Below are 144179 nucleotides of genomic sequence, written 5' to 3'. Positions count from 1 at the left end.
TTGAGAAAGAGGAGGACGCGGGAGGTCTTCCACAGGTCAGGGTAGAAGCCAGTAGAGAGGATGACATTATAGAGATTGGCGAGGACAGTTAGGAAGGAATAGGGGCTTTCGCGAAGGTGACGGTAGGTGACACAGTCGTGACCAGGGGCCGTGTCGCGTTTGGACTGGAGGAGAAGTTTAATGTCTTGTGCTGTGATGGGAGTGTTGATGTCGGAGGGGGGCAACTGCCCCAAGTACTGGAGACTAGGAGCAAGTGGAGCGACGGAGGTATCAGCACGTTCCATGACGGTGGGGAAAAGAGAATAATCAAAGTGGGGATCATCGGGGATGGAGAAGACCTCGGAAAGGTGGGAAGCGAAGTGGTTGGCCTTACTGAAGTTGTCTGGAAGGGGGCGATCGTTATGGAGAAGGGGGTAGTGGGGAGCGGAAAGGGAACCAGTAAGACGATGGAAGGCAGACCAGTACTTGGAGGAGTTGATAGGGAGGGTGGCATTGAGTCGTGTGCAGGTCTGGCGCCAGTCCCGGCGTTTCGTTGCTGTAATAAGGTTCCGTACGTGTCGCTGTATTTGCCGGTGGCGTTGGAGTGTATCCCTGTCACGAGTGCGGAGGAAGGAGCGATAGAGGCGGCGGGATTCACGGAGGAGGAGGACAGCCCGCGGAGGGAGAGTGGGACGGTGTGGGTGGATGGTTTTAGTAGGAACATGGGCCTCCACGGCGTCAGTAATTACCGTCTGAAGGAAGGACGAGGCGCGGATGATGTCGTCAGGATGGCGATAGGTAAGAGGGTGGCTTTCGACCTGGGTGGAGATGGAGTCCCGGTAGGCATCCCAGTTGGCACGGCGATAGTCATGGACGACCTTGGGAGGGGGTGCAGGTTGCGGAGCTGGAGGGGGGCGGTTTGCAGACGTTATGGTGAGAAGGACAGGGAGGTGATCGCTACCTGTGGGGTCAAGGACGGCGACAGTGATACGCCCAAGGAGGTTGGCGGAGGCAATGACAACATCGGGGGTGGTGTTACTTTCGGGTCGGGTGTGCTGGGGAATGGGAACAAGGTCACCCTGGATTGTGGAGAGGAACTGATGCCACCGCCGAAGGGCAGCAGGAGTGCGGCTATGGACGTTGAGGTCGGCGGCAATCACATAGGTGGAGAAGGTGTGGTCAATGTGTGAGATGAAGTCATAAGGAAGAGGAGCAGTGGAGCGGACATAGATGGTGGCACAGGTAACGGTGAGGGAGGGGAAGAAGACGCTAAGGATAAGGTGTTCAGTGGGGTCATTGAGGAGAGGTTGTGGCCGGACGGGGATATGCTTAAGGTGGCCAATCGCGACTCCACCCTGCGCACGAGGACCAGGAGCATCAGTGCGGTGGAGGATATAGGGGGAGGAGCGGATAGAATGGTGGGGCTGGAGAAAGGTTTCGTTCAAGAGGAAGGTGTCGACCTGGTGGTGGGAGAGGGTGTGCATGAGGAGGTATTTGTTGGAGCGGAAGGAGCGAATGTTCTGGAAGAGGATGCGAGACTCGTGCCGCGCCATGACGGGAAGGAGGGGGGGAAGAGAGGGAAGGGAAGAGACTTAAACTAGGGTGTCGAGGCGGGTGAAGGTGAAGTGGGCTTGGTTGTGGGAGTAAGTGGCGAAGGTGTTCAGGTGGAAAACAGAGCGAGCAGCAAGGGATATTTGTTGGAAGGTGTGTGGGCGCTGAAAAGGGTGAATGTTTTGGAGTACAACGGTAATGAACCGGATGATGTCCTCGGCCGTGGGGGGTGGACGGAGGGAATTGTTAGGATGGACAGGAGGATCGACGGGACGAACTGGGACTGTAAGTTCAGGGGTGGCTGGAGGGGGTTTAGCTTTACACTTGTGGGAGTATGTGGGATGGGGGCCATTGCAAGTATTACAGGAAGGAGGAGCAGCGAGGTTGGGGCAGTTCTTGAGAAAGTGGGAGGCCTTGCAATGGGGACAGGTGGGGGGGTTTTTGCAGTTGGGAGTCAGGTGGTCATTGTACATCAGGCACCGTTGGCAACGGTAGGATTGGGGAGGGGATTTGGAGGATTCAACAGGGTGGCGACGGTGGTATATCAGGGCACCCTGGGTGAGGAGATGGTCTATGGACGGGGCGGACTCTGAGAATACCCGCATGAGGTAGGTGGGACCAGAGGCATTGTGGATACGGCGAGCAGAGCGGATTTCCAAGTCCGGGTGGGAGTTCAGTTCTACCAACACTTCATCCTCTGTGATCACCGGGCTGAGCTTGGTGATCACAGCGGTGTAGGTGGGGGGCCGACGGGGAGGCTGGGGCTGACGAGGAGTGGAAGCGGAAAGGAAGGGGGTCAGAGAGGCGTGGGGGCCAAACATAACTCGTGGGAGTTTTCGCAGGAGGTCTGTGTGAAATGATGGGGACGGGGACTTGATAAGGACTGAGTCCCTGCGGGGAATGAGTTGGGAGATGGGAGCACCAGGTAAGTACTTTCGTATTTCCTTGGTGAGGGTACGAGCGTCGAGGAACTTAGGATCGGGAGTGGACAGGACAAAGGTGTGGAGGGTGGGGGCCAAGGTAGGGGTGGCAGGAGGAGGGGTGGTGTCCATGGTGATGGCAGGGGGAGGGGGAGGTGGCGTTGATTTTTTGTGGGAAGTGGCGGGAGCAGAGTCGGTAAGGACGCGCTTTTGGGGTTTTTTGGAGACTGGAGGCTGGGAGGAGGGGAGAGGGACGGGGAGGAGAGGGAGGTGGCGGGTGGCAGATCCCTGTGGCGTAGTGGAGGCACCGGGAGAAGCAGCTGGTTCAGTGGTGGCGATGGTGGCTCGGCGCAACGTGATGCGTGCGGGAGATGCAGAAGACGAAGCGACGGGGTCGGTGAGAGAGGGGAAGCCAACCACCTGAGGGGCGGCAGCAGAGGCGGCAACAGAGGCGTACGTGAGGGCGGGTGTAGTAGTGGGAGCTGTTGAGGGTGTGGAGGCTGGAGGAAGGGTGTAGAGGTGTGGGTATACAGCAGGGGAGGAGATAGGGGGGTGGGTAAGTGGAGGAAGGGAAGGGGAGGTGGAAGGAGGGAGGCCAGAGGCGGCACTCCAGGAAGTGACTGTGGGAGAGGGGGAGGGGGAGGTGTAGATGACGGTGGAGGTGGGAGTACTCATTGCAGACGAACGGCGACGGACAGACGGACGTGCAGCAGGCGGCGTCGGCGTCGGCGTCGGCGATGGGCAGCGGCGAACAGCAGGCGGCGTCGGCGTCAGCAGCGGCGGCACCGGTTGCGACGACGGCGATGGACAGCCAGCAGGCGGACGGACGGACGGACGGACGGACGGACGAACGAACGAACAGCGACAGCAGCGGGCAGACAGACAGACAGACAGACAGACACACACACACAATCTTCGAAGACGGAGATTCCACCCTGAGAGTAGCCCAGGCTTTGCAATCTGACGCTTTCGACGGAGGGGATCCAACCCTCTAGATGAGGGCAAAGGTTTTTTTTTTTTTTTTTTTTTTCTTTCTTTATTGTATTTCAATTCCCCTATCGGGGCGGGCTGGCAGCAGCATATGCGCTGCTCTTCAGCCGAAAGACATAGAACAAAACAATAGAAGACATTTAAAAACAGCAAAGGAGAGAAGAAGGCGAACATAGATATAAAAAGGGAGAACATCATGGAAGGCAATATACAAAAAACGGGGTGACTGTAAAATGGAGATAAAAAACTGTTTAAAAGTAGCACACACAAAAAGCCACACACTGCGACGATTAAAAGAAACACAAGGCACAGTATGACTGGAGCATAAAGGTGTTGACGGCTGGCATAGCACACAGCGTAGCACTGACGGCGAACCTCAAGGCAGCACACAATTAAAATCACACCTCTTGACGCACACGAGAAAAGCACGAAACACAACACTGACGTGGCACACTGATGTTGATCAATACAGAGGATCTGCCAGGTTCAAGGAGATGAGGGAGACCTGAAGAAGGGAGGGAGGGGAAGAGATGGGGGAGGGGAAAAGGGGGGCGCTCGGAAGAGGGCCAGGTAGGGAGGGATGTGGGAAGGAGAGAGGCAAGTATGGGGTGCAGGGTCTCAGGGGAGGGGGGGATGGAGGAAAATCCGCTCTGGGAGAAGGAGGAAAGAGGAGAAGGGGGCCCTGGGGAGGGGGGGGGGGGGGAACAAGGCCGGGTTATAGTTGGAAGGAAGGGTATATGTCACGGCGAAGTTCGTCATCCGGGAGGGGGAGGCGTTGGAAATTGCCCTGATGAAGGAGATGGAGGGTGTGGAGGTGGAGAGAGGGAGGGATACAGCGATAGAGGCGCGGCAACGGGCGGGGGGTGGAGAGGAAGGAGGAAACCAGAGGGTGGGGGGGATCAACCCTGCGAACAATGTAAAGGATGCGGAGATGTTGGAGGAACAAGAGGAGGTGGGGGAAGGGGATCACTTCATACAGGAGCCGTGTGGGGGAAGGAAGGCGGATACGGAAGGCAAGGCGGAGCGCATGGCGTTCAAGGATTTGGAGAGCCTTGTAAAAGCGGGTGGGGGCGGAGATCCAGGCGACGCTGGCATAACAGAGGATAGGACGGATGAGGGATTTGTAGGTGTGGAGGATGGTAGAAGGATGCAATCCCCATGTCCGGCCGGACAGGAGTTTCAGCAGGCGGAGGCGGGAATGGGCTTTCTGCTGGATGGTCAGGAGATGAGGGGTCCAGGTGAGGTGTCGGTCAAGGGTGAGGCCAAGGTATTTCAGGGTGGGGGTGAGTTGGATAGGACGACCATAAAGGGTGAGGTAGAAATCTTGGAGGCGAAAGGAGCGAGTGGTACGGCCTATGATGATTGCCTGGGTTTTGGAGGGGTTGAGACGGAGGAGCCACTGGTTACACCAAGTTGTGAACTGGTTAAGGTGGGTTTGGAGGGTACGTTGAGACCTTTGAAGGGTAGGATAGAGAGCCAGGAAGGCGGTGTCATCAGCATATTGGAGAAGGTGAACTGGTGGGGGTGGCTTGGGCATATCAGCTGTATACAAGAGATAAAGGAGAGGGGAGAGGACAGAACCCTGGGGGACGCCAGCCGTGGGATAAAAGATACGGGAGTTGGTGTTGTGGAGGGCGACATAGGAAGGACGGTACGAGAGGAAGGAAGCAACCAGACGGACAAAATTGATAGGCAGGGCGTAGGTTTGGAGTTTAAAGAGGAGACCGGGATGCCATACACGGTCATAGGCATTTTGGAGGTCAAGGGAAACAAAAATGGCGGAGCGACGGGAGTTGAGCTGGAGGGACAGAAGGTGAACAAGGTTGAGGAGTTGGTCATCAGCAGAGAAGGAGGGTCGGAAGCCACACTGGGTAAGGGGGAGGAGGTGGTGTTGAGCAAGGTGCCGATGGATACGGTGGGAGAGGATGGATTCAAGGACCTTACTGAAGACGGAGGTGAGGCAGATGGGACGATAGGAAGAGGCGGCAGAAGGGGGTTTGTTGGGTTTGAGGAAGAGGAGGACGCGGGAGGTCTTCCACAGGTCAGGGTAGAAGCCAGTAGAGAGGATGACATTATAGAGATGGGCGAGGACAGTTAGGAAGGAATAGGGGCTTTCTCGAAGGTGACGGTAGGTGACACAGTCGTGACCAGGGGCCGTGTTGCGTTTGGACTGGAGGAGAAGTTTAATGTCTTGTGCTGTGATGGGAGTGTTGACGTCCGAGGGGGGCAACTGCCCCAAGTACTGGAGACTAGGAGCAAGTGGAGCGACTGAGGTATCAGCACGTTCCATGACGGTGGGGAAAAGAGAATAATCAAAGTGGGGATCATCGGGGATGGAGAAGACCTCGGAAAGGTGGGAAGCGAAGTGGTTGGCCTTACTGAGGTTGTCTGGAAGGGGGCGATCGTTATGGAGAAGGGGGTAGTGGGGAGCGGAAAGGCAACCAGTAAGACGATGGAAGGCAGACCAGTACTTGGAGGAGTTGATAGGGAGGGTGGCATTGAGTCGTGTGCAGGTCTGGCGCCAGTCCCGGCGTTTCGTTGCTGTAATAAGGTTCCGTACGTGTCGCTGTATTTGCCGGTGGCGTTGGAGTGTATCCCTGTCACGAGTGCGGAGGAAGGAGCGATAGAGGCGGCGGGATTCACGGAGGAGGAGGACAGCCCGCGGAGGGAGAGTGGGACGGTGTGGGTGGATGGTTTTAGTAGGAACATGGGCCTCCACGGCGTCAGTAATTACCGTCTGAAGGAAGGACGAGGCGCGGATGATGTCATCAGGATGGCGATAGGTAAGAGGGTGGCTTTCGACCTGGGTGGAGATGGAGTCCCGGTAGGCAGCCCAGTTGGCACGGCGATAGTCATGGACGACCTTGGGAGGGGGTGCAGGTTGCGGAGCTGGAGGGGGGCGGTTTGCAGACGTTATGGTGAGAAGGACAGGGAGGTGATCGCTACCTGTGGGGTCAAGGACGGCGACAGTGATACGCCCAAGGAGGTTGGCGGAGGCAATGACAACATCGGGGGTGGTGTTACTTTCGGGTCGGGTGTGCTGGGGAATGGGAACAAGGTCACCCTGGATTGTGGAGAGGAACTGATGCCACCGCCGAAGGGCAGCAGGAGTGCGGCTATGGACGTTGAGGTCGGCGGCAATCACATAGGTGGAGAAGGTGTGATCAATGTGTGAGATGAAGTCATAAGGAAGAGGAGCAGTGGAGCGGACATAGATGGTGGCACAGGTAATGGTGAGGGAGGGGAAGAAGACGCTAAGGATAAGGTGTTCAGTGGGGTCATTGAGGAGAGGTTGTGGCCGGACGGGGATATGCTTAAGGTGGCCAATCGCGACTCCACCCTGCGCACGAGGACCAGGAGCATCAGTGCGGTGGAGGATATAGGGGGAGGAGCGGACAGAATGGTGGGGCTGGAGAAAGGTTTCATTCAGGAGGAAGGCGTCGACCTGGTGGTGGGAGAGGGTGTGCATGAGGAGGTATTTGTTGGAGCGGAAGGAGCGAATGTTCTGGAAGAGGATGCGAGACTCGTGCCGCGCCATGACGGGAAGGAGGGGGGGAAGAGAGGGAAGGGAAGAGACTTAAACTAGGGTGTCGAGGCGGGTGAAGGTGAAGTGGGCTTGGTTGTGGGAGTAAGTGGCGAAGGTGTTCAGGTGGAACACAGAGCGAGCAGCAAGGGATATTTGTTGGAAGGTGTGCGGGCGCTGAAAAGGGTGAATGTTTTGGAGTACAACGGTAATGAACCGGATGATGTCCTCGGCCGTGGGGGGTGGACGGAGGGAATTGTTAGGATGGACAGGAGGATCGACGGGACGAACTGGGACTGTAAGTTCAGGGGTGGCTGGAGGGGGTTTAGCTTTACACTTGTAGGAGTATGTGGGATGGGGGCCATTGCAGGTATTACAGGAAGGAGGAGCAGCGAGGTTGGGGCAGTTCTTGAGAAAGTGGGAGGCCTTGCAATGGGGACAGGTGGGGGGGTTTTTGCAGTTGGGAGTCAGGTGGTCATTGTACATCAGGCACCGTTGGCAACGGTAGGATTGGGGAGGGGATTTGGAGGATTCAACAGGGTGGCGACGGTGGTATATCAGGGCACCCTGGGTGAGGAGATGGTCTATGGACGGGGCGGACTCTGAGAATACCCGCATGAGGTAGGTGGGACCAGAGGCATTGTGGATACGGCGAGCAGAGCGGATGTCCAAGTCCGGGTGGGAGTTCAATTCTACCAACACTTCATCCTCTGTGATCACCGGGCTGAGCTTGGTGATCACAGCGGTGTAGGTGGGGGGGCGACGGGGAGGCTGGGGCTGACGAGGAGTGGAAGCGGAAAGGAAGGGTGTCAGAGAGGCGTGGGGGCCAAACATAACTCGTGGGAGTTTTCGCAGGAGGTCTGTGTGAAATGATGGGGATGGGGACTTGATAAGGACTGAGTCCCTGCGGGGAATGAGTTGGGAGATGGGAGCACCAGGTAAGTACTTTCGTATTTCCTTGGTGAGGGTACGAGCGTCGAGGAACTTAGGATCGGGAGTGGACAGGACAAAGGTGTGGAGGGTGGGGGCCAAGGTAGGGGTGGCAGGAGGAGGGGTGGTGTCCATGGTGACGGCAGGGGGAGGGGGAGGGGGAGGTGGCGTTGATTTTTTGTGGGAAGTGGCGGGAGCAGAGTCGGTAAGGACGCGCTTTTGGGGTTTTTTGGAGACTGGAGGCTGGGAGGAGGGGAGAGGGACGGGGAGGAGAGGGAGGTGGCGGGTGGCAGATCCCTGTGGCGTAGTGGAGGCACCGGGAGAAGCAGCTGGTTCAGTGGTGGCGATGGTGGCTCGGCGCAACGTGATGCGTGCGGGAGATGCAGAAGACGAAGCGACGGGGTCGGTGAGAGAGGGGAAGCCAACCACCTGAGGGGCGGCAGCAGAGGCGGCAACAGAGGCGTACGTGAGGGCGGGTGTAGTAGTGGGAGCTGTTGAGGGTGTGGAGGCTGGAGGAAGGGTGTAGAGGTGTGGGTATACAGCAGGGGAGGAGATAGGGGGGTGGGTAAGTGGAGGAGGAAGGGAAGGGGAGGTGGAAGGAGGGAGGCCAGAGGCGGCACTCCAGGAAGTGACTGTGGGAGAGGGGGAGGGGGAGGTGTAGATGACGGTGGAGGTGGGAGTACTCATTGCAGACGAACGGCGACGGACAGACGGACGTGCAGCAGGCGGCGTCGGCGATGGGCAGCGGCGAACAGCAGGCGGCGTCGGCGTCGGCGGCGAACAGGCGGACGAACAGCAGGCGGCGGCGGCGGCGGCGGCGGCGGCAGCGGCAGCGGTTACGACGACGGCGATGGACAGCCAGCAGGCGGACGGACGGACGAACGAACGAACGAACGAACAGCGACAGCAGCGGGCAGACAGACAGACACACACAATCTTCGAAGACGGAGATTCCACCCTGAGAGTAGCCCAGGCTTTGCAATCTGACGCTTTCGAAGGAGGGGATCCAACCCTCTAGATCCAGGCAAAGGTTTTTTTTTTTTTTTTTTTTTTACTTTATTGTTATTTTAAAACCTGTACAATTCAGGTAGGCTGGCAGCGGCACACTACGCCGCTCTTCAGCCATAGCGTTTTACAAGAGTATAAAACATGGTGAATAACAATGAACAAAGTGACGGGCAAAATGGAGAGGTCACAGAAACATAAAAAAAACACGGAGTCGTTCACATGTGACGATAACAACACGGAAAACACGTCGGCACGGCGCACAAAACACTGGTGAGTCCGACGGCACAAGTGAACGTAGGAGTGGGATGGCGGACACCAAAAACACTATATGACGTCACACACACGAAGCACAAAAGGCGACGATCTCCGGCGCGCGAATGTTCACTATACGTGTGCGAGTCCGGGGACCTGCCATGAGAGGAGGAGGAGGAAGGGGAGTGGGAGAGCGAGAGGGGAGAGCAGAGATGCCACGGGCAGGGGAGATAGGGGGGAGGGAGGAAGGGGGAGAGGAAGCCCGGGGGAAGAGGGGGAAGGGAGGGGACAGGGAGATGGAAAAAGAAGGGAAGAGAAGAGAAGGGAGGGAGGGTGCCGAAAGGAAAGGACACGGGAAGTGGGGGGTGGGGCAGGGTCAAAGTTGATAGGAGGGGTAGATGGAGGGGACGAGGACATCATCAGGGAGAGGGAGCTGGCGGAAGCCACCTTGGGAGAGGGTATGGAGGGTGGAGAGATGGAGACCGGGTGGGACGTGCGAATACAGGCGCGGCAGCGGGCGGGGGTGGGAGAGGAGCGAGGAAACGAGCGGGTGAGGAGGATCAAGTTTACGTGAGGTGTACAGGATACGTATCCTTTCAAGGAAAAGGAGGAGGTGGGGGAAGGGGATGAGATCATACAGGATCCGTGTGGGGGAGGGGAGACGGATGCGATAGGCAAGGCGGAGAGCATGGCGTTCAAGGAGTTGGAGGGATTTATAGAAGGTAGGGGGGGCGGAGATCCAGGCTGGATGGGCGTAACAAAGGATAGGGCGGATGATGGATTTATAGGTGTGGAGGATTGTGGAGGGGTCCAGACCCCACGTGCGGCCGGAAAGGAGCTTGAGGAGACGGAGTCGGGAACGTGCCTTGGCTTGGATTGTCTGGAGATGGGGAGTCCAGGAGAGGCGACGGTCGAGGGTGACGCCAAGGTACTTAAGGGTGGGAGTGAGGGCGATAGGACGGCCATAGACGGTGAGATAGAAATCAAGGAGGCGGAAGGAAGGGGTGGTTTTGCCTACAATGATCGCCTGGGTTTTGGAGGGATTGACCTTGAGCAACCACTGGTTGCACCAAGCGGTGAACCGGTCAAGATGGGATTGGAGAAGGCGTTGGGAGCGTTGCAGGGTGGGGGCAAGGGCGAGGAAGGCGGTGTCATCGGCAAACTGGAGAAGGTGGACGGGGGGCGACGGCGGCGGCATGTCCGCCGTGTACAAAAGGTACAGAAGGGGGGAGAGGACGGAGCCTTGGGGCACACCGGCGGAGGGGAAAAAGGTGTAGGAATCAGTGTTATGGATGGTGACATAGGAAGGACGGCGGGAGAGAAAGGAACCGATCAGACGGACGTAGTTAATGGGAAGGGCAAAGGTTTGGAGCTTGAAGAGGAGACCGGAATGCCAGACGCGGTCATAAGCGCGTTCGAGGTCAAGTGAGAGGAAGATGGCGGAGCGACGGGAATTAAGCTGTTCGGAAAGGAGATGAGTGAGGTGAAGGAGAAGATCGTCGGAAGAGAAGGATGGCCGAAAGCCACACTGGGTGACGGGAAGGAGGCGGTGCTGGCGGAGATGCTGGTGGATGCGGCGGGTGAGGATAGATTCTAGGACCTTGCTGAAGACCGAGGTAAGGCTGATGGGACGGTAGGAGGAGACGGCGGACGGCGGTTTGCCAGGTTTAAGGAACATGAGGATACGGGAGGTTTTCCACAGGTCGGGGTAGTAACCGGTGGACAGGACTACATTGTAGAGCCTGGCCAGGGTGGAGAGGAAAGAGACAGGAGCTTCACGAAGGTGACGGTAGGTGGCACGATCGTGACCAGGAGCGGTGTTGCGTTTTGTGCGGAGTGTAGCAATGAGATCCTGTGTAGTGATAGGGGCATTGAGTTCCGTGTGTGTAATGTTGTCCAAGTACTGGAAGCCAGGAGCGAGGGGAGGGGAAGAGGTGTCAGTTCGATCGCGGATATCTGGGAAGAGGGAGTAATCGAACTGGGGATCATCAGGGACAGAAAATACATCGGAGAGGTAGGAGGCAAAGTGATTGGCCTTACTAAGGGAGTCAGGGAAAGGGTGATCATCATGGAGAAGAGGATAATAGGGGGAGGGTTTAGTTCCGGTAAGGCGACGGAAGGCCGACCAGAACTTGGACGAGTTGATTGGTAGGGTTGCATTTAAACGGGTGCATGTCTGTCGCCAGTCCCGGCGTTTCTTAGCCGCGAGCAAATTACGAACGTGTCGCTGGAGTTGCCGGTGGCGTCGTAGTGTGTCCGGGTCACGCGTGCGGAGGAAGGCACGGTAGAGACGACGGGATTCACGGAGGAGGAGAACGGCCTGTGGGGGTAAGGTAGGACGGTGGGGGTGGATGGCGACAGTAGGAACGTGGGCCTCCACGGCCTCAGACAAGGTCCGCTGGAGAAAGGAGGCGGCATGGGTGACATCGTCAGGGTGGTGGTAGGTGAGAGGGTGGCTATCGACCTGGGTGGAAAGGGTATCCCGGTAGGCATTCCAGTCGGCTCGGGAATAGTCGTGGACATACTTAGGGGGAGGGTCAGTACGAGGGTCGGGGCGAGGGCGACGACCGTCTGAAACGGTGAGGAGGACAGGGAGATGGTCGCTACCAATAGGCTCCAGGACATCCACCGTGATGCGGCCAAGGAGGTTGGGGGAGGAGAGGATAACATCAGGAGTGGAGTTGGATTCAGGACGGGTATGCCGGGGGATGGGGACGAGGTCACCTTGAAGGGTGGAGAGGAACCGATGCCATCGCCGTAACTGGGCAGCGGAACGACTATGGATGTGGAGGTCGGCGGCGATCACGTAGGAGGAAAAGGTACGATCGACGTGGGAGAGGAAGTCGAAGGGAATAGGAGCGTTGGGGCGGACATAGATGGTGGCGCAGGTAACGGTAAGGCCGGGGAAGAAGAGACTAAGGATCAGGTGTTCGGTGGGGTCGGGAAGGAGAGGTTGGAGCCGAACGGGGATCTGGCGGTGGTGACCAATGGCAACTCCGCCACGCGCAATCGGGAGGGGATTATCGGAGCGGTGGAGGAGGTAGGGCGAAGTGTGGACTGTGTGGTGGGGTTGCAGGAAGGTTTCATTGAGGAGGAAGGCATCCACGCGGTGGGTGGCAAGGGTGTGCAGGAACAGGTTTTTGTTGGCGGGAAGGGAGCGTATGTTGTTGAAAAGGATACGTTGCTGTCGCGCCATGACTGGGATTTAAACGAGGGTGTCAAGACGGGAGAAGGTGAAATGGGCCTGGTTGTTGGAGTAGGTGGCGTACATCTTGAGTTGGAAGATGGAACGGGCAGCAAGGGAGATCTGCTGGAGGGTGTGAGGGCGCTGAAAGGGATGAACATTCTGGAGGACGATGGTGAGGAACCTGATGATGTCCTCAGCGGTGGGTGGGGGACGAAGGGAATTGCCAGGAGGGGTGGGGGCGTCCAGAGGACGGACAGGTACGGTGAGTTCAGGAGTGGTTGGAGGGGGTCGGGCTTTACACTTTTGGGAGTAGGTGGGATGAGGGAGATTGCAGGTATTACAGGAGGGAGGGGATTGGAGGTTAGGGCACTGCCGGAGGAAGTGCGCCTGCCGACAATGCGGGCAGGTGGGGGCCTCGCGGCACTCAGCTGTGGGGTGCGCATTATAGCGCAGACACCTCTGGCAGCGCAGGGATTGAGGAGGGGAACGGGAAGGGTCGACCTTGTACCGCTGGTGGAAGAGGAGGGCACCCTCCTTCAGGAGACGGTCAATGGAGGGGGCGTCCTCAGAGAAAACCCGCATAAGGCGGGTGGGGCCGGCCGAGTTGAAAATGCGGCGGACCGCCCGCACCTCCAGTGTGGGATGGGCCTGGAGCTCCGCCAACACCTCCTCCTCCGTGATCGACGGACTGAGCCGCGTGATCACGGCGGTGAGGGTCGGCGGGCGACGCGGGGGTTGGGGTTGGCGGGTAGGAGATGGAGAAGGAGCAGGGGTAAGGGAGGCATTGGGACCAAAACGGGTGATGGGGAGACGGGAGAGGATGTCAGTATGGAGGGTTGGGCTGGGGGAGGAGATGAGAACAGAATCTCGGCGAGGAGTGAGGAGGGAGATGGGGGCACCAGGACAATGCTGGCGAAGGAAGAGGGTGAGGTTCCGGGCTTCAAGGAGAGAGGGATCAGGACGGGAGAGGAGGTAGCGGTAGGAGGAAGGGAGAGAGGAGGAGGATGAGGGGGCAGGGACAGGCGGGGAGACTTCCATGGCATCAAGGGTGGGGGAAGGAGGACGAGGTGCAGCCTTTTTGGAAGCAGAGGAAGCAGGGGTGCCACCGGGGCGCTTGACGGCGGTGGAGGAGGTGTGGGGGATGGGAACAACGGGAATGTGGCGGGGAGGGGCAGGTCCCGGGGCCGGAGTCGGCGCCGGAGATGGTGACGGTGACGGTGAAGGCGACGATGACGATGACGGCGGCAGAGGCGGCGGTGATGGCGAAGGTGACGGGGAGAGCTGGGCGTGGGCAGTGGCCCGACGGGCCACCACCCGAGCTGGAGCTGCAGTGACAGGCTGGGGGAGTGGGGGGAAGGGATCAGAACGAGAGGAGCGGGAGGAAGAAGCGGGAGAGGGGGCGACAAAGATAGAGGGTGAAGGGACAGTGAGGAGAGGTGGAATGGAAGGAGGGAGGTGGGACTGGGCACACCAAGTTATAGTGGTGGAGGCGGCGGAAGGGGAGGTATAGACAATGGCGGTGGTGGTAGTAGTGACAGTGGTGGTGGGGGCGGACATGACGGGAGAGAGAAACAAGAACGAACAGAACGAAGAGGAGAGGACAGAAACCGGGGACAGACAAAGACGAAGACGGATGAAGACGAAGACGGCCGTAGACCAGGGTCAGGACGGCGGCGATGGTGGCGACCAGGAGGCACCGGATGGCGGCGGGCACCGGCGGCGGCGGCGGCGGCGGCGGCGGCGGCGAGCACCGGCGGCGGCGGCGGCGGCGGCGGCGGCGAGCACCGGCAGGCGGGGCGAGCCCCGGCAGGCGGCGACCAGGCGGGGGCGACGGGCGACGAGCCCCGGCAGGCGGCGGCAAGAACCGGCAGGCGGCGGCGGCGGCGGCGGCGGCGGCGGCGGCGGCAAGGACCGGAAGGCGGCGACCAAGCGGCGGCGGTGGCAAACAGACGACACGGCAAGGATCTTCCACGTCGAAGGCGCACCCTGAGAGTAGCCCAGGCAGTGAAACTCTTCGATGAAGAAGAGAGGGAATCCAACCCTCGAATGCCAGGCAAAGGTTTGGAGGTTTATAATCTAAATAAAACCTTGCCAGAAAAGCTTACGGGTACGACTTCAATTCTTCACAGATAATCAAAAGAGATGGGTACATATTGCTATTTTATTAGCATACTAGAAATAAATTATTGATGTAGCTGCGGAGATGTTTGTTACATGCAATATTATGGTGCTAAAATTGCCAATGCGAACTGAAATTTAAAAAAACATTGGAGTATTGCGGTGTTCCTCGGTGTTGCCAACAGATGGCAGCTCGAGACGCTGCCTCAGAACGTATGGCGATCATTTAATCCCCGTCACTTATCGCCGTCCTCAGTTCGTGATTGGCCGAAAACGAGTCGTTTTGGCGGTTGTTTGTATTTCGTCATTATTGGAAGTGGCAAGTCCTAATTATTTGAGTCGCACTATTAACCTTTTTGTCTATGACGCGAAAAAGTGTTCTGCTAGCAATACATTGTAGATTCGTTCGCTGCGGAACTATTGTGTGTTTACGACAGTGTAAATGCCCTAAGTGTAAGAGAATGATGTTCGATCATCTCCGGCGGTACACCGAAAGGTTACCGCCCTTCGATAGTGCCGTTTTCGCGCTAATCGAAGTGCTAGGGTTTACAGGTGCCAGCCAGCCAGCCAGCCAGCCAGCCTGCCAGCAGCAGTTCCCGGTCCCGGCCTGCAGCGGTGGTCCCGCAGCCAGCCAGCCAGCCAGCCAGCAAGCCAGCCAGCCCTCCGGTGCCAGCAGCAGTCCAGCCAGCAGCAGTCCAGCCAGCAGCAGTCCAGCCAGCAGCAGTCCTGCCAGCAGCAGCAGCAGCAGCAGCAGCAGCAGCCGCCGCCGCCGCCGCCCCGGCCCAGTCCGCGGCAGCAGCGTCCCTGCCTCTCGCCGTCGCCGTCGCCGTCGCCGTCGCCGTCGCCGTCGCCGTCGCCGTCGCCGTCGCCGTCCGTCGTCTCCCTGTGTGTGTCCTGTCCCTTTAGTGCTGTGTTTTTCTTTCTTCTTCTTGTCGTCATGTCCGCCCCCACCACCACCGTCACTACTACCACCACCGCCATCGTGTATACGTCCCCTTCCGCCGCCACCACCACTATCACTTGGTGTGCCCAGTCCCACCCCCCTCCTTCCATCCCTCCCCTCCTCTCTATCCCTTCGCCCTCGCTCTTTGTCGCCCCCTCTCCCGCCTCTTCCTCTCGTTCTGATCCTTTCCCCCCACTCCCCCAGCCTGTCACTGCAGCTCCGGCTAGGGTGGTGGCCCGTCGGGCCACTGCCCACGCCCAGCTCTCCCCGTCGCCGTCGCCATCGCCATCACCGCCACCACCGTCATCGTCACCATCACCATCACTGCCACATTCGCCTGCACCGTCACAGTCACTCTCTCCGGCGCCGACTGCTGCGTCCGTGCCGGGACCTGTCCCTTCCCGCCACCTCCCCATCGTTCCCGTCCCTCATGTCACCACCCGCCCATCTGCCGCTGTCAAACGCCCTAGTGGCGCCTCCACTTCCTCTGCTCCTAAAAAGGCTCCACCCCGCCCCCCATCCCCACCCCAAAATGCCATGGACGTCTCCCCACCAGGCCCCGCTCCCTCCTCCTCCTCCTCCCCACCCGGTCTCTACAAATATCTCCTGTCCCATCCCGATCCTTCCTTCCTCGAGGCCCGGAATCTCTCCCTCCTCCTCCGCCAACATTTCCCTGGCGCCCCCATATCTCTCCTTACTCCCAGACGGGATTCTGTTCTTATCTCCTCCCCCAGCCCCACCCTCCATACTGACATCCTCTCCCGCCTCCCCATCACCCGTTTTGGTCCTCACGCCACCCTCACCCCTGCTCCCTCCCCATCTCCTACCCGCCAACCCCAACCCCCGCGTCGCCCGCCGACCCTCACCGCCGTGATCACTCGGCTTAGCCCGTCGATCACGGAGGAGGAGGTGCTGGCGGAGCTGAAGGCCCATCCCACCCTGGAGGTGCGGGCAGTCCGCCGCATTTTCAACGCGACCGGCCCCACCCGCCTTATGCGGGTTTTCTCTGAGGACGCCCCCTCCATTGACCGTCTCCTGAAGGAGGGTGCCCTCCTCTTCAATCAGCGGTTCAAAGTCGACCCCTCCCGCTCCCCCCCTCAATCCCTGCGCTGCCAGAGATGTCTGCGCTACAATGCACATCCAACAGCCGAGTGCCGCGAGGCCCCCACCTGCCCGCATTGTCGGCAAGCGCACTTCCTCCGGCAGTGCCCCAACCTCCAATCCCCTCCCTCCTGTAATACCTGCAGCCTCCCCCACCCCACCTACTCCCAAAAATGTAAAGCCCGACCTCCTCCTACCACTCCTGAACTCACCGTCCCTGTCCGTCCCCTGGACGCCCCCACCCCTCCTGGCAATTCCCTTCGTCCCCCCCCCACTGCTGAGGACATCATCAGGTTCCTCACCATTGTCCTCCAAAACGTCCATCCCTTTCAGCGCCCCCACACCTTACAACAGATCTCCCTCGCCGCCCGTTCCATATTCCACCTTAAAATGTACGCCACCTTTTCCAATAACCAGGCCCATTTCACCTTCTCCCGCCTTGACACCCTCGTCTAAGTCCTTCCAATGGCGCGACAGCATCGTATCCTTTTCAACAATATCCGCTCCCTTCCCGCCAACAAGAACCTCTTCCTGCACACCCTTGCTACCCACCGTGTGGATGCCTTCCTCCTTAATGAAACCTTCCTCCAACCCCACCACTCCATCCACACCTCCCCCTATCTCCTCCACCGCTCCGATAATCCCCTCCCAGTTGCGCGTGGCGGAGTTGCCATTGGCCACCACCGCCAGATCCCCGTTCGGCTCCAGCCTCTCCTTCCCGACCCCACCGAACACCTGATCCTTAGTCTCTTCTTCCCCGGCCTTACCATTACCTGTGCCACCATCTATGTCCGCCCCAACGCCCCTCTTCCTTTCGACTTCCTCTCCCACATCGACCGTACCTTCTCCTCCTATGTGATCGCCGCCGACCTCAACATCCATAGTCGCTCCGCTGCCCAGTTACGGCGGTGGCATCGGTTCCTCTCCTCCCTTCAAGGCGACCTCATCCCCATCCCCCAGCACACCCGTCCCGACTCCAACTCCACTCCCGATGTTATCCTCTCCTCCCCCAACCTCCTTGGTCGCATTACGGTGGATGTCCTGGAGCCTATTGGTAGCGACCATCTCCCTGTCCTCCTCACCGTGTCAGACGGCCGTCGCCCCCGCCCCGACCCTCGTCATGACCCTCCCCCTAAGTACATCCATGACTATTCCCGTGCCAACTGGAATGCCTACCGGGATACCCTCTCCACTCAGGTCGATAGCCACCCTCTCGCCTACCGCCGTCCCGATGATGTCACCCATGCCGCCTCCTTTCTCCAGCAGACCTTGTCTGAGGCCGTGGAGGCCCACGTCCCTACTGTTGCCGTCCACCCCCACCGTCCTACCTTACCACCACAGGCCGTCCTCCTCCTCCGTGAATCCCGTCGTCTCTACCGTGCCTTCCTCCGCACGCGTGACCCGGACACCCTACGACGCCACCGGCAACTACAGCGACACATTCGAAATTTGCTCGCGGCCAAGAAACGCCGGGACTGGCGACAGACATGCACCCGTTTAAATGCTACCCTCCCTATAAACTCGTCCAAGTTCTGGACCGCCTTCCGTCGCCTTACCGGAACTAAACCCTCCCCCTACTATCCTCTTCTCCACGATGATCACCCCTTCCCTGACGCCCTTAGTAAGGCCAATCACTTTGCCTCCTACCTGTCCGATGTGTTTTCCATCCCTGATGATCCCCAGTTCGATTACTCCCTCTTCCCAGATATCCGCGATCGAACTGACACCTCTGTCCCTCCCCTCGCTCCTGGTTTCCAGTACTTGGACAACATTCCACACACGGACCTTAATGCCCCCATCACCACACAGGATCTCATCGATACACTCCGCACCAAACGCAACACCGCTCCTGGTCACGATCGTGTTACCTACCGTCACCTTCGTGAAGCTCCTGTCTCTTTTCTCTCCACCCTGGCCAGGCTCTACAATGTAGTCCTGTCCACCGGTTACTACCCCGACCTGTGGAAAACCTCCCGTATCCTCATGTTCCTCAAACCTGGCAAACCGCCGTCCGCCGTCTCCTCCTACCGTCCCATCAGCCTTACCTCGGTCTTCAGCAAGGTCCTGGAATCTATCCTCACCCGCCGCATCCACCAGCATCTCCGCCAGCACCGTCTCCTCCCCGTTACCCAGTGTGGCTTTCGGCCGTCCTTCTCTTCCGACGATCTTCTCCTTCACCTCACTCATCTCCTTTCCGAACAGCTCAATTCCCGTCGCTCCGCAATCTTCCTCTCTCTTGACCTCGAACGCGCCTATGACCGCGTATGGCATTCCGGTCTCCTCTTCAAGCTCCAAACCTTCGCCCTTCCCATTAACTACGTTCGTCTGATCGGTTCCTTTCTCTCCCGCCGTCCTTCCTATGTCACCATCCATAACACCGATTCCTACACCTTTTTCCCCTCCGCCGGTGTGCCCCAAGGCTCCGTCCTCTCCCCCCTTCTGTACTTGTTGTACACGGCGGACATGCCGCCGCCGTCACCCCCCGTCCACCTTCTCCAGTTTGCCGATGACACCGCCTTCCTTGCCCTTGCCCCCACCCTGCGACGCTCCCAACACCTTCTCCAATCCCATCTTGACCGGTTCACCGCTTGGTGCAACCAGTGGTTGCTCAAGGTCAATCCTTCCAAAACCCAGGCGATCATTGTAGGCAAAACCACTCCCTCCTTCCGCCTCCTTGATTTCTATCTCACCGTTTATGGCCGTCCCATCGCTCTCACCCCCACCCTTAAGTACCTTGGCGTCACCCTCGACCGTCGCCTCTCCTGGACTCCCCATCTCCAGACAATCCAAGCCAAGGCACGTTCCCGCCTCCGTCTCCTCAAGCTCCTTTCCGGCCGAACGTGGGGTCTGGACCCCTCCACCATCCTCCACACCTATAAGTCCCTCATCCGCCCTATCCTCTGTTACGCCCATCCCGCCTGGATCTCCGCCCCCCCTTCCTTTTATAAATCCCTCCAAATCCTTGAACGCCATGCTCTCCGCCTTGCCTATCGCATCCGTCTCCCTTCCCCCACGCGGATCCTGTATGACCTTATCCCCTTCCCCCACCTCCTCCTCTTCCTCGAAAGGCTACGCATCCTATACGCCTCCCGTAAACTCGATCCTCCTCACCCGCTCGTCTCCCCGATCCTCTCCCACCCCCGCCCGCTGCCGCGCCTGTACTCCCATGTCCCACCCGGTCTCCATCTCTCCACCCTCCTTACCCTCTCCCAAGGTGGTTTCCGCCAGCTCCCTCTCCCTGATGATGTCCTCGTCCCCTCCATCTACCCCTCCTATCAACTTTGACCCTGCCCCCCGTCCCTCCTGGTGTCCTTTCCCTGCGGCACCCTCCCTCCTTTCTCTTCCCTTCCCTTCTCTCTCCTTTTCCCCCATCCCCTCCCTCCACCCCTCTTCTTCCGGGCTTCCCCTCCCCCTTCCTCCCTCCCCCCTCTTTCCCCTGCCCGTGGCGTCCCTGCTCACCCCTCTCGCTTTCCCTCTCCCCCTCCTCCTCCTCCTCCTCCTCCTCCTCCTCCTCCTCTCTTGGCAGGTCCCCGGACTCGCACACGCATCGTGAACTTTCGCGCGCCGGAGATCATCGCCCTCGGATTAGTGTCTGTGCCGTCGTGTCTGTGCCTCAGTGTTTTTCGCCGTCCACGCTCCTTCGTTCACGTGTGTCATCTACCTCGTCAGTGCTTGTGCCCAGTGCCGACGGTTTTTCTTGTTTGTTTCGTCAAGTGTGAACGGCTTCATGTTTTTTAACTATTGTATCTCCTGTTTTTTAACCGCCATTCTGTTACTTGTCTGTCTCCCTTTCTTTTTTCTTGTACTGCCTATGGCTGAAGAGCGGAGTACACTGTTCCGCTGCCAGCCCACCTTGTATGGGGTGTCCAAATTACAATAAAGAAAAAAAAAAAAAAAGAGAATGATGTTAGCTGTAATGCGTTTGCATTAAGGCATTTCTTTCATATGTAATATGTAATGGACCCCCTTGCGTTTTACGTAGTTAGTGCAATTTACGTACATTATATGGGTAGAAATAGTCGTTGAGGTCACGTCCTGTATTTAATGTCAGTTTTCCGATTTTACCACATATGTTTTCTGATAAAAATGTTTTAAATATGGTGCGAAGCACAACATTAGGCTACAGCTCAGAATAGTCTACTACTACTATTGTATATATTTCGTTTTGGTGAGAGGGGCGGGAGTAACATCACTGTAGCTCACATGCTGAAAGTGCTGCCTCGTTACTTGCAGACTGTATTGGAGCCCACTAGTGATACGGTATATCATGCACACTATTTGCAGCTATGGTTCTGTATTCTTTTGTAATTCAGAAGTAATTTAACGAATCATCCGTGTGTGCTAATGTAGCTATCGAAAGGGGTTGTGTTTCACTATCGCTTATAGTGAGATCTTTGTTGAAATTTGTGGTTATTCAGGTAGTACAAAAAATGGTAAATTTTGTGCAGGTAGGCTATAGTCTACAAAGATCCTTTTCCATGTCGTATAATCTCACCCCCCCCGAAATTAATGAGAGGTGTGAGAACTAGTGTTACTGCTATGGATACAAAATATACAAGGTGACATTAGAAATCCCAATGTGAGTACTCGAAGATCCGTAGGGATAAAAATACGCCAAGAATTCAGGGAGTTAATGAAAAATATATTCCGTAATACAGCCTATACGCCTATATTTATTTGACGGAAATTCGGCTCGGAACAAGAGTAATAAAGTTCTAACATTTTTTTGTCATTGTTTGCTATGTATGCGTAGACTGCCATTGTCCGGATACTAAGCAGAGTTGTTAATTTCCCATTGTAGACCCCGGCATTATGATGTTGGTAGAAATACTGATTGAAAGTGGTTGTTAAATGGCTCGTGTGAGGTTGAGGCGTCAATAGTTTGCACGTGAAACCTTTACTGAAACTGCCACCACTATGTTGCTGGTATAAGGGGCTGTTAAATGCTAGTTTGCTGTTATCTTGTGTGTGTGTGTGGGGGGGGGGGGGGGTGGGGTGTAGTATGCAGTATAAGGTATTGCATTTGTCGTCAACTGTTATCTCTGTTTGTTAGTTAATTAAAGTATTCAATGGTTGTAGTACATTGTTCTGATAGAGATGGCAGGGAGAGGGGGGGGGGGGGGGGGTTGGATTTATGGTGGTTGTACGTAAATGTCCCAAAAATGTTGCCGGGTTATTGATTCAGGAATATTGATCAAATAGATAATGCGTGTCACTTCAGCAAGTATTGTCGCCATAGCTGTGGCATGCACTGACCGTGTGAATTGTGCTGCATTAGTGCTAGAGCAAGAAGTCTGTGTTATGATCTGAAGGCTGGTTGCATACAGCTCTCCATGCTAATCTCTTTATTCATCGTATATAACTATTAAGAGAGAGAGAGAGAGAGAGAGAGTGTGTGTTTTACATCTTTAAATGTTTCCACCCCATCATTTAGAATCTAAATAACTAGACCTACTTGTAGTATCATGTGATTCATTTTCTCTTGGTGTGTTTGTTGATTGAATAGCCCCCCATGTATACTGCTGGTTCACAATGACTTTAGTGCTTCTGGGACAGTCAGTAACCTATAGACTGTTCAGTCATACTTGTAGTTTCAGTATTTCCAATATTATGTAAAAAAAGTCCTTGGGGTTTGGTATATTAATAATTTACGCTTAGTGTTTTTCACTACTATTTCAGTAAATATTTTTGCTGTATAACAGTACCAACATGAAGTTAAATGAATAATGATATAACTAAATATTGAAGGTACTTGTCTTTTAGGCTCCTTATGTTTCATAATAGTTTTACTGTCTCTAGGGGCACATCAGTGGTCCCGTTTTTAAAAACCAAGTGACACTACCTCTTCACACAGTCACTGCACAAGGTATATTACACATGTAAAAAAACCGTCTTCGTTCCAGGAGAATGTGGAAGCTTCTCAAGCACTTTCTGCTTTTAAGGATACAAATTGAATGCCATAGGATGGATTCTTTTTTTCTCCTGAGTTCAATTCAGTGCCTCATTACCTATTCTTCTACTTGTCTAAACTTCAGCATACTTCAATAACACCACAAATTCAAAATCTTCTAGTGTTTCTTGTCTGAACTAATAATTGTCTTCGCCTTACATCTGTGAAAGGCTATGCTACTGTCAAAAAATCTCCAGAAAGCATTTGTTAACCCATACATTTTTATTTTTTCTGCCTGAACTTCTGAATTGTTGCCCCCCTGTTTATGTCCTTTGATTCTTACATGTGCAATCTGGGTTCAGTACCTTTAGCTCCCTGTATTTTAGCAATTTTTAGAACATTTATTTTGGAGAACAACAGTTTTTCGTTACTTTAAAGTGAACAGTAACTCCAGACTGCAACAAACCTTTATTTTTGTTTTGAGGTTACCGGTTTTGGTCTGTTGGATCATCTTCAGACCTCATATTGAATTATGAAAACAGAATTATAGGGATATACTAATATATAAAATATATTACAATTAATATACAAATTATACCTATGATGATGGTAGGTGGTAGCAGTGGACAGACCAGGCGTTAAGACTCTATGAACGTTAACTGCTAAGGAGAGGAATGCAGGTGTTGCTTAAATACCCAATGCATTGCCCACTGCATTTTGATTTACATCAGTGATAGCAAACGTCAAACATTTGTTACAGTAGTGTGTACAGAATGGTTACACAAAAGCTAATAACAAATGAAGAAATTAGTTCTTGTATAATATAAAGAAACTGCTATACACACTATTTTGTCAATCTGAGATAAAAATCTATACAAAAGAGATAATCAGTCATTGGTTGTGAGAATACTGATAGCCCTATGTGGAGATTTATTGCAAACTAGTTGATTGTAGGGCAGCAGAGATGGTGGGTAAATGACAGTAATGGTTCCCATGGAGATGGCATGGTCATATCAATATGTTTCACACAGTAGTAGTGAATGTCAGGGCTGCTGTTTGCTTCAGTTCGTATGTATTCCTCTGTTATTTCTCCAAATGATGATTGTAACTTTGTGCTTATTATTGTTTGATGGGCATTTTGTGACTAATCTAGAATCACAGTACCTCTTAACTTGGCTGCTTATGCATTTGTTTTATGTTTGTCACTACTGAAATTATATATATATTATAACAGTACAATATACTATATATTTAACACTATCATATATTATATTGTAGCGTTGTAACCGATATTTTTGTACACCTGACATTTTGTATGCTTGTTTTGTGGAATGACGGTAATCAACTAAGTTCATTTTTTTACACTTCAGTTTTCTTATGCTTGTTTTATGTATTTGACTGCCTCGATGGCTCACTGAGAGTTTGATGAAACTTCATTTAATGTCTCTTTCATGATTTAGATATTTTTACCCTGCATCAGTGTGACTGTTAGTTACGCAGTTAGTTAGTTAGTTGCGTGTTCCATTGATCAATTGCATGGTACATTAGCCGTTACGATGTGAATATTTTACCCCTTTCTGTGCCAAAGATAGGTTGAGCAAAGAATAGTGTAGGTCTTTCTTTTTTCTGGTATTATAATCATGAATGTCACTGTTGTTTTTAAACTGGTTCATGTTGTTGAGAACAAATTTCATTAGTGAGTAGATGTATTTTGAGGCTGTTGTGAGAATTCCCAATCTTTTAAAAAGATGCCTACAAGATGTGAGACTATCAACCCCACACATTATCCTTACCACTTTCTTTTGAGCAGTGAATACTTTTTGTCTAAATGTTGAGTTACCCCAAAATATTATTCTGTAAGACAATAGAGTGAAAGTATGCAAAGTATGTTAGCTTACTAATGCCTATATCCTCACAATTGGCAATTATTCTGATCGCAAAAGTTGCTGAACCTGGTCGCTTTAGGAGATCTAAAATATGAATTTTCCAATTAAGATTCTCATCCATATGTACACCCAAACCCTGTCTATTGTCTACTTTCTTCTGTTGATGTGTTATATTTATTGAAGGAACTGTACTTTTTGCAGTAGAAAATGGGATGTACTGTGTTTTTTCAAAGTTTAGAGCAAGTCCATTTGCCAAAAACGAATTAATGACTTTTCCAAAGGTCTTATTTGTATCATTTTCAATTGAAGTTTCTTTTACTGGATTAATAATTATGCTTGTATCATCAGTAAACAGTGTCAGTTCAGCTGCCTGTTTCAGATAGGGAGGGAGGTCGTTCACATATATGAACAACAGAAGGCGACCCATGACCGAACCCTGTGGAGCACCTAATGTAATTTCACCTCAGTCAGATGAAGTGGCAAACTTATTTAAATCACTTGACCCATATAAGGAAACTTTTTGCTTTCTGTTCTGTGGGTAGACTTAAACCACTCATACGCTATCCCATTTATACCATAGAATTGTTATTTCTGTAACATAATGTCTTGGTTCACACAATCAAATGCTTTGGACAAGTCACAGAAAATTCCTATTGGTGACATTTTAGTATTTAAAGACTCTGTTATGTGGACAGTGAAATTGTATATTGCTGTCTCATTGGAACAGCATTTTTGAAATCCGAACTGTGATTTACTAAGTATCCCATTACTGTTGAGATGGCTAACCACTCTTGAGTACATTACTTTCTCGAAGATTTTTGAGAATGCTGTAAGCAAGGATGCTGGGCGATAATTATTGACATCTGTGGAGTCCCGCTTCCTGTAGAGAGGCCTGACAATGGCATATTTTAACCTGTCTGGGAAAATACCCTGAGTCAGTGATGCATTACATATGTGACTCAAAACATCAGCTGTAATTGCTCCACATTGTTTTAATATCTTATTACAGATGTCATCTACTCCAACAGAGCATTTATTTTTCAGAGATTTAATCATCTTAATTATTTCACAAGATGTTGTTAGGTGAATCTTCTTCTTCTTCTTCAGTAGCTCTACAGCCCTTGGTGAGCCTTGGCTTCTTCAACAATCTTCCTCCACACTTCTCGGTTATTTGCTGCTCTTTTCCACCCCCGGACTCCCATACTGGTGTTATCCATTATTACCTCATCGATCCATCTTCTTCTAGGTCTCCATTTTCGCCTGACTGAATGGATCATACCTTTCATCATTTTCTTTGGAATTCTATCCTCTGCCATTCTCTCAAAGTGTTCTAGCCATCGTATTCACTGTGATTTCGCAAATTTTACTATGTCCCTGCCCTGTATTAACTCTTGTAATTCGGCATTGTAGCGTATTCTCCAGCCTTCTTCCTCCTTTATTGGCCCATAGATTTTGCATAGTATTTCCCGCTCAATGCTTCTTAGAGCATTTTTATCGTGTTCTGTCAATGTCCATACCTCTGAGCCGTATGTGATAACTGGGCAGACTAGAGAATTATATATTAGCAGTTTAGTTTTTCTTGTAACAAAGCTATTTTTGAAAAGCTGCATATTTGCAAAGTAAGCTCTGTTTCCTGCTTGTATTCTTTCCCTTATAGCCTTTCCAATACTGTTATCATTTTTTATTAGGGCTCCCAAGTAGTTAAAAGAAGACACTCCATTGAAGCATTTCCCATTGATGTTTAGGTTTTTAGGGGTTCTTCTGGCCTCAGATTGTGACATTACCACATATTTTGTTTTGTTTTCGTTTACTATGAGCCCAATTTTTAAGGCTTCTGTTTCCATTGCCTGGTATGTTTCTAGGAGTGTATTGGTATTTCTTCCTACTATAGCAATGTCATCAGCGTATGCACATATCTGGCTAGTTTTCATGAATATGGTGCCCCTTTTGTTGATTTTATTTACTGCACTATGCAGGGCTATGTTGAATAGGACAGTGGAGAGACTATCCCTTTGCTTCACACCTTTATTAAAGTCAAAGCTTTCACTTGTTCTGCTAAGGACCTTTACTTTTGCTCTTGTCTCTGTCATTGTCATTCTGATTAGTCTTATTAATTTAGCACATATACCAACTTCTTTCAGTACTCTGTATAGTTCTTGCCGATTTATGCTGTCAAAGGCTTGTTTGAAATCGATGAATAAAAAATGCAGATCTATATCATATTCATAGAACTTTTCCATCATTTGCCTTATCACAAATATTTCATCAGTTGTTCCTCTGTCTGGTCGAAAGCCACACCGATATTCCCCTAGTATGCCTTCTGCACACTTCCGTATCTTTTCGTTTAATATACTTGTGAAGATCTAATAAGCTGTACTTAGGAGTGTTATACCTCTATAGTTTTCACACTCTGTTCTGTCCCCTTTCTTACAAATGGGGACTATTATTCCAATTTTCCAATTATCTGGTATAGTTTCTGTTTCCCATATATCTGATATTAATGTGTGCAGTTCCTTTATTACAGCCTCACCACCAGTTTTTATTAATTCAGCAATTATGCTGTCTTCCCCAGGGGCTCGATTGTTTTTTGACTTGGGCACAGCCTGGGAAACCTCTTGTAGTGTTGGCTTTCTTGCCTCATTGGTTTCATTGTCTACTTCCAGATCCACTCTTCCCTCCTGTGCAGCTGTCTCTTCATCTTCTAGGCTGGTGCTTAGTGTATCTTTGAAATACTCTGCCCATCTTCTCACTATCTGTTCTTCCTCCCTTATCATTTTCCCATCTTTACTGGAACAGGCCGTTGTTTTTGGTTGGAATCTATTCTTCATTTTGCCTATGGCATGATAGAACTTTCTTATTTCACTCTGTTCCTTTAGTTCTTCTAGTTCTTGAAATTTCTTCTTATTCCACTCTCTTTTCTTTCTCTTGCACAGTCTGTTAGCTCTTCTCCTTAATTCTCTATATTGTTCCACATTATTTCTGGTTTCTCTCTGTAGCACTTTTGTTCTTGCCCTGTTCTTTTCCTCTATTGCTGACCTGCAATCTTCATCAAACCACTCCTGGGTTCTTCTGTTCCTTCTTATGAATATTATTTCCTCTGCAGCATCCTTAGTGGCTTTTTCAAACCTGTTCCACCTTTCATCTACTCCTACTGTGGTCTCTTCATTGCTCAGCTTTCTGCTTAGTGTTACTTGGTATTTTTTTTACTTCATCAGTGATGTTCAGTTTGTCTGTATTCAATTTCGTCATCTTTCCCATTCTGTTGCCATTTGTTAGTGACAGTTTCTCTCTCAAGACTGATTTTATCAAAAAGTGGTCTGAATCGCAGTTTGGTCCTCTGCAGCTCCGCACATCCGTAACTGACGTGGAGTGGCATGCAATCACTAAAATATGGTCAATCTGATTGACTACTCCATTGGCTGCAGACTTCCAAGTACCCAGATGGATCCTTTTATGTGGAAAGCAGGTACTTTTAATAATCATATTATTCCTTGCTGCGAATTGGCATAGTAAGTCTCCATTCTCATTGTTTTCTTCATGTAGTGAATATTTTCCAGAAGCTCCATACGGATGTTCATTCCTCCCTATTTTTGCATTAAAATCTCCTATTACTAGCATCAGGTCATATTTAAGTACTGCACAGTATACTTTTTCCAAGTCAGTTGATCAACTGACATGCCTGCACTGCACAGCCTTTTACATCGGCATGACAACAACTAAACTGGCTGAGCGCATGAACGGACGCAGACGAACTGTCCACCTAGGAGATGCCCAATACCCAGTAGCGGAGCATGCCCTCCAGCATAATTCTAGGGACCTAGGAACCTGCTACACCATATGTGCCATTTGGCTTCTCCCACTCAACACCAGTCTCTCTGAACTGCGGAGATGGGAACTTGCACTCCAACACATCCTTTCGTCCCGCCATCCCCCTGGACTGAACCTACATTAAACAACCTCACTCCCATTCACTCTTCAGTCTTCTCAGCCATTCATGCATCTTTTCATCCTACATAGTTGTGTTTATCTTTATACTATATACCTCTTTACTTCTGTATGCGTCCTCTTTGGTTTGAAGCTGGCAGAGTACTTACAGTAGAATATCTTTGGCTTCCCTCTGACAACCATGCCTCCATCCTTGCAACCCTCCCTATTTTCCTTTCCCTGTTGCTTCATAACCTGGGTTGTGAGTAACTGAATCTCCTTTCCCTTCTTCCCTTTATTTCCCCTCTCTCCTCCCCGATGAAGGAACATTTGTTCCGAAAGCTAGGAACGTAAATTTTCAGTTCTGTTTTATGTGTATCTATCGGCTGTACTGAGCTGAGGTAAGTACTGGCCAGCCCCTCTATCTCTTTGTTAGTATTTGTTTCACATCTTTATATGAGATTTTCCATTAATCTTTTAATTGTATGTTAAAGTCATCACATAGCAAAATATTAGTGTACTTTGAGCTGTACCCCTTCAGTGTTATGATTAGCCATCCTGTGTCCCTTTTTGTTAGTTCTGCAAATATAATTAAGAGTGGCAGTCTGAAACAGAAAAGCAGGCAACTTCATCTGTGAACCAGTGTTTTGCTACGCAAGCAACATCTACAGGTTCTCAATAGTTTTCTGTGAATATTTAAAGGTCTGAACTTTTTTGGCTTTTGGAAGAAAGCACAAAATTGAATTTTTGTGTGTGTTTATGGAAGAGGGATTGTTTTGTGCCCTAATGCTAAATTTGGATTTTTTGGTTTTCACTGCTGATCCAGTAGAAAGCAGCCCATTTAAACAGTTTCTGTGTGACATAGTACCCAGCACTACTACAGGCTTGAGTCTGCAGAGTATTTGTGCTTTACAGTAGCTTGCAATGAGTTTGTTCTGTAAAACACACATAGACCAGAAAAGATAATATAAGTAATTTTCGACCTTAATTTCCAGAGGTATTAACATCTAGAGACCTCAGTTGTAGAAAAATATGAAACAGTATTTCATTCAGCAGTCCCAAAGTAAGAACATAGAGAGATTCTTCAGTCCCCTCCATATCCCTGCAATGGGGACAGTGAGGAAAATAACTGCGGCACACAGTCATGTAAACAGCCAGTCTTCCCTCATTCCATTTGTGGAGGGACCAGGAAGATTGTAGCATCAGTTTAGGTTAAAACATCAAAATGTTATGTCTCGTAATACAGAAGAGTAGCAGTGACTGTTGTGCATCTCGTAGTGAAGAAATATCTAAGAAACAGGTGTCGCGCAGTACACCAGAACTACATATATGTTACAGTTCTTTCACTGCCCAATTCCACTGCCATGTGTGCTTGTGCATTTTTCTGGCATATCTAAAGTATGCCAATTTGAAGATGCATTGTTGACATTCCGATTTTTTCACTGATGTCCAGTTATCAGTTCAGGTGCATTTGTATGTGTTTAAATTGAGCTTCATATCAGGAAAATAATGAGAACATGGGGAAAAAATCTTGTTGCTTTATTACAGTGTGAGCCTTCAGTGTGTGTTGAATCAGGATAGCACTATGCAACAATGTTTAAGGGTTGCATGCTCCATTTTAGTACAGATAGTTGTATCTTCAATTTATTCTAGAGACTAGTAAAGTTACAGGGTGCTACTATTTGTACATGTAGTTCTAATTCTGATGGACTGTAATTTGGCTTTTATCAGTTTAGTGCTATAACAGAATCATGTGGCATTGCTGGAAGAAATAAATAAATGGCTTTGAAGATGCAAATTCATATTATTAGGGAATAGTCAGTAATCAAACATTCAAAATGAAGAAATATCACAGCAGGTAAAGATTAACATGAAATAGGCACATCATGTGTGATGGAAGTAGATCTAACTTTGATGGTCTAACATTTAAGCAAAATTCTTCAGTTATCACTGTCTTGCTTCACATTCTTGTGGTGTTTGTAACTCTTTGAACATAAACCAGCACAATACTGCTTAAGTGGCTAATTAGGCAAACACTGCTTTAAATTTAAGAAATTGAGCATTAGTGCCTCCAAAATAAATCCATACAGTGCTACATGTGAATTTCCTGGAAGGGCATTGTTTAACACTCTCTAGTACTTTATTCAAAGAACTGCTCCCTTATTTTGTATTCCTCATCTGGATAGAATTTGATAAAACAATTGCCTCAAGCTCATTAACTCCATATGTCCCCTCTGAACAACGTGATGCAGTGCTGCACATGGTCACATTAGGCTCCAGGCCACAGGAAATCCCCAGCAGGATTGAGACAAGAAGTGTTTGAGCAGAGCCAACATACAAGCATGAGCTGCGTATGTCATTGCATTTGTGCGAGCGTTGTAACGCCCATTTTCTGGAGTTTGAAAGTAACACTCTGGCAGCTGCTCATCCGAACCTGTAGTCACTGTCACCCACTCAATAGCATGTCAGTCTGTTGTCACGAAGCTGAAATCTTACTAAGTATTTGATGGAATGTACAAGAAAAGTGTACACATCATCACAGCTGTAGTCAAGTTAGTATTACTTTGGCTGTTTCAGTTGAAAATGTTTTTCAGACTTATCTTGCATAATGTTTTCTCGAAATAATTATATATATGAAAATTTATGCAGCTAATAGTTAATAACAAACATCGCATTCTTTGACAATCTGAAAATTAGAAATTTTCAGTCTTTGTAAAATATTGACTTTATTCTCAAAAATAAAATTAGAACAATTGTAAACAAAAACAGAATTTTTGTATATGTGAAAACCTGAAGCATAATAAATTTATATAAATTGTTGATGGTGTACAGCAACCTGCCACAAACTGGGTTAGGGTTACTTTATTCAAAACATACCAATACCCATTTCAAATTTTGAACAGTTCATCATGAGCTAGTTATTCATGCTTTCATCAATACAGATGCAGAATGGAAGCTTGAAGGAAAAAAAAAAAGGGGGGGGGGGTCTGGTGAACTAAAAAATTCTAGACTGATCACAGTACTTCTTGAATAAAGTGACCTGATACCAATTTGTGGCAGGTTGTTGTACATCGTCAACAATCTATTTTATATAATAACCGAGATCTCCATTTACGCCTATATATAACAAAATTGCAATAATAATATCTTCACTGTAAAGTGGTTTTTGATTCATTTAAGTTTACATTTGTGGTCACTAATTTTCGTGGTTCAGGGTAGATGTTGTGAAAAGGATCGATACGAAAAATAAAAATATATTATCAGCAAAATGTTTTGGCTATCAGATATGTGCAAAAATATGTTCACCTGTGGAATTACTTATGTATGAAAATTAATTAAAGTCGGGCCGTAATTTACATGGGATCGATGATTTCAATTGACATGCGAAAAATCAAAGAAAACAAGATTTATTACACAGTCGAAACAAAAAAGGAAAGTTAATTGAAACATGTTATGCACGTCCTTGAGAATGTATTATCTAATATTACAAGTGCCACATTGAATATTAGTGTCAGTTGTGGAAATATCTTAATGCTCAATCAATTAATGAAGTGTCATCTAATGCACAAAATTCAGGTCTAAAGAAGTATAATGACAAAGGTTAGAATTTAAGACCAGAGGAAATATCTGCAAGAGAACATGGAGCTATTTCTGAGATTGAATATTATCATGTAAATTAATGAGTCTAACAGAATTTGGAAAATGTTATTTAGAAGTTGAACTGTTAGTCTTTATAGCTAATATTCTCTCCCCAGAAATGCATATTGGTTTGATTCCTTATTATGTCATGCACTAGATTTTCATCAAGGTTAACTTTTAAGTAACTGATGTCTTAACGAAATTGACACCAGAATTAGAATAAGCACATAAAAAATATTATCTTGAACAGTGAATCTAAGTGGGAAAATGGTTTCAAATTTCAGAGTATTTGGACGCGTTCTTCTTGTACATTATTTAAAAAAAATACACAAACTTTCAGAAATAAACAAAGGAAGAAAGAAAATGTAGACATTGTCGGGAGCTAAAGTCCTGAAAGATGGAAGAGCCTCAGCTTGATTTCTCACATTGCTTTTCCCTAAGCTGCCAATAATTCTGAGGGAATGTCATCTACTCCAGGGGACTAGATTCAACTGAGGTCTTTCAATGCTCTGTGATGTTCTTGCAGTATCATGTTTCCTACTTCATGTTAACCTGTGGCGTCGATGTGGTCGACACCAGCATCGATATACATTTGTCTCTAGACTCCGAGCATTGTCCTTGGATGCTAAGCTAAGATTATGTGTGCTCTCTTCCGCCATGGCCAATTCTTTATAAGCCTTGCTTGTGTAAAGAGGTGAATAAATGAACTGCTGTTAAAAAGGTGTTGTTTGGTGTAACTGACCCAAACATCCACCTCACTGGTGACCCCGAGTTGTAACATCTTCAGTTTTCACCATTTTACTGTGTCCGCGGCCTCCGCTACCAGTTATTTTTGCTTGTATTACGTCGACACAGCATTCGAACAATGACTTCGGCTCCACGCCTAACACCCGATTTTGTGACAAATGTGCACCGTGTTGCTGGCGATGTACACCCGCCAGGATTGCAACACGGTGTTTCTCCTTCGACAACTCCCCTGGTGTCGCTCGATATTTTCGAGCCTGCAACAACAAGTGAGGTTAGGAACACGCACGACTCTGGTTACCGAACGCCTACGTTCCTGCCACCTCATTTGCCTACCTCCACCAACCGTGCCACCACGACTTACGGCTCTCGATGCAGTGCGGTACCAACGTCGAACTCCATTAATGTTTCATTAGACAACTTTCCACTGCCGGAGCAACGATTCTCGATGCCCTTCTCCATACAACCCCACGTTAGCTACAGCCACATGGTCGGCTCTGCCAGGCTCACGGGCCTTTCACCTCAGCTTCCAACCATGCTTGCTGCTACTTCTGTCCCACATCAATGTGTGTCTTACGACTTCGGCACATCAGCCTGCAACATGAACAACAAGTGGTCTAGTGCACCTAATGACAACCTACGTTCTACTACTACGCCCCAATGCCCTGTGCCACGGCACTCACCTTATCCGAATGTGATTTTGAGTGGAGTGACTACGAACCACTCACTCCATGTTCGGCATCACTATACACACGGTGCTTCGGTTCAGCCCAGACCTCCTCCGCCTCCCTGCCACACAGGTGATTACGGCTCAGCTCTCTTGTCGAGCTATCAGTGTGTTAACATGCGCCAACAGTTCATGAATTATTTCTCACCTGTTGCATCCGCGCCGGCTCCAGTCGAGCTTCCACAACCGTTTCCAGCACAGCTGGGTGCCTCTCCTGCGCAGCCATCCGCGACGTGACACATCGTCCTCCACCGCAATGTGCCACCTTCACTCTGCCGCAGGGCCAGTTTGCAGCTCCATCAAGCTCCATGGCCGCGCCGCGAAGGCTCGAGAATGCTACTGCCGCCCACACTTTGGACTTCACATCTGCTTCCACACTTCACCCCCAGGCGGCTTCCAGGGTGCCACCACTCACAAAACTACCGAAACCGCCTGCATTCCCCATCGAGAACCCCGAATTCTTGTTCGCCTTAGTCGAGCAGATCTTTCAATATTATTCGCTTGATGGCCACTCACGGTATATTTGTCTCGTGAACAGTCTCCACGACCGTGCTGACTTGATTCATGATTTAGTTACCACACCACCTCAGGTAGACGTATACACTTCTGTCAGGAGGGCGATACTGGAACGTGTTCACGGACGTCGACTGAGAAGGTCCAGCAGCTCATCTACGAGGAACAACTCGGCGACTCGACTCCATCACAGCTGTGGCGCCGTCTATGACTCCTTGTTAACAATCAGGCCATGCCCGATAACACGCTCTTGCCAATCTGGATCAAGTAACTTCCTCTTTCTGTCCAAACTGCCATCTCTTGCCTTGAATATCAAGCAACTGACGTACTTATCCGCACCACTGGCCAGGCTCATTCTGCACTACAATGGAAGCTTCACACCCGGCAAATTGAACCCGCCTCTCGCCAATAGCTTCGACCTCCCCCTGCACGCCACGGATGCCGCATTAATTTGGACACCGGTAACCACTCGCCAGCACTGCCGATGGCCTCGCCACCTCCTGTAGTCAACTCCTCGGCAGGCACGGACCCTCGTCCTTCCCCCTCGGCTACGGGCTCTCTGCAGGATGCACATCCACATTACCCCTATTGCTACTTTCTCACACATTTTGGTGATGCAGCAAGGAACTGCAGACCGCCTTGCTGTTTCCCAAACACTGGTCGCGGGTAGGTTCGGGTGCCGCCTCCTGCACACAAGACAGGCACCTCCCAGTGCTTCACTCAGTTCGTGAACGACCTAACATTTGTGGACGCTTATATGTCAGAGACATGTCTTCGGTACAACTGTTCCTCGTTGACACAGGTGCTGATGTGTCCTTACTGCCCACGTCTCTAGCATCCGAGAACATTCGTTCCTACCACACGTCACTACAAGCCGTCAACTCCACTAAACTGCAGTGCGTTAGTTCGGCATCCCACCCTGTTATGCGCTCTCCCAACTGCGAGCTCCAGTGGACTTTCCTGGTCTGTGATATTGATGAACCTATCGGTAGGCATTGATTTATTGCGCCACCACAAACTTTCCCCAGACATAGTACGCAACACCGTGTTTCATCACCCAACAAACACTCTTTCGCTATGCTCCGTTGAGCCCTCGCTCCCTGGATGCATCTGTTCGTGCTCAACTAGTACCCACATGCTTGTCTCTTTAGATTGCGCTGCAAGAAATTACACACAAGTGCTTGTTCGAGCAAGAAAACGTCGCTCGCCTATGCAAGGAAAACTTCGAGCTCTCCCTCTGGCTCCATGAAAATCAGCTCCAGCTCTCCAACGCAGCAAAAGAATTACGGACACTGCAGCAAGGTCAGTAAGTGCGCCGAATCTGCTTGTAGTCCCAGCAATCGAGCCTCCGTGTGCTTACCTCCAGCTACCCCTCGCAACTCTGCTATCAAGACTGCCAAAACGTGTACTGACAGTTCCGCAGGACCACACCCTCCTAACACGGCAGCGTTTGCCACTCGGCGCACGCGTATGCACAAGCGCAACGAGCATCACGTGTTCCCGAACTGACAGCTATCACCCCTCGCGGACAGCACCTCAAACTATGCAACTTCGTCTCCTGAGCACCATCGTGTGACCACCACTGACAACACGAACAGTTCACTCGCGCCAAGCGTTTCGCCCACGACCATGCTGCCACAGGCTGCGCCCTCAGACAATGGACTCACTAATGGCTCATGAGCTCTACCGAGCTCACCTGACCTTGGTGCCACTGCTTCGGGTCGGCGGCCATCTTGTCGTGTTGACTCCTGGGCCACGACCACACCTCGCCTGCCACACATTGTAAACAAACCACCCCCTGCGCCGCCGGCAACATTTCCGTCATCACTAACAGCACAGTTCACAAACTTCGCCTCACGCCAGGTCCCCTGAGTACTGGAGAGTAAACCACGTCGACTTTGTCTCGAGCGCCTCTCCAAGCTTAAAAAGCAGATTTCTGAACTTCTAAGCTCCGGCGTCATTGAAGCCTCTGCCAGTAGCTGGTCTACGCCCATTCATATGACACCCAAGAAAGAACGGTTCCTGGCGCATGTGCAGAGACTACCATCGACTAAATGCACAAACAATTATGGACACCTACCCCATACCAAACATTGTCGACTTTACCACTTCCCTCGCAGGTGCGACCACGTTCTGTCATTGATTGCAAACAGACCTACCACCAGATCCCCATGTTACCTGAAGACATCGAGAAGACAGCAATCACCACCTCAATCGTGTTATTTCAGTTTCGATTCATGCCCTTTGGTCTGAAAAACGCAACCCAGACCTGACAACGCTTCATCAACAAAGTGCTATTCGACCTAAAATTCTGCTTTGCATATCTTGATGACATTCTTGTGTTCAGCTCCTCTGTTGAGGACAACATTCAACATGTGCAAAATGTATGAACACTCTCATGGCAGCAGGCATTGAGATCAAACAGGACAAATTGCAGCTACATCAACCCGCTGTCACTTTCCTTGGTTTTCGGGTTTCTGCCGACGGCATTTCACCGCCCCCTGAGAAGGTACAAACAATACTAAACCTACCCAGATCTGCATCATTCAAAGAGCACCGGCACTCTCTGGGGACGGTTAATTATCATCACCGACATCTACTTCAGGCTGCGGAGATTCAGGCTCCACTGACGGACGCCTTGGCAGGCACCCACACTTCTCAATCTCGGCCCGTTCCATGGACCCCTGCTATGACTGACTCTTTCACCAACCTCACTCGCAGTTATTTAGAAGTTGATCTGTTAGTCTTTATAGCTAATGTTCTCTCCCCAGAAATACATATTGGTTTGATTCCTTATTATGTCATGTACTAGATTTTCATCTAGGTTTAACTTTTAAGTAACTGATGTCTTAGTGAAATTGACACCAGAATTAGAATAAGCACATCAAAAATATTATCTTGAACAATAAATCTAAGTGGGAAAACGGTTTCAAATTTCAGAGTATTTGGACGCATTCTTCTTGTACATTATTTAGAAAATACACAAACTTTCAGAAATAAACCAAGGAAGAAAGAAAATGGAGGATGTCTATCCTCAGGAGCTAAAGTCCTGAAAGATGGAATAAGCTCAGCTTGATGTCTCACATTGCTTTTCTCTAAGCTGCCAATAATTCTGAGGGAATGTCATCTACTCCACGGGACTTGGTTCGACTGAGGTCTTTCAATGCTCTGTGATGTTCCTACTTCATGTTAACCTATTTCCACTTCTTGTTTAACAGTATTGTCCTGAAGTTTGTCCCCCTACATAATCTCTGTACACATGCCTTCCACCATCCAGCCTCTCCCCTGTTTGATTAGTACTGGTTTTCCATCTGGGCTCTGAATATTTATGCAGATGGTTCTTTTTTCTCCATTTTGGGCACTTCAGTATTTCTGTGGGTGTCATCCATCTTTTCTTAAGTTGATCATGTTCCTACACTCTTGCAACTGTCCTCAAGCCATTCCTTCTTAGCCATTTTGCATTTTGTTCTATCCGGATGCATCAGTCATGTGCATTCTACTCTTATACAGCCACATGTTCTGTATGTGGTTTAAAGCACTGTCTACTTGCGATCGTTAACAGTAAACCTGTTGGTCATCAGAGGACTTCCATCTCGTGTGTGATAAAACTTGACACATTCCTCTAAACGAGCTTTGATTTATGAAATCCCTCCTGTCATATCTTGGGTGTAAAATCGAGACTTCAGTATCATAACTAAGTTAGGGATGTGAGGTGCTGCAATCCCTGTGTACACATTTGCCCAACAGATGTGCTGTTTACAGAGTTAGTGATGGAATGACTCGTAATTTTCACAAGCCGGAGGCTGCTGCTATGCGTTTATCTGTTTCCTTGTAGGAGGTATCCCCTGCTACTAACGATAATTTTATATAGGTCTGATGCAGGCATCGTATAATTTCTGAGTCGTGATCGGATGTGAACATTGGACACCATACGTCTCCAGAAAGCTATATTGTGCTCATATCACCTAAAACTGCTGCTGCTGTGTCTTATGGTGGATACTATAACACATAGGTTGATTTTAAATAAAAGACACTTACAACATATGGAAACCGGAAGAGTTAGCTCGCTTTGTGCACAGTCCCCAAACTACAGTCCAAAGGTTATTCACGAGCTATACATTTATTACTCATCTCTCACATTAACGAAATAGCTGATAATTCTACGTTCCATTTCGACTGATTCCTTATATTGCAGTCATGTACGTGAGCACTGTTTCACTGCTACCAGTCCCCGGAAGTTGTCACCCATCCACAAAACTCATTCCCCAATTCAGACAAGTGCTGTCGATCAATCATTATGCAGTAATCAACACTGCGCCAATGTGCAGATGGGATGGAAAAGACATCACCAATGTACTGTAATAATAAGCATAATAGTTGATAGTGCGAACAATTTTACAGTAACTTCAACACCAGCCAATGGTGTAACAGCATGTCCCCCCAATTTCAGTATCATAGCTAAACCAAACCTTCTCCACTCTGCGAGTATCACTGCGAACGTGGATAGATGACTGTGCAGTGCGCCCATTCAGTCTTAATTCTCGAACACATAAATCATCAAAGTATACCAGACATGGCTCCACATATTTCTAACAATTCGAGCATAGTGATTAATTTACCATCTATCTCTATGCGTATGAGAGCCACACAGCATTCTTGCTGTCTTAGGGTAAAATTAGAGTGAAAGACCCTCCTCACACTGTCATTGACAAACCAGCCATGCACCATCGTTACCAAATTAATCTGCAACCATCCAGGAGAATACTGCTATGTTCCACATCTCTTGAATGAACTGAGATTTACGAGTACTCACCAATCCAAGTGCACGAGATTTCTCAAGATGCGCCCATATCGAGGAGCTTAGCATTCCTTATCGAAGAATAGTAACAGATTTCAAAGTGTTGTGATGTAATAGCAGATGGTTAAGAACAACAATAAAGGACTGATTTTTATGTGTGATGGAGATTGAGACAGCTGAAGTTCGAAACATTTTTACGTAAATCAACCAAGCTATCAACTCGAAAGTATTGTTCTATAGTGTAAGATCAGTACCTCGAAGGGATCGGTAAGAGAGAACATAAACACACGCACTCCCAAGGCTACAGCTTTCTGCACTTAAAAAGTGCTATAATGTTAGATCACCCGCGTCTCCATCCTATCAGTCATATGGACTGTAGCGCTGTTAATATTCCAGTGTAAGAAATAAATTTCAAGCACGTGACATACATCCTTTTTCCTGGTTTCTCTATGAAAAACTATGTTATCAAACCATAAAATAAAAAAAACTACTCCCATAAAACGTTTGCTCTGCGTGATATGAGCACAATATAGCTTTCTGGAGACGTATGGTGTCCAATGTTCACATCCGCCCATGGCTCAGAAATTATATGATGCCTGCATCAGACCTATATAAAATGGTCGTCAGTAGTGGGGAATACCTCCTACAAGGAAACAGATCAACACACAGCATTTGAAGTGAGCTGTGCACGAAACAATAACCACAACAACAAAATAGTGGAAAGTAAAAAGCTGGTCATTTGGAGGATACCCTTATTACGATCCAGGTAACTATGGGCACAAGGTCAAACAGTCATTACAAAACTATTCCCCGTAAGAGACAAGAAGAATACCCTCCAGCTTCAAGGAGAATGTAGTAATTCCTATTCGAAAGGAGGCAGGTCACAAGTGTGAATACTACCAAACCATCTGCTACTTAAGTGATGGCTGCAAAATAATGACAAACTACTTTGAGAAGAATGAAAAATCTGGATGACACCAACTTCAAGGGAAATGAATTTGGGTTTTGTAGCGATGCAGTTGAGGAAAGGCAAACTACTCTTTGTACAACTTTTAGATTCAGAGAAAGCTTTTCTTTCAGAATGTTTGAAACATTGAACGTGGTTGGGATAAAATGTAGGGTCTGAGTGGGAACAGACTTGACCACAAGATTTTTTTTTGGAGGTTACCTGTTTTGGTATGTTTTATGTCATCTTCAAACCTCATATTAAAATATGAACATATAATAGCATTAGAGGGATGCAGTAATATATAAAACACATCTTTCATAACAAATAATAGAAGCAGAACTTCTACGCATGACGGTATGCAGTGCCGGTGAACGGAGCCAGCGTTACGACTCCAACGCTAACTGCTAATGACAGCAAGGCACAGCTGTTACTCAGATATGCAATGCTCTTCCCACTGCACCCTGAATTACATCAGCGATTGCACATCAGGCATACAGGACCTAAAGCAATAGTTGCTGTACAATACGTACAGAATGGTTACGCGAAAGTTAATAAATGAGAAAATAGATGCCTTGTTGTTGTTGTTGTCTTCAGTCCTGAGACTGGTTTGATGCAGCTCTCCATGCTACTCTATCCTGTGCAAGCTTCTTCATCTCCCAGTACCTACTGCAACCTACATCCTTCTGAATCTGTTTAGTGTATTCATCTCTTGGTCTCCCTCTATGATTTTTACCCTCCAAGCAGAACTCCAGTACTAAACTGGTGATCCCTTGATGCCTCAGAACATGTCCTACCAAACGATCCCTTCTTCTAGTCAAGTTGTGCCACAAACTTCCCTTCTCCCCAATCCTATTCAATACCTCCTCATTAGTTATATGATCTACCCATCTAATCTTCAGCATTCTTCTGTAGCACCACATTTCGAAAGCTTCTATTCTCTTCTTGTCCAAACCAGTTATCGTCCATGTTTCACTTCCGTACATGGCTACGCTCCATACCAATACTTTCAGAAACGACTTCCTGACACTTAAATCTATATTTCATGTTAACAAATTTCTCTTCTTCAGAAACGCTTTCCTTGCCATTGCCAGTCTACATTTTATATCCCCTCTACTTCGACCATCGTCAGTTATTTTGCTCCCCAAATAGCAAAACTCCTCTCATTTCCTAATCCAATTCCCTCAGTATCACCCGACTTAATTAGACTACATTCCATTATTCTCGTTTTGCTTGTGCTGATATTCATCTTATACCCTCCTTTCAAGACACTGTCCATTCCGTTCAACTGCTCTTCCAAGTCCTTTGCTGTCTCTGACAGAATTACAATGACATTGGCGAACCTCAAAGTTTTTATTTCTTCTCCATGGATTTTAATACCTAATCTGAATTTTTCTTTTGTTTCCTTTACTGCTTGCTCAATATACAGATTGAATAACATCGGGGATCGGCTACAACCCTGTCTCACTTCCTTCCCAACAACTGCTTCCCTTTCATGTCCCTCGATTCTTATAACTGCCATCTGGTTTCTGTACAAATTGTAAATAGCCTTTCGCTCCCTGTATTTTACCCCTGCCACCTTCAGACTTTGAAAGAGAGTATTCCAGTCAACATTGTCAAAAGCTTTCTCTAAGTCTACAAATGCTAGAAACGTAGGTTTGTCTTTCCTTAATCTAGCTTCTAAGATAAGTCGTAGTGTCAGTATTGCCTCACGTGTTCCAACATTTCTACGGAATCCAAACTGATCTTCCCCGAGGTCGGCTTCTACCAGTTTTTCCATTCATCCGTAAAGAACTCGTGTTAGTAGTGTATGATTCTAATACAGCACCTATATTGAATGATTTAATTTCCAAGTATGCATAGCTTCTATAAGCCATGCTTAGTCTAATATGGTTTTTTCAGCCTTCTGACTGGTTTTATCCAACCCATCATGATTTCTACTTCTGTAACAGTCCTTCCTTTCAGGCTGGTACTTGCATGTGGTGTATTCCAGTCTCAGTCTGTCTCTAGAGTTTTTACCCTCTACAGCTTTCTCCAGTACCATGGAAGTTGTCCCCAGATATCTCAACACACACCCTATCATCCTGCCCCTTTGTATTTTTTCAATGTTTTCCACATTTTCAGCCATTTACACCATCGTTCGTTAACACCAGATGTGAAACACACTAATTATCTCAACTTTTGATTTTCCCACATTATGTGATGCAATTCCAAACAATAATGTGTTCCAAACCTAATTCTCAGAAATTACTTCCTCAAATTAAAGATAACATTTGATACTAGTATGCTTCTTTTTTTGCCAGCAATGCCACAGTTGGTTGTGCTAGTCTGTTTCTTGCTTCATCTGTTCCAAGCTAGCAGAACTTCTGCAGTTCACGTGCTTCATGTTCCCCAAACTTGATGCTATGTTTATTGCTGATCTCATTTCTGCTACTCCACTTTACTTCCACCTTTCTTTAGTTTCCTCTGATTCCATGAAGTGTGCTCATTAGACTGTTCATTCCATTCAAGAGGTGCTGTAATTCTTCCTCACTCCCACATTGAGGATATCAATGTAATGAGTGAATCTTATCATTAATATCCTTTCAACTTGAGTTTTAATTCCATGCATGAAGCTTTCTTTTATTTCTCTCATTGCTTATTCAAAGCATAAATTGAACAGCAGGGGCAAAAGACCACAGCATTTTTTATCTGAATGCTTCATTCTTGGTCTTCCACTCTTATTGTTCTCTCTTGTTTCTTGTATATACTCTATATTACCCATCTTTCCATAGAGTTTAGCACTATTTTTCTCAGAATTTTGAACATCTTGCACCATTTTATATTACCAAACACATTTTCCATGTCGACAAATTGTATGACTGTGTCTTCATTTTTCTTAAGTCCTGCTTATCAAGTGCTAGTCAGAACCTCCTCTCTGCTGCCTTCACCTGTCCGAAAGCCAACCTGATCGTCATCAAACAGATCCTCAGTTTCTTTGACATTCTTCTGTTTATTATTCTTGTTAGCAGCTTGGTTGCTTGAGCTGTTAAGCTGATTCTTCAATAGTTCTCATATTTACCCACTCTTGCTATCTTCGGCATGCTGTATATGATACTTGTCTGCATGTCTAATGGTATGTCTTCAGACATATGATTTCTAGACACCACTTTGAATTAGTAATTTGATTGCAATGTCCCCCCAGTGATATTAGAAATTTTGAAGATGATGTAACTTACCAAACGAAAGCGTTGGTATGTTGATAGAGACACAAACAAACAAACACACACACACACACACACACACACACACACACACACACACACACACACACACACACACACACACACACACAAAATACACACAAAATTCAAGCTTTTGCAACCCATGGATGCTTCATCAGGAAAGAGGGAAGGAGAGGGAAAGACGAAAGGATGTAGGTTTTAAGGGAGAGGGTAAGGAGTCATTCCAATCCCGGAAGCGGAAAGACTTACCTTATGGGGAAAAAAGGACAGGTATACACTCGCGCACACACACATATCCATCCGCACATACACAGACACAAGCAGACATATGTCCCTTTATGTGTATGTGCGGATGGATATGTGTGTGTGCACGAGTGTATACCTGTCGTTTTTTCTCCCTAAGGTAAGTCTTTCTGCTTCCGGGATTGGAATGACTCCTTACCCTCTCCCTTAAAACCCACATCCTTTCGTCTTTCCCTCTCCTTCCCTCTTTCCTGATGAAGCAACCATGGGTTGCGAAAGCTTGAATTTTGTGTGTTTGTTTGTGTCTCTAGCAACATACCAATGCTTTCGTTTGGTAAGTTACATCATCTTTGTTTTTAGATATATTTTTCCCATGTGGAATGTTTCCCTCTATTATACTCATATATATACCACCATATTTCACTGCAAGTCTTCCAAATCTCTGTTAAATTCTAACTCCTCTGTTTCATCTCTGTGCTTTCAATACTAACTCATATTTCTTCTTCTATCATGTCACCAGAAAGTCCCTCTGCCTTACTGTACTCTTTCCGTCTTCCACTCCCTTCTTTCCTAAGACACTGGCTTCTTAATTGTGTGTTACGTTCTGATTCACTTAGTATCCTCCAGAGCGTCTGTGTACTATACACATACCACGCCTTAGTACAATGAATCCAAGAACGCCTCTACTCGCTCTCTGATGATGGAGCCGATGTGATGTTCATGAGTCCTTGGTCATGTCAGAATGTCATGGAATAAAGCTGCTGATGAGGCTGCAGTCCAACTACCCAGGCCTTTTTAGCTGTTCTGTCCCTTCAGATGATCTGTGTGTTGCGACACACAGGAAATTTGTGCCGTCTGGCAAGAACACTGGTCTTCTCCATAAGGGAACAAACTCCAGAAAATTAAACACCTTGCAATGGCTCGTATGACTTCCTGTTGCCCCTCTCATTAGGAGGAGATACCTTTAGCTCACTTGCATATTGGGCACTGACACTTCAGTCACCATCATTTGTTAAGTGGGGACCCCACACCACTCTGTGCTTACTACAACTGACCATTAACAGTGCACCATTTTCTGACATGATGCTGATTTTATAACTGTTTATGTTTTAATGTAAGTTTGCCATCTGAATTATCAGATATTTTAGCAGACATAGCATGAGCTGTAGATCGCATTTTACATTTTATTTTTCACAGTAATACGGTGAAGGAAATTTAATGTTTAACTGTTTGAGCATCCTCCTCAAAGGGTAGGCCTTTTTAGCTATCCCTCTACTCCAGTCGATCACGCTGCGAGTATTATCAGTTTCAAATTCATTTGGTAATTGACCTTTTTAAGGTATGACATGGGTGCTTATGAGTTCAGCTATTTTGGGCCCTAAAGCCACAACAAAGAAACTTTCTCCTCTCCTTCTAACAGTGGAATTTCTTTCTTACTCTTAATAACTGACACCTTTGCTTTTTGTTTATCGACTTTTCTATTAGCTGAACCAGTCCTTCTGAAAATATTTTTCTTTCCTATTATGTAGCATATTTCCTGTAGCCATTTCACCATATGTTCATTTCTCTTTGCATTCACTTATTTCTTTTGTGTTGAGCAGGCAGCCGAGTATAATGTGGTGCGTCTCAAGGAAGCATACTAGGGCCTTTTCTGTTCCTTGTATATGTAAATAACTTATTTGAACCCCAAAATTGCATGGTTGTAAGCTATGCCGATGACATATCCTTCATCAGCTGTGGCAGTGATATGCAGTCTGCAGCTAACAGTACCGAGATCAGTTTCAATACTCTGTCCGCATACCTTACAGCAAACAAGCTTCTTGTAAATAAAGACAAAACGGTAATTATGAAGTTCATCCACAGTTATAATGCTGCCATAACTGATACTGTATTTACATCCCTATTGGGTCTTGCACATGCAAATTCACATAAATTTTTGGGCATCATTGTTGTTGAACACTTATCATGGAAAGAACATGTAGATAATACTTGCAAGAAAATCAGTAGAAATGTGTATCTACTGAAACAGGTCTCAGCCTTCTTGGACCACGATACTTTAAGGCAAATATATTTTGGGTTAATTCATCTGCACCTTCAGTATGGTATCGAGATATGGGGTGGGGCATCAGCAGTTCATATAGATAGACTTTTTAGATTACAAAAAACGGCAATAAGAATGGTAGCCAAGGTAAAGAAGAGAGAGCCTTGTAGAGGCATCTTTAGAAAATATAAAATTCTTACGGTGTACTCCATGTATATACTGCAGACAGCGATGTTCATGAAACAAAATCCTGAATTTCATATCAGAAACAGTAATGTACACAACTATGATACATGGGGAAAGGAAAATTTTCACAGAATTGTGACCAATAAAAAGGCAACGGACCACAGCCCACACAGAATGGGAGCCATTTTCTACAATGCACTACCCTGTGAACTCAAGAAAGTAAATCAAATATGCTAAAGAGTAGACTGAAGCAATTATTGATAGAGAAGTGTTGTTACTCTATAGAGGACTTTAAGTTGTAGTGCCATCTTGGAAAACAGTGTATATAGACAATGTCTCCGATCTATCAGTGGTATGAAAGAATGTAATTATACTCTGTATTATGTGTACTGTACTATTATAAATATAAGCTAAATATTGTTACACTATAGAGGAATCTACTTGTAGCGCCCTTTTGAAAAATAATGTGTACAGACATGTGTCTGATCCATATGTTGTTATGAAAGAATGTAAATATTTTACTGTAAATGTTTAATGTAATCTAAATTTTCCTGACAATGTCTGAAAACTTTTTGTTATATTGACAGAAAATAAATAAATAAATAAAAAATAAATAAATGATGGGATTCTTGTGATACTTGATTTTTTGAAAAGTGACCTACAAGATGCATTATGTTTGAAAACACCTGATTTACAGCTGAGTGACTTTCTATGCCATATCAGAACCCGTTTGGGACTAGAGGAGCTGCCCCAAAGCAGTATGCAGTATGCAGCATATAATGTGCCAGTAAAAGCACTCGTAATAGGACTGAAGCAGCATGTTTTCACTCACACATACTTTCAAGTTTGTGTAAAAAATGTATAAATCTTTAAACATTGTAAAATTCAGAATAGAATTATGGCAATATTATGAAAAGGATAGATTGATACTCACCATAAAGTAGAGGTGTTGAGTCGCAGACAAGCACAACGGAAAACAGACTTTTTGTTGTTCCTATCTGCACCTCAGCATTGCTGCAATACAGTGAGTAGCAATCTATCTTTTTCATAGTACTTAAGTCTTTCTAATTTAATACATTTAAAGTATCTGTGGTGGTTCTGTGTCAGTTTGAAATCTGAGTGCACATCCAGCAGTGTAACGGACATATAATCAGTGTTAGAATAACATTAAGTAAAGATTACATTTTCAGTTTTATTCTGATTTACAGCTAATTATGTAATTATTTTTAGACCAGATAGTGGAAATTCTGAAACTGGCTGTTTTGTTGCTGTAGGTTTGCGCTGCCATTTCCAGTTGCAATGAGTAAAGGTATTAACTGAAACCTTCAATACTGTTTTGTCAACTCACGACTAAATTGTCACCTTTCACTCTAACTTAAGCGTCAGTCTGTGGTACAGATCAAAATGCCACCACTACCTACATTCCAAAAAATAACATGTAGTTGCAGCCTTCAGTCCGAAGATTGGTTTGTTGCAGCTCTCCATGCTACTCTATCCTGAGTAAGCATCTTCATCTCCCAGTACCTACTGCAACCTACATCCTTCTGAATCTGCTTACTGTATTCGTCTCTTGGTATCACTCTATAGCTTTTATCCCCCCATGTCCCTCCAGTACTAAAGGGGTGATCCCTTGATGTCACAGAATGTGTCCTGTCATCCAATCTCTTCATTTAGTCGATTTGTGTCACAAATATCTTGTCTTCCCCAGTTCTGTTCAGTACCTCCTCATTAGTTACATGATCTACCCACCTAATCTTCAGCATTATTCTGTAGTGCCACATTTCAGAAGCTTCTATTCTCTTCTTGTCTAAACTTTTTTCATTAATGTTTCACTTTCATACATGGCTACACTTCATACAAATACTTTCAGGAAAGACTGCCTAACACTAAAATCTACATTCGATATTAGTAAATTTCTCTTCTTCAAAAATGCTTTTTTTGCTGTAGCCAGTCCGTTTTATATCCCTTTTCCTTCAGCCGTTATCTAATATATTGCTACCCAAATAGCAAAACTCATCTATTGTTTTTAGTGCCTTGTTTTCTAATCTAATTCTCTCAGCATCACCTGATTTAATTTAACTACATTTCATTACGCTTGTTTCACTTTTGTTAATATTCACCTTATTTTCTCTTTTCAAGAGACTGTCCATTCCTTTCAATTGCTCTTCTGAGTCCTTTACTGTTACTGAAAGAATTTCAATGTCATCAGCAAATCTCAAAGTTTTTTATTTCTTCTCTCTGAACTTTAATTCCTTCTCAAAATTTTTCATTGGTTTCCTTTGCTACTTGCTCAATGTACTGATTGAATAACATTAAGGATAGGCTACAACCCTTTGTCACTCCTTTCTCAACCAGTGCCTCCCTTCCATGCCCCTCTATTCTTATAAGTGCTGTCTGGTTTCTGTAAAGGTTGTAAATAACCTTTTACTCCCTGTATTTTACCCCTGACACCTTCAAAATTTCAAAGAGTGTATTCCAGTTGACAATGAAAACGCTTTCTGCAAATCTACAGAAGTTATAAATGTAGGTTTGCCATTCATTAGCATGTCATCTAAGATAAGTCACAGAGTCAGCACTGCCCCATGTGCTCCTATATTTCTCCAATCCAAACTGATGTTTCCTATTGTTAGCATCTATGAGTTTTTTCCCTTCAATTCTTATGCAAATAATTTATGACTATTCTGCAACTATGGCTTATTAAATTGATATTTTGCTAATATTCACTCCTGTCAGTTCCTGGTTTACTTGGAATTGGAATTACTACATTCTTTTTGAAGTCTGAGAGTACTTCAGCTGTCTCGTATATCTTGCACACCAGGTGGAATAATTTTGCTATGGCTGGCTCTCACGAGGATATCAGTAGTTCTGAAGGAATGTTGTCTGCTTCTTGCGTCTTGTTTCGACTTAAGTCTTTCAGTGATCCCTCAAAATCTTCTCACAATATCATATCTCCTATCTCATCTTCATCTGTGTCCTCTTTTCTTTCTATAATATTGCTTTCTAGTTCATTTCCATTCTAACTATCAACTTTCCCTTCTCTACTTAGTGTTGGTTTTCCACATGAGCTCTTGATATTCATACAGCTGCTTTTCTGTTCGCAAAATATCTCTTTAATTTTCCTGTAGGCTGTATCAATCTTTCACCTTGTTACATACGCTTCTGTACCCTTTCATTTGTTCTCTAGTGATTTTGCATTTTCTGTCGCTCAATTTTTAGACACTTCTATTCCCTTTTGCCTGTTTTATTTGCTACGTTTTTATACTTTTCGCTTTCAGCAATTAAATTCAGTATTCCCTGTGTTATCCAATAATTTCTACTATGTCATGTCTTTTTACCTATTTGATCCTCTGCTGCCTTCACTATTTCATCCCTCAAAGCTACCCATTCATCTTCTGTATTCCTTTCCCCTGTTTTAGTTAACCATTGCCTAATCCTTCTTCTGAAACTCTCAAAAACCTCTGGTTCTTTCAACTTAACTGGGTTTCATGCCTTCAAGCCCCTACATTTTGGCAACTTCATCAGTTTTAATCTACAGCTCATAACCAAAGTGGTTAGAGTCCACATCATACCTGGCAATGTCTTACAATTCCATGTCTGAAATCTGTCTCTTACCATTATATAAACATCCTGAAAGCTTCTGATGTCTCAAGGTGACTTTCACATATACATCCTTATTTCATGATTCTTAAACCAAGTGTTAGCTTTGATTAAATTATGCTCTGTGGAAAATTCTACCGCTTTGATCCCTTTCCCCCAGCACACACTCACTTACTACTTTTCTTTTCTTCCTCTTCCTGCTACTGAATTCCAGTCCCCCTCACAATTAAATTTTCCTCTCCACCCTAACTTTCTGAATAATTTCTTTTATCTGATCATAAAGTTCCTAAATCTCTTTATCTGCAGCACTAGTTGCAAAAAATCACATATCATAATATCATTATGTCTCAGGAAGAGTATGCTATCTGGTATCGGTAGGTTCAGTTGATCGAAATATGGTATCATGAGTACAAAGAACAGATTTGCACAGTATGATACTAGACAGGCCATTCACATAAACTACAAATTTTAAATATTTAGTAAACCAGAGCTCTTAACAGTCAAGTCCACCTTCTATAGCATGATGTAATTACAGGGTGATTTTTTCCACCATGTAAAAACTCTACGGATTGATCCATGAGAGGATATGGGACAAAAAAGTTCAAATGAACTTATGTCCAGAAATGCATGGTTTCCATGCTAGAAACCATTTATTCATACTTTGTTACAGAGACTGTGGGCTAAAACACAATGTATCATGCAGCCACAGTTACAGTATGCATCGTTTCCTACTGGAGGGTGGTACTGTTCCTCATACATCATGTCCTAGCGACCTCTCCTGCCTTGGTAATTGGTAATGTTGTGTCCGATTCACTTCTCTTGCGGAATCACATTATAGTCGACATGATACAGCATTGTACAGAATGGTTTCATCATTTTCAAATCGAGAACTTGCTCACCTCAGGGACAGTATGCAGAACCCCCAGCAAATCATCAACTTTGGTTCAGCCAGAATGTGTGGGCCGGGATAATTTATGACTGTATTTGGGGACCAGTCTTCCTTCCATGATGCCTAACAGACCGGAACTATCGGCATTTCTTGTGGTTGACTTTGCCTCCTCTGCTGGAATGAGTGCCAGTGATAGTTCAAAGGATTATGTGGGTGCTGCGTGATGGTGGTCCAGCCTGCTTTACCGTTAATCTCTGAACATATCTCAATCACGTCTTCGCTGGTCGATGGATCAGCCGAGGAGTCCAGTTGCATGGCCTGCTCGTTCACCGTCACGTGGAAATCATTTTCAACACATACGGTAACTGTTGCTGCATGGTACAGCACACATTAGACTGCAGTCTCTGTAACAATGTATGAGTGAATAAATGGTTAATTTTTAACATTTTTTTATGCAGCGACAGCAACTGACATTGTTTATATAAGAATATACAGCCTACAGATGCAGGTTAACTTTATCGTTTACCTAGGTTTCAACGTTAGTAATAACGTCTTCTTCAGATCCTGCAAAAAGTTAATATTATAATGTGCTAGTAAATTATATTAGATATGGTCATCCTACAGGATGCAATGTGTAGTAATTACATAAAATATTATTTAAATGTTTGCCTAAAACAAGCCATGTCCTAAGTCAACTTTATAAAACTTGATGCGTAACCATAAGGTTTTGTCACTTCTATTAAACAAGCTGTAGCAAATTCACTTTGGGCCTCGTCGTGTGACTAGAGACTGCGAACCGCGAGGGCTTCGCGGTCTGCCTCACAGAGGGTGGCGCGCATGCGCGAGACGTATAGAATCAAACTCTTATTACGCATGCGTCAGATAACATTTTTGCTATGGATTAATTTTATACTTTACTATCGTAAGTTAAATACAGTATCCAGCATGACTATGTTTTACATTCCACTACAGAGTCTTATAAACTGACCAACAAACCTCGTATGAACATCTGTAGGAGAGGTTCTATTATTACAGAGACTGTAATGGTCACATGCATTATGAATTATTGTAAACCTAATATAGGCTGGAAGCCTTCGGAGTATGCCCTATTTTATAGATACAGTTGATCGTTCAGTAAATTGCCTCTATCTGTAATTAGTTGTGCATAAATTTGTAGTTCCTCAGGCGTGTCGAGTCTACATCCCTTAACTTCATGATGTAGTAGCTCTGTGTCATGTAAAGGTTTAGGTGTATGAGCCATTTGCACAAGATGTTCTGCAATAGTAAAGTATAAAATTAAGTATTAGTAAAGTATAAAATTAATTCATAGCAAAAATGCACGCGCGCCGCCCTCTGTGAGGCAGACCACAAAGCCCTCGCGGTCCACAGTCTCTAGTCACACAACGAGGACCATACAATGGGCTTAAAGTGAATTTGCTACAGCTTGTTTAATAGAAGTGACAAAACCTTATGGTTACGCATCAAGTTTTATAAAGTTGACTTAGGACATGGCTTGTTTTAGGCAAACATTTAAATAATATTTTATGTAAGTACTACACGTTGCATCCTGTAGGATGACCACATCTAATATAATTTACTAGCACATTATAATATTAACTTTTTGCAGGTTCTGAAAAAGACGTTATTAGTAACGTTGAAACCTAGGTAAACGATAAAGTTAACCTGCAACTGTAGGCTGTATATTCTTATATGAATAAATGGTCTCTAGCTTGGAAACCATGGATTACCAGACATAAGTTCATTACAACTTTTTTGTTCCGTGTCCTCTCATCGATTGATCCCTAGAGTTTTTACATGATGGAAAAAATCAGCCTGTATAAATATGATCCTGGATAATTCTGATATAATGTAAATACGCCCTGAGTAGTAGGGTTGTTGACCCATTGAAAAGCACACAAACTAGATTCAGATCTTTGATAGCTTTTGGGCGAGTCCTTTTTCAAGCTTTATAGCTTGCTCAGTGAACAGAATGAATAATGTGGTAGACAGATTACAGCCACATTTCACTCCCTCCTCAAGTATTTTTTCCCTTTCATGCCTTCAGCTCTCGTAATCACACTGCTTTTCATACGAGTTGCAAATTAGCTTTCTCTCCCTGTATCTTACCCATGCTACCTTCAGAATTTCAAACAGTGTATTCCAGTCAACATTATCGAAAGCTTCCTCAGAATCAGAAGTTACTGTATGTATTGCTTTTCCTTACTTTAACCTATCTTCTAAGGTAAGTCTTTTGATCAGTAATACCTCATGTGTTCCTACATTCTTCTGGAATCCAAATATATGTTTACCGAGGCTGGCCTTTTCCAGTTTTTCCATTCTTCTGTAAATCGTCTGTGTCTGAATTCTGCAGCAAAGGCCTACTACATTCCTAGTTCGGTAATATTAACACCTGTCAGCACCTGTCTTCTTTGGAATTGGAATGATTACATTCTTTCATGGTGAATATATGTTTGCATGTATCAAAAATTACTGCTTTTTGTGATTTTTTTTCCCAGACAAAATAAAAAAATATGGTAAATTTGAAGATAGTATTATTTCGTACACTTTTGTTTTTAAAAAAATCAATTTTGCAGCCACATCAGATGCTCCTGTAACCACTGCACCTGGTAGATGGACCGATTGCAGCTGGAACATTGATCACGAGTGGGAAGTTGCGAAGCCCTTAACAAAATAATTTTAAGTCATTTTCAGTTTATTTTTTGAGAATACATAGAACACTTGAAAAATATGAAGTTCTAAGTAAATGCTGACATGTTAAAACAAATGTCACGTTCTTCACACACGAAATCAATCGAAAAGCAAGCACTGTAAATAGACTTTTGAAAATATCATGAAACGATTACATACACTGATATAGAGAATTTAATTTAGGATGCTGGCATCAAAGTACAATCAAAATCATACGTACAGTTCTCAAGTTATGATTCCTAACAATCTGAAAAATACAGGTTTCAGAGAAATGTGTTATTGTTTAGGGTTGCATTTGTTTGTAGTTCAGTTAAACGTATGTGTAGTCAGTGATCCCTGGGCCATAGAGCATTCCTTCCAAATCCAAAAGGAGGTCCTCGTCTATCTTCTTCATGGCCTGTGGGCCTCTTCAACAGCTTCCGTCATTCGCTGCTCTGCTTGCTCGATACGGTTTCCGTCTGCTTTTGTGCCAGCATTGTAACAGGCTGGCCCAATCTCAAGTTAAGGCATGTTCATAATTTCCAAATACAGTTGTTGTACCTAAAACCAGTGCTGGTATTTACAATTATACATGGTAGTAATTGCTGCACACTTTATAACTGAACATAGTTTAACAGCACAAAACATCATTGTTTAAGATGCCTAAGTTCTACATCTACATTTACATTCACATGACTACTCTGCAAATCACATTTAAGGGCCTGGCAGAGTGTTCAACGAACCATGTTCACAACAATTCTCTGTTATTCCACTCTTGAACAAGACACGGAAATAAACGAACACTTGAACCTTTCCGTGGGAGCTCTGATTTCCTTTGTTTTATTATGATGATTATTTCTCCCTACGAAGGTCAGCATCAACAAAATAATTTCGCATTTCGAGGAGGAAGTAGGTGATTGAAATTTTGTGAGAAGATCCCACCACAACGAGGAACACCTTTGCTTTAATTACCAATTACCAGATTACCCAATTCTGTATCATGTCCATGACACTCTCTCCCTTATATATTGATAATACAAAACATGCTGTATTTTCTTTGAGCTTTCTCGATGGCTATCACACTACGCAGCAGTACTCCAAAAGAGAATCACCAAGCATAGTGTAGGCAGTCTCTTTACTAGAAATGTTGTATGTTCAAAGTATCCTGTCAATAAAATGCAGTCATTGGTTCACCTTCTCTACAAAATTTTCTATCAGCAGTTTACGCTGGGAAAACTTACAGCCACATAAACATTTTCTATGTTTTCTTTTCAATTTAAGCTGTTTGTAATTGTAATTCCTAGGTATTTCATTGAATTTATGGGGTGTAGATTTGACTGAGTTATTGTGTAACTGAAGTTTAATGGATTCCTTTTAGCACTTGTGTGGATGACCTCACAGTTTCCATTTTTTGGGTCAGTTGCCAATTTTTGCACCATACAGATAGCTTGTCTAAATTGTTTTCCAGTTGGTTGCTTTTATTAAGTGATTTAAGTTGCTTTACTACTCCGAGGATGTCTACTTCTAAGTTACTCGTGTTATCAGCTCTTCTTGATTCAAATTCTGGAATGTTTACTTCGTCTTCTTTGGTGAAGGAATTTCAGAAGGCTGTGTTTAGTAAGACTGCTTTAGCAGCACTGTCATTGATAGTATTGCCATTGCTCTCGCACAGAGAAGGCATAGATTGTGTCTCGCCACTAGCATACTTTACATATGAACAGAATCTGTTTGGATTTTCTGCCATGTTTCAAGACAAAGTTTTGTTGTGGAAATTATTATAAACATCTTGCGTTGAATACCATGCTATATTTCAAGCTTCTGTAGAACATCACCAGTCTTGGGGGTTTTGTTTCGATTAAAATTTGGCATGCTATTTTTTTTTTTTCCTGCATAGTATTCTAACCTGTTTTGTTAATAATTTTTTTTAGCCATGTAACATACTAAGCACAGTTGAATCAGTTGGAATAGACAAGAGGGGTGCTGTACTGATCGTATTGGCAGTGGTATGTCAGAAGTCTTTCTGCTTTCAAATTCACATTCACATGACTACTCTGCAAATCACATTTAAGGGCCTGGCAGAGTGTTCAACGAACCATGTTCACAACAATTCTCTGTTATTCCACTCTTGAACAAGACACGGAAATAAACGAACACTTGAACCTTTCCATGGGAGCTCTGATTTCCTTTGTTTTATTATGATGATTATTTCTCCCTACGAAGGTCAGCATCAACAAAATAATTTCGCATTTCGAGGAGGAAGTAGGTGATTGAATTCTCTCACAAGTTTCACATAAAAACACATTAAAATTTATACACTTTGATGTTAAAACTAATAAACTTTCCGCTACATCATGCAGTAATATGAGAGAGACATTACATTTGTCTCCATGTGGCGGCGCGATTCCTTCCATCCCTTTACTACGAACCTGCACCTACCTGTGAACATTGTCTCAGCAGATCATCAGTAGGGAAGCTGTGCAAAACCTACTGTACTTTGACGTGAACCAGGCTGCAATTAAAGTCACTAATCTACGTTTCTGGAGAAAGTTTTCACACGAAATGAAAGGTTGGAAACTTTGTCCTTAATTAATATATTCTGAAACAAGCCCGTGCTAGTCTTAACACAGTCAGTCACAATCCTTTTCACTCATGTTAGCAAGTTTATAGTGTTGCATTTCCCGAAAACGTAATAGCTACAAAAATACGTATTGCTTTTGATTGAGACTGCTCGCCAAATATTAAGTCTGTCGGTACCTAATGCAGTCACAGTTTTAGCCACTGACCTGCTCAATACACCACGCGGAATTTGTGTGTTTCCTCATCACAAAATTCACTTACAAATTCCGAAATTTCTACACACCCATCGGAATAATTATGTCGTCACTTTACCACACTTTTGATGTATGAAACACTGCTAGATCCAGCAACTTATCATTTTCATCGTAACTACTACTACTACTACTACAACACACGTCCCAACTGTTTCGTGGCTAGGCTCCGACTCCTCTCTAGAATACTCCAAGTCCTCTCTACCTGCAGAGAAAGGCGCATGAAGAATAATGCTTTACCATTGGTCAGTTTGCTCAACAGCCAAAGCAAAACAACATTCCCCCATGTCAGTCTGCTCTTTTCATCAATAACCAACCGCAAAATAGTAAACCTAATGACTGCACTTGTTACTGACGTAATTACATGTACATCTACATACATACTCCGCAATCCACCAGTGCGTAGCGGAGGGTACCTCGTACCACAACTAGCATCTTCTCTCCCTGTTCCACTCCCAAACATAACGAGGGAAAAATGACTGCCTATATGCCTCTGTACGAGCCCTAATCTCTTTTATCTTATCTTTGTGGTCTTTCCGCGAAATGTAAGTTGGCGGCAGTAAAATTGTACTGCAGTCAGCCTCAAATGCTGGTTCTCTAAATTTCCTGAGTAGCGATTCACGAAAAGAACGCCTCCTTTCCTCCAGAGACTCCCACCCAAGTTCCTGAAGCATTTCCGTAACACTCGCATGATGATCAAACCTACCAGTAACAAATCTAGCAGCCCGCCTCTGAATTGCTTCTATGTCCTCCCTCAATCTGGCCTGATAGGTATCCCAAACGCTTGAGCAGTACTCAAGAATAGGTCGTATTAGTGTTATATAAATGGTCTCCTTTACAAATGAGCTACATCTTCCCAAAATTTTACCAATGAACCAAAGAAGATTATCCACCTTCCCCACAACTGCCATTACATGCTTGTCCCACTTCATATCGCTCTGCAATGTTATGCCCAAATATTTAATCGACGTGACTGTGTCAACCGCTACACTACTAATGGAGTATTCAATTATCTAATATGCTGAAGTTTTGTTTATGCATAAAGTTATTTACTATTGTTATTTATACCTGAATTAACTTTCCCTTTACCATAAACTTACTTTACAAATCTATTATACAAAAATCCCCTTTGTCCACATGAACTTCTTCGAAATGTTCCCACACTAAATCCCACTACATAACTCGTTAAACAATTATCTTCATATTAACCTTAAACCACACTCACGCATCATTCATACTGCTAAAACATATTGATGACCTACACAGAATCACATAACAACACTTTATGAAAATACTAGAACAGTTTATGAAAAACATTCTATTACTTTAGTGCACTCTAGTGGGCACAGTCAAAACTAAATCAGTCCCCTATCCAATATTGTCCTCTATCGGCTGATACATAAACTATGTGCGCATCCAGTCTTGCATCACCATCTGTCACTATCCAGCTCTGAGACACATCTCCCACTTAACCTCCTCCAAGGCAGGATAGGTATACAGCGCTACGCTGCATCCAGTACCTTTGTACTCTTATGCAATCTAGAAGGAGTGCTATCATAGCTAGATGATTATTATGTAATTAAATCCACCAAGTCAACTTAATGATTGGCATTCAGGGCATCATTTCTCAAATTTTTATTCAAATAAAGTGGCGTTCCATGTGAATTATTTATAAATTTCTTTGTAGTCAACAGGCATGATTCAATACAAAACGCCTTAAAGCATAACTTCAACACACAACATGATCAAACACACACGGGTACCATCTGTCTGTCATCTGCTAGACTGTGGACGAGATTCCCACCTAACCCGGGGAGTAATGCAAAGTGAATCATGGATTCCATTCTGAACAAATTATGCATGCACAAATACGCAGGCATGCACAAAGTTGAACAGACAAAAAGCATTGTGTGGATGTACCTTTACATCTTGCGTACTGTTCACTATACAACAGTGTGGAGTTGCACCAAATTGCTTCTGGTAGTTGAGGAATGTTGTACCAATCCAGCTGCTTCTGTGCACTGATTTCTGGTTGTCAGGGATGAGCAACAAGAACTGAAATTGACACAGTACTTGCTTTGAGAACCTCTGTCTATTTTGGAGGGATTTTTTTCCCGTCAGGAAGGTAATCCCATGTGAATGAAATGTGTTATGTAATTTGGCAACCGGTGGACAATGGCAGTGTAAGACCATAGTTATATGTGCAACTGAAACAACCACTCTTTCAAAATGTTAGTCACTTGCACTTATTTGAGACTGCTTGGATTGCTTTATTCTACATCTACATCGATACTCCACAAGCCACTATACGACGCATTGCAGAGGGTACCCTGTACCACTGCTAGTCCTTTCCTTTCCTGTTCCTCTCGCAAATGGAACTCGGGAAAGACAACTTTGTATATACCTCTGTATGACCCCTGATGTCTCGTATCTTATTTTCATGTTCGTTACGCAAAATGTGCGTTAGCAGCAATAGAATCGTTCTGCAGTCAGCTTCAAATGCTGTTTCTCAGTAGTGTTCCTCAAAAAGATCTTCACCTTCCCACCAGGGATTCCTGTTTGAGTTCTTGAAGCATCTCCGTAACACCTGCATATTGTTCGAACCTACTGGTAACAAATTTAGCAGCCTGCCTGTGAATTGCTTCAATGTCTTTCTTTAATCTGACCTGGTGCAGATCTCAAGCACTTGAGCAGTACTCAAGAACAGAACATACCAGTGTCCTAGATGCAGTCTCCTTTACAGGTGAACCACTTTTTCTTAAAATTCTTACAGTAAACAGAAGTCGACAATTCGCCTTCCCTACCACAATTCTCACATGCTCGTTCTGTCTCATATTGCTTTGCAACGTTACACCCAGATATTTAAACAACTTGACTGTGTCAAATAGAATACTACAAATACTGTATTCAAACGTTACAGGTTTGATCTTCCTACTCACCCACATTAACTTACAATTTTTCCATTTAGGGCTAGCTGCCATTCATCAGAGCAACTGGAAATTTTGTCTAAGTCATCTTGTATCCTAGTCAGTCAACACCTTCATCTACACCAAGGCATAATCAGCAAACAACCACAGATTGCTGCCCATGCTGTCCACCAAATTGTTAATGCATACAGAGAAAAACAGCGGTCCTATCACACTTCCCTGGGGCACTCCTGACGATACCGTTGTCTCTGATGGGCACTCGCCATTGAGGACAACGTACTGGGCTCAAGAAATCTTTGAGCCACTCACATATTTGTTGAATCTGTTTCACATATTCATATCTTATTTAACAGCATGCAATGGAGTACTGTCTCAAATGCTTTCCAGAAATCTGCAAATGTGGATTCTGCCTGTTGCCCTTCATCCATAATTCTTAGTGTACCATGAGAGAAAAGAGCAAGTTGAGTTTCACATGGGCGATGCTGTCTGAAACCTTGTTGATTCATGGATTATATTCAAACTGAGAATATGTTCAAGGATTCTGTAGAGCAAACAGATGTTAGGGATATTAGTCTGTAATTTTTTGGGTCCTTTCTTTTGCCCTTCTTATATACATATGTCACCTGCACTTTCTGCAGTTGCTTGGAACTTTGCACAGGGAGAGAGATTTGTGATAAATGCTAGCTAGGTAAGTAGCCAATGCCACAAAGTACTCTTCATAAAACTGAATTGCATCTGGACCGGGTGACTTATTTGTTTTCAACTATTTCAGTTGTTTCTCTATACCAGGGGTGCTTATTATTATGTCATCAATATAGGAGTGTGTTTGGTCAAATGATAGTATGTTTGCATGATTCTCCTGCATGAACAGTTTCTTAAACATGAAATTTAAAACTTCGACTTTCGTTTTGCTATCTTCAAGAGCTGTACCAGGCTGGTCAATAAGTGAGTGGATGGAAGACAAAGACCTGCTTAGCTGTTTTACATAAGGCCAGAATTTTTTTGGGTTCTTTGCCAGATCTTTTTCTCAGGTACGATGATAGTAGTTGTTGCATGCTTTGCACTTAAATCTTTTCACACATACACAAATCTGTCCACCTTTTGCCTGTCGTCATTAGTGTGTTCTCTTTTATACTGAGAGTGCAACAACCTCTGCTCCCTCATAATGTTCCGAATTTTGTTGTTAAACCATGGCCTTTTATGTCCTTAATCCACTTACTAGCCACATAGTTGTCCAGACCATGATTTACAGTCTGCTTAAACTTTACCCATAATTCCTATTCATCTCTCTTAGTGGAACTATGTAATGTCAGTTCACTGTCTAAGTGGGATGTTAACAACTGCTTATCTGCTCTTTCTAGCAGAAACATTCTCGTAGCCATAACCATAGTTGCTATAGTGGCACCATGTTCGCTACTCCCCGTTTCTATACCGACATTCTCAATAAGATCTGGCCTATTTGTAGCTATGAGGTCTAAGATATTTCCATGGCCTGGGGGCTGCCAAATTAGATGCTCAAGAAAACATGTTCAAAAGTACTTCATACAACTTTGGTCTGTACCCCTGCAATGAATCCATTGTCGTCCCACTCTGTACTTGGTAGTTTATAATTTCCTCCAACTAGCATTGCATGATCTGTGTATTTACACACTACTGGCCATAGACCTTCTTTGAATAACTCTGGGACTGTCACAGCAGAATCAGGTGGCTGTTAAAAAATCCAGTAATTTGGTTTCACCTGGACCTGTTATACACAAGCAGGTAACTTCAGTCACACTCAACTACGATCTCAATAGAGACAATAGTTTTGTCAATTGCAATGAACAGTCCCCTCCAGCCAACTGTGATAAGCTGCTGGTAGCAGAGTGACGTATTCCTTGGTCTAACCTATGTTGAACTGAGCTGGTTTGCCATCAGATCAAATGGTATTTACTCTACTGTTTGAAATGATTTTCAGTGAAGTGATTCTTTGTCCCCATAGCTGTCATTCCAGACCTGTGTGACAATCGATGAGGAAATCTAGTGGCTATTTTTTTTTTCAGTGGGATAATTCCATGTGTCAGAATTCATTGTGTTGTCTGACCTACTCTTTATCACCTCCTGCCTCAGTCTCGGTGTTTGGCTGCGTGGGTTTGACACATGAATTGACTTTGTTTCTGACCAAAAACTTTTTTTTTGCCAGTTTGTTATAGAAAATGGTGATTTTCAATTCCTTGAAAAACTGTGCAAGGAAAACTTCAAAGCTTGTCAGTTTCATAGGTTTCTGCCATGACATTAAAAAACAAAAAACACTTTGCTGTAAGCTTTGTATATTTGGGATATATGTGGCTTTGTAAATTAATATCAATTGGAGCAAACAAATGCAAATATCATCACTGGGAAGCTGCAGATGGTAGTATTTCACATGACGTGGAACAGGAAATGGTAATTGGGTGCAGTTTGTGTTTGATATTTTGTATTTGATTCAGAGGGACCACAAAATGAGATTCATGCAAGAATATGGTATTGGCTGAACTCAAACTGACAGTTTTGTACAGGTATTTTATTTGAAGGAGCTCCTGGCATGAGAAAATTAAGTAAGTTTGCTATTAGTCAAGGTGAATAACATATACTTTACATAATTTTCAGAGCATAACTAAAAGAAATGAGTAAGAGAAACAGTGGCTGCAAACATATTTTATTTTATTTTATTTTTACACAGAAATGTTAAAAAAACTACGTAACTAGATTTAGACAACCTTTTTACTTCTTTTTCAGATTCTCAAAAATCTATTTGGAATCTCGAAGTCAAGTAATGGTGTAAAGGAAGATCCAGAAGTAAAAGCTGAAGTGGGAGCCAGACAGAACAATGTATTTATGTAAATGCTATAGTAGATGCTGGGTGAAAAATACGCAAGTGGCTAAATGTGAAGTAAAACTTGTGCAAAAAGTTTTGCCCAGTTAATGTGGCTACAACATAATGTTGTGATTTTTGCATGCTCTTCGTTGTTCTAGTTTTGTAGCTACTGATGTTCTCTCTTCTCATATCAGCAGGAAATAGGAGTAATCCGCTGAATTACAGACCCATATCCCAAATGTCAATTTGCAGGAGGATTTGGAAGATATACTGTGTTTGATCATTATGAATTACCTATTGACACACAGCACAGATTCAGGAAATATCGTTCTCCTGAAATGCAACTAACTCCTTATTCTCACAAAGTAATGAGTGCTATCTACAAGGGATTTCAAATTGTTTCAATATTTTTTAGATTTCCAAGTTTTTGACACCGTTCGTGACAAGCAACTTTCGCATGCATTTGGAGTATAGCTTCAGCTGCGCGACTGGATTCAAGATTTCCTCTCAGAAAGTCTACAGTACATAGTAAAAGAGGAAAATAAAGTAAACCAGAAGTGATATCCGGTGTTCCCCAAGGAAGTGTTAAATGTCCTCTGCTGTTTCTAAGCTACATAAACAATTTAGCAGATTATCTGAGCAGCCCTGTTAGATTGTTTGGAGTTGATGCTGTCATTTGCTGTCTGGTAAAGCCACGAGAACATAAAATCAGTTGCAAAATAACTGACTTGATGTCTTACAGGGGCGAAAATTGGCAGTTATCTCCGAATAAGGAAAAGTGTGAGGTCATCTACATCAGTACAAAAATAAATCCTTTAAATTTAAATTGCACAGTAAAGCACACAAATTTAAAGGCTGTTAATTCAAGTAAATACCCAGAAATTACAATTACGCACAACTTGTATTGGAACAGTCACAGCTGTGGGCAAGGCAAACCAGCAACTGTGATTTATCAACAGAACACTTAGAAGGTGCAACAGATCTACTAAAGAGACTGCTTACACTATGCTTGTTCATCCTCTTGTGGAGTATTCCTGTGCTGTGTGGGATCCTTACCAGACGGGGCTGACACAGGGCACTGAACAATTTCAAAGAAGGGGGAGAGTCTCACAGATATGATAAATGAGTTGGGATGGCATTCGTTGACACAGAGGCATCTTTTGCTGTGGCAAGACCTTTTCACAAAAAAATCAATCACCAACTTTCCAACTTTCTCCTCTGAATGTTAAAATATTTTATTGTTGCCAACCTATATAGTGTTCATTTTTCCCATGTGCTTTTCAAAAGTGGAACTGTAGAGAAATAATCTGAAGGTGGTCTGAAGAACCCTCTGCGGGCCACTTAAATGTGAATTTCTGAGTAGTCATGTAGATGTAGGTCAAACATCTATCACCATTTCATAGCTGCAGTACACGATCTAATAAGGCTGTATCTCTGTATGACACTAAATCTTTCTGGATCTTCTTCCGTAAACACTGGCAATATGCCTGTGGGAGAAATGACCTTGTTACCTGTATATAAATTCAAAAATGATGTTGGATGTGAGACAAGACTAGGACTTCAGCTTTTATCCCGGCGTAGCTGCCCTTGGTACATATTCCATGTATATTATTTCTTTCCGGCAGTGGAAAGCATCCCTGTTTCATTGTCAGTGCTGTGTAAAATAGAAAAGGGTAGTTGACTGATATGACATATCCTCCTGTTCGCCAGTGTGTGGGCACTGTACACCTATTAACTTAAAGGGTATACGGAATGAGTTTTTCAATGAAAAAATCGATTTTTGGGTAAATGCATTTTCGAAAAATTTAGACTCTCCCGTTTAATACCATGTATAAAATAATTGGATGACGTGAATAGAACTATTTTAAATAATTTTTTAAAATAATTTCGTCACACGATGTTCCTCACCTTGTATATCAGACGTGAAATATACCTGATATAGACAGCCTTGCCAGAGATATAATTGAGCACAAGAGAGTTAGCTTTTCTGTTGGCTACACTGCTAGACAGTTGACGATAGATTCTGCACCATTTGTATTGTTTCCTTTGTGAGTACATCCATGTCATTGTTGTGAAAGTCGTATGTGGAGAAGTCATTGAGTTTTCTTTCCTTCAACATGCCAAGACCTAGTCTGAAGGTATTTAGAAAGCATGTACATTGGCGCAAGAAAGTAAAGTGTACTAAAAATTCGTCTGATTCATCTTCATCAGTATCTGATTTCCCAGTAGCGACTAACCTCAACACTGGTAGTGATACATTGAGTGATGCTGCTGCCACTACACCGGAAAGTGCTTCAAGAAGAAAACTAGCTGGAATTGAAGAAGAATACAAGAAACTAAATGCTGGGACTACAAAATATGTGGTAATTAACGTCTCTTTATTATCAGACATTTTGGAGAACAATGTGTGCTGCAAACAAAGTGGAAAATGTGGTGTTTCATTAAAAACAAACTTACATGTAGGACTTGCTTGTGAATTAGAGTTGATATGCAGTTATTGCAAACACAGTGTTACTTTCTTCAATTCCTCACATATTACTGCAGATACAGGTAAACTATACGATACAAACATTAGACTGGTTTATGGATTACGGTGTATAGGAAAGGGCAGGGCTGCAGGTGCCATGTTGTGTGGTGTGATGAACCTCCCTCCTCCACCTTCAAAATTTAACAAACACACAATTGCAATAGGCTCTGCTGTAGAAGATGTTGCACAGGAAAACATGAAAGATGCTGTTGAGGAAGCAGTTGTTGAAAATAATAATAGCAGAGACTTGTCCATAGCTTTTGATGGAAGCTGGCAGGAGAGAGGCCACACATCTCTGAATGGTGTAGTAACAGCTACAAGTGTGGACACTGGTAAGGTAGTTGATGTGGCAATACTTTCCAAGCATTGCAGATGCAAGGAGAAAATGAAAGCTAAACATGAAGAGGAGTGCATGGCAAATTACTATGGGTCAAGTGGTGGTATGGAAGTTGCTGGTGTAAGAAGTATTTATCAACACTCAGTAAAATAGTACAATGTTAGATAAATAAATTATCTTGGAGATGGTGACTCAAGGCTTTCAAAGAAATTGAGGAACTGAGACCCTATGGTAACAATGTGAAAATTTCCAAACTGGAGTGTGTTGGCCATGTTCAGAAAAGGATGGGATCAAGACTTCGACGGCTCAAGGCTAGCATGAAAGGCAAGAAATTGAGCGATGGAAAAACTTTAGATGGGAAAAATAGACTGACAGATGCTACAATAGATCATATTCAGAAGTGCCATGGTCTAGCAATAAGACAGAATACAGCAGATGCAGAATTAATGAGAAGAGCGCTCTGGGCTCTGTTTTTCATACAGCTTCAAACAATGAGAATCCCCAACATGGGCTATGTCCAAAAGGAGACGATAGTCGGTACAAGTACAACAGAGGCAAGGTAACTAAGAAACAATACAATCACCCTCATCACCTGCCACCTGCCATAATGGATGAAATAAAACCAATATTCAGAGACCTCGCAGATATTAGTCTACTAAAGAAATGTCTTCATGGCCGAACTCAAAATCCAATTGAGTGTGTGACCCATGTGATATGGAATAGACTACCTAAAACCGTGTTTGTGGATATAAACACACTTCACTTTCATAGTATGAAGGCTTTCACGACTGGATGACATATCTTCTGGTAAACCTTCCGGGATGTAAGGTCATGGTCCATGAAACTCTTCAGCTCCTAACGTTTTGTCCAGAGCTGCACTGGACATCTTCAGAGGGGTGTTTCTCCTCCGGTGAGTCTTGCCGACTGACGGGTCGGACGTCTGAGAGCGACTTATATATCGTAGAAAGTGGGCGTGACCAGAGTTAGACGTGATATGCAGAGATAATCTTTGTCAAAGATAAAACTTAACTATCGATCGTAATCTCGTCACGGATAAAACTGTCTAGCAATTCTGTAGTGCTACTGTCCAAATATCACTAAGTTTCATGGTCTCTTCTTTCCGATTAAAATTATCCCTATGTTTATATATTTCAATTGCTTCTCTACAAAGCCGTGGGTAATAGTTCGTCGTCGTAGATAAAATTTTTGTTTCGGAAAACCTCACTTTATGATTTCCTGACTGAAAAGCGTGTTCTACGACGATGAACTATTACCCACGGCTTTGTAGAGAATCAATTGAAATATATAAACATAGGGATAATTTTAATCGGAAAGAAGAGACCATGAAACTTAGTGATATTTGCACAGTAGCACTACAGAATTGCTAGACAGTTTTATCCGTGACGAGATTACGATCGATAGTTAAGTTTTATCTTTGACAAAGGTTATCTCTGCATATCACGTGTAACTCTGGTCACACCCACTTTCTATGATATATAAGTCGCTCTCAGACGTCCGACCCATCAGTCGGCAAGACTCACTGGAGGAGAAACACCCCTCTGAAGATGTCCAGCGCAGCTCTGGACGAAACGTTAGGAGCTGAAGAGTTTCATGGAACACGACCTTACATCCCGGAATGTTTACCAGAAGATACACTTGACTTTGGTGTTTATGATGCTGTTTCATCATTCAATCAGGGCAATATAACAAAGTGCAAAGTTCTGCAGAAGTTGGGACTCTGTGTAGGACTACGAACTGCCGCAGCTATGCTTTGTTTGGACAAGGAATGGCTCAGGTCTTCAGATAATGCCATAAAAGTATATTCAAAGATGGCTAGACAGCATAGCAGAGCCATCAAGAGGGAGCTGTTGGACGATTCTGATGATACAAGCTATGGAGCAGGCTTGTACTGAAGTAAAAACTTTGAAGCTAATTTCCCGTAACTTTATTTTTTTTTGTGTATAAGATACATTTTCTCAGGGCCTATTTATAGTAGAAAGATGAAATTTTCTGTAGTTGTTCCTTAAGACCTTCTAATATATCTGAATCAAAATATATGTGAAATTATTTTGTATTAATGGATGTAAATTTTAAAATACTTGTTAAAATGTATAACTTTTTTAACATTTACAAAAAATAAAATATCTGAAAAACTATACATTAATTTTTCAAAATTAATAATTCAGCATAAAAGCAGAACATATCTCTGCGTTCTGTGAAAAAAATCTAGAGTATTGTCCAAATAACAAATGAGAAAATGTTCCTACCTTTTAGCTCAATTTAACATTGTAAGCATAGGGCGTTCCGTATACCCTTAAGCGTGGCCATATACTGTCACTCTATAGTCCAACAACACAACATGACAGTGTTTATACCAAAACCTTATACTAGCTATGAGATATTTGCAAATAAATTTAACAACAGTCATACTGAGGTTGGATCTATTAGTTGAAATCCTGAAATATAACAACATTGCTCAAAACAGATTCATTTTAACTCTTTATATAAATCCCTTTTATGTTTAACTATGTAGGAAAAGACAGATTGCTACTTACCATAAAGAAGACAATAGTTTGCAGACAGGCACAATTAAGACACTTACGTAAAGCTTTCAGCCACAGCCTTCATCAGTCAATGAGAGAACACACCATTCGTACACACAAGCAAGCACATGTCATGCACACATGACTGCCAGCAACTGGAGTTGGCTGTGCATGAGGTGTGCCCATTTATGTGTATGAATGGTGTGTCTCTCTTTTACTGATTAAGGCTGCAAACTAAAGCTTTACGAGAGTGTCTTAATTGTGCCTGTCTGCAACTTAACGTGTCTTCTTTAAGGAAAGTAGCAATATGTCTTTTCCTACATTGTTGATATTCCTACCTGGAGTTTCCATTGTGTAAATTATTTATAACTGGCCATTAAAATTGTTACACCAAGAAGAAATGCAGACGATAAACGGGTATTCATTGGACAAATATAATATACTAGAACTGACATGTGATTACATTTTCACCCAATTTGGGGGCATAGATCCTGAGACATCAGTACCCAGAACAACCACCTCTGGCCGTAATAACGGCCGATACGCCTGGGCATTGAGTGAAATAGCTTGGATGGCATGTACAGATACAGCTGCCCATGCAGCTTCGACACAGTACCACAGTTCAAGAGTAGTGACTGGCATATAGTGATGAGCCAGTTGCCCAGCCACCATTGACCAGACGTTTTCAGTTGGTGAGAGATCTGGAGAATGTGCTGGCCAGGGCAGCAGTCGAACATTTTCTGTATCCAGAAACACCCATACAGGACCTGCAATTCGAACAAGAGGTGACGGAGACGTGTAACCAATGGCACCCCATAACATCACGCTGGGTGATATGCCAGTATGGCGGTGATGAATACACGCTTCCAATGTGCGTTCACTGCGATGTCGCCAAACACGGATGCGACCATCATGATGCTGTAAACAGAACCTGGATTCATCCAAAAAAATGTTGTTTTGCCATTCGTGCACCCACGTTCGTCGTTGAGTACACTATCGCAGGCGCTCCTGTCTGTGATGCAGTGTCAAGGGTAACCACAGCCATGGTCTCCGAGCTGATAGCCCGTGCTGATGCAAATGTCGTTGAACTGTTCGTGCAGATGGTTGTTGTGTTGCAAACGTCCCCATCTGTTGACTCAGGGATCGAGACGTGGCTGCACGATCCGGTACAGCCGTGCAGATAAGATGCCTGTCATCTCGACTGCTAGTGATACAAGGCCGCTGGGATCCAGCACGGCGTTCCGTTTTACCCTCCTGAATCCACTGATTCCATATTCTGCTAACAGTCATTGGATCTTGAGCAATGCAAGCAGCAATTTCGCGATATGATAAACCGCAGTCCCAATAGGCTACAATCCGACCTTTATCAAAGTCGGAAACGTGATGGTACACATTTCTCCTCCTTACATGAGGCATCACAACAATGTTTCACCAGGCAACACCGGTCAACTGCTGTTTGTGTTTGAGAAATCAGTTGGAAACTTTCCTCATGTCAGCACGTTGTAGGTGTCGCCATCGGTGCCAAGCTTGTGTGAATGCTCTGAAAAGCTAATCATTTGCACATCACAGCATCTTCTTCCTGTCGGTTAAATTTCGCATCTATAGCACGTCATCCTCGTGGTGTAACAATTTTAATGGCCAGTAGTGTATTTGTTTAGTTAGAAAAATAATCTGTTCATTAAATTGCAGGCATTATCCTCTTTCATCTGTTGTATTATGAGTGTGACTCTCGTGATGGCTTCAGTTGTTACAATTTACTATAAACAATAATGGTAATATAACGTTAGTAACTTTTTAACTATTAAAGCTTCAGACACGGATTTATGACCAATGTGCTTGCCCCATTGCTGCGGTTCCCAAACTGTCATTGGTTCCCCTCTAGGATATTTGCAATGAATTTTATGTATTTTCAGTAAAGTTATATTAGTGACGACATTTCAAGTAACTATTCCCTCCACAATAACTCGTCCCACAACCGTATATTTCTGCCTGCATTCGTGCTGGCCCACAGAGGATCTGTCAGATTCAGTCCATCCTGCAGCAGTAAGATCAGCTTCTTCTAATGTTACAACTGGGTGTGAGCTGGGTTCTTTGCCGAAGATGGGGGATGTGGACAGCTGTAGAGGTAGTGAAGGTACACCAACTCTTTATTAGTTCTTTACTCACTCATAGAGTTCAGACAGTCTTAAGAATGCGTGCCATTCTCTGGCGTGGCCCAGAATTCCCTCATAATATTCCGGCACTGTAGCTGCAGGTGTCGAGGTATGGCACACGACGTGCACACACTGCCCGGGAGACAGAGCGCTGCGCTGGCATTACGGTATGTGAGGCAGGCTGAGACGGCACGATGTGGCCACGCTGTGGTGACGTGTGGCTACTGTGTCCCCTCACGTTGTCACAGTGATGTTGAAGAGCTGAGGTGGACTGCCCGGGCTGGGCAGTCTGGCAGAGGTCTCTCATTTACAACCCGGTGGAGGCAGAGTTATGGGAGTGGTGCCGATTGACACAGACTAGGTGTCAGTTACTGCCCAGCTGGTCGAAGAGACTGACAGGCAGATACAGCTGTGGTTAAATGATACTTCCATTCACTGATAGTTGCGGATTGTGCTACGTTTCGGTGTCAATGAGAATCAGCTGTAAAAGGGCAGTGGCTGGGGCAGTGTGCAATCGGCAGTGCCTGTCAATGATGTGGAAGTCAGTTGAGCCGGAGTGGCTTCTCGAAGAGCGGTCCTGCGGCACTGACACCCAGAATGGTATCACAGAAGTGTCCCTTGCCACTGAGGGGTGCCGATTAAGCAAGGCCATTGCCAGCTGTGGCCAGTGTCTGTGGCCCGAGGCCCAATTTCGGCGCTCTCGGTCAGACCATAAGGGAGCTGATCACACAGTTCAGTGACCGGCACCTGCTGTCTGACTGTGGCCGTATTTCAGTCCTGGCTCTGACTTCAGCTTCAAGTTTCCCCATAGTTTCCTCTGTTACAGCTATCTTGGCTTCCTCCACCCTCTATCCATGCAGGAGAAGGTCATTCCAAAACTTAAGTGCATTTCTATCTGATGCGCCGTGCAATTCTTTCCCCATCCGTGCCACTATATCTTGGGCCTCCTTAATTGTTGGCAGCAGTGTGACACTAAAAGTGGGCAGGAATTGTCATTAGCTGTTTATTGGTGCGATTTTAAAATGTGAGCCAAAGCTTATAATCTCATCAAGTGAGAGGTTCTTAGTGTAATGTGTGTTCTGAATGCAAAAAAGTTTGTCCTATCGAAAGTTACAGACAGATAACCAGAGTTTAGAACTATTGATAGCCTTGGGCGAGCCAGGTATGACAACTCTACCACCTGGTGAGCAAGATGTATGAGACAGGCGAAATAGCCTCAAATTACAAAAGAATGTAATAATTGTAGTCCCAAAGAAAGCAGGTGTTGACAGACTATCAGTTTAATAAATAACACGAATTCTTTACAGACAAATGGAAAAACTGGTAGAAGCCAACCTTGGGGAGGATCAGTTTGGATTCTGCAGAAATGTTGGAACACGCGAGGCAGTGCCCTACGACTTATCTTAGAACATAGATTAAGGAAAGGCAAATTTACATTTCTAGCATTTATAGAGGAATAGAGAAAGCATTTGACAATGTTGATTGGAATACTCCTTTCAAATTCTGAAGGTGGCAAGAATCAAATAAAGGGAGTGAAAAGCTATTTACAATTTGTACAGATACCAGACAGCAGTTGTATGAGTTGAGGGGCATAAAAGGAAAGCAGTGGTTGGGAAGGGAGTGAGACAATGTTATTCAATCTGTGTACTGAGCAAGCAGTAAAGGGAACAAAAGAAAACTTTGGAGTAGGAATTAAATCCATGGACAAGAAATAAAAACCTGGAGGTTTGCCGATGACATTGTATTTCTGTCAGAGACAGCAAAGGACCTGGAAGAGCAGAGTTGAATAGAATGGACAGTGTCTTGAAAGGAGGATATAAGATGAACATCAACAAAAGCAAAATGAGGATAATGGAATGTAGTCAAATTAAATTAGGTGATACTGAGGGAGTTAGATTAGGAAATGAGATGCTTAAAGTAATAAACGAGTTTCGCTAGTTGGGGAGAAAAATAATAGATAGTGGTTGAAGTAGAGAGTATATAAAATGTAGACTGGCAGTGGCAAGGAAAGTGTTTCTGAAGAAGAGAAATCTGTTAACCTCAAGTATAGATTTAAGTATCAGTAAGTCTTTTCTGAAAGTATTTGTATGGAGTGTAGCCATGTATGGAAGCGAAACATGGAGGTTGAATAGTATGGACAAGAACAGAACTGGAGCTTTCAAAATTTGGTGCTGCAGAATAATGCTGAATATTAGATGGGTAGATCACATAACTAATGAGAAGGTACCGAACAGAACTGGGGAGAATAGGAATTTGTGGCACAACTTGACTAGAAGGAGGGATCAGGTGCTAGGGCAAGTTCTGAGGAATCAAGGGATCACCAATTTAGTATTGGAGGGAAGCACGGAGGGTAAACATCATAGAGGGAGACCGAAGTATGAATATACTTAGCAGATTCAGAAGGATACAGCTTGCACTAGTTACTCGGAGATGAAGAAGCTTGCACAGGATATAAAAGCAAACCAGTCTCTGGACTGAAGACTACAACAACAACAACAACAACAACAACAACAACAGTGTTGAATCGAGTTTGAGACATTGTGTTTCATGGCAGATGAACAAATCTCCATGATGGATTATGATTAGGCGGATCTTCAGTTATGAGTGAAGAACTCAAATCGAGGATTGAAGGAAGAATTCAACAGGGTTGACGGTTTCCTACTGATGGCGTAACCTTTTGCTTCCCTGAAATTTTGCTAATAGTTCCCTATCAAACTGTTAGTGGTGACATGGCTATAAAAAGTATGTGCCACATAGGTTCCTCCACTTTTAGCAGGTGAACACAAAAAACAACAAATGGGAGCAGCTGTGATTTTTTTCACTAGGTACGACATGAGTGGCAAGGAGTTTTTGAAGTGCTTTGTTACTGGTTAGGAGAGCTGGGTTTTGCATAAAAGTCCAGAAACAAAGTAACAGTCAGTGTAACGACTTCATTTGTGAGCCCCAACAGAACAAGAAAAGCGTAATGTAAATTCTGACCATCTACAAGGTTATGCCCACCATGTTTTGGGATAGAAAGGGTGATGTCTAGAGGGGAGACCATAAAATGCAGTGGCCTCCTGTCAACCCCTTCACTGATCACACCGCGTCATTCAAAACAAATGGCATGGATTTTTGTCTGGTGGCAGTGTGTATCCTCACGATAATACTCAATTGCATTCTGCTGGATAGACAAAGAATTCTCTTTGGCATCTTAAGTAGGAAATTGCTGAACGTGTATAGCCTGAACTTGACCTCAAGTGATTACCATCTTTTCTCCCATATTGAGGGATTTATTTGGGCAGAAAGCAGTATGGATATGACAATGAACTGAAAGAGAAAGTCAGTGACAGGTTCAACAACTCAGTGGCAATAGAGTATGCACAAGGCATAGGAAAGCTTTTGGAGTGTTGCAGTAGATGTTTAAGTTTGAATGATGGCCAGGCATAAAAATAGTTGAGGTATCAAAATATGTTTTAAAATAATGTTGAATAATAATTCCCAAAGAAATAAACACTGTACTTTTAGAATGAACCTCATATGTTGGTCTCTTTCCCTTTGTTGCTTTCTTTTACCATCTCATCTACCAACATTACTCTATTATTTATCGCTCCTCCCTAGACCATTCACCATTTTGTCCATATTTCATTATTAAAGCACAAAAAATTATCAAATACACGGAGTGGTAGAGCTGTAAAATTAAATGAAAAGTTTTAAAAATGTTAATGAATCAAAGCTAGACAGTTTTTACCTTACAATAAGGAAGTTGTGGTTTGTGAGTATTGTAAATGAATTAGCATCTGTAGGGAATTTTTGAAGCATGACCATAAGAAATTACAAAATAGAAAGAATAGATGTTAACATAACTTTTTGACATAGATGTGTTAGAAAACTATGTAACCAGATATAGATGATCTTGTTTTTACTTCTTTTTCAGATTCTCATAGATCTAGCTGGAACCTTAAGTTCAAGTAATTGTGTAAAGGAAGACCCAGAAGTAAAAAACTGAAATGGGTCAAATGAGAATAATTTGAATATTTACGTAAAGCTGGAGCAGATGCAGGGTGAAGAAGATGCAACTGGCTAACATCGAAATTAAGCGTATACAATAAGTTTTGCTTAGTTAATGTGTATGCAGTGTGAAATGTGAAGTGATTTCCAGATGCTGTGTGTTCTTCACTAGTTTTGTAGCTACTGGTGTTTTCTCTACTTGTATGAGACAACTATCATCACATTTTGCTACAAAGGAATTTTTAATTTTTAGTAATACTTTAGAGCCACAGGCTGTTCCCATGTGTACCACAGTATGATTTTTGCACCCAGCTTCTCAAATCTCTTAAAATTTGCTTAGTGCTGTTGTTCACAGTGTGAGGGTGCACAGATATAAGATGAGCAATTTACAAGCTTGCTTAAGTGGTAATTGGTTTTCAAACCTGCTGGCAGAAAAATCAATGGTTGGCAATGTAATATGTGTAAGAATGAAACAGATTTGTGAAGTTACTCCATTCTGTTAAACTGTTTGTATGATTACACCTTTTCTGTCAATGTTTCTCAAAATTCACTGGGAGGTACAGTCATTAGCTGTTAAGATTATGCTAACACTTACCCATGTGAAACAATGTTCTTTTATCCCACTTGTAGATATTAATTATCTGTTACCTGTAGCCAGTCTGGATAGTTTTATCCAATCTGGAATGTGACTGTGGGATACATACACACTCATCGTGTCATTAGCTGTTAAGTAATCTTAATGAGACAATATTCTTTGTCTCGTTCACAGGCAGAAATGTATATTTAAGTGTGCAAATGTAACCTTGACTTTTTGGTATGACTGTGGCATTACATGCCCAAATCACACTGATATTAAATGTTATTCGTAAGCACAAACACATATTTAAATGCCTAATTGCAAATTTGACCTCATGTCAGTCAAAAAAATGTATATGATTGAGGACTGTGGTGTTGCACACCAAGTCTTCTGATACTGATGGTCAACTTCTCTTCTTTCATTAATCAGTGTTAGACAATGTCAGTTTAACACACCTGGACAGCAACTTATTACTTAAAAACAAAATATTTAGGCACTGCTGCCTTTGCATCTTTTAACCATTATGTTCTACTAAGAATATGTAATTTGACACAATATACATTTATGTACATTGTCCCATTATATTTATAGCGTTATACGCCAAACTTATAAAAAGGTCCTTAGAAACCTAACACTTAGCTTTACACTATTTTAGTAATACGATTCACGTGTTACATTTTGTTAAGTTACTACCTGTACGTGCTGCTATTCTTACCCAGTTTCTAACTAACCTACACAATGAAAATGTCCCTGGTTTATCTGAAAATTGGTATTTGTAACTCACTGGTTGTGGCCATGGCACTCCATTCTCTGTTTCACGCTGCTAAGAGTCAGTGACAAGAGTCTCTTCTGCATATCGTATACCAGCATCTTTATTTCCAGATCGTCCTTCCCAGTAGCCTCACCAGTGAGCCGATCAACGAGGTTAGTTTCCCATGATCCCAATGTGACTGGGAGACCACAGGAATGCTACATCTTTCTATTGTCATGAAGGACTAAGAGAAGATTTTGGAATTGCATGTGTTACCAACAGATAGTGGTAATGGGCTGCTCATTAGGGGTGTGGAGGAGAATGGCAAAGATCAAATGGGATGACATGTGAGAGTACAGACCAGCTGTTGCTTCTATTCCCAGTGTTGAGAGCAGTCAACACTGACCATAGAAGACAAGACTGCTGATCGCTATGCACGACCGTAGGAGGGAGGCTCGAAATACTGAGATGCGTCATATAGTGGGTGGCTATTGATACCACAAATCTATTTGTGAATTTCTGGGCTTGTATCTTTCAAATAAGTGTAATTTTGCAGTTGCTCACACACTGTCTTGAGCATCGCACCTCTGTATGTCACACTCTCATTTTCTGTTATTACCTCACAATTAAGAGTACGATATTACATTCTTGTCTGAGAATTATTCTATTAACTGATAATTTTGAAGCTGAATATTAATGGACTTGATTTAATGGCAGTTTCGTGTTGGCACGTTCAGTGACTTCATTTGTAGAAATCTGATGCTAAATGGTTAAATATAAACACGTATGTTCAAGAATGAAATCCACCAGAACTTGTCAAACAGGAATGAGTTTAATTAAAAGTGCTGAATGTTTGTACATGGGCAGAGTTTAGAAGTACCTGACATCAATGCAAGAAGACACCTAATTACGGGCAGTGATAAAGACAATAGGGAAAAGTAAATCAGACATATGTGAAAGGGAAATGACACCATAAACACCATTACTTACATATATATAACAGGGTAGAGAAAGGATGTGACTGCTAGATGATTGGAAGAGAAGGCACAAACAATGAACTGAAGACACAACAATGGATCACAAGAAATAGACAGCAAAAATATGCTTACTGGAAAGAAAATTAATGATAATACTAGAACTCTTAACATTACTGAATATTTATTTTCTTGCTTAACATAATGTGAAATGTAAGGAAAATTTACGTTTAGAATGTTTATCATCAGCTGTTCAGTATATTTTGATACAATTGGCCTTGTCAACATGTAAAGTACAGTTAATGAAATTAATAAAGCAGCTTTGCTTTATGAGTGAAAAACACACAAAATTACAATTAAATATCAGTTACATACTTACACATATTAGTTACACACATTTACTGTTTATGATTACTTATGGCTAGTTGAAGCAATACACCCAAGTATTTATATTTACATGTACACTATGTGCTCAAACATATCCAGACATTTAGCTGGAAATGACTTAAAAGTTTGTGGCACCCTCAATCAGTAATGCTGGAATTCAGTATGGTGTTGGCACACCTTTAGCCTGATAACAGCTTCCACTCTCACAGGCATATGTTCAATCAGGTATATCTGAACACTTCTTAAATAAGGAGATAATTCAGAGGCTTCCTTTACCAGGATACAGGTTGGCTGGCAGCTTTTCTAGGAGCTCTTTGCGGTGTGGGGGAGTAGCCATGTATGTGAAAAACGGTATCCCATTTGAGTCAATTGATGTTTCAAAGTACTGCACTGAAAAGGTGTTTGAATGTTGTGCAGGTGTGGTTAAATTTAGTGGAGCTAAACTTCTTACTGTTGTTATTTATAGATCCCCAGACTCCGATTTCACAACATTTTTGCTAAAGCTAGAGGAGGTTCTTGGTTCACTTTATAGGAAATACAAAAAGTTAGTTATATGTGGTGACTTCAATATTAATTGTATAAGTGATTGTGCAAGGAAAAGGATGCTGGTAGACCTCCTTAATTCATATAATCTTATGCAAACCGTATTCTTTCCAACGAGAGTGCAAGGGAACAGTAGAACAACCATAGACAATATTTTTGTTCATTCGTCATTATTAGAAGGGCATTCTGTTAGCAAAAAGGTGAATGGCCTTTCAGATCATGATGCACAAATTTTAAGTCTAAAAGTTTTTTGTGCTGCAACACATGTTAAATATAGTTACCAACGTTTTAGGAAAGCTGATCCAGTTGCTGTACAGACTTTTGTAAACCTTATCAAGGAACAAGAGTGGCAAGATGTTTATAGTGCTGATACAGTAGACGATAAATATAATGCTTTCCTCAAGACTTTTCTCGTGCTCTTTGAAAGTTGCTTTCCGTTAGAACGTTCAAAACAGGGTACTAGCACAAACAGGCAGCCTGGGTGGCTGACTAAAGGGATAAGAATATCTTGTAGAACAAAGTGGCAATTATATCAAAACGTTAGAATCAGTCAAAATCTAAATGCAGCAGCCCATTACAAACAGTATTGTAAGGTGCTTAAAAAAGTTATTAGGAAGGCAAAAAGTATGTGGTATGCAGATAGAATAGCTAAGTCTCAGGATAAAATTAAAACCATATGGTCAGTCGTAAAGGAAGTGGCTGGTCTGCAGAGACAGGTCGAGAATATAGAATCAGTGCGTAGTGGGGATGTCCGTGTTACTGATAAGTCGCATATATGTACAGTACTTAATAACCACTTTCTGAATATAGCAGGTGAACTAAATAGAAACCTAGTCCCAACAGGGAATCATATAGCGCTCTTAGAAAAAAGTGTTCCGAGACTGTTACCTGAAATGCTCCTCCATGATACTGACAAGAGGGAGATTGAGTTAATAATTAAATCACTAAAGACCAAGAACTCTCATGGATATGATGGGGTATCTAGCAGAATACTGAAGTATTGTTCCACGTATGTTAGCTCAGTACTTAGCCATATCTGTAACTTTTCCTTTAGGAGTGGTCGGTTTCCTGACCGATTAAAGTACTCGGTAGTGAAGCCACTTTATAAAAAGGGAGACAGGGATAATGTTGACAATTATAGACCTATTTCTATGCCATCAGTGTTTGCTAAAGTTATTGAGAGGGTTGTATATACAAGGTTACTGCAGCATTTAAATTCACATAATTTGCTGTCAAATGTACAGTTTGGTTTTAGAAACGGTTTAACAACTGAAAATGCTATAGTCTCTTTTCTCTGTGAGGTTTTGGACGGATTAAATAAAAGGTTGCGAACGTTAGGTGTTTTCTTTGATTTAACGAAGGCTTTTGACTGTGTTGACCACAAAATATTACTGCAGAAGTTGGAACATTATGGAGTAAGGGGAGTAGCTTACAATTGGTTCGCCTCCTACTTTAAGAACAGAAAGCAGAAGGTAATCCTCCGCAATATTGAGAGTGGTAATGATGTTCAGTCCCAATGGGGCACTGTTAAATGGGGCGTTCCCCAAGGGTCGGTGCTGGGGCCACTGCTGTTCCTTATTTATGTAAATGATATGCCTTCTAGTATTACAGGTGATTCAAAAATATTTCTGTTTGCTGATGACACCACCTTGGTAGTGAAGGATCTTGTGTGTAATATTGAAACATTATCAAATAATGTAGTTCATGATATAAGTTCGTGGCTTGTGGAAAATAATTTGATGCTAAATCACAGTAAGACTCAGTTTTTACAGTTTCTAACCCACAATTCAACAAGAACTGACATTTTAATCAGACAGGATGGGCATGTTATAAGCGAGACGGAACAGTTCAAGTTCCTAGGCGTACAGATAGATAGTAAGCTGTTGTGGAAAGCCCATGTTCAGGATCTTGTTCAGAAACTAAATGCCGCTTTATTTACCATTAGAACAGTATCTGAAATAAGTGACATTTCAACACGAAAAGTAGTATACTTCGCATATTTTCATACGCTTATGTCATATGGTATTATTTTTTGGGGTAATTCTTCTGATTCAAAAAGGGTATTTTTGGCTCAAAAACGGGCTGTTCGAGCTATGTATGGTGTAAGTTCGAAAACCTCTTGTCGACCCCTATTCAATAGTCTGGGAATTTTGACATTGCCCTCACAGTATGTATTTTCTTTAATGTCGTTTGTTGTTAGCAATATTAGCTTATTCCCAAGAGTTAGCAGCTTTCACTCAGTTAATACTCGGCAGAAATCAAATCTGCATGTGGAATGCACTTCCTTGACTCTTGTGCAGAAAGGAGTGCAGTATTCTGCTGCATCCATTTTCAATAAGCTACCACAAGAACTCAAAAATCTTAGCAGTAGCCCAAACACTTTTAAGTCTAAACTGAAGAGTTTCCTCATGGTTCACTCCTTCTATTCTGTCGAGGAGCTCCTGGAAGAGATACAAAATTAAGCAAATTCCAGTGTACATTTTTGATTTTCTTTATTTAAACTAACGACTTGTCGCCTGAATATGTTTCTTATATTTCATTTTATCTGTTTCTACAATCGTGTTATAATTTCATGTATTGACTCGTTCCATGACCATGGAGACTTCTCCTAAATGTGATCCCACGGAACAATAAATAAATAAATAAATAAAATAAAATCAGGTGCTGGAAGGTTTCTTGGGCAATGGCAGCCCATTCTTCACAGAGTGCTGCACTGACGAGATGTATCGATATTGGTCGGTGAGGCCTGCATCCCAGAGGTGTTCCATAGGATTCAAGTCAGAACTCTGTGCAGGCCAGTCCATTACATGGACGTTATTGTCATGTAACCACTCTGCCATGAGTACCTAATATGAAAAACTTATGTTTTTGGGGGTATATGGGTACTTTTGATCACATAGTGTATACAGGGTGAAGCAAAATTCACGCACTCAGGCTTCTCAGTGCAACTCCTCACATGCCAGTGATAAAAAAAATCTCTGAGTACATCTGGCAGAAAAAGGACGATAAAGTGGCAATCTGGCAACACTGTAACCACATATATGGTCACTACCTGTGTCAGCACATATGAATTGTGCTGTATATGTGGTGCAGTGAATAGAGTTTTGGGTTATAATGCAGGAGGTCGAGGGTTCGATCCTGGTTGGGGCGCTTTTTTTTTATTTGCTAATTTTATTCTGACATTTCTACTGTAATATACACCATTTCATAGCTTACCTGTATCCTTAATTTACAATATTTTGTAACGCCGAACATAACAAATATGTCTTTAGACAAATAAGAAATACAGTTGAAACAAATGTCCTATCAGTGCATTGAGATGTGTAGTAAACAGCATGCGGTTACCAGACTCAGTGTTGAAAGGCATAATTAGTGGGACCATTGTGATAACACATACAATTAGTAACCGAGTTTGGACATTATTCGCAAAGCACGTTGCTAGTCCTACTGCTAACGTAAGGCCCTAATGAAATGTAAAGGACCTGAACGAGGCAAGAATAATAGTTGCTACTAATCTATGGGACCATTGGAGGAGGGTACAAAGAAAAACAGCTTTCGCGACTAGTAGATGAAGTGGTGCGAATAAATTCAAGCCCACAATGTGGAAAGGGCTTCTTTCAAAGCTGACCAATCTTCCATTTCTACAATTGTAGTATGTAAGTACAAATGTTTTCTAGAGGACCTGCTGCAATCGCTGTTGACGATTAAGATGCCAGATACTGTACCATCTGGACTACATTTACCATATAAAAAACATATGCCCTAACACAGTACCGAACCATCGTCGTTCTGCATGATAACCCAAAACTCTACCCACTGCACCACATATACAGCACAACTGATACACGCTGACAGAGGAATATACCATATATGTGGTTACAGTGTTACCACATTGTCAATCTTTTAACGTCCTTTTTCTGCCGGGTGTTCTTGCCAGACAGACTAAATTTTGAAAGAGAGATTTTTTTATTGCTGGCGTGTGAGGAGTCGTGCTGTGAAGCCTAGTGCGCGAATTTTGCTTCACCCTGTATAAACACCAAATTCTAATTGTATGATTATTACATGCAATTTTACTGACACAGGCAGCTATCCAAAGCCCAATCCTTGGAAATCACTCTCCGTGAATTCATCAACTCTATAAAAGTCTTGCTCTTTTAGCACAGTTTCTAATATTTTCTAGCATTTCAGTAAGGGAATCTAGTGAGCTCTTTTTGGCAGTTTGTTGAAGAATTTAAGACTCACGTGTTTGTGGCTATTGTGACTGAAGAAAGGAACTGTTATGGTTTAATGTCCCATCAACAACAAGAGACACACAATTAGGGACTCAACACCAGCTCAGGTTGGGGACAGATAGGAACAGATTGGTCATGTCCTTTTCAACTATCTTATTATTTACCCCACTCTGCCACCACAATCGGTGAGAATTTCTTAGGGACCATCTGGATGCATGTAGAAAGAAGCACCAAAGCTTCAACCCTGTCAGGTAAAAAATTTGTGAATAAAATAATGAAGCTGTAGGCATGTAATACCGGAAGCATGTTCTCATTTGGCCATCTCCTGGAACAATTAATGGTAGTATCCTATTACAGATTTGCACATATGAAACAGTACAGAAATATACAAACACTTGAAAAAACTGAGTATTACTGTAAGATTTCTCATGGACAATATGTATGTGTCTAAGAAAATTATTTTAACTACTCACACTGCAACAATTACTGCCACACTGAACAACTATAATGTATATTCTTACGTCAGTTCATTAAAATACTGCCAACATATCCAGTGTTAATTATTTGGAAATTGAAACCGACTTTTTTTGTCGGTGGATAACTATGTTGAATCATATAATTAGATTTAGATTATCCCACCCTGTGTTACATAGATTATGCAGCCTACATATAAACGTGTATTCACGGTCACTTTATTAAAAGTTCATTCTTTTTGGTACATATAAATTCATTTGTGTTATAAAATGGTTTTCCTTTCAGCCATGTCTCTCCCACCATTTTAAATTTATTTTCATGTAATTTGTTTGTCTATAAGGCATGCATACTGTTGAAAAATGTTTTGCAGAATGCAAAGCTTTTTTTATTTTTACTTAAATCCAAGCAATGTCTGGAAGTTCCTCATTCTGGTACCCTATAAGTTCACATCTGACCTACTTTCACACTCTTGGACATTCTGTTTACCAAGCGTAAGTACCTTTAGTATGTAGAGGCTGGAGATGGTAAGTATCTTATGTCCAACAAAGGATTGTTCACAAGAAGTTAATTTGCTTAAACCAAATATAGATGTGATGACTTCTTCACATAAAGACCTCTTTTGCCTGAGCAGTTTCCCCAGAGAAGTATCCCATAATGTAAGTCCATATGGAAAAAGCCATAGTATGCTGTAAGTACGAGATCATTACTCCAGTTTCCTCAAGAGATATAAAACTCTTGCCAGTTTACTGCAGAGTTTTTCTGTGTGGGTGTTCCAGCATAATTTGCTATCAAGGTAGATGCTTAACAAATTTACTGAGTGATTTTGTCCACTGTTAATATTTTTAAGAGAAAAGGGGATATGTTGTGGTGTCACTGCCAGACACCACACTTGCTAGGTGGTAGCCTTTAAATCGGCCGCGGTCCATTTAGTACATGTCGGACCCGCGTGTCGCCACTATCAGTGATTGCAGACCGAGCGCCGCCACACGGCAGGTCTAGAGAGACTTCCTAGCACTCGCCCCATTTGTACAGCCGACTTTGCTAGCGATGGTTCACTGACAAATTACGCTCACATTTGCCGAGACGATAGTTAGCATAGCCTTCAGCTACGTCATTTGCTACGACCTAGCAAGGCACCATTACCAGTTACTATTGATACTGTAAAACACGTACCGTCAAGAGCGACGCTCACCATTTATGGATTAAAGTTAAGTATTCCACCAGCTACGTCAGTTTTTTCTACAGTCTAATTTCCTTGTCCTGTTCCAGACCTCACACCAGCCTGCGTGAGCTAAAACGCGTGCCTTTCGGCTTCCTCTCATACCAGTGTTGGCTCTCCTGCCAACCCACATGGATCCTTGTGGGACTCCATATTTTACTTTCAGAATAACAGATTTATCATTTGGATATACAACAACCATCTAGTTTCTATTTGCCAAATATGGTTTCAGTAATGTGAGTTCTGTTTTAGTTATTTCTTATCTTTCAAGTTCCTTAATCAAGGTACTACATGAGACGGTGCCAATGCCTTAATGAGACCCACTAGAGTAGCATAGGTGCGCTACTTGTATTGTATTGTATTGTATTGTATTTTTTATTGGTCCTGTTGTCTACATGGCAGCTTATGCATAAGACATTGGACCAGTCAAGTTATAAATATACAGGCTGAAAGTCATTTCAAGGCATACATATTTAAGGTTACAATAATACACTTTACACGTAAGTATTTATATAACACATTTCATAAATTTAAATATTCTTCAATGGAGTAAAAGCAGTGATGCTGTAAATATGACTTTAGAGATTTTCCAAATGTATTGACCTCTGTGATAGCTTTTATGTTTTCAGGAAGTTTGTTATAAAGCTTAACTCCCATGTGAAAAGTACCTTTTTGCCACAGTGCAGTGCTGATTTGAGTCATATGTAAGTTTCTGTTTTGTCTGGTAAAGTGATCCTGTATATCACAGTTCTTTTGCAGTCTCCGGTCCTTGCCTATTACATTTAATTTAAAGAACAAAAGGGTTTCCATGATGTACACACATGGTAATGGACTGATTTCTTAAACAGGGTTTACAAGATTCTCTAGGCTTGCACCCAAACAAGATTCTAATGGCCCTTTTTTGTAGTTTAGAAGTGCTATTAGCTGTTTTAGAGTTTCCCCAGAAGGTGACCCCATATCTATTTTCAGATCCATGTAGTGTTGATGATACAATTTCTTGTACAGCCTTAATTGTTGGCAGCCCACTTCAGAACCCATACCGGGTCTCGTTGACTAGGTTGTTCCACTCAATACAACTCCAAGGGGCACTCAGTGTGGAAAATAAATAAATAAAAAGAACAGAGGAGAATCTCATGAAAACTGCTTACCATGGGACTTGCTTTCAAGTCGATCTCATATGCTTCATCTTGCTTCACACAACCAGTTGTTTCTTATTCAATGGTTGCTTCATTTCTACATTTCTGGAAACAAACCAAGTATATTAATGCAGCCACAGCTAATTCATTGTACAGAATGACCTACAACATCCTCCAAATTTCTTAATGGAAAGATTAAATTAGATTAGATTCAGTTTTTGTTCCACAGACCCAAAAAATGAGATGATTCTCATGAGTGTGAACATGTCAGAAAATATAACATAAAACATTTAAATATAATACTTACTAACCTGATCATTTGTCAGGAGATTGTCGAAATATGTGAATACAATGCAGTAAACTGGAACAGCTAATATTTACAGACTTAACACACTGTCAGAATGAAACACACTTATGCACTATTAATAAATTTATCATTCACAAAATACCTAATCTTGATTGTTGTGACCAAGTGCTGTAAAAACTGAAATGTAACACACATTTTTACTGAAGCTAGCTTAACAGTCTCTGTTACGATATTCATTTGTGGAGCAGGAGGAGTTGCCTGTCAAAAAGTCTATCAAACTTTGTTTAAATCATGCTTGATCTGAAACAAAGTTTTTAATAGTTGCTGCCAATTTATTGAAGATGTTGTTCCTGAATATTGGATCCCTTTGTGGACCAAGGTAACTGATTTTAGGTCTTTATGTAGATTGTTCTTATTCCTAATACTGACACTTATGTATTGAGCTATTGGTTGGAAATAGAGATGTATTACTTGCAACAAATTTCATTAAGGAATAAATATACTGAGAAGTAGTGGTTAGAATACAAAGTTCCTTGAACAGGATTCTACACCATGTTCTTGAATTTACACCACAAATGATTCTTATCACACGTTTTTGCACCCTAAAAACTTTTGCTCGGTTTGATGAGTTTCCCCAGAATATGGTAGCATTTGACATAATAGAATGAAAGTAACCAAAGTTTTTTATATTCATATCTCCTACATGTGACATAATTATCATGGAAAATACAGAGTTGTGTAGGCACTTACTCAATTCTGTAGTAGCCTATGCCCTTCTAAACTGAATTTATTATTGAGTTCTAATCCCAGAAATTTAACACTGTTAACCTGAATGTCTTCATATGTTATACACATGCTGGAAGGAAATCTCTTACAGGTCCTGAACTACATATACGGAGTCTTCTCGAAGTTTAATGACAGTGAATTAGCTTTAAACCACTTATTAATGTCGGTGAAAATTTGATTAGCAGATATTTATAAATCTGTACTTGACTTGCTACTTATTGCAAGGTTTGTATCATCTGCAGACAAAACAAACTTAGCATCTGACAATGTAACAGACGAGAGGTCATTAACATACACAAGAAAAAGCAATGGAACCTTGAGGAACACCACATGTAATTAATCCCCAGTCAGATGAAGACAAACTACTTGCTGCACAGGTATTTCGTAATCACACCCTTTGTTTCCTGTTACATAAATAAGACTCAAACCGTTTCACAGCATTGCTGGTGACATCATAATATTCTAATTTACTTAAGACAAGTTCTCTGGTTCACACAATCTAAGGCTTTTGACAGGTCATAGAAAATGCAAGCAGCCTCTAATTTATTATCCATTGAATTAAGTATTATTCTCACTGTAAGTGTAAATAGCTTTCTCTATATCAGAACCCTTAATAAATCCAAGCTGTGACTTGAGCAATATATTATTTGCAGTCAGATGCGGTGGGAGATGCTTGAACACAACCTTTTCAAATGAGACTTTCAAATTACAAAAACGCGCTATTCGGATAATGACCCAGAGCCCACCTAAAACACATTGTAGGCCCCTTTTCAAAGCATTGAAAATTTTAACAATTCCGTCATTATACATTCTGAAATGTCTCTTGGAGATCAAAAGAAATCAGGACAAAATGAAAACCAATACAACTACCATAATTATGATACACAGCAATGTAAATATCTCCACTTATGTGCTGTAACAAGAACCCGAAGTCAGAAACGTGTATGTAATCAAGGCATCAAACTTTTTAATGCACTACCAAAACATATCAAAGAGATGGAATAATGAGGATAAATTTAAAACTGTTATAAAGAATCACATGCTTGCCAAATATTATTACAGTGTAGGTGAATTTCTATGCTACACTGTATTAGAATATAAAGAACCACATGCTTGACAAATGTTATTACAGCATATATGATTAAATTAATGTGACAAATGAAATTACATCAATGAATATGTCTGTCAAGCACATAAGAAGATTAAGAACCACATGCTTAACAAATGTCACTACAGTATAAGTGAATAGCTCTGCTCAACTGTAAGAATATGTGATATCATAAATGACAAATGAAATCACAACATCAAGGAATATGTCTGTCAAGCACATAAGAAATTATGTCATAAAAACACTTATTAGTTGTATATAGTATTAAACATAAGAAAGATTCATATGAATTCAGCATAGAAAAAAAATTGTGTAGATATTATATACTTGTTGAATTGTATCCTGACAAATCCTATATCACAACTGTTATCATTGGCATGATGATAAATAAATCTATATTTCTGAGAAAGCCGGAAAAAGTGAAACTGGTCGATAGTTTGATGGTATCTCTTCATCCCCCTTCTTGTAAACAGGTTTAACTTCAGCAGGAATGTAGAACGCAGAATTCAATATCAACTGACGAAATTTTTTGAATTCTGGCGACACAGAAGAGACAGTGTTTTGTCTCTCACACGGCAGACATTAAAAAAATTCACTCTAAACCTTCGTGATTATCACAGCAACGCTATAGGGAAATTCAATTTAAAATACTCACCTTGAAGTGACTACGCATCCATTAAAATTAAGACATTGGTCAAAGCCATGCCAGTACCGCAAATTCCTCCTCTGAGACAATATTCGATGAACACTTACGCAGAATTATGGAACTGATTTCTTAATACAATAAAGTGGTTTCCTACGGAAACAATGTCTTTCGTGGCATTTCCATTCCTTGAATTTTAACAGATTTGTGCCATCAGTTATTATTATTTGGGTCAAATATTAGAGGCAAGCAGCACATCATTTTGTAGTATTCAAGGTCGAAGTCAAGTAATGCTCGTTAAGTTCTTATCTAATAATAAGCAGTTGCACATTTCAAACCTGCCACGTAAATATTTGGATCGGGACATGGCATGTGATTGGCCGCTGTTCACCATGGTACGTAGAACGCCAACTTCATGTCGCGTATCTCAAAAATGTATTAAACAGCAGAAGCGTGGTTTCAAGCAGGTCATAAAAAGGTTTATTCGACATAGCAATTTATATTTTGTCAGTGGAGTCTTCTGCTAGCATGGAAAGTTAACATGTTCTTGCCGCACACATTCGTGTTGTAGTATATTTAGTCATACAGTATTATTTTGTTCCTCGGTTGTTTTTCTACGTGACATTTAGCGAAGGAGGCGTTCTCAGCGCTATGATGAACAACAGACAATCAACCAGAGAGCGCAGACGAACTGTCATGATGCGAATGTTGACGTTTGCACTGCTGTTGTCTTGATTTTTGTAGAAATACGTCAGTTACATAATTATAAAAAAATTAAACGACGGACTGACGCCGATAGACGCATAAACACGTATCCCAATGTGATAAACCCGTGAAATATTTTGTGGTTATTTACAGACCAGTCTCATTAGCACCGTATATCTCTCGTGAAATTTTGGCAGAAGTAACGCCGAAAAGACATAACTTTAATCTTGTTGACTGAGCGCACCGTAAAGTAATCGTATTCGTCGATTATTGTGGCTGGGTTACTGTTGACAGTTTTGATGTATAGGATAGCAACCTTATTTCGTGCGATTGTGTTTAGTAGTGTTTTACCACTACAGACAAATTGTTTCCTGTGCATGTAAGCATTTTTTATGGGTTTCCGCTTTCTTTTAATTCTGACATACTATACTTGCTATGATGCCATTAGTTAGTGCAATAGTGGCTTAAAATATATATGCTTGTACTCTATGCATGGCGTAGTAAGTGGTTTTAGAGGACAGCGAGGATCTAGATTACACCAAACTGCCTTTGCTTTGCCGAATATGTGATACAATAATTGCTTTACCTGCCAACAACGTGTTAAACCATTTCAGGAAATGCCACGAAAGGTGTTTCGTTAGATATTGCATTTCATGTGCCTGCCCAGAATTTTGCGTAACGTCCATAATTCAGTATCATTTCTAACTAGCCGCAGTGTCAAGAAAAATGTGTGTGAGCTCAATCTTGTGTAGCAGTGTAGACCGGCTTTGTATGAAGTTGCAGGTAATTAATTATTCCAGGGTAAATTCTGAATTGTGTGCATATGTAACTGAGAAAAGTTATTGCACAACGTTCTGAACTTACAGAACATTCATAACCTAGCAATTAATTATTTCAAGTGAACATTTATAGTTAGTTAGGTTTTGCCACGGCATTATGGAAGCATCCGATCCCATCCAACTGCTGTGACCTATGACGTCTCAATAAGGCGTAAGTGCCCACCTCCAGCGTATACAAAATGGCGACGGTATCGTCACTACATACACATGCCAACAAAAGTGAACAAAATTAAAAACGGGACAAGAATGTCTCACTCCAAGAAATAATTAAACTATCACGACAACTGCAGGAAATAGGAGGTTGGGGAACTCAAATGGGAACCCCTGGAGGGAAGGCGACGTCATTTCGAGAAACGCTATTGAGAAAATATAGAGAACCAGCATTTGAAGCTGACTGCCAAACGATTTTACTGCTGCCAACATACATTGCATGTTAAGTATCACGAAGATAAGATTAGGGTTCATATGCAGGCATACAGTCAGTCATTTTGTCCTCACTCTACTTGCAAGTGGAACAGGAGGGGAAATGACAAGAAGTGGTACACGTTACTACCTGCCATGCACTGCACAGTGGCTTGCAGAGTATTGATGTAGGTGTAAATGTTTAGGGCGAGAACAAGTTAAATATATAACAATATAAAATATTGCCCCATCAAAAACAAAAAAAACCTCAGCTTATGACATCTCTACAGCTGTAAAAGTAACAGGATTGTGCACTCCAATTGACCTATGTAGCTCAAACCAAGCCGCCCCCCCCCCCCCCCAAAAAAAGACCAACATCTGCAGTTCCAAAAAGTGGTGTTAGACATTTACCGTGATCAGTATCACTCGAATGCAGCTCTTGATACCTACCAGCAAACTAAAAAACAGGAAAACACAACCACAAACTTCACATGCCTACATAACTTGTAAAACACCACTGAAACCAAAACCCCAGCAACTCAAAAAGAAGAAACCATTTTCACAAGATCAATTAAAACACAACTGAAATACCATAAATATAAAACAGACAGAATGACAGATTACTATGGAATAAAACCGAAACAAAAATTTCTTGCCAGCAAAAAGGCCTCTGACAAAATCACCCGTGTTGGCCGTCACCTCCCCCCCCCCCCCCCCCCAAAAAAAAACAACAGAATGATGAGCACCAAACTAATCATACCTAACAAAGATGCCACACATTCACATTAGAGCACTGACTACCGAGACAAATAAACTCACGTTACCACAGTGATAACCAAGATGTCAAACTCAATGTGTCCATATCCATGACCAGAGGATGCCATCACATATGACAACACAACATCTACAAATGTGAACCATCTCAAAAACACTGCACTATAGTGACCTCTCAGCCACACCACCATTGTGTCATGGGTCAAAGCAGATGGTTGGAATCCCTATGCATTTCTTATTCTGGTGTGGGCAAAAATAGGCATAATATATAAACTAACATGTGACAGTAGTAGGCCTACAGGAAATTAGGTGCAACTACATGAAAGTACTTTCTTTCTTTTTTTTTTTTTTTTTTCAGGAACCTAGAATTGTAGCAGCTATGGAACATGAAACATTTGGCTGGGTGAAAAAAGAAGATATGAATCTGGAATGTAACCCCGTGGTAAGCAGTTTTCGTGAGTTACTCCTCAATAAAGTTTTTGTATAAGTTACTACAACATGCTGGTTCAGGTAGCTCAGTTTCAATTATGCTGTTGGATATGTGAGGTAGGCCTATGAGTAGTGTAGAATTGGGTGTTTTGTAGTATGTGTCGTTTGTGTTAAATTACAGTGTCAGAAACGTATCTTATTATTTCTAAATTGCATCTAGAGCTTTGTCATATGTCTTTGCTAAGTAACTCCTTGGATTCTCAGTGTCCAATGAGAAGTTCAGGCAGGCAGGTGCTAAAGAGGTCCAAAACTCACAAAATTCTCACAACAGGAAAGTAAATAATAATGTTACCATATTTAACCAAAATATTGGTGGATTAAAGAAAAAAGTAGATTCTCACAAAAGTAAAGTAAAAAAATAATGTTACCATTTTTCACCAAAATATCCTGGGATTGAAGAATAAAGTAGATGAGCTCCTGGTTCGTTTAGATGGCATTGAATCTGATAATGTAATACAGGGTGTTTCAAAAATGACCGGTATATTTGAAACGGCAATAAAAACTAAACGAGCAGCGATAGAAATACACCGTTTGTTGCAATATGCTTGGGACAACAGTACGTTTTCAGGCGGACAAACTTTCGAAATTACAGTAGTTACAATTTTCAACAACAGATGGCGCTGCAAGTGATGTGAAAGATATAGAAGACAACGCAGTCTGTGGGTGCGCCATTCTGTACGTCGTCTTTCTGCTGTAAGCGTGTGCTGTTCACAACGTGCAAGTGTGCTGTAGACAACATGGTTTATTCCTTAGAACAGAGGATTTTTCTGGTGTTGGAATTCCACCGCCTAGAACACAGTGTTGTTGCAACAAGACGAAGTTTTCAACGGAGGTTTAATGTAACCAAAGGACCGAAAAGTGATACAATAAAGGATCTGTTTGAAAAATTTCAACGGACTGGGAACGTGACGGATGAACGTGCTGGAAAGGTAGGGCGACCGCGAACGGCAACCACAGAGGGCAACGCGCAGCTAGTGCAGCAGGTGATCCAACAGCGGCCTCGGGTTTCCGTTTGCCGTGTTGCAGCTGCGGTCCAAATGACTCCAACGTCCACGTATCGTCTCATGCGCCAGAGTTTACACCTCTACCCATACAAAATTCAAACGCGGCAACCCCTCAGCGCCGCTACGATTGCTGCACGAGAGACATTCGCTAACGATATAGTGCACAGGATTGATGACGGCGATATGCATGTGGGCAGCATTTGGTTTACTGACGAAGCTTATTTTTACCTAGACGGCTTCGTCAATAAACAGAACTGGCGCATATGGGGAACCGAAAAGCCCCATGTTGCAGTCCCATCGTCCCTGCATCCTCAAAAAGTACTGGTCTGGGCCGCCATTTCTTCCAAAGGAATCATTGGCCCATTTTTCAGATCCGAAACGATTACTGCATCACGCTATCTGGACATTCTTCGTGAATTTGTGGCGGTACAAACTGCCTTAGACGACACTGCGAACACCTCGTGGTTTATGCAAGATGGTGCCCGGCCACATCGCACGGCCGACGTCTTTAATTTCCTGAATGAATATTTCGATGATCGTGTGATTGCTTTGGGCTATCCGAAACATACAGGAGGCGGCGTGGATTGGCCTCCCTATTCGCCAGACATGAACCCCTGTGACTTCTTTCTGTGGGGACACTTGAAAGACCAGGTGTACCGCCAGAATCCAGAAACAATTGAACAGCTGAAGCAGTACATCTCATCTGCATGTGAAGCCATTCCACCAGACATGTTGTCAAAGGTTTCGGATAATTTCATTCAGAGACTACGCCATATTATTGCTACGCATGGTGGGTATGTGAAACTATCGTACTATAGAGTTTCCCAGACCGCAGCGCCATCTGTTGTTGAAAATTGTAACTACTGTAATTTCGAAAGTTTGTCTGCCTGAAAGTGTACTGTTGTCCCAAGCATATTGCAACAAACGGTGTATTTCTATCGCTGCTCGTTTAGTTTTTATTGCCGTTTCAAATATACAGGTCATTTTTGAAACACCCTGTAGATATACTATGCCTGTCTGAGCACCACATTGTGTCTGATATGGAAAAGGTAAATACCAGTTGTTATAAACTAGCTGCACATATGAGTAGAGAGAATAAGGAGAGAGGGGGAGTTGCCATATATGTCAAAAGTTATTACTGTGTAGAAAGCTTAGATACTAAAAAGTTTTGTCTAGAGCAACATATAGAAGCATGTACTTGTCAACTTAAACTGAAGGAGGGCTCTTTTATAATTGTAACAGTGTATAGGTCTCCTTCAGGAAACTTTCATTTATTCCTGGAAAACTTGGATGCCTTGTTGTGCTATCTGTGAAATAGGGGAAAGCAAATTATTATTTGTGGGGACTTCAATGTTGATTCACTGAAAGAGTGTAATAGGAAGAATGACCTGGAAGTCTCGCTCGCTTCTTTCAATTTGACATTTGTCATTAATTTTCCGACTCGGGTAGTAAAGGACAGCAGCACATTGAGAGATAACACTTTTATAGACCAAGATAGGTTTAATAACATAAATTCTTGTCCTGTTGAGAATGGCCTTTCTGATGATGATGCTCATCTAGTTACAGTATATGACATAGCTCCATTCAGTAATTCAAAGCTACCCTCCAAAGTTGTGCATCCAATTAATGACTCAACAATTAGAAATTTCAGAGAAAATCTTCAGCAGTTAGACTGGGATGAGGTGTACAAGGAACCCGATGCTAATTTAAAATAAAACTTATTTCATGATACACTTGTAAGAGAATTTGAAAACTGTTTCCCCAAGAAAGTAGTTAAATCTAATTATAAGAAATCATGTAAAAAACCTTGGCTTACTAAAGGAATAAAAATATCTTGTAACTACAAAAGGGAACTGTATCTAACAACAAGAAAGAGTAATGACCCAGATACAGCCAAATATTATAAAAACTACTGTGCTACATTAAGAAAGGTTATTAAAAAGTCCAGAAGCATGTGCATCATGTCAGATTAATACCTCTGATAACAAAATCAAAACAATTTGGAATACTATTACAAGGGAGGCAGGGCAACCAAGAGTACAGTATGACGGCATCATCATCAGAGCGAATGGAAAATTGATAAACAACAAACCGGAAGTCGAAAACATTTTGAATAATCATTTTTTAAATGTTGTAGAGAAAATAAGATCTAAATGTTCATTAGAAGAAGCAAGGCAGTTAATGGAAGAGGCCATACCCACACCATTTGGTACAATTGAAATTCCACCCACCTCTGAAATTAAGAAGATATTAAAATCTCTCAAGAATAAAAGCTCACAGGGAATTGATGGCATTTCTAGCAGGATAATAAAAGCTTGTTCCCAAGAAATAAGTTGGATTCTTAGCCACATATGTAATAGCTCTCTGAAGCAGGGTATTTTCCCAGATAGACTGAAGTATGCCATTGTTAAACCACTGCATAAAAAAGGGGATATGTCTGATGTCAACTACCGCCCAATCTCTCTTCTGACTGCCTTATCCAAAATTCTTGAAGAAGTAATGTATTATAGAGTAGCTTCACACCTTTGCAAAAATAAAGTTTTAACAAAATGTCAGTTTGGTTTCCAGAAAGGTTTTTCAACGGAAAATGCTATATACACTTTCACTAATGAAATATTAAATGCCCTGAGTAACCGAAAGTCACCCGTTGGGATTTTTTGTGATCTATCAAAGGCTTTTGACTATGTAAATCATGGAATACTTCTAGATAAGCTCAAGTACTGTGATATGAATGGGATAGTACTCAAATGGTTTAAATCATATCTAACTGGAAGAGTGCAGAAAGTTGAAATAAACAGTTCACATAATATGCAAAAAACTCAAACTGGGGAACAATCAAGAATGGGGTGCCGCAAGGTTCGGTCTTGGGTCCTCTGCTGTTCTTAATATATATTAATGACTTACCATTCTGTATTCACGAAGATGCGAAGCTGGTACTTTTTGCTAATGATACAAGTATAGCTATCACACCCAACAGACAAGAATTAACTGGTGAAATTGTAAACGAAGTTTTTCAGAAAATCATTAAGTGGTTCTCTGCAACTGGGCTCTCATTAAACTTTGACAGAACACAGTATATACATTTCCACACAGTAAATGGAATGACACCATTAATAAATATAGACTTCAATCAGAAATTGGTAGCTGAGGTAGAATATTCAAAATTTCTTGGTGCGTGCATTGATGAGGTGTTGAACTAGAAAAAAACACACTGAGGATCTGCTGAAACGTTTGAGTTCAGCTACTTATGCTATTAGGGTCATTGCAAAGTTTGGCGATATATATCTGAGTAAATTACCTTACCATGCCTATTTTCATTCTCTGCTTTCGTATGGCATCATATTCTGGGGTAACTCATCATTGAGTAAAAGAGTGTTCATTGCACAAAAGCAAAATCAGAATAATTGCTGGAGCTCATCCAAGATCATCCTGCAGACACTTATTTAAAGAGCTAGAGATTGTCACTGTAGAGTCACAATATGTATGTTCACTTATGAAATTTGTTATTAACAGTCCAAACGAATTCAAAAGTAATAGCAGTGTACATGGCTACAACACTAGGAGAAAGGATGATCTTCACTACTCAAGGTTAAATCTAACTTTGGCTCAGAAGGGGGTAAATTATGCTGCCACAAATGTCTTTGGTCACTTACCTAATAGCATCAAAAGTCTGACAGATAGCCATATAGCATTTAAAAGGAAATTAAAAGAAATTCTTAATGGCAACTCCTTCTACTCATTAGATGAATTTTTGGATATAGTAAGTGGGTAATTTCCCCAACCCCCTCAAAAAAAATTAAAAATATTAAGTGTCATGTAATATTTTGTGTAATGTAATATCCTGTATTTTATTAACCTGACACGTTCCACAACATTACGAACTATCGTACTCATGGTCTATGAACAAGTACTAATCTAATCTTTTCTGGAAAGTCTTGTGTATTGACAAATTATGTTAATAGTTGTAAACACTGAAAATTATGATTACCTGTACCTGTGCTGGATTTTTGTTGTGGTGTCAAGAAGACAGCTTAGGAAGACTGATTTGTAGTTGACATATCTTTTTTTTTTTCATCATTTTTGTGTTTGGCTCCATGCACTGCTGTTGGCAATGTACCATAGATTAAAACCTGGCTGTATAGATTAATCAAAGATAATACCAATTTTAGGGAATTAACTTTTTTATTTATTTTCATATATTTCAATTTAGTTGTAGGCCTATAGTCTAAATTTAGCTAAGGAAGCCAAGTTTGTAGATTTTATTCTTTAATGTCATTTATTTATTTATTTTTTGATCAATTGTCTTCACCCAAACTGCTCCATTTCACAAAGACCTCATGTTAGTTACGTATTGCTTTCTAAATTATTTGGAATAGTTTTGTTGTTAGGGAATTATTGTTACTGTATGGTTATTGTGACTATGTGTGGAACATAGATGTTGTAGTGGATTTAAGAGAGTTGCTCCTGTCCACCATTTTGATGAGGTCTTGAATTAAAGCTGAAATTCTGTTATGAACAGTTGAATATGCACCATTTTTTGGTATCTGTGAGAGGAACTCTGAACAGCTTTACTGTTATGAATATTACAAATGCAGAGTCAGTTATCTTTTCCTCGTCATTTTACCAAGTATGGCAGTATTTTGAGACTAGTGTGTGACTAAGGTGACATTTATAATCAATATAAGTTTGGAACACCTTAATTTGTGTTTAGCACTTCCACATTCCTTGGAAATATTTCATATTGATAAACAATAGTTTTTCTGGGAAGCAGATTAGACAGTTGCAGTTGTCATCTGATTTAAAATACATGAGCTGCACTTCAGTAGCACAAACAACAATAATTAGTGGTGTCTACAAGTGTCAGTTGCATACATTGACTGACAATAGATTATAGCATTGACTGTATTTTTATCTTGGGTGCACATTGCTGCAAGTGTCACATGTTGATGTACTGAGTAAAGCAGTTCATGCTTTTGTGTAATATGCACATTCACGACTGAGATTTTTGAATGGTTACATGTGAGAGGAGTTAGATAAACTTGGAAGAAATAGAGTTTATTCAGCTATGTCTGTGAACAACGTTTTATAGGAGAAACAAAGTACTGATTGTATACCAGGTTTCTTGAAGTGTTTATTGGTTGCATCACTGCACCATTGGAAACTGTCTGTGGAGGGACTGATCATTTTGTTTTGAATGAATATGTCCACTGTAGAGCCTCTTAGTAAATTCTGAGGTAGCAGATTGCCATACTGATACTACCCTATTTGACCAGTTACTATCAGGTTCAGTAAAGTACGCCTGTCTGAAATCCAAATGAGCAGATTGTGGTAAAAGTAAGAATAAGGAGCAGTAAAATTATTTACAGATCAATGATGCCGGCAATGTATGTTAGCTTTGATGGGAAAATAGAGGCCTGCATAGATGTGTAGTTTTAATTAAGCAATTATATAAGATATGATAGAAGTCTTTGTTTCCCAGCTATGAGCTGAAGGTAATATTCCATACCATCAGCATAATATAGGTATATTTGGTATGTGCAGTATGTTCTGAAGCAAGCGGTTAATAACCTGCAGCAGGAACTGCAGAACTGTAAGACCAGGTTGTTTTACTGACAGTAAAGTTGACACTGATCTCACAATGTAATGACACTTTGGGCTTCTGCGTATTTCAAGAAATGGAATAATGCAATGAACAAACTTCAAACAGTACTGAAAGGTTTCATTTTCACCGCCAAATGCCCCGCTTATTTTCTTCCATCTCAGTTACCTCAAACTATTCTTCCATTGGCTAGGCAGCTGGAGCACTGCTGGATGTAGGTGCTGTGGAGGAAAAACATTCTGGATGGCACTTGGTTGGCTGTTAACTTCAGTTTCTGTAGTAATTTCTGAGATTTTTGTAATCACTATGGAACCATATTTGTGGGAGGTAGAGAGCAGGATAAATGTTTCAACCATAATTTATTGTTTTACTGGTATCCATTGGCCAAAGAGGCAGAAATTTCAATGTATGTTTTTGGAGGCAAATGGATGCTCTTCCACCTGTCAACAAAGATAAAAAAAGGAACGTAATTGAAGAAAGTGAAATTTATTCTCATAAATGTGCATCCCCAAATAACATCCCAAATGACCAGAGTAACCTTGCAAAATGTTTTGAAGGATTTTCCGAAATTTGATCATATAGGCACTTGCTAAATACAACCATTGAGGAAAATAAGCCAGTGTGAATTTATCCAGTGCATATAGTAGTTCTGCATCATGTAAATCTTTTAGTCTGTCTTTATTGTTTGTAAATATTGCTCCAGCTCTTGAGTAAAATGTGTAATATTAATTCTTTTGTATAAAATTATTATTATTGTATTCCATATAGTCTAATTAACAGTCACAAATGCACTTATTCAGTCACAATAAAGAGTATTCAGCACATTCATGCTTATCAATTTCCAGTCTTTTCAGTCATACCGAAGCTTAAACTAGAAATAGTAACTAAAATATAGTTTTTGGATGTAAATAACATAGACGTAGATAATGTGGTCTGCGGTAAACAAAGATGTCAGTCAGCAATGTTGTGGATACTGTGTTGTTTATTTGTGCAAAATCTATAAACATGAAAATCATAACAACAATAAGCCAAATAGGAAGTGAGTACAAGAAATCAGCAATATATTACAAACAGACCTCTCTCAAAGTGTAGTAAATAAATAAATTGTCATCTTCTAAGGGCAACAGCAGCATCCAGTTTGCTGTCAATGTTTAAACGATATACCTTCTGAAGGTGAAAGTGTGAAATGCATATTGGCATGAATAAAAATATGTTAAAAAAGCAGATTGTTGCTATATTTGTTAAAACAATAAGCAACTGTTTCACTCTGCATTAAAGGTTTTGTGATGGATGGAAACTGCGTGCCAGACCGTGACTCGAACCAAGAACCCTACAATATGTGGGCAATGCTCTCACCTGCTGAGCTGTACAGGCATGATTCACGGCCACTTTCACATTCTTTCTTCTGCCAGCATCTCTTCTCTGCTATGCAGACTTGCTGTACTAGCACACCTGGAAGAAAGCATATAATACAGAAATGCCTCGGCCATAACCTCGGATTTGTTTCCAGAATGATCTTTCACTCTGCTGTGGCATGTATGCTGCTTTGAAACAGCCATTGATATTTAGAAATCAAGAGAGATAACTGGCTTGCTCAACAAAATATTGAGCAGAAAATGGAAATGACTACTCAACAGCTGGAAGTAAACCATGAATCAGTCATGCTAAGAAAACCTGAGAGAGAAAAGCCTGTCTTGTTAGTTTATTGCGGGGAAGAATCCCTACCAACAGCAGTTGGGATTCATTGTTGTGATGTTTGAGGAATGCAGATGACAGAAATATTTTAATAAATGATATATGTGGTTGTAATCTTACCCTCCCACACATCAACATTAATTTTTCCTGTCTTTTCAAAAGTTTGAAAGCTTTGAGAGGCCTAAGACATACAAAACAAAAGCTTTTTACTTATCTTCATTTTCTCTTGTTATTGGCTGCAGATCTCGCATCGAGGGATACATTCTTGAGGCTGAAGTTTTGATTTAGTGGGTTCCTGATAGATAAATAACTGATGAAGATTTGCCTGTCTTACTCTTGAATTTTATTCTTTGTCACATTTTTCAATGTCACACCATCTTTAAAATTTCCACTTGTATAACACCACAAATTACATTGTTAGTGTCAATCATAAAAATACGTCCAATTCCATCAGAGGCATGCCCACTACTACTAACATTCTGCGGTGCTCACAATATTCTGAAGAGCTTAAAAAGCAAAAAAGCTTACAAACTTTCTTGATAAAAGAAGAATCCCTACCAAGCTGTATCATTGTTTTATAAATGAGTCCAGAAATAAGTGTAATACATATCATCAGACTGTGCAATTAATAATAGGAATTTTAAGTATGCCAGATATTTCATAATTTCAAACCCTTCTAAAAGAAGAGTAGTTTTACCCATACATACAGTGTGTAACAGATTAATTTCTTTGTATACATTTTAGCCTGAAATATAATACATTGCATACAAAATCATATGAAATTCTTTTAGTGAAACAGGTGAGATAATTTTAACCTATACAAGTTTCAGGATTAATCCTGGTATCACCTACTTCTATATAAAAAAAAGGTCATGTTAGAGGAAGGTGTCCCATTACATGGTGGCAACACAACTGAGGTGACAAAACAGTGTCATGTATAGCATGGTTATAATTAAAATTTTGCTACTTGATCCAATATAGGTGGAAAACTATTTACCATATGAGTACTCAACTTTATAGGAATGGTGATCAGACAATGCATTGCAGGATTATTTGCATTGTTAGTATTTTTACTGTCATGACTTGCAATTAGGTACTGGTACTGTAATGTAGGATTGAAACACAAGCATCAGTGTCCACCACAATAGCAGTCAGTCAACATGGGCCCAGACAAGGTGAGCAATCCTTTACTCTTAGATCTGTTTTATCAAAACAACAGCAGCATTGCAGCTGCTTTTTGCAAGTATCAATGCATTAAAGGAATACAGAGAGGTCCTCCTTCCACACCAGGATTGACGAACACGATCCAGAAGTTTCAGTTAACTGGTGATTTGTGAATTGCTTCTGGGAGATGCAGATGTTCAATTGCATCTTAAATTGTTGAAGAAGTTACTATTGCCATAACTGAGATTGCTGGATGCCATGTGTGATCTCAAACCAGTGCACGAGCTGTGTCACAACAGCTGAACATTCCGTGCTTCACTGTTTGAAAGAAATGTAATCTCTAGTGTGGATTCAGGCTGCCATGAATGCAGATGATCATCACATTGAGGAACATTTGTAACCTTGAATACGAGGGTATGTCAATTATTATCCGCAAAGTAGTTATAAAATTTTATTGTAATGAAGTAGGAAACTTACAAGAACATCATTTTTCGACATAGTCTCCTTGTGTTTCAATGCACTTGGTCCCTCACTGTACAAGATTCCTGATGCCCTCATTAAAGAAGGTTCTCGGTTGAGCTACGGGCCAGGAATGCAGCACTTCTTTTACTGCTTCGTCTGAGACAAATCGACGACCCCTTAATGCCTGTTTGAGTGGACCAAATAAGTGATAGCCAGAAGTGGCAAGATTATACTGTGAAACATGTAATGTTTTGTGTATGCAAGTGAGTTATTCAGCCAGCTGGATTGGTACAAGCTGAGGCGAAATTTCTTGTGAGGCTGAGAGCTGGCAGACAGCCCCAGTGTCACCAAAATGCCGCATCCGGTCCAGCCACAGCAACCACTGCTGGTGAGCTCAGGCGTGGGCGCAAAGGCTCGGGTTTTGGACAGCACTCGCACAAGAACAGGCAATTCACGAGCAATCGCAGTGTGTCAGACAAGCTGCAAGATGGCTTCTTACAGTTCTTTGAAATTCCACAATAATTCACAGTCAAATAATAAAGCAAATCTGAATACATCTGCGACATTAGAAAGATGAGATTCATCCAGTTACACGACAATTTTTCGATATCTTCAAAACTACAAATGTTAATATTGTACAGCATTAAGTATGTTTCATGATGAACCTCTGAATTAGCAACTTTTAAACACTTCATGCAATTTTAACAAACAATATCACTGATGATAACATTGAACTATAGCTATGATCCGTGAAAGGTACCAGTACATATCTGTGTCTTTTTTTATTATTTTTTTATTTATTTATTGTGTTTTTTATGTACCTCTTCACTATGGAAATGTCTGTCAGAACATTGTATCCTCCCCAGTAACACAGTGAATGAATACAGAATGAATACCTTATGTCTTTCATACTTGTGTAGTCATTTAAGGAATATTTTCCAAGTTTCCCAGTAACTTTATGCAAATGTTGATTACAACTGCTATTAAAGGACCTTGGTAATTAAAAAAGTGTCCAGTATACAGCTTTAATCTGCCAGGAATTTTCATATTAGCACACACTCCACTGCAGAGTTGAGAGCTGTGAGGACAGGTCATGAGTCATGTTTGGGCAGCTCAGATGGTAGAGCACTTGCCCACAAAAGGTAAAAGTCGCAAGTTCAAGTTTTGGTCTGGCACACAGTTTTATTCTGCCAGGAAGTTTCATATCAGCGCACACTCCACTGCAGAGTGAAAATTTCGTTCTTGGAACATCCCCCAGGCTACGGCAAGGCCATGTCTCCGCAATTTCCTTTCTTCCAGGAGTGCTGGTTCTGCAAGTTTCGCAGGAGAGCTTCTGTGAAGTTTGGAAGGTAGGAGACGAGGTACTGGCAGAAGTAAAGCTGTGAGGACGGGTTATCAGTCGTGCTTGGGTAGCTCAGATGGTAGAGTACTTGCCCACAAAAGGCAAAAGTTCCAAGTTCTTAGTGCGGCACACAGTTTTATTCTGCCAGGAAGTTTCATATCGGCACACACTCCACTGCAAAGTGAAAATTTCACCCTTGGAACATCCCACAGGCTATGTCTTCTCAATAATCCTTTCTTCCAGGAGTGATAGTTCTGTAAGTTTCACAGGAGAGCTTCTGTGAAGTTTGAAAGGTAGGAGACGAGGTACTGGCAGAAGTAAAGCTGTAAGGATGGGTCATCAGTCGTGCTTGGGTAGCTCAGATGGTAGAGTACTTGCCCACAAAAGGTAAAAGTCCCAAGTTCTTGGTCCAGCACACAGTTTTAATCTGCCAGGAAGTTTCGTATCAGTGCATACTCCACTGCAGGGTGAAAATTTCATTCTGAAAATTTAAAAGTGGCCAGTTGCACATGTTAACTGACACCGCCGTTAAAGAGAGTGCCAAAAGACGCTTCTGTCAAGCAGGCATAAGTAATTGTTTGAACAATATTTAGTGACAGTCTGTTATCATTTAACGTTAGCGCTCTTGTGTAAGAATACTACCTTATTTATTTATGAACAAACATTTATTTGTGATTTTTGTGAGTGGCCTGAGTGTTACCAAATGCTTATGGCTTTTATATATTTAAATATAAGGGAGTGATACTAGACACTAGAATGTTTGTTCTGGAAGAAGGCAGATGAACCTGTGGTAACATGCATGATTCAGACGTATAAGTGATATATTCTGGGCAATGAACAGCTGCTACAAGACTTTAACTTTCAAGGCACTTTTCATTATATCTTGAAGAAGAGACCTCATATTGTATTCCTGAAGAAGGAAGACCTGCCCATAATATAGTGCTTCTTTTGATTGAGTAGGTGATAGATTCTGGGCCGTGAGTGGCTGTTACAATACTCCAGCTTTATCCAATTGCATTAAAGTTAAGAGAATAGACAGAGTGTAAGTTTCACCTTGTCACCTCATGTGTGTTAATCTGCAAATCATCATTTTGAACACTGAACTGTTTTGAGCTAATGAATATTTTGTGTACTGTGATCACAAAATGAGCCTAGTTTTTGCATGTCTCGGAGACTGTTTAGCGTGGGGATTCTGCTGCCATCCTCATAATGTCCTCAGCACAACTTTACTGCATTTGAAAAGGTTATTTTCTATCTGTATTTTAATGGAATATTGTAGGACCACTTTCTGGTTAGTTGAGACATACTTTAATGAATAAACATTATTCAAAATAATTCTCTGTTCCCTAAATCAATTACAGATGTTAGATTGGAACCTTTTTTATTACATTACTTCTTTATATATTATTTTATAATTCTGTGATTCATTAATTGGCACTTCTAGTCAATGCATAGACAACCTGACCGCAGGATAATGGCATAATAGGTATCAGTCTCTCTGCACAGCAAAAAAACGACTGGAGTACAAAACGTTCAAAATAAGTAATGTTGTATAAATACTTATTATAAACAGTTGAAACAATCAATTACTGACAAAATAATTTAGTTGGATGGATAAAAAATCTGCTCACCAAGCAGTGCAGGACACATACATAAACGACGGTTGTAATTGGCAAGCTTTCGGAGCCAGTGGCACCTCCTTCATGCAGAAGGGTTGAAGGGAAAGGAAGGGGGGGGGGGGGGTGAAGGAAAAGGACTGGAGAGGTCTAGGAAAAGGGGTAGATTTCAGAAAAGTCATCCAGAACTGCAGGTCAGGGAGACTTGCCACATGGGGTGAGAAGGAAAGGCTGACTGAAGACAAGCAGTCCTTCCTTCTCAACCCATGTGGTAAGTCTCTCTTGACCCGCAGTTCTGGGTGACTTTCCTGAAATCTATCCCTTTTCCTAGACCTCTCCAGTCCTTTTCCTTCACCCCCTGCCTTCCTTCCCCTTCAACCCTTCTGCATGAAGAAGGAGCCACTGGCTCCGAAAGCTTTCCAATTACAACCATCTTTTATATGTGTGTTCTGCACTGCTTGGTGAGTAGATTTTTTATCTGTCGAATTAAATTATTATAAACAGTGTTGCAACATACTAAGAAAAGTTGTAAAATATCCAGGAGTACACACATCATGCCTGAAATAGACAAACAGATATTAAAATAAAATCAGTATGGAATGTTGTTAAAAGATGGATATGGAAAGAAGCCATAGAAGATGACAATATTTTTGTTAAAATGGGAGCATTGTAAAGGAAATTTCACATGTAGCAGATATTTTCAATCAAAAATAGGCGAGAAAATTGGTATAGGTAGTTCAGAAGAGAAAGCAAGACAGTATACTGAATAAGCAATACAAATTATACTTAGGAACTAAAAATTAATCTCACAACTCTGTCTAAGAATAAAACTTCATGTGGGATAGATAATATCTCCAATAAGTGACTAAAAAGTTGTGGCTCTGCAATGTTTAATATTCTTCATCACTGTGTAATGCATCATTAACTCAGGATGTTTTTCAATAGAGATTGAAATTTACCATTGTCAAACCTCTCTATAAAAAGGATGGCTCCACATATATCAGTAACTACCACAAAACGCCACACCTTGCGTGATGTTTTAAAATTTTTGAGAAGGTAATGTACTCGAGGGTTTTACCCACCTGTATAGTGATGAGTTACTTAGCTAACCATAGTTTGGATTTTGGAAGGACCACTCTACTGAGTCAGCTACTTATGAGGTCTGTTAAAAAAAATTCTGTAACATTCATAATTTTGCACCAATTGTGTCTTGGAACAAAATGTGGTTGGCATCCCTGCACACACCTGTGTTTGTTGTGTAACTGTCATTGTTGTATGTCTGTTAGTTAGTTAGTTATTGTTCAGTGCCATATTGAGCAGAACGTTGTTCACACAGTTTGCAAATTTCGTGATAGGAGAGAACAACGGGTGTGCATTAAATTTTGTGTGAAATTCAAGAAAACCTTTACAGAGACACACCAAATGATGAAGAAAGCCTACAATAATGAGTGCTTAAGCCATACTTGGTGTTACAAATGGTTCACACAGTTTTAATATGGCCAGATAGAAGTTAAAGATGAGCCTCGCTCAGGACGCCCATTGACGTCTACTGACGATGCTCATGTCAGGAACATCAACGAAATTGTGTGTGTCGACCAAAGACTGACTGTCCGAGAGATTTCAGAAGGATGTAACATTTCAGTTGGGAAATGTGGGAAGGAAATGGCCTGAATTGTGGTGAGACAATTCACGGCTCTTGCATCACGATAATGCACCTGCGCATTCATCCCTGGTGGTGCGTGACTATTGCACAAAAAACGAAATTGCTGTGCTGCCTCATACTCCATACTCTCCAGACCTGTCCCTTGTGGACCCTTTTTTATTTCCAAAGTTGAAAACCCCATTGAAAGGATGAAGAATGATGGATGAGATTAAAGAAAATTAGAAGAGGGCACTTCACATTATCCAGCAAGAGACGTATCAAGACTGCTTTCAGAAGTGGATACGGTGTTGGGAGCAGTGTATCAATTGTGGGGAAGAGTATTTCAAAGGAGTCCATTAGTAAAACATATGTGCAGAAAAATTTTGTTGACAAAGTTCCGGAATTTTTTTTTAATAGACCTTGTGTACATTTACTGTGCAAGTAATAAAATACTTGAATGGTCATATATCACCAACTGATATCTTCTGTGACAAATGGAAGGCAGTTGATTGTGTCAGTCACAATATTCTATTAGAGAAATTAACTTTTATGGAACATGTAATGCAGCAAATGCATGGTCTAGGTCTTATTTGAGAGATAGAATGTAGGAAGTTACCCTAGGGGTATTTGAGTAATATAAACAAGAACACTATGTGATCTGCATGGGGAGAGATCACATTGGTTAGTCCCACTGGGTTCAATAATTGGCCTCAATACTTTTCTTGATTTATATTAATTATCTGCCATTTTATTTCACCCAGCAGGCAGGATTAGCCCTGTTTGCAGATGATATAAATGCTGTTCTGGGCCTGAGCAAAGAAACATCAACAAAGAAAATTTATTGAATGGTTTTCCCAAATGGGCCAGCTTTAAACGCTGGAAAAATGTAGCTCATCCAGTTTTGTACTATTGAAAGTATTCCACCCACAGTTAGCCTAGTATACTGTCAAGAAATGATAAACAAGGTAGAAAGTTGTAAATTCTTTAGTGTGCATATAGATGAAAAATTAATCTGGAAAAAAAATAGTAGGTCTGGTAAAACATTTAGGTTGAGCTATTTTTGGCACAAAAATAAGTGCCAACATTGAGGATATAAAAGTCAATAAATTAACACATTTTGCATATTTCATCACTGAAGCTTTGTGGGATAACATTCTGGGGCCACTCTTTACTTGGGCAAAAAGCATTTATTGCACAAAAGGAAGCACTTGGCATTACTTGTGGATTACACACACACATACATCTTGCAGGTTTCACTTTAACCAGCTGGAAATATTAACCACAGCCTCACAGTACACAAATTCACCTGTGAAATTTTTTTATCAACAATCCATCTAAGTTTGAGAGTAACAGAGGGTTTCACAAGTACAAAACTAGAAGGAGAACTCATCTGCATTACCCTTTCATAAATATAACTTTGGCACAGAAAATAGTCAAATACACAGCTATAAAACTCTTTGACATTCTGTCCATAGAAATAAAATGTATAACGGAAGTGTTTTCAAATGTGTATTGAAGATGTTTCTCCTTAACATCTTCTTCTATATCATAGGGTAACTCTTGAATACATAAAATTGGTCATTTGTAGAGAAATATTACTTATTATTTTTTAAGTTGTATGTAAGTGTTCTGTCAGTAATCTGTTGACACATTTCATATCATAACATTTCTAGTAACTTTGATTTATTGAATTACTAACTAACTAACTAACTAATTTACCCTTTACCTGAAAAATGAGAAGTTAGTAGATGTAAATGTATTCTTGCAGCTTCAGTTTAAACTAAATCAGTAAATCTCAGTTCTTTAAAGAATCAAACTCCGTTGTGTAACACAGTTTCAAGCGTCTGATTACCTTTCAAACAAGTTAATGTGATAAATATTTGGCTTTAAGCATGTAAGCAAGAACCACTTTAGGTGATGTTTAAAATTATGTTTAAAGTTTGCTGAAAGTTGCTAAGTACCCTAATTCTCAAATACTGAATGAGTATAGTTTCAGTATTTGTGCACCATCAATAAGCTGCCTCAAGAGAAACACAGTTTCCAATAGTAATGCTTGTATTATTATGCCAAACTTTAACACAGGATTACATTTCTTAATGAGCAGACAAAGACAGCATTATAATTTTTTAAAATTGGTCAATAATTATGCAAAATATTGAAAATAAAATTTTCGTTGCTCCTGGAAATTGTTAGATAGCCAAATTGCAACTGATACCAGGTTCTAGGATAGTGATTTAGTAGTATAGATTGTTTTCCTTTTTCCAGGTTGTCGAAGATCCATTTGAAACATCAAGGGTCTATGTCTATATTAAAGAAGATCCAGACTTAGATTTGGGAGTGGATGCAACTGACAATGGTGTAAGTAATCTTGTGCAAGGGGGTGTCAGAAAATATAAGGGAATTATTTTTTTGCATTTTATTGTGCTCGCAGTTGAGATTGGTGTTGGCAGTACCAGAGAGGTCTGATCTTGAATGATGTAATACTGAACGTGTCAGTTGCCTGGCAGTATGCAGTTTGGGGAAAGCAGGAAAAGTGTACAGCTTGTTTACTGTACGCAACACAGATCCCAAGTTGCAGCACCATGTGACATTTAGAGTTTGTGTTCTCCTTGAGAAAACTCTGTCACAAACACTGGAAATGTTGCAGCAAGTCTACAGAGAGCAAGCCATGGGAAAAACACAAGTTTTTGAGTGTCACAAATGATTTGAGGGGGTGAAAATGACCTTGCGGATGCTCAATGTCCTGGAAGGCCCTCATCTTCTAAGACTGAAACCATTGTCAACACAAGTGATGTCATGTTGCAGGAAGACCATCATTTGTCATTCACAGAGATGTCAGAAATTATAAATATATCATATTGATCAGCTGAAGGCACTCTACAAAATGTTCAAGGGTATAGAAAAGTTGCAGCAAAATGGCTGCCTCATGTGATCAGTGATGAACAGAAGGTTCACTGTGTGATGGCATGTCAACAATGAAAGGAAGGCTTGAAGGGAACTAGATTATTTGGACAAAGTTATCACATGTGACGAATCCTGGTATCAAACAACGGAAAATACAGAATGGAGTGTAACAGTATTATGAAAAGGAACGTTGCTACACACCATATAGCGGAGCACCCCCCCCCCCTCCCCCCCGCCCACACACACACACCTTGATCAGCATGTCTGGAGTAATTGTTGCAATGACCGTCTCGTAAATTAGCTCAGTCAACTAGTAGCAGAGGCACAAATGCATGATCCTTTATAAATGCCCAAAGGTAAAAGTCATGTGGTCTCAAATTGGGGGAATATGAAGGCTGTGCTTAACAAGTTCTGTCATCTGGCCCCTTGTGGTTAATCCATCAGTCTGGAACAACATCATTTGACCAATCGTGTCCTGAGTTGTTAGTGATACAGTGCACCGTAATAGTGACAAAGTTCTGTTGTTCAGCTTCTTCCAATTGAAGAGGGGGGGGGGGGGGGGAGGGGGCATAGCTCTGTCTCACCAAAATACAAAACACGTTGTTAAGTTGCTTGACCAAAAAAAAGGCCCATAAAGTTTCCACCTGGATATGGCACAAAAAAAAACATTCAATTTAGAAAAGTCTTCTTGCAGCTGTACCATCCTGTGGTGATTTACTGACCCCCAGATGCATACATTATGTGTGTTCACATTTCCACTTAGGTGAAATGTTGATACACTTCTGAGGATAACATGATCCAGACCATTGTGCAGCAATGTTTTGTTTGCAAAGTTTGCATATAAACTGTATTCTATAGGCCTTATAGCTTGTAACAACTACAAATAATATGGATGTAGTTGTACGCACCTCCTTAAAAGGCTCAACATAGATGTCACTGGAATCATTATTTCACAACTAGCCTTCTGAACTTATACCTTGGGGCTACACATGACAGGCTCTCACACTCATTCAATACCTTGTTTAAACAATGGAAAGTCCAGGTTAGAATACTGATAATTATGAAAAGGGAAATTTCTACTCACTGTAAAGTGCACCTCACACACACGTGACAGTTGTATGTGGCCACTCAGGCCACACTACACCAAATGAAAGAGACAGTGGCCACGTACGTGCAAGGTGAGCCTGCTTGAGTGATTTGTGTGTGTGTGTGTGTGTGTGTGTTGTAAGCAGCACGTAAGTTGCATGTAATGAATGCTATAAATCCTTAAAACCACGATATTCATCTTGAAACACCTGGAAGTTCTTTGATTTTACTAGTGGGATTAGCATTTCTACTTCGTAGCTTCAATCATGACACCTGTCACTTGACCTTCACCTTCCAGTTTCATTTTGTACAAATAAATTATCTGCAGCCAGTAGGTACATTTACTTGTTATTCTCCATTTACCATGCTTACAGGCCATTCATTCACTCATTCATTTGTTTGTGTGTTGTGTTGCATTGTTCTCAAGGCAGAGGAGACTGTGCAGAATGCCTAAAGCATTAAAACCACTATCTCTCAGTGCATTTTGGGCTGATGGGCTACCTGATGACTCCATTTTAAATTGGAATGTAGATAAATCCTGAGGAATTTCGCACACTGTGCTTCATTTAGTGCATGACAAATAATGTCTACTTCTGGTGCGAAGAGGTCATTACTAGAGATGGGGGATCCGCTCCTGAACTAATTCATAGAGTTGAATCTTTCAAAGGAGTGAACAATCAGTGATTCAGAAAAAAAGAACAGTAGCTCCAAACGTTTCCCACAGCAGAGAGAGAGAGAGAGAGAGAGAGAGAGAGAGAGAGAGAGAGAGGAGAGAGAGAGAGAGAGTCGGAGCAGACCAGTGGGGCCTCTGCTGGTCAGAGCACACTGCACGCCACACAACACAGCCAGCGCCGGCCTCTACCCTGCTTATGCCTTGGCTGCCTGCATTGTGCAGTGCCCCATTGGATTTTGTGTTTTACATATGCCGTGCCCTCTCTGTGCTTCCTCTGCTGCGTGCAGTGTCTGGCGCACCTTAGCATAGCACTCCGTCGGCGATCGTTTCAGTCGCATGTCCTGCCCTCTGGGCAGTTGATGCGAGCAACAGGACACAGAGCCTCCTAGCGGAGAACATAAGAACTACTTGCAACAACCTGCTCGCAAGAGAATGCACGATTTGTCTCCGAGCGGGTGAGTGGTGGCAGTTCACCGCTCCCCCCACCCTCGGAACTCGCCCGCTCAACGCTCACCCCACCGTTCTCGACTCTAGCCAGAGCGTTGAGCAAAGCAACTCAGGTGTCACTCTGGTCTCTGCGGGTTTAGCTCACGCAGTAATACAGCTCGCGTCTCGACCTGCTTGACTCAGCACCTCTGCATCGGAGTTCGTCTCTACTGGATATTGTTCTTCGTAGTAATACCGTTATGTATATTACATAATTATGTTATGTATACATCATTTGTTTTTATTTTATTTTTATTTGTTTAAACTGATCAGATTAGGTTCCTGACGGCTCCTCTTACTATAGGATTTTTTATTATGGTCACTCGAATTTACACTTTAATTACGAGCGAACCGATAAACGTATAGCAAAAGTGATACACCAATATTTTCCTTGTTTTATTCTGCAGAAGGCTATATGCAGCACTTTGGTCTTACAGTCAAATTTATATACTTTTTTCTTATTTTAGTATGGATTTTGCGATTTTAGGCGTCTTCGGAAGGAAATGTTCACTTTAAAAATATATGGCTTGCGATGTATTTGTACGAGGTTAATGAAATTTTAATACATTATAGCCAAATATATTGTTAATGTAAATCTCAAGTTACAACATTTTACGATCACCCAAAAAACCACGATAGTGCAAAATAAATCAATAATCAAAAACTTTGTCATATCGTGGAAATTTCAATAAACAATACAAAATTCTTACTCATTATCTGTGTTACTTCAAAATAGGATCAAATAAGATAAAAATACAGGTATAGTACTGGAATAAACCAAGTTTAAAGGGCAATGTGCCTTCCATTTATTTTCTGTTGTGAATGAGTGGTGAGTCATGAAAAAGAGCTAGTTCATTTCAGGGAGTGAACAGTTCTGATCCGATCTCTGAAAAGAACAGTTTTGCCCATCTCTAGTCATTACTGCTTGACTGAAATTACCATGTGTCTGTGCCACTAGGTGTTCGGATTCTAACCGTCTACAGTGGGGCGGTACCTGTGTCTACACCAGCCACAAAAATTTCCTGTGCAGTTAAGCATGCTGGCCTCATACCTGCCATTCTCTTGTTCTTCTTTGACACACTTATCATCACTAACATTGTTTGACCACCTCTACACTATTTGTTTCTCTTGATGTATCAGTTCCTCCAAAAACAAGGAAAAACACATCTGTTCCACAAAAACTGGTTTACGGAGAGTTAAACCAGTTGCAACAATTTTCTCATTATGAAGGGGTCACCTGTTGGGACCAGTGCTCACCACTATGGATCTGCATAATGTACTGTATAGGTCTGTAGCTCTACATACATATTTGCCTAACCACCATATGGTGTATGGCAAGTGGTATGTCGCACCACTTCTGATCGTTCTCTTTCATGCTTGACTCGTAAATTGAGTGAGGCAAAAATGGCTATTTATATGCCTCCAAGTGAGTCCTGATTTCTCTTAGCTAGTCTTCATGGTCCTTAACTGAGATGTGTGCTGGTGCCAGTAGAATCATTCTGCATTCTGTTGCAAATGCCGATTAATGTTGGGAATGGTGAAAGTTTCCATCAAAGTGGACGTCGATGCTGATTTCCTGCAACTGGCCAAAGTCCCAAAGTCCCCCCCCTCCACCCTTGAGTTTTGCGATAATTAAGCCAGTTCATCCTTGAACTGACATAGTGAACTACCACATAGGAATACAACCTACCTGTTGTGCAAATAATTTTTACATGGGATGACGTTATGGTGTGTATCTTTAAGAAACACTGTAAAATGAACTTGTTCACACTGGTTATAAGCTAACTATTAATGGTAAGAGAGCACGGTCTACCACATGACAGATCGAATGGCATCCTATTGCAAACTGCCGACTATAATGCGTCATCCGTAACTTGAGCAAACAACCCGAACAGTTTCTATAAGATCGTACATCTGTGGTTATGCCAGAGTTATTCATTTATTTATTAGAATCAATGTTTCCTGACATTGTAAAATTTCTGAAAGACAGTATTTATGACCCATAGACTCCTCCTAATGTCTGAGTGGCAAAAGGCAACTTTTGTTAGCAAATATTTATTAGTAACAATTAATTTATTTGTGGCAGAGTAAATGAACTTTTCCTACTTATCTCTCTTTGCTGGTCATGAGGGATTTCTGCATTGGGACCACCATCCCACTAGCTCTGAAATTGCCAGATAGGCAACCGCCTCTGCCAGCCAGTATGGGAACCTACCACTTCCTCCTTGCTCTGTACGTAACTGCAGCACTGATACACTCACTTCATATATGTGAAATAGCAAAACTAGAAATAAAGTAAAATGCACTCTTATCTCCAAATAAGGGGTACCGTACATGCTGAGGTGGTAACCATGGAAAACACAAGTTTAGATCATAATGAAGAACAAAGTATGACATTCCGTTACACAGCCATGTGAGAATAACTGACTTCTAGATGATGATGATGATGATGATGATGATGATGATGATGATGGTGATGGTGATGGTGATGTATTCTTCTGCCTAATAGGCAGGTCTAGCACTGCACATTTAGTATTCTTCAGCCCTGCTGTTTTTCTGCCATCCTTTTTGTAGCTGCAAATGATTCATTTATCCTGATGTTGTCAGTTAACTAGTATATTTTTTTCCCTCTTGTCATTGTTCCAGTCTTCATTCTCTATGCTGCATCCTTTAGTAGGCAATGTCCTCTCATACAGTATCATACTCTATTTCTTCTCTTCCTCTTAATTGTCCCCCCCCCCCCCCCCCCGCCCTCCACCCCCCATGGACATTGCCCCAATGCTGGGGAGCCTTGCGTGCCTCAGCGATACAGATCGCCGTACCGTAAGTGCAACCTTCAACCAAAACGGCCTTGCAGTGCTGGTACTGCAAATGGCTGAAAGCAAGGGGAAACTACAGCCATAATTTTTCCCAAGGACATGCAGCTTTACTATATCGTGAAATGATGATGGCATCCTCGTGGGTAATATATTCTGGAGGTAAAATAGTCCCCCATTCAGATCTCTAGTTGGGGACTACTCAGGAGGACATCATTATCAGGAGAAACAAAACTGGCATTCTATGGATTGATGCATGGAATGTCAGATCTCTTAATTGGGCAGGTAGGTTACAAAATTTAAAAAGGGAGATGGATAGGTTAAAATTAAATATAGTGGGAACTAGTGAAGTTTCGTGACAGGAGTAACAAGACTTTTGGTCAGGTGAATACAGGGCTATAAATACAAAATCAAATAATGGTAATGCATGAGTAGGTTTAATAATAAATAAAAAAATAGAAATCTGGATAAGTTGCTACAAACAGCCTAGTGAACGCATTATTGTAGCCAAGATAGACAGATGAAGAGACTGAAGAAATGTATGATGAGATAAAAGAAATTATTCAGACAGTGAAGGGAAACAAAAATTCAATAGTCATGGGGGATTGGAATTCAATAGTAGGAATAAGAAGAGAAGGAAAAGTAGTAGGTGAATATGGAAAGGGGGTAAGGAATGAAAGAGGAAGCCATCTGGTAGAATTTTGCACAGAGCATAACTTAATCATTGCTAACAGGTGGTTTAAGAATCATGAAAGGAGGTTGTATACATGGTAAACGCCTGGAGACACTGGAAGGTTTCAGATAGATTATATAATGGCAAGAGAGAGATTTGGGAGCCAGGTCTTAAATTGTGAGAGATTTCCAGGGCCAGATGTAGACTCTGAGCACAATTTATTGGTAGATTAAAACTGAGGAAATTGCAAAAAGATAGGAACTCAAGGGAATGGGAGCTGGCTAAACTGAAAGAACCAAAGATTGTAGAGAGTTTCAGAGAGAGCATTTGGGCATGCTTGACAAGAACAGGGGAAAGAAATACAGTAGGAGAAGAATGGGTAGCTTTGAGAGATGAAATAGTGAAGGCAGCAGAAGATGAAGTAGGTAATAAGGTGAGGGCTAGTAGAAATCCTTGGGTACCAGAAGAGATATTGAATTTAACTGATGAAAGGAGAAAATATAAAAATGCAGTAAATTTGCAGATGAAAAGGAATGCAAATGCCTCGAAAATGAGATTGTCAGAAAGTGCAAAATGGCTAAGCAGGGATGGTTAGAGTACAAATATAAGAATGTACAAGTATGTATCACCAGAGGTAAGACAGATACTGCCTACAGGAAAATTAAGAGACTTTTGGAGAAAAGAGAACCACCTGTATGAATATCAAGAGCTTAGACGGAAAACCCATCCTAAGCAAAGAAAGGAAAGCAGAAAGGTGGAAGGAGTATATAGACACTCTATACAAGGGTGGTGTACTTCAGATCAATATTATGGAAATGGAAGAGGATGTAGATGTATATGAAATTGGAGATATGATACTGCATGAGTAATTTGACAGAGCACTAAAAAATCTAAGTCAAAACAAGGCCCCGGGAGTAGACAACATTACATTAGAACTACTGATAGCCTTGGGAGAGCCAGCCACGACAAAACTCTTCCATCTGGTGAGCAAGATGTATGATACAGGCAAAATACCATCAGACTTCAAGATGAGTATAATAATTTCAATTCCACAGAAAGCAGGTGCTGTCAGGTGTGAAAACTACCGAACTATCAGTTTAATAAGTCTCAGTTGCAAAATACTCAAATTCTTTACAGATGAATGGAAAAACTTGTAGAAGCCAACCTCGGGGTAGATCAGTTTGGATTCTGTTGAAATGTTGGAACATGTGAGGCAATACTGATGCTGTGACTTAGCTTAGAAGAGATGTTAAGGAAAGGCAAACTTACATTTCTAGCATTTGTAGACTTAGAGAAAGCTTTTGACGGTGTCGACTGGAATACTCTCTTTCAAATTCTGAAGGTGGCAGGGGTCAAATACAGGGAGCGAATGGCTGTTTACAATTTGCACAGAAACCAGATGGCAGTCATAAGAGTCAAGGGGCATGAAAGGGAAGCAGTGGTTGAGAAGGGAGTGAGACAGGGTTATAGGCTATCCATGATATTATTTAATATGTACATTGAGCAAGCAGTAAAGGAAACAAATTAAATTTTGAGTAGGAATTAAAATCCAAGGAGAAGAAATAAAAACTTTGAGGATTGCCGACGACATTGTAATTCTGTCAGAGACAGCAAAGGACTTGGAAGAGCAGTTGAACGGAATGGACAGTGTCTTGAAAGGAGGTTATAAGATGAACTTCAACAAAAGCAAAATGAGGGCAATGGAATGTAGTCGAATTAAGTCGGGTGATGCTGAGGGAATTAGATAAGGAAATGAGACACTTAAAGTAGCAGATGAATTTTGCTATTTGGGGAGCAAAATAACTGATCATGGATGAAGTAGAGAGGATACAAAATATAAACTGGCTATGGCAAGAAAATCATTTGTGGAGAATAGAACTTTGTTAACATTGAATACTGATTAACAGTCAGGAAGTCTGTTCTCAAAGTATTTGTATGGAGTGTAGCCATGTATGGAAGTGAAACATGGACGATACATAGTTTAGATAAGAAGAGAATAGAAGGTTTCGAAATGTGGTGCTACAGAAGAATGCTGAAGATTAGATGGGTAGAGCACCTAACTAATGTAGAGATCTAACAGAATTGGGGAGAAGAGGATTTTTTGGCAGAACTTGACTAGAAGAAGGGGTCAGTAGCTGAGGCACATTCTGAGGCATCAAGGGATCACCAATTTAGTACTGGAGGGAAGCGTGGAGGGTAAAAATCATAGAGGGAGACCAAGAGATGAATACACTAATCAGATTTAGTCTGTCTATTTCACACTTTCCCTTGTTTTCCATACACATGTCTCACAGGCTTTCTAAGCATTTCTTCTCTCTGCATCCTACTGTCCATATTTTGGCACCATACAGGACAACACAAAAAACTTTACTAATATTTTCCTTAATTGTTTATTTAATGGACCACAGAAAATACTACTCGTGTAAAACATTTCTTTTTCAATAGGTATTCTTGTTTTGTTTTCTTGATTATGTGTCATGTTGCTGGTTATTTGGATCTTAGATACCTCAAGTTGCCAACTTGTTTCACCAACTCATCACTGATTTTCATTTTTATGTTACTGGAGTTCCTTCTAAAATTCGTTGTACTGGTGTTCTCCACTTTTATCTTCATTCCATATTCTTCACAGTTGGGGTTCAGATATAATTTTAATTGCTTAAATATATCTGATACCCTTGTTCATGTTTGTTTGGCTTTGGCCATGATTGCTATACTATCATTGTTGATGTGCTTTATTAATCCTGATTATTTATCAATTTTAATGGCTAATGTTAGGTGTAATTTAATGATGGAACTTTGCAATAACCAGTGTGTGATGAAAACATGCCCTCCTAGGATGTGTGAAATATTATACCCCTGCTTGAAACCTGTCCACTGCATTTTTGAAGCCTTCATTGTAAGAGACTGTGTAAACGATCTCACTTATGCATCATAAGATCACTTGAATGCCTGTGACGACAACTCCCATGTTGCAGTAACAGATGTTGCCCGATTGGTGGTGGGGAGTGACATCTTCCCTCTTATCTTGTTGCGTATCTAAACTGAATTGTGTATTGTACTAGCAACACATATTTGTATAGCAGTATGTATGTAGTGCTGAAAAGTGTCACAAAATGAATTAAAAACACCAAATGATGACGTAATAAAATGAAGTAGTGTATGCATGTAACAAGGAATTTTCACCAGCTGACAAAATTTGTAGTAGTACTGATTTACAGAATGTTTAAAATAAGTAAAAACGTGTCATACACATTTAAGATGTGATGTGTTCTGAGTAGTGTAAATAATCTGTAGTCCTCAGAATTCATACTCTGCAATTTTTGATACATGTTGTCTGAAAGAAATCTTGCAGGTGTATTCGGTTTCTACAAGATTTAGTGTAGTTTCCTCTCTTTATTGTTTTATTTCGCTGAATTTGTGATCTGATACTGCTGCCAACTGTTCCAGGAGGCATCCACAAGAGGACTTGCATCAGATAGTGCACGGTAAGACCTTCATTATTTTTTTAACACGTTTGTTTCACCTGTCTGCTAGGTTTTCTTCCAAATCTGTTCAGGTGTTGCTTTGGAAATGATCTCTGAACCAGGTGCCACAGTGGAATAAACGCTTGGATGGAGGAGGACAAGCAAAAGTATGTTGCCCATCCTTCCACAATCATAGCTGGTGTTGATGTTGGTGTCAATGTCAAAACCTAAGGAAAGTTTTTTTACTTGGAAAGCATGTGACCCATTATTTCCTCCTCAGTTTTTAAAGCTTACCTTTCAATCGTTAGTATCCAGATTCTCTTCCTTCTGCTTTCCCCCTCCCCATTATAAACAGATGTTTAAAAAAAAGGAAAAAAGGAAAAAAAGAAAAAATCATAACACCACAAAGAAGTTGTGCGACATTAACGAAAGTTGATAGGTGTGTTTCTGAAAGGTGATATCAATTCATATTTTGCTCCAGTCACATAGGAGAGGTGCTATTAGTGTCACTATGAGGATGCAAATCAGGTTTACTTCAAACAGTTTTGAGCATTAGTTACCTCTGAGACTGGACATGGTGAATGCCTTTAAGGCAACAAAGACATCATTATCAACACCTCACTTTGTTTGAACGAGGTCGTGTAATAGGGCTACAAGAAGGTGGATGTTCCTTCCACAATATTGCAGGTAGACTTGACAGGAAAGCAATCACTGTGTATGATTGCTGGCAGCAGTGTTTACAAGAATATACAGTCACAGCAAGACCAGGTTCTGGACGGCCACGTGGCAGCACCGAGAGGGAAGACCATCGTGTTCGGTGTATGGCTCTGGCCCATCGAACTGCATCTGCAGCAGCAATTTCAGCGGCATATGGCGCCACAGTGACAGATTGAGTACTACGAGGCAGCTTGGAGCCAGATGCCCTGTAGCATTCATTCCACCGACCCCAAACCACCACCCTTGGTTTCTTCAGTTGTGTCAAATGAGAGCTCGTTGGAGGGTAGGGTGGATGAAAGATGGTTCTGCCTTGGTGCTGGTTAGGAGGAGGCCAGTCGAGCCCTGCACCCAACTTGTCTGCATGGAATTATGGTCCGGGGCGTGATTTTGAATAACAGTGGGAGCACCCTTGTAGCTATCCCAAGTACCCTGAGTGCAAATTTGTACACTAGCCTGGTGGCAATTTGACCTGTTATGCAGCAATTCATGAACAGCATCCCATGGGGTGTTTTTCAACAGAATAACACCCACCCACATATTGCTGTTATAACCCAATGTGCTCTACAGAGAGTTGATACGTTTCCTTGGCCTTTGTTGATCACTAGGCCTGTCTCCAATTGAGCACATATGGAACACCATGGGATGACAATTCCAGTGTTATCCACCAACAGCATTAACTGCTCCAGTATTGACTGACCAAGTGCAACAGGCCTCAAACTATATCCCACAAACTGAAATCCAGCACCTGTGAAATACAAAGCATTCAGAATTCTGGTGGTTAAACTGGTTATTAATGTACTGGCATTTCACATTTGCAATGGCTTGTCTTGCACTTACATTAACCTATGATCTTGTAATGTTAACCACTTAAGTATGTTACCTGGACAAATGTACTCCCAAAATTTCATTACTCTACATTAATTATTTTTTGTGTTGTGATTTTTTTCTATCAGTGTATACAGGGTGGTCCATTCAAATTTTCAGCTCAAATATCTTTGGAATAACAATGACTTTCATGGGTATGAATGTAAGGCTGGTGTTCTTGAAAGTAAATACTGTAATACATTGTAAAATGTTAACAAACATTATTTTTGGTGCAAATTTATGTTTTTTTAGATGGACACCCCATATTATTTCTTACACAGTCAATAAGATGAAAAATCAGAAAAAAAGTGATGTTTGGTACATCACAATATAACAATTACATCCCAAGAAATTTCAAAGTCAAGTTGACAATTGAAACAAATGGAACACACCACCATTGCACATCATGAGATGCAAGTGTGAATCTCATGTTGCTCGTAATTGTGGTTTGATTAATGTACTATGTTGCAACAAATGCTATACTTACTGCTATTTACACACTTAATAACTGGACTGGAAACAACACAGATGTCTGGTCACACAAATTCATATGACTCGCATTTACTCCTCTGTTAGATGCTTAGTCAGCCATTGATTACGTTTACCCTGGCCAGTGATACCTGGATTTTCGTTAGCATTATGTCCACTCTAGTACTGTAATAAAGATCAGTAAAGCACAAACAAGTAACCCCTTTCCTTATTTTTCATTGTGTGTGATTGGACATATGTATTGTTTCCAGTCCACTTTAATACCAGTGTAAATAGCAGTAAGTACAGTGTTTGTTGCATTGTAGTACATCAATCACATCACAATTATGAGAAACACAAAGTTCATGCTCACATCTCAGGACGAGCAATAGTGGCATCTTTGATTTATTTCAAGTGTCAACTTCACCTTGCAATTTCTTGGGATGTAATTGAGATATTGCAATGTAACAAATGCCATTCTTTTTGCAATTTTTCATGTTATGGATTGTGTAAGAAATAATGCAGGGTGTCCATTTAAAAAAAACGTAAGTTTATATTGGCAATAATATTTGCTTATGTTTTAAAATATCTCATACTATTTACATTCATGAGCCCCCACCTTATATTCATACCTGTGAAAATCATTTTTCAATATTTGTAGTTGCTTAAGTGGGCCACACTGTATATCCTTAAATAATGGCCATTATGATATCATTTCCCCTTTAAATATATCCAGACAGCATTTTGTCCTTTTGCTTTCACCACTGCCAGTAATTGGTTGTCTTCTCTAATCTTAGCTCTTTTTGAATTCTCTCCAGGTGCAAGGATTGATATTTTCCATACGAGACTAGTTCTGGTTAATTACTTCATTGTAAATATGTTCTCAGTATTTAACCTTTCATCTAACATCAGATTAGTTAGTGTTGAAGTCACTGTTAGTGCAATGCCATACCACTAAAAACAAGTTAAATAACATTCATATTCAGCTTCATGGCTATCAGTTAATGAAACAGTTATCACCCACCAAAACATATTCAGTATGGTAAGGTAACAACAAGATGCTCTATCTATTCACTGAGAGTGTGACACACACAGATGTGATCCTCAAGAGGACATATGAGTAACTGCAAAATTGTATATTGGAAGTGTTTCAATTACTGTCTTCCCCTACAGTTTTTACCCTCTACAGCTTCCTCTAGTACCACAGAAGTTATGCCCTGGTGTCTTAAAACATATCCTGTCCTTTCCTACTGTAAGTCTTTTCCACATATTCCTTTCCATACAAATTCTGCGGAGAACTTCTTCAGTTCTAATCTTATTGATCTACTAATTTTAAGCTTCATTCTGTCACACCAAACCTCAAACACTTTGATTTTTTTCCCCTTGTGGTTTTCCCATGGTCTTATTCACTACTATACAACGGTGTGCACAAAATTTATATTTTTAGAACTTTCTTCCTCAGATTGATTCCTATTTTCGACACTAATAGAGTTATTTTAGCTAGGAATGATCACTTTTCCTGTGCCAGTGTACTTCTGAGATGAGATTTATTCTGTCTGAGTTTTTGCCTACCACACCTAGAATAGAAGTTTGTGGCACAACTTAATTAGAAGAAGGGATCGGTTGGTAGGACATGTTCTGAGGCATCAAGGGATCACCAATTTAGTATTGGAGGGCAGCATGGAGGGTAAAAATCGTAGATGGAGACCAAGAGATGAATACACTAAACAGATGCAGGTTGCAGTAGGTACTGGGAGATGAAGAAGCTTGCACAGGATAGAGTAGCATGGAGAGCTGCATCAAACCAGTCTCAGGACTGAAGACTATAATAACAACAACCTAGACTAGCTTTTCATCATGCTCCCATCTCTGCAATGTCCTTGTCACACTCTATGCTCCTTCTGCACCCATCTCCCTACCCTATGGCTCTCACCCCTGTGACCGTCCCTGGTGCAAGACTTGCCCTGTGCACTCTCCTACCACCACCTATACCAGCCCTATAACTGGCAAAGCATATACTATCAAAGGGAGAGCCCTTTGTGAAACAACACATGCCATATACCAGCCATTATACAATCATTGTTTGGCCTTTTACATCAGCATGACTACCACCATATTATCAGTTAGGATGACTGGGCATAGGCAGAGGGTGTATACCGGCAACAGACAATATCCTCTTGCAGAGCATGCTCTACAACATGACAGTTGTGACCTTGGTGCGTGTCCCACCATACGTGCCATCTGGATTCTTCCACCAGACACCAGTTTGTCAGAACTCCACTGGTGGGAACTGGCACTACAACACGTCCAACCTTCTTGCCACTCACCTGGCCTTTATTTACAAAAATTTCTTTGATCTCAGCATTTCTTCACAGTAATTACTCCTTGATTCACTCCATTTTGGTCTTCGACATGTTTTATTTTCTGACCTGTCTATTTTTCGCTATCCCCCCCTTCCCCGCTCCTACCTTTGTTACATAAAATGCACTTAGCTATTCACTCTTATTAGCTTGTGCTTGATGTTTCAGCAGTAATCTCTGTCGTGCATATTACACCATCTTCCACCTTTAAGCTCTCAGGTTTCAAATCTCATCTGGTACAGTCCCCAACAATCAGTTTTTCCTCCTCATCCCATCCAGTAAGTATTCTATGAGCCGGTGTTCTAGGTGACTTTTCCGACCTGTACACCTTATGCTAAACCTCTCCAGTCCTTTTCCCTCACCCCTCTGCCTTCTCCTTCAACTCTTCTGGCAAAAGGAGGAGCCACTGTCTCCGAGAGCATGCAGAAGGGAAACCTCTTTTATGTGTGTGTTCTCCTGTTGCTACTTGGTGAGTAGAGTTCTTTTTCTTAGAATTTCATACACCTTGAACTCTTTTACATTGATGAACACTTTTTCTGGGTCAAGATTTCCTATGAAACTATATTGAAAATATAATGTAATGGGATAGATTAAAAAAGTCTGCTCACCAAGCAGTGGCAGGAGAACACACATATAAAAAGTATTACAGTTTGCAAGCTTTCAAAGCCAGTGGCTCCTTCTGGCAGAAGGGTTGAAGGCAAAGGAAGAGGTGTGAAGGAAAAGTACTGATATGGTTTAGGAAAAGGGATAGTGTTTGGAATTGTCACCCAGACCCATCTGGTAAGTCTCCCTTGACCCAGATTTTTGTGAAACTTTTCCTAATTCTACCACTTTTCCCAAACCTCAACAGTCATTTTCTTTCCTTATCATTCCCTCTGATAAGTCTCCCTTGATCTGGGGTTCTGGTTGACTTTTCCAAACTCTACCCCTTTTCATATGCCTTGCCAGTCCTTATCTTTTCACGCTCCTTCCTTCCCCTTCATCTGTTCCACCAGAAGAAGCCACCACTGGTTCTGAACTGTTAACTGTAATACTTTTTATATGTGTGTTCTCCTGCTACCACGTCGTGAGTAGGTTTTTTATTTATCCCATTACATTCTATGAAATTGAAATTGTCTTGATTTTTTTACAGTATCATTTTGAAGATATGAATACAGAGATCCATTATTAGATTCAAAGGATGGATCTCAACTCCCCCTCTACAACGTTCCCCAATTTTCTGCAGAGACCACTCCCCCCCCCCCCCCCCCCCCCCAAGAAAAAAATCAACAGCCAGTCTATTTTATAAAGTTTTCGCTAAGTGGTCAGCACATTCACACACAATTTTGTATTTTATCTTCCCCATTCATCTTCACACCCATATTTCAAAATCCCCAGGATTCTCTTTTCTTTCCACAGAATCAGAGTTCTTTATAACAGAATGATCCACACAATAGACATCACTGATAGGCTCTTGATGTGAAATCAGTATTGCTGCCAAATATCCTACTAGAATGAGTTTTCTGTCCACAATGGAGTGTGCGCTGATAAGGAACTGCCTGGCAGATTAAACCTGTGTGCCACATTGGAGCTCGAACCTGGGACATTTGACTTTCACAGGCAAGCGCTCTGCCAACTGAGCTATCCAAGCATGACTGATGACTCATCTTCACAGTTTTATTTCTGCAAGTACTTCACAGAAGTTCACCTGAATACCTTGCAAGACTAGCACTCCTCGAATAATGGATACTGAAGAGGCATGGTTTAATCACAGCCTGGGGGATTCTATCCCTGATGAATTTTCACAGCAGCGGAGTGTGCGCTGATATGAAACTTGCTGAGAGATTAAAATTGTGTGCCAGACCTGAGTGCAAACCAAGGATCTTTGCCTTTGATGGGCAAGTGGTAGAATGCCTGCCTGTGAAACGTGGAGGTCCCAGGTTCGAGTCCCAGTCTGGCAAATAAATTTAATTTGTCAGGGAGTTTCAAATATCCTAGTATTTGCAAATACCAACTTTGCCACTGATATTTATATTTTTATTTCTGCTGCATACCTCCATTTTACATTCTCTTTGGTACATGTTTCTATTATTTAATTGTACTTTACCTTTTATCACGCCAACTCGTTTACAGAAGACTGTAATGTTTTCAACATTTCTTAAAAGTTCATTTTCATTGTTTGTTAAGATGACTATAGTGTCTGCAAATCTGATCATCATTATGTCTGACTAGCAGCAGTGTTGTGTTACATATTATCCCAGTTCTGTGAATCAGAACTCTTGCCGTTTCACTGTGAGCATAATCATTTGCCTTAATTTGACTTAATGAGTCTTCTTTCATTCCAGTCCACTCTCATTTTCCTCATCATGTTTCAATTTTTTCTCATTCTATGCTTTAAAAGCTTTTTCCTTGCATATAACTTGCATGCATAACATGGCTTTCCTTCCAGTAAGTCTCTCCTGTAAGCCCTGTAACAATCTTTATATTTTTTTCTATTTCTGCTCCTTTTTTTCCTCTTAGATACTTCTTCTTTTGAGTATTTTGTCAGACATCAAGTGAGTACTTATTGCTTTCTTCTTTGTCATTGTTTCCATTTTATGATTACTGACCTTAATTACACTCCTGGAAATGGAAAAAAGAACACATTGACACCGGTGTGTCAGACCCACCATACTTGCTCCGGACACTGCGAGAGGGCTGTACAAGCAATGATCACACGCACGGCACAGCGGACACACCAGGAACCCCGGTGTTGGCCGTCGAATGGCGCTAGCTGCGCAGCATTTGTGCACCGCCGCCGTCAGTGTCAGCCAGTTTGCCGTGGCATACGGAGCTCCATCGCAGTCTTTAACACTGGTAGCATGCCACGACAGCGTGGACGTGAACCGTATGTGCAGTTGACGGACTTTGAGCGAGGGCGTATAGTGGGCATGCGGGAGGCCGGGTGGACGTACCGCCGAATTGCTCAACACGTGGGGCGTGAAGTCTCCACAGTACATCGATGTTGTCGCCAGTGGTCGGCGGAAGGTGCACGTGCCCGTCGACCTGGGACCGGACCGCAGCGACGCACGGATGCACGCCAAGACCGTAGGATCCTACGCAGTGCCGTAGGGGACCGCACCGCCACTTCCCAGCAAATTAGGGACACTGTTGCTCCTGGGGTATCGACGAGGACCATTCGCAACCGTCTCCATGAAGCTGGGCTACGGTCCCGCACACCGTTAGGCCGTCTTCCGCTCACGCCCCAACATCGTGCAGCCCGCCTCCGGTGGTGTCGCGACAGGCGTGAATGGAGGGATGAATGGAGACGTGTCGTCTTCAGCGATGAGAGTTGCTTCTGCCTTGGTGCCAATGATGGTCGTATGCGTGTTTGGCGCCGTGCAGGTGAGCGCCACAATCAGGACTGCATACGACTGAGGCACACAGGGCCAACACCCGGCATCATGGTGTGGGGGAGCGATCTCCTACACTGGCCGTACACCACTGGTGATCGTCGAGGGGACACTGAATAGCGCACGGCACATCCAAATCGTCATCGAACCCATCGTTCTACCATTCCTAGACCGGCAAGGGAACTTGCTGTTCCAACAGGACAATGCACGTCCGCATGTATCCCATGCCACCCAACGTGCTCTAGAAGGTGTAAGTCAACTACCCTGGCCAGCAAGATCTCCAGATCTGTCCCCTATTGAGCATGTTTGGGACTGGATGAAGCGTCGTCTCACGCGGTCTGCACGTCCAGCACGAACGCTGGTCCAACTGAGGCGCCAGGTGGAAATGGCATGGCAAGCCGTTCCACAGGACTACATCCAGCATCTCTACGATTGTCTCCATGGGAGAATAGCAGCCTGCATTGCTGCGAAAGGTGAATATACACTGTACTAGTGCCGACATTGTGCATGCTCTGTTGCCTGTGTCTATGTGCCTGTGGTTCTGTCAGTGTGATCATGTGATGTATCTGACCCCAGGAATGTGTCAATAAAGTTTCCCCTTCCTGGGACAATGAATTCACGGTGTTCTTATTTCAATTTCCAGGAGTGTATATTGTACATAAAAAATGTCAAATGTGTGTGAAGTCCTAAGGGAGCAAACTGCTGAGGTCATCAGTCCCTAGACTTACACACTACTAAAACTAACTTAAACTAACATATGCTAAGAACAACTCACACGCCCATGGCCGAGGGAGGACTTGAACCTCCGGCAGGAGGGGGCATGACATGGCGCCTCAGACCGCACGGCTCTTGTATAGTAGATAAAATGATAAGTGCATAAATAATTTAAATATCCAATTTGACACTATTATAGGTAAATTTAAGTTAAAACACATTTATTATCACTGAAAACCTCTATGACGTTCAACTTGCTTATAAAAAGTTCCATTGTTATTACAAAATAGGTCAACAGTCTACAAAGATATTGAAGAAATGTTGAATACATGCATTGTAACAGTGTTTATATGTAATAGCAACTCAAGAAATCTTACTTGGTGACTGCTTAGTTAGGGATAAGTATGGCATTGTTCACAGAGCCTACGTAAAATACTTATATTAGATCATGAAGCATGGGCTTTACATTGGTAAAGGAAATTATTTGAGAATGAAGATACATACACTCATACTTTGTTGCTGGATAACAGGCTCCCAATTCCTAATTCACAACCATGTGAATATCAATTACTACAGCCACGCCAGTTTTATACATTGAGAGGGTTATTTTAAGTTACCTCACTGTGATCTTCAGCTTGGAGCAGTCTGTGAACCCTCGACTTGTTAAATATTCTTCTTATGTGTAGAATAACTTAATTTTTACTAAAAACCAAGATCTTGCAACTCAGATCTTTTAAGGCTTTTATTGTGCCTTTTAAATACAGCACATTTAGATGGTAAGGATGTTGTCGTTGGAGACCTTCTGGATAATGAATAACAGCTGTTTTTTAATACATACATATATAAGTTGATTATATAAATTTCTGGTCATTGGTATTCCTTGACAGCATTGCTGGTGCAGAAGACTGTTTGCTGCCATTGATTACCTTGCCCATCAAGACTGCAAGACCATTTTCTACTCTCTTGGAATGGCATGCAGACTAGGTGGAATACCCGATGCAAATAATAAAACATACAAAACAGGACTTGCCCTCTAATAAATCTTCTTCCATGATACTTAAAACTTTATATTCTAATTGCATTTTCTGGATAGCAAAAATTCATACAATTCTACCAATAAAGCTTGTTCATTTACATTCAAAATTAATATGGGATTTCACATCCCCATAATGAAATTATCTATTTCCAAAAATATCTGGAAAATCTCATGCCCTGACAATGTGCTTGGACATCAGACTTCATGGTGAAATAATTCCTGCAGGCTCCAAAATTACACTTGGCCCACCTTAATTTATTGATCCCACATTCACAGGATAGTCATGGGATCTTCACTAATGCAAGTGTCAATATCACAGAATGGTAAATCACTGTCTCAACAGGTCACAGTCCTGGACCTGTCAAATTCTGACACATACTGGTGGACATTTCTCCTCCTTTTTACATGATGAGTAACACAGTCTTGTCGCAAACAACAAACCTTCAAATGTGACTTCACAATGAGAGACTGGCTGCATAATTTTTTCTTACATTCAGAATGTTGATGACATTTCTCCCACCTGCTTTGTGCAGTTGCTGTGTAGATGGCCACTCAGTTGGAAAAAAAGTGGCAGTAATTTATTGCAAAGTGTTTGGATGGAAGGATTGTCTTTTCTCTCTGAGTTACTTATCAGAAGACTGCTCTTGCAGCTCACACTTAGTACAGACACATACTTCTGTGCCAGACATGGTTCCCCCAGTTGGACGCATTGGTTATTGTAAGCCACCAATATGAAATGGAGTAGGATGTTAGATATGGCCTCAGTTGCCTGAGACTACAGTCATTTGTGTGTGAGTTGCGTTTTCATGAGTGTGAATGTGTGTGTTTGTCGTCTAATTTTGGCAAAGGCCTTACTGGCTGAAAGCTACATTTGTGATGCTCTTTTTGTTGTGCCTATCTGTGACTCAGCATCTCTGCTATATGGTGAGTAGCAACTTTCCTTTACACAATATTGTTAGGATATTACATGAGTAGCTAGAGGTTGTGGGCAAAGTGTGGATTCCAGAATTGGAGTTCTTTGCCATCAGCCTATGATCTGGGCATGTACATCCTTTCGTCACTCCTCCAAAACTTTGTTTGAATTACTCCTCCAAACCACCAGCAACTTGACCACCCCCTGCATTTTGTATAATGAATTACATGTTCTCTATTTACCATGTCTTCCACTTTTTATTTCAGTAATAATCTCTTTATTGCTCACCCCTAAGTCCTTTCTCTCCCACCTCAACATTGCACTGAAATGCCAATTATTTGCATATTTAGGCATCCAGTACACCTTTCACCATTTTGACATTTGTTACATGGCACCTTCATGATGTTGCACTTTTCACGGCCAGCCTTGTATTTTGTACACAGTGCGTGACATGTAGTGATGTTCTAGAGACCACATAGGACTTCTAGAGACCATGTATTATAGTACAGTGATTTAATTATTCTAGTTACTTATGCTATTGTGTAATGCAGGCTCATGTAACAAGTAGTCCATTATTCTGTATAAAATATCAACTTTATCTGCTTGTATGTCATTCTTTGAAAGTTGCATAATACTAACAATATACCTTTATTGTAGCAATGACCATGTTAAATATCGTGTATCATATATAATGTTTTAATATACACCACAAAGTGGAACTGTCTGTTGGGTAACATACACTGATCAGTGAAAATGACCACTGACCTGCTATTGACATAAACTGATCCAAGCGATAGCAACATTACCTGCCGAGCAAAGACTGCTAGTCAAACACACACATGGTGCACGTAGTATCAGTGAGCATGCCATCCTTGCATAGAATGGGGAAGGTGTACAATCTATCTGAGTTTGACTGAAAGCAGATTGTGATGGCCCAGAGGCTTGGCACAAATATTTCAGAAACTGTATGACTTGTCAGGTATTTGAGGAGTGCTGTGGTTAGTGACGTGAAACCATGTCCAGACGTTGTGGGGTTGGGTGGCTATCCCTCATTACAGGTGTTGGATGTAATAGGCTGGGCAGATCGGCAAAACAGGACAGGTGGCAAACTGTGCCAGAAGTAACATTAGGCTTTAATGCTAGACAGATTACTATGGACGCACAGTGCACCAAATGCTTAACGTCGGGCCTCTGCAGCTGATGACCCATGCATGCGCCAGTGTTAACACCACAACATCGGCAACTATGTATGTACTGGGCTCGTGATCATTAGCACTGGACACTGGCACGGTGTTAGAGCATTGCACAGTCTGATGAATCCCGATACCTTCTTCATCGTGCTGATGGGATGGTGCAAACCCTTCATTTTCCAGAGGAACAGCTCCTTGATATCTGCACTGTGGGACAGAGATGAGCTGGCGATGGCTTCCTTATGCTCTGGGGAACATTCATGTGGGCATCTGCAAGTCCAGTGCAGCTTGTGAAGGCAGCATGATGGCCAGGAATTATCGTACACTGGTTGCAGACCACATTCATTCTTACAGACCATGCATATCCCTTCATGACAATCACATTTCCCGACAGCAGTGGCAATTTTCAATAAGATAATATGCCATGTCACAAGGCCAGGAGTGTGATGAAATGGTTCAAGGAAAACAGTGGTGATTTCTGTTTGATGTGCTGGCTCCCCAACTTGTCAGATCTGAACCTGATCAAACACATCTTGGATGTGATTGAGCGTTGCATCAGAGCTCATCACCCCTTTCCCTGGAATATGTGGGAATTAGGTGACTTCTGTGTGCAGATGTCTTGCCAACTCCCTCCAGCAACCTAACAAGGCCTCATTGCTTCCATGCCATGATGTGTTGCCACTGTTATCCATGTGGAAGGTGAACATACTGGTTATTAGGTAGGTGATCGTAATGTTCTGCTGATCAGTGTAATGTTGTACAGTTGGTTTTCTTGAATAGGATTTTTATAAGAATTCCAGTGGCTAGAAGAGTTGATAGCCAGATTATGTGACACACTAGTTTTACAGCAAACTATTTTTCAAAACCCTAAATTTTATAAAAGTTTGATTGCTGTTATGATCACATTATACATTTAAAAAAAAATGTATGTACTACAGATAAAGGAAAAGGTCAGTGATGAACATATGAACTCCAAATTTACTTGTTATGTACATTGATAATTTGACTCACTCATTCTGACATACCTAGAGGGAACATTGAGCCCTGATTGAATTGTGTTTGTGTGCCAGAAGATTTCATGCCATACCCCAGGCAATCTGTGATTGAATATGAGAAGTAGCCAATATTAATATATGATGACTAAGAGTCTTTTTTTCTAACATTGTATTCACTTTGCCTGGTGTAAGTGTGAATAAAATTTAGTATTTTAGTGATTGTTAATTGTTAATATGGTGCACAGTACTAGATTTGGTCAGTGTTTTCTCATTACTTATGTGAATTGACTTTTAGACACCCTGATGATATTGTTTTCAGACTGAAATGTAAGGAAACTAATAAATTAACTAATTATTAGTTGTTGATTGTTCTAAGTTATCCATGATCATTAGTATCATAAATATTAATTATTCTATGCAACTTGCTCTGGTTTAATTATTGAGTGAGAACTGGTGGTGAATTCCTACATACTTTTTTGTCCAGCAGTTTGTTTCTGCATGACCAGCATAAGATGTTCAGATCTATTTTTCAGCTGTTGCTGGTTTATGTTCACTGTGAAAGTAAAACCAGAGTTTCGATTTCTCTCAGGGGGACTGAATTGAAGTCTAGGTGGAGCTGATGTGATTTAGATTTTTCGTTATGATTCTGATGTTCTGAGGTAAATTCAAGTGTGTTTCCTTTCAGTGCTTCTCCTGCAGGTGTTACTGTGCTTTTCTCTCAACAGCCATGGTTTCAGTTGTGTGTTTCAAATTTTATAAAGTAACTGAGTCATTGTTTTTATGTTCATAACAAGTAATGTAGAAGTAATTATATATCTTCACTCAGAGTTGTCTTATTCATTTTTATTTGATTATCTCGATGTTTCAGATCATCTCATCTGTCCAATGAAAACTATGGCTCTTCATTTAAAGAAACTGTTTCTCCAGCTGTGACCCGTGATGAGCTGACACAGGAAACTGTCACGCACAGTAATTCCTTCTGCAATGCAGATAACATGAGTGAGATGGATAATGAATTCTGTGACTTCACCTGTGATACATGCCTGCAAAGATTTTCATCAAAATACAGCCTCATAATGCATGTATTCACTCACATTGACACTGCACAGCCACCATTACATGTTTGTAGATGTTGTGGAGAAGTGTTTCTTGACAATGATGCCCTGAATAAGCATGTCAGTATGAAGGAGGATGGCAGGACTTTGATTGCACAACCATTTCCTGATACCAGGGAGGTTCACAGCTGTAGAGATGTGTGCGAGAATATATTCACTGCAAAAGATCACATGCCTGTTGCTCTAACTGCACCCACTGTTAGTGATTCATGTGGACAGTTTGCAAACATTTATTATGCCTCACAGGGCTATTACTGTGATCCCAGTAGCTGGTCTCTCTGTCAAAAAAATGGTAAAACAGTTTCCTCATGCCTTATACACGCCAAGCCACACAAGTGTGATGTATGCAGCAAATCTTTTGCTTATGCATCTCTTCTCAGAACCCATTCCTTAGTACATTCTGGAGTAATGTCGCACAAATGTGATGTTTGTGGAAAAATGTTTGTTAGTGTTGATCATCTTAAAAATCACAAATCAGTGCATTCTGCAGCAGAGAAACACAAGTGTGATGTCTGTGGCAAACTGTATACTACAGTTCATAACCTCAAAGCTCATACATTAGTGCACTCTGCAGCGAAGGCACAGGAATGTGCTATATGTGGGAAATTGTTTGCTACACTTGGTCAGCTCAAATCCCATGCAATAGTTCATTCTGGTGTGAAGAAACACAAGTGTGATGTTTGTGGCAAATTGTTTGCTAGATTTGGTGAACTCAAAGTTCATGGCCTAGTTCATTCTGCAGTGAAGTCACATGAGTGTGATATTTGCGGAAAATTGTTTGCTAGACCTAGTAATCTCAAAGCCCATACCCTACTACATTCTGCAGTGAAATCACACAAATGTAATGTTTGTGGTAAATTTTTTTCTAGACTTGGGCAGCTCAAGAACCATGAATTAGTGCATTCTGGGGTGAAGGCACACAAATGTGTTGTGTGTGAAAAATCGTTTGCTTTAGTCAGTAATCTCAAATCCCACGCATTATTGCATTTGGGGGTGAAGGCACACAAATGTGATGTTTGTGGCAAATTGTTTGCTACACTTCGTGAGGTCAAGTACCATTCGATAGTACATTCTGGGTTAAAGTCACACCAGTGTGATGTGTGTGGCAAATTGTTTGCTAGACGTAGTGAGCTCAAAGTTCATTTGTTAGTACATTCTGATTTGAAGCCACACAAATGCAATTGTTGTAGCAAATCTTTTGTACGGGCTGTTGATCTCAGGAGGCATATGCAAGCACATTTTAAGAGGAAAGGGCATGTAGCTTCACATATTGAAAGCTCCCATCCTAGTTAGATGTACAGCAAATTTTGTACTTAATTCAGTGTTTGAACTTCAGTGCAAGATTGGTAATGAAGTGCTTTACTGTGAATAATTAATTGGCTGTTTGTTGTGACAGTTCATATTTTTATTCTGACAAATTCATTTTGTGATATGTATTTCATTTTGTTAGCTGTGTTTTGTAAGTGTATTTGCAAACAAGCAAAGTGGATGTAAAAAGTGTAATTTCTGTTGTTGCTGTTTCAGAGTGTTCTTTATATATATAGAGAGTATATATAATCAGTTGGACAACACTGCCAGCAATCCTTAAAATGAATATTTCAGCTCTTTTATTCATATCAGAGTAGAGAAAATTGTGTGTGTGTGCAGTGGAACAGTTATACTGGAATGTTAAGCGAGTTAAGATATACATTAGACTGTGCAAAAATAGTTCCAGGAATTACTTCTATGATGTTCAGTGCTTCTCATATTGCAAAAAATACAAAAGTAACTAAATATAAAAGCCAGTCGAATGAAAACCAAAGACCCACCATAATACCTGTCCCAGCGACAGGTGGCTCCACTATTCTTATGTTTTGGTACTGTCACCGCTGTGGTATGGTAACGGCATAATGCCACATGAGAGGACCACATAGGCGTTGGGTAATGGCCTTGGTTGTTGGTGTACGGGTGGGGTGTGTTCGTGCAGCTGTTGACTTTGAGGCAAGTGAAGAAGAGCAGGGAGGTGTGGTTCATTTTCTGGTGGCTGAGGGTGCTAGAGTACACAAAATTCATCATCGCATATCAGCTGTGTACGGTGAACACTGCATCCCTGGTATGTGTGCACAAGTGACAGAGGAGATTCCAGGAAGGGCACATATCACTGCAAGATCCGTGCCCAGGACAGACCTGTTGAGCTATTAACCCTGATGTGGGGGGCAGATTGATGGTCAGATCTGAGTACGCTGATGAATAACAGAGGATGAAATTTGTGTTCAGGTAAGCTTTAGTCATGGCTCCATGCATGCTGTCATCAAAGATTGCTTGCATTACTACAAATTTTTGGCACAATGGGTGCTACATCCACTGAATGAGGAACAAATATCCACAGAATGGTGTCACGTCTTGAGTCATTTACTGTGGTACCACAAGAAAGGGCATCCACATTGTCAAAGGGGACAAAAGGTGATGGCACCATTTCAAGCCTGAGGGCAAATGGTAAAGTCAACAGTGGAAACATTCCACTTCTCCCCTGCCAAGGAAGGCCAAAGCTGTTAACACAAATTCAGGTAAGATATGATGACATCCTCCTTCGAATTCAGGGGCCCTCTGCTCATTGAGTTCCTTGAGCGTGGAACCACAGTCAATGCTCAATCCTGCAAAGACATTGTGCAGACACTGTGACGTGCTGTAAAGTCGAAAGACCCAGGATGCGGTCAGATGGAATCATCCTTTTTGTTGGTAATGCCCCCCCCCTCCCCCCCCCCCCCACACACACACTCTCTGCCAATGGGATTAAAGCTGTGCTCCAGCAATTTGATTGGGATCACTGCAACATCCTCTGTACAGCCCAGATGCTTCACAATGTGATTTTCATGTACCATATTTAACTGACTAAGACAAAGTTTTTTCCCAAATTTGTAATTCGAAAACCATGGGGTCAATTTATATTCCCAGACTAAACTATTGTTGCTGAGGTCAACTTTTCTAGATTACTTGATAGATTAATATAGAGCTCATCATCCATTTACAAATGACACTTTGGCTATTAAGGTTTCACACAAATTTATTTTGAAGCATTCCAAAGGATAGGGTGTAGTGATGACTTCATTTGAATAAGCTCAAGGTTTCCCAATATGCTGAAGCACTCAGTACAGTATTGACCTTACTCGAACAATTGTGTGACAATTGAATCATGACTGTAGTGCAAGGGATAAATAAGAAACTATGAAGCAGTCACTATGATAGCCACTACAACAGTCTAACGCTCTGTTTAAAAATTGACAGTTTTGTGAAACTCAGGAGGAAGTAGAATTTAATTCTATCAACTTAAAAACTTCTGTTGGATTTGAACAGGTTTGCAGCAAAATTTCTCATTAGCATATGGATGTTTATTGGTTTTTAAATAAAAGTAACATTAAAAGGTGAAAATCTTTCCTTCAAAAACCTTTATTTGATTCTGAACTGAAGTCAATATTTTATTTGGTTACAAGAAACTGTAATGATTTCCCAGGGGGGTTGCAAGTGAGTAATTCGGAGACTGTTCACATTTTAGAATACCGGTGAATAGCATCACTAGCATGTTAACTGGTTTTAGAACAAGATGGTAACATTCAGATGAAATAAGAAAGAAATCGGATTAAACTGACAGCAATTGTTATCCCAAGAATAGTGGTAAGATCATTGTGGGGATAGTATCAATATACCTCACTAAATCACAGGACAATCAAAAGTTCGACAATTGGACTGAGCTGCTGCTGTTGCATATGAGCTGCACCATAGGGGATATTGCTGTATGTATTTCACTATTCTTCAAGCACAGCAGTACGGAAGGGTTGGAAGGTGAACAGTGACATCTTGGGTGATAACTACCTTGAGTGTGGGCAAAGGAGTTGCAAGCAGGCAGCAAAAGTGTAGACTGGAGCCAGCGACGTACTTACGAGTTTTGTTTAGCAATGTTGTCAACACTCACCGTCAGGTATGAAGTAATGATAAGACATGTCAGCTTCTGGTTCTTCACAAGAGCTGTGGGCAGACAATATGTTTGGAACCAAGAGAAATTGTAAAATTATGATGTCAGGATAGACACAAAATCTGCTGTATGTTCAGAAAAAAACAGCTTTTGCAACCAGCACCACGCAAGTAACGAGCAGCCCTTAGTGGCTCGCAATCACTGTTTTCGTTATCTTAAATATCTTTTTGACTAATGCCCATTTGGCATATTTATTATTTTATAAATCACATATAAGTACTGTCAGTCTTTTACGATTCCATACTTCTACCCTATCTTACGTTTTTAGTCATTATTCTGTGACCATGTTATAGAATATAGACCATTCTTTATTTTAAATTCTGAAGAAGACACTCCTAGCAGTGTTGAAACTAGGTTAATTTGTTAAAAATAATGACCGAGGGCTGTTTTTCTTTAAATTGTAAAAACAGTGTTGTTCTCAGGTACCACCATAACCACAACCATAGAACTCGCAACATATTCAGAATAAATATCCAAATATTTATGATAACAAAGATATAAGTTTCATAGCTTCTCTATTAAGATGATGATGATGATGATGATTAAAAATAGTGATACCACAGGTGACAGTAAACAAAAAAGGCAGTGAAGATAAAAATTAATGTAAACCATTTTTCTTTTTTTTTTTTTTTTTTTTTGTTTAGGCTATTTTATTTGTCCTTGTATTATCAAAATGTAGACAGTGAATAAATTGCATACGTTTAAAATAGATCCATTGTTAACTTTTTAGTGAGATGTCTCACATGCACAAAAGTTTGTAATTCTAAATAGTCAGAATATATTAAAAATACATTTTTCTCAAGGAGCCTCTTAAAAAGGGGGGGAGGGGGTCGTCTTATATTCAGGGTTGTCTTACACTTGGATAAAAATGTCGTTTGGCAGTCTGAAGAAAGAAATGCGTGGACATGGTTTTCAGTTGGACAAGGAAGTACAAAAGTGAATGTGATCCTGGGTCCCAAGTGGGGTAAATGTTTTAATGTACATGGTGATTAATTTTCAATGGAATAATTCCATGGTCTCACTGTGACGAGTGTTTGGTTTTCATTTGACTTCCCCTCATTAGTACCATTTGTGCAAAAAACCTCAGCTTCAAAATTGTTCTAGAACTAGTAGAAAGAATTTGAGATGTGATCAAGATATTAACTTATCATATGCAAGAAGTATGTTTCTACTTCGATTCAGTATGAGGTCAAATGATGTCATAGCAGATGTACTGCAGAAACTATGTAATTAAATAACTTTTGCTCAGTAATATTCTGATAAGTTGTTTTGTTGATGGACAGATACCTTATTTAATTAAGTTCTGACTTGTTCAGTGTTGCATGATCTAACAGTCCACCTTCACTGTCCTATCAATGAGTGATTGTTGTTTTATTTAATTTTAAAAGGAACATTTCTTCACCTGGACTACCAGATTATAAATTTAAATTGGTAGATGTTGGGAAATGTCAATCTAGAATAACTGTTTCAAAGTTAGTTATTGCATAAACTAGAAAACAATGAAAATACTCATCTTAATCATCTTGTAGAATTTGTGGCTCAACTCTTTGTCCTAAATTTTGCAAGAATACCATACTTCAATAGCTTCAGGTTTTACACATTTTCAAATAGGTATTAATTTGTTCAAAATAAATTATCGTAGGATATTTCCATGTTCAATGTAATCAACAATTCACTACTACTCACCAAAGAGTCAGTGATGTGTGTGTATGCAATTTTTGTGTGTAACATCCTCAAAGAACATAAGGACTGTACTAAGAGCATGGATTTATTGAAATTGATCTCTCTATCAATACAAGTTTACTTATGTTTTTCATGTGTGTTTTGAAAGCTTGTTCTTGTGACTGTGTATTTCAATCATATTACATTGTAAAATTCCAAAATAGCAATCATAAATTGTATGGTAGTCAGCACAAGCATGTTGGAAATCGTAAAAATGAAGAAATTGCTACACTGCAGTGAAGTGAGAAAGCTGCAGCGAAGTGAGGCAATGTGTCACTGAAACTGAAAAAGTTGCTGAAAGCACGACAAAGGAGGCCAGAATAAAAAGAAAAGAAAGAAACTAGGGAACATGAAAGAACATCCAGAATCAACAAGATTATTGAGCTGGAATGTTTTGAAATGTTATCATTGAGAAGAAAACAACATATAAATCTTTCGTTTCAATTTTCCAGATCAACATTTTTGCATATTTAGGTGTAATTATCGCATCTAATACTAAAGCTACAAAAACAAAATTTTGCATCAATAGTAATATAGTGCTTGTCTACACAGTAAACCACATCATTCAGAAACATATTAAATATTCTAAGCTGGAGCATGTCACATTTTCTTAAATTATTAGGAGAAAAGAATTTACTTCTAAAAGCTTTTTTTTTTTAAATTACACACAACAAATAATCAATGATTAAAAGAATAAAATTTGTTTCAATCATTTATTTTGAATAGTGTGGCAGTACAGTGTACCTAAAATAAAAATTACATGTAATTCAGTACAAAAGATAAATATCAGTATTCACTCCACTATGTATTCCACAGTTTTGAATTTTTGAACACACTATACTAATTATTTGATTAAAGTCTCATTCCAAAATCTATAAAAGTTTCTGAGTTATTAAATTTCAGAAAACTAGTAAAAAGTACAGGCCATGACATCCAAGTCTACTTAAGGTTCTTAAAAGTAAAAAGATGAATGAAACTGGTTTCCAAAATATTATAGAAAAAATATAAAAAGATGAAAGAAATTTCAAAACAATGTCTCCAACAGCATACTGATCTCAAAAGCTCTCTTCATTAATGTAAGATATGCAATTTTTGAAGAAACATAGTTAAAAAATGAAGCGAAGTGGAGAGTTTATTAAACAGGAAATATCATGATCTACTGTTGAATAGACTTCTCTATGGTACAGATTCATTATCACGAGTATTGGAAACAGGTCGATTACATGAGTAAAATAGGGATTTCATTACTTGAAGTGATTCTTACACAAGCTGTAAAGTTCTGAAAACTCATGACATAGCCTTCCTCAGCCTGATTTCAGATTCTTACACATATGTTGGTAGATCCCTTGTACTGGGTGCTTACAATGACTGAGGGTAAAGATGCAATGTAGGACACTAACTGCAAAAAAGTATTGTTATATGTAGTAAAGGATGCATTTGTACTCTGCCTCATTATACTAATCTTAAATGTTTATATTGCTGTTCGACAGCCACTACATCACAGAATGTTCATGGTGTCTGCAGTGTGTTAGGCTTTAATTTTTCAACATTTTGTACTATTTTACTTGTCAGTTTGAATGCAAATTGATTCATTAGTGTGATCAAGAAAAATTTATTTAGTAGTTACATTGGAACTTCCTAGGATAAAAATAATAATGGGAGTGAATATTTATATTTGGTATATCCTATGAGAATAACGTTTATTATTTCTTAATTTTACCTTATAAGATAATAGGTGCCTATTTGTATTGTTATTTGATTATATTTGAGGCAAATTATTATGCTGTTACTTAAAAATGGAAATACGAAGTAAACTAAAAATAACCAAGCTCTGAAGTGAAAACTGTGGTGCAAAAACATATCACTTTACTCAAGTAGTCTGAAATGGATGGTGTGCAGGAGACTTTGTACCTGAAGTATTTCAACTGGTTGAAAATACAACTTCATATTATGCACTACTAACTGCACCTTGAACAGGCTAACACTTTGTACATCACTGTTGTATTCATTTATTTTTGATGACACATATTTGAAAAATGTGTGACAGTGTCACCTGTTTGCCAGGTGTCACAGCATCCCTAATTCATATATATTTCTTCCTTTGAGTTCCTTTTCTTCATCTGGTCTATTTCCTTCTCTGATCACCCATATCTTGTAGGGAGTACTGCTGCCTGAAGTTCCATGATGCTGTCACTTGTCCGTTCAATTACCTGCAGCAGACTTGCCTCATGTTTCTCCACTTCTTCAGCTATGGTAATTGTTTTTTAGATGGAAACAATATTTCTTGAGTTACTAAATCTTTTAGAGACTGTTTACTTTGTTTTAAGTTTAGGCAATTACTTTCTATCTACACAAACACAGGCATAATCTAACCTGATGCACACACACAACATACTCATAACAGCCATTCACGAAATGTGATACATGGATACAGATACCTTTGATTCTGAAAGTTATAGGATATAAAAAGGGAAAGTGAGACTGAGGGTAATGAAAAAAATACCACACATTGGAACAGCCTTTATAATCAACAAACAAATCTTGAACTCAATAGTTGACTTTGATTCCCAATCAGAAAGAATCTCAAGTCTTACATTCACAAGCACAAACAAAATCTACACAATTATAAATGCACATAACAGGAAAAACAAAGAAAAAGTGGAGGCCTTTTGAAATCATCTAGATGGCATTATTCAGAAAATTCCAGATAAAAACATCATCATTCTTCTTGGAGACTTTAATGCACAGATTGGTAAAGAGAAAAGATATAAGAAAATAGTTGGAGACTATCCTGCACACAAGAGAACAAACAGAAATGGTGTGAGGCTAATAGAACCTCGCCAAGCACACAATTTAATTCTTAAATCCACAGCTTTGAAGAAACTACCACGAAGACAAAAGACGTGGATATCCCCAAATCCTAGCCTTGGGGGAGTTTTAACTTGATCATCTGGCAATCAAGATTTCTTGCAAGGATATCCTGAATGTTAGGGTGCTCAGGGATGCAAACTTGGATTCAGACCACTACCTTTCTAAAATTAAGTTCAAAGTCATCCAAAACAGGAAAGGCAGCATGAAACAAATTAAGAGTCAGAAGTACAGCGCGGAAAAGATATTAAAATCAAATGAATTCACAAAATCCACAGAAACCATTCAGACACAAAGCCTCATTACTACAGTCGAACGGATAGCACCTAACATAAAAAGTAAAAACCATGCCTGGTGGTCGCTGGAATGTGATGCCATCATTGAAACAAGAAAACTGGCATGGCAGAACTGGCAATCACAGAAAGCAGATTGAATTTCATTACGGTTAGAAAACTGGTAGATAAAAATATAAAAAGGGTTAAGAAGACATAAAAACAAAACTCTCCTCCTAATTGATGAAGAATTTGCTACAAACAACACAAGATGCTTTTACAGAACTTCCAAACAAAGGTTATCAAGATACAAAGCCCCCACCCTCCAATTTCGAGATGTAAATGGGACCATTGCTCACAGTAATATGGAAAATTGCAAAATACTAGCAAGCTATTTTGAGAAACTCTTGAACTGTGAACCCATCCTTGAAAATTTTGAATCCATCCCAAATAACAGTGAGAAGCCAGATTCAGAACTACTAACGACTGAAGAACTACAGAAGGTCATTTCAGAACTTAAAAACAACAAAGCTTCCGGAGAAAACCAAATAGTGGCCAAACTATGGAAAAAGGCTGACAAAAACGCAATTACATCCATTCAGTGTGTTTTTGATAAAATCTGGAAAGAAGAAGAATGGAGAACAGCTCTCATCCACAAGAAAGGTTTGAAGACAGACCCCAACAATTACAGAGGAATATCACTGCTGGATATAACATACAAGATTCTGTCTAAAGTCTTTTTGAACAGGGCAGAAAGGGTAGATCATGTTCCAAACGAATACTAAACTTCAAAAACATCATGGCATACCAAAAATCAAGGGCAAAGACATACATAATCTCCTTCATTGATTTCATAAAAGCGTATGATTCAACTGATAGAGAATCTCTATTATCAGTCATGGAAGAAATTGGTTTGGGTAAGAGAACATCTAAAATATTATAAAAGTGACATTTACAAATATATTTTCGAAAGTTAAATTTATGGCCGAATTATTGTAACTATTTGAAATAAAAACAGGAGTGTAACAGGGGAATGGGCTCTCACCGTTGCTGTTCAATTGTGTGCTTGAGAAAGTTGTCAGAGAATGGAACACAAATATTAAGAGTGGTATAAGACTGGGTTGCAAAAAGAAGAATCTTAAAGTAAATTGCATTGCTTTTGCAGACGATATGGTCCTGTTTGCTGAAACAATGGAAGAAGCATGGGAGCAAATCCTTGAACTAAAGAAACAAGCAGCTAAAATAGGTCTTCACATCTCCTTTGAAAAAACTAAGGTATTGACAAACATCAAGCATTCATGTAAATACTTCAAAGTTCAAGAACAAAAGATTGAAATAGTAAAAGAATTCAAATATCTCTGAGAATGGATTAGTTGGAATGCTGGGGAAAGCAAAGCAATGGAATATATAAAAAAAAACTTGAATTGGCCTTCCAACTAACAAAAAATACATACAACAAAAAATCCCTTTCATGGGGGTCCAAAATTACACATTACAAGACAGTGATTGAGCCAGAAGCACTGTACGCCTCAGAAACACTAAAGATGAATTTCAGAGGCCAAATGGAGAAACTCAAGCTAAAGGAAAGAAAAATTTTAAGAAAAATCATAGGACCAAAATTTCAAGACAATATGATTATTTACATAAACTATGAAACACTCTACAAGAAAATTGAAAAACTTTCAGATACTATGCGAAAAAGGAGGATAAATTTTTATGGTTATCTTCTCATAATGAATTCCAACAGATTAACTAAACAAATCTTTGACTTTTTCCATAACCGCAAAATGAAACCCACCTGGTTTAAAGAAAATGAGGAAGACCTAGTAGAATTAAAGATTTCAGAAAATTCACTTATTGACCGAATAGCTACATTAATTACTAAAAATGAAAACATACAATACAAATCTACACAAAAGTCCAAACCCTGCATCTCGGAAGAAGAGAGGAAAAGATCAGAAAGAATGAAGAAATACTGGGCCCTAAGAAAAGAACAACACACAAAGAAATGATTGATCCAGCATATCCCAAAGAGGGTGAAACGAAAGAAGAAGAAGAAAGACACAGACTGGTCATAACTAATTCAGTAAGGGAGGGCTGATGTTTATGGAAGTAAAATCTGTGAAACTCAGTCTGTCTGTCTGTCTGTCTCTCTACACTATTATTGGATGTAGATAACACTGTATCCCCCCATATTTACAGTCAAATTATTGATGTGACCACTGTCATCAAGGAACTACAAGCTGATATATGTCCAGGTATGTCACAAATTCTTTCTTGAGGAATGTGAAGTAAAAGGAAACTTTACATAATGTTACTTCAAATGTATTGACACTGAACAGAAAACTAGTCAACACCAGTATATGAGCCAAAAGTTTGGAAATAAGGCAGCTGGTTCTGAAACAACTGAAGAGGCCTGGGGAAATGTAAATCTACCAGCATGGCTAAAAATGACTGTGAGGAGGATTACCGGGTTTGTTGCACCAATAATCACACCCATTTAGCAATAGTTCATTTATTAACCTTAAGACATACAAGGATCAAAAAGAAATGACTTGAACATGGTGGAACAGCCACAGATAATGCTTAGAGTCCAAAGATGAACACATATCGATGTTGGTGTGGCACGTAGCCTCCCACCTATACAGAGTACTCTTCAGAGACCGGGGGGGGGGGGGGGGGGGGGGGAGTATGGCGTTGGCAGGTGTGGCGTGGCCCACAGGAGTCGAGGAGTCGACCACGGTCAGCTCGACAGCATCGTCAGAGAGCTGTGTGGGTAGATGTCGTGAAGGAAGGTTTGGCCACCGAACCTGAAAGTCGTTGAAGTGAGCCGGGCGTCTTACTGTGTGTGCTGGTTGTGCGGCGACAGGTAGGCCAGCCGTTTGCAGGTGGAACGGAGCAACGACGGTGATGTCACCAGTGGGTGTGATGAACACACGAAGCATGTCTAGGTCGACGTCGGGCAGGAGGGGAACACATTTCACCAGGCAGAGAATGGCGGCGATTGTGTCATGAGCACTGGATGAAGAGAAACACATGACAAACAGTGTATATCGTGCAGCATTATTGAGATGTCATGGATTATGTCCGGGGGGGGACAGGCACAAACACCTCGAGCAAGGGCACGTTCAAGACGGGGGGTGTGAGAAACCTCGACAGGGCGAGGCAGGTGATGGTGGAGAGGTCGAAGGGACCGGCAAAGGGCCCAGCGGCAAGGGTGTGATTGTAGGTAAGCTCGACGTGGGGAGCATGTGGTCACTCGACAGAGTGCGTGAGACCGGAGTAGAGGGCGAGGTCGGAGGCGAGCTTGAAGATTGGAGCTGGAAGTCACTTGATTGAGTGTAGTCTGACCTGGAGAGAGTGGTCAGAACATCATGAGCCACGACAATGAGTGGCGTGGTCATGGCCTGAAGAGGGGTAGAAGAAGGCTCAACATGAGCAGTTTTAAGTGTGTAGAGAGAGACTGTAACAGGTGAATCTTTCATCTGGATGTCATAGGTGTTGGCTGAGTGCAGGAGAACTCGGTATGGGCCAGTATATGGAGGTTGGAGGGAAGCACCGACAGTGTCATCTCAGAGCATGATGTACTCACAATTGTCCAGAGATTTCAGGACATGAACCTTACTGTAGGAATGACTGGAGGGATATAGAGGTTGATGAAGCGGCGTCAGACGCAGTTCACGAAGGAAGGTAAGTCAGACTGAGGGAGAGAAGCGGAAGGGCTCACAAGTTCGCCAGGGAGAACAATGTTCTGGCCGTATACGAACTCGGCTATTGTGCCTTTGAGGTCTTCCTTATAGATCGCCTGAATGCAGAGTCACACAAGGGGAAGGGCCTCCATCCAAAGAGAGTCGTGGCATTGAAGAGCTGCCTTGAATGTGCGGTGCCAGTGCTTGACTAGCCTGTTACTTTGCGGGTGTTATGCTAAGGTACGGGTGCAAATGTTACAAAATGTTACAAATGTTACAAATCCCGTTGAACAGGGCCGACTCAAATTGTCTGCCCTGGTCAGTCGTGATGATAGCTGGACATCTGAAATGCCATACCGATGACTCAAGGAAAGCTCAAGCAACAGTTTCTGCTGTAATACTGGGGAGAGGGACAGCCTTGACCCGGCGATTCGTTCAGTCGATAGAAAAGAGAACATAACAGAAGCCATTGGAGGGGGAGAGAGGCCGACAATGTCAATCTAAATATGCTGGAAACGCCCAGGAGAAATCGAAAAGGCGCTGAGGGGGGATGTGTGCTTGTGTACTTTGCAGTGTTCGCACGCGACGCAGGAACGTGCCCATTGCTGGCAGTCCTCGTTGACATTTCTCCACACAAAGCACTCCTCTACGAGGCGGGCGGACACACTAACACCGGGGTGGGCTAAATTAAGCAATGCGTTGAAGACGAAGCATGGTTGGGATGAGGGGGCATAATGTGCCCATACTTTCGTCACACCAAATCTCACCAGAAATGCCAGGGAAGGCAGTGCGGACAAAGTGTAGTGAAGAGGTAGAGTCTGAGATCAGGTTTTGTGTTTCCTCATCGGCGGGTTGGATGTTAGGCAGTTCAGAGAGGTCTAACAGCGAATGAACGGTGTCGACTCATGAAAGGAAATCAGCAACTATATTGTCAGCACCCTTTATGTGTCTGACATCAGTGGTGAACTGAGATATGAAGTCCATGTATCTGAAGTGGCGAGGAGGCGGGTCAGCTGGCGAGTTTGCAATGGCCACAGCCGGGGGTTTGCGATCCATTAAAACATAGAAAGGGTGTCCCTCAACGTCAGTTTTAAAATGCTTAATCGCTTTGTAGGCCGCGAGCAACTCCCTGTCAAATGCAGACTACTTCTATTCTGCATTGGTGAGTTTGTGCGAGAAAAACTGCAGAGGCGAAGTTTGGCCGTCGATTGTCTGGCTAAGGACAGTGTCGATGGCAGTATCGCTTGCGTCTGTGGTGATGAAAAGCTGCGCATTGGGATGAGGATGGGCGATGGTGCAGGCCTCGGCAAGAAAATTTTTGAGGGCAGTGAAAGAGTCAGTCGTAGCAGGGATCCATGGAACAGGCCGAGATCCAGAAGTGTTGGTGCCTGCCAAGGCGTCCGTCAGTGGAGCCTGAATCTCTGCAGACCAAGGTAGATGTCGGCGATAATAATTAACCTTCCTCAGAAAGTGCCAGAGCTCTTTGAATGACGAAGATCTGGGTAGGTTTAGTACTGTTTGTACTTTCCAAGGGGGTGGTGAAATGCTGTCGGCAGAGACCCGAAAACCAAGAAAAATGACAGCGGGTTGATGTAGCTGCAATTTGTCCTGGTTGGTCTCCATACCTGCTGCCGCGAGAGTGTTCGTAACAGTTTGCACATGTTGGCTGTTGTCCTCGAGGGAGGAGCTGAATACAAGAATGTCATCAAGATATGCAAAGCAGAATTTTAGGTCGAATAGCACTTCGTTGATGAAGCGCTGCCAGGTCTGGGTTGTGTTTTTCAGACCGAAGGGCATGAACTGAAACTGAAATAACTTTATTGGGGTGGTGATTGCTGTCTTCTCGATGTCTTCAGGTGGCATGGGGATGTGGTGGTAGGCCCGTTTGCAATCAATGCCAGAGAACGTGGTCGCACCTGCGAGGGAACTGGTAAAGTCCGCAATGTTGGGTATGGGGTAAGTGTCCATAATTGTTTGTCTGTTTAGTCGACAGTAGTCTCCGCACATGTGCCAGGACCCGTCTTTCTTGGGTGTCATATGTATGGGCATAGACCAGCTACTGGCAGAGGGTTCAATGACGCCAGAGGTTAGTAGTTCATAAATCTGATTTTTAAGGCAGAGAGGCGCTTGGGACAAAGTCATCATGGTTTACTGAAGATCTGGGGACCTGGCATGAGGCGAAGCTTGTGAACCATGCCGTTGGTGATGACGGAAATGTTTCTGGCGGCACGGGAGGCGGCTTGTTTACAATGTGTGGTGGGCGGAGCAGGCGAGGCGTTTTCGTGGTGTTCGGAGCCACTGAGTGGATCCAAAGGGAGCCAAGGCG

General features: G+C 42.0%; 1 protein-coding gene and 1 long non-coding RNA gene across 5 annotated transcripts; one reads left to right on the top strand and one right to left on the bottom strand.

The window, feature by feature from the left end:
• Window positions 1-52545: 52545 nt before the first annotated feature.
• LOC126427008 (uncharacterized) lies at window positions 52546-86025 on the bottom strand. 2 transcript variants are annotated; one of them, XR_007576492.1, is made up of 3 exons: window positions 85728-86025; window positions 82884-82976; window positions 52546-52998 (listed from the first exon to the last, which is right to left on the bottom strand). It is a non-coding gene; the product is annotated as an uncharacterized LOC126427008 (long non-coding RNA). The 2 variants fall into 2 exon arrangements; XR_007576491.1 differs by lacking the exon at window positions 52546-52998 and adding an exon at window positions 78739-80367.
• Window positions 86026-86406: 381 nt separating this feature from the next.
• Window positions 86407-134987, top strand: LOC126427139 (zinc finger protein 665-like). Of its 3 annotated transcripts, XM_050089363.1 has the most exons (6): window positions 86407-86799; window positions 87035-87203; window positions 88794-88877; window positions 105714-105806; window positions 115534-115571; window positions 129047-134987. In XM_050089363.1, the coding sequence occupies exons 2-6, from the start codon at window positions 87147-87149 to the stop codon at window positions 130584-130586; spliced, it is 1812 nt and encodes a 603-aa protein (XP_049945320.1). In that variant the 5' UTR covers window positions 86407-86799; window positions 87035-87146; the 3' UTR covers window positions 130587-134987. The 3 variants fall into 3 exon arrangements, with proteins under 3 accessions (XP_049945320.1, XP_049945321.1, XP_049945322.1); XM_050089364.1 differs by lacking the exon at window positions 87035-87203; XM_050089365.1 differs by lacking the exons at window positions 87035-87203; window positions 115534-115571.
• Window positions 134988-144179: the final 9192 nt, after the last annotated feature.

Source organism: Schistocerca serialis, chromosome 11 (assembly GCF_023864345.2).
Source record: "Schistocerca serialis cubense isolate TAMUIC-IGC-003099 chromosome 11, iqSchSeri2.2, whole genome shotgun sequence".
Taxonomy (NCBI): domain Eukaryota; kingdom Metazoa; phylum Arthropoda; class Insecta; order Orthoptera; family Acrididae; genus Schistocerca; species Schistocerca serialis.
Note: the sequence above shows the minus strand (reverse complement) of the source record. Positions and strands in the feature narration are given on the sequence as shown.

Bases quoted from the DNA above. Each gene is read 5' to 3' on its own strand.
- LOC126427139 (XM_050089363.1), top strand. From the start codon at position 87,147: ATGTGTGTGAGCTCAATCTTGTGTAGCAGTGTAGACCGGCTTTGTATG. The intron at 87,204-88,793 runs GTAATTAATTAT...TTTTTTTTTCAG, and splicing joins GGCTTTGTATGAAGTTGCAG to GAACCTAGAATTGTAGCAGC. The intron at 88,878-105,713 runs GTAAGCAGTTTT...TCCTTTTTCCAG, and splicing joins ATCTGGAATGTAACCCCGTG to GTTGTCGAAGATCCATTTGA.